The 144,179-nt window shown below is 39.1% G+C and overlaps 8 protein-coding genes, 1 long non-coding RNA gene and 1 other non-coding gene across 44 annotated transcripts in view; 5 read left to right on the forward strand and 5 right to left on the reverse strand.

Moving 5' to 3' along the window:
• LOC107272084 (protein tyrosine phosphatase type IVA 1) overlaps nt 1-10,922 on the reverse strand; it is a 20,023-nt gene extending 9,101 nt beyond the window's left edge. For 2 of the 9 annotated variants that reach the window (XM_025089599.1, XM_025089603.1), the window contains exons 1-2: nt 10,769-10,908; nt 2,135-2,331 (exon numbers count right to left, since the gene is read on the reverse strand). The gene's annotated coding sequence lies outside the window, so the exon portion shown is untranslated. Of the gene's footprint in view, nt 1-1,640; nt 2,114-2,134; nt 2,332-3,775; nt 3,797-10,768 lie in introns of those variants that run through there. The other 7 variants (XM_015748854.2, XM_025089598.1, XM_015748893.2 and 4 more) reach the window with 6 other exon arrangements.
• LOC107272131 lies at nt 5,199-11,099 on the forward strand. Of its 3 annotated transcripts, none has more exons than XR_003061168.1 (4): nt 5,199-9,183; nt 9,292-9,447; nt 10,121-10,511; nt 10,590-11,099. It is a non-coding gene; the product is annotated as an uncharacterized LOC107272131 (long non-coding RNA). The 3 variants fall into 3 exon arrangements; XR_001538832.2 differs by having other exon boundaries at nt 10,177-10,511; XR_001538829.2 differs by lacking the exons at nt 5,199-9,183; nt 9,292-9,447 and having other exon boundaries at nt 9,862-10,511.
• A 2,475-nt stretch (nt 11,100-13,574) lies between these two features.
• LOC107272050 (probable aspartate aminotransferase, cytoplasmic) lies at nt 13,575-19,227 on the forward strand. Of its 3 annotated transcripts, none has more exons than XM_025089548.1 (7): nt 13,575-13,950; nt 14,070-14,193; nt 15,677-15,967; nt 16,356-16,612; nt 16,703-16,980; nt 18,011-18,163; nt 18,240-19,227. In XM_025089548.1, exons 2-6 carry the CDS (start codon nt 14,082-14,084, stop codon nt 18,159-18,161), a joined length of 1,089 nt encoding a protein of 362 aa, XP_024945316.1. In that variant the 5' UTR covers nt 13,575-13,950; nt 14,070-14,081; the 3' UTR covers nt 18,162-18,163; nt 18,240-19,227. The 3 variants fall into 3 exon arrangements, with proteins under 3 accessions (XP_024945316.1, XP_015604265.1, XP_015604255.1); XM_015748779.2 differs by having other exon boundaries at nt 13,576-13,854; nt 18,011-18,153; XM_015748769.2 differs by having other exon boundaries at nt 13,585-13,950; nt 18,011-18,153.
• A 2,732-nt stretch (nt 19,228-21,959) lies between these two features.
• Nucleotides 21,960-28,417, reverse strand: LOC107272109 (small integral membrane protein 8). Of its 5 annotated transcripts, XM_015748945.2 has the most exons (4): nt 28,292-28,417; nt 27,764-27,856; nt 22,707-22,834; nt 21,960-22,198 (listed from the first exon to the last, which is right to left on the reverse strand). In XM_015748945.2, the coding sequence occupies exons 3-4, from the start codon at nt 22,806-22,808 to the stop codon at nt 22,040-22,042; spliced, it is 261 nt and encodes an 86-aa protein (XP_015604431.1). In that variant the 5' UTR covers nt 22,809-22,834; nt 27,764-27,856; nt 28,292-28,417; the 3' UTR covers nt 21,960-22,039. The 5 variants fall into 5 exon arrangements, with proteins under 5 accessions (XP_015604431.1, XP_015604413.1, XP_015604421.1 ...); XM_015748927.2 differs by lacking the exon at nt 27,764-27,856; XM_015748935.2 differs by lacking the exons at nt 27,764-27,856; nt 28,292-28,417 and adding an exon at nt 23,643-23,761.
• Nucleotides 22,402-34,064, forward strand: LOC107271948 (solute carrier family 26 member 6). Of its 10 annotated transcripts, none has more exons than XM_015748585.2 (11): nt 22,402-22,586; nt 29,852-29,962; nt 30,089-30,361; nt 30,439-30,623; nt 30,683-30,847; nt 30,990-31,094; nt 31,175-31,308; nt 31,396-31,558; nt 31,644-31,844; nt 32,725-32,973; nt 33,168-34,064. In XM_015748585.2, the coding sequence occupies exons 1-11, from the start codon at nt 22,487-22,489 to the stop codon at nt 33,597-33,599; spliced, it is 2,118 nt and encodes a 705-aa protein (XP_015604071.1). In that variant the 5' UTR covers nt 22,402-22,486; the 3' UTR covers nt 33,600-34,064. The 10 variants fall into 10 exon arrangements, with proteins under 10 accessions (XP_015604071.1, XP_015604104.1, XP_015604120.1 ...); XM_015748618.2 differs by lacking the exon at nt 22,402-22,586 and adding an exon at nt 26,410-27,015 and having other exon boundaries at nt 29,856-29,962; XM_015748634.2 differs by lacking the exon at nt 22,402-22,586 and adding an exon at nt 26,411-26,920.
• Nucleotides 34,065-34,893: 829 nt separating this feature from the next.
• Nucleotides 34,894-36,617, forward strand: LOC107272781 (methionyl-tRNA formyltransferase, mitochondrial). 2 transcript variants are annotated; one of them, XM_025089563.1, is made up of 6 exons: nt 34,894-35,257; nt 35,324-35,524; nt 35,605-35,727; nt 35,866-36,032; nt 36,121-36,315; nt 36,393-36,617. In XM_025089563.1, exons 1-6 carry the CDS (start codon nt 35,031-35,033, stop codon nt 36,560-36,562), a joined length of 1,083 nt encoding a protein of 360 aa, XP_024945331.1. In that variant the 5' UTR covers nt 34,894-35,030; the 3' UTR covers nt 36,563-36,617. The 2 variants fall into 2 exon arrangements, with proteins under 2 accessions (XP_024945331.1, XP_015605757.1); XM_015750271.2 differs by having other exon boundaries at nt 34,918-35,257; nt 35,866-36,044.
• Nucleotides 36,618-36,739: 122 nt separating this feature from the next.
• On the reverse strand, nt 36,740-68,436 carry LOC107272740 (histone-lysine N-methyltransferase 2C). 9 transcript variants are annotated; one of them, XM_025089403.1, is made up of 37 exons: nt 68,251-68,431; nt 67,927-68,000; nt 66,652-66,838; nt 66,396-66,573; nt 65,801-65,974; nt 65,450-65,677; nt 65,133-65,376; nt 64,935-65,052; nt 63,918-64,843; nt 61,733-63,476; nt 61,501-61,662; nt 61,264-61,390; nt 60,938-61,152; nt 60,693-60,817; nt 55,783-56,028; nt 53,100-53,235; nt 52,919-53,022; nt 52,107-52,785; nt 51,850-52,029; nt 51,568-51,777; nt 51,156-51,437; nt 50,518-51,075; nt 50,250-50,446; nt 49,598-49,750; nt 48,364-48,724; nt 48,105-48,292; nt 43,707-48,017; nt 41,534-43,571; nt 41,005-41,445; nt 40,637-40,910; nt 40,266-40,492; nt 39,969-40,186; nt 39,330-39,716; nt 38,896-39,246; nt 37,827-38,792; nt 37,563-37,745; nt 36,740-37,447 (listed from the first exon to the last, which is right to left on the reverse strand). In XM_025089403.1, the coding sequence occupies exons 3-37, from the start codon at nt 66,800-66,802 to the stop codon at nt 37,355-37,357; spliced, it is 17,175 nt and encodes a 5,724-aa protein (XP_024945171.1). In that variant the 5' UTR covers nt 66,803-66,838; nt 67,927-68,000; nt 68,251-68,431; the 3' UTR covers nt 36,740-37,354. The 9 variants fall into 9 exon arrangements, with proteins under 9 accessions (XP_024945171.1, XP_024945168.1, XP_015605709.1 ...); XM_025089400.1 differs by having other exon boundaries at nt 41,534-48,017; nt 48,364-48,712; XM_015750223.2 differs by having other exon boundaries at nt 41,534-48,017.
• Nucleotides 68,437-68,970: 534 nt separating this feature from the next.
• Nucleotides 68,971-71,844, reverse strand: LOC107272787 (sperm-associated antigen 1). The gene is made up of 9 exons (XM_025089487.1): nt 71,687-71,844; nt 71,340-71,622; nt 71,032-71,245; nt 70,797-70,958; nt 70,591-70,718; nt 70,388-70,491; nt 70,074-70,306; nt 69,521-69,960; nt 68,971-69,358 (listed from the first exon to the last, which is right to left on the reverse strand). The coding sequence occupies exons 1-9, from the start codon at nt 71,842-71,844 to the stop codon at nt 69,185-69,187; spliced, it is 1,896 nt and encodes a 631-aa protein (XP_024945255.1). The 3' UTR covers nt 68,971-69,184.
• A 2,070-nt stretch (nt 71,845-73,914) lies between these two features.
• LOC107273204 (ras-related and estrogen-regulated growth inhibitor) lies at nt 73,915-107,932 on the forward strand. Its single transcript, XM_015751147.2, has 6 exons — nt 73,915-74,385; nt 75,170-76,699; nt 83,810-83,866; nt 90,058-90,134; nt 100,307-100,488; nt 105,412-107,932. The coding sequence occupies exons 2-6, from the start codon at nt 76,639-76,641 to the stop codon at nt 105,668-105,670; spliced, it is 636 nt and encodes a 211-aa protein (XP_015606633.1). The 5' UTR covers nt 73,915-74,385; nt 75,170-76,638; the 3' UTR covers nt 105,671-107,932.
• Nucleotides 107,933-139,949: 32,017 nt separating this feature from the next.
• Nucleotides 139,950-140,021, reverse strand: Trnaq-cug. The gene has a single exon. It is a non-coding gene; the product is annotated as a tRNA-Gln (tRNA).
• Nucleotides 140,022-144,179: the final 4,158 nt, after the last annotated feature.

Consider the following 144,179-nt stretch of genomic DNA (forward strand, 5'->3'; position numbering starts at 1 on the left):
AGAGAGTAAACAAAATTCTATTTTGGTATTCGATATCCCTTGTCCGTTTCCACCACTCGAATTTTGCTTTGTTTTTCCTATTAAGATGCCAGCCGTGTAAAATTTGTAAAAACAACCCTCCACCGCCAATTTTTAGATCACCAAACTAATTCCAATTTTCTAGGACAACGTTCTTTAACTTTAGGATCGGTTATAGGGTAATGAAAAGCACCAAGTATGCCGATGCATATTCCTAGTCTAATACATATATATATACTGGAGAGCAAAGTGAGATTTTAAAAGAAAAACAAGATATTGCTAGAAATATTTCTCGTTCCTTTTTTCATAATACTTTAGCACCGTTGTCGTATTAACAGCAAAAAGTAAAAAAAAATATTGATAGCAGTCTTTCAGACGTCATATCCTGGGTAGAGAATGAAAAAGAATCGAATATTGGCGTGAATATATAATATAAAAAAAAATATTAAATCACGCAAATGAGGTACTCTTATCTTTTTTCGTCGTTTAGGTAAAAATTCATAATATATTTTGAAAAAAAGCTACTTTTGGGCACGGCCGCGTAAAATATGCAGGGGGGTGTTACGCTATGGTTATACGAAAAAAAAAAAAGAGAATGTGAATAAGGATTGGAAATGTGTATCCGAAAAATTTAAACGAACCACAGATGAGATAAAATTTCCATCAAAATCTAGTATCGGTTTCAAAAGTTCGACGTCCACGTAATTAAGTTTTTCGCGAAAGAAAATCATTCACCGTTTTGCCTGATATTTATTTAAGAATCAAACTCATTCAGAGACGTAAAATGAAATCAACGAATCCTCTTGTCCGCGATACTTTTGCATCACATTGTTATAGACGGTCGAAGAATTCAATGCGTTCTTTTGACTGATCAAAGACAAAGAAAACTCTGTTATCTAGCAAGCCACGCGTGTCTGTGTATACAATTTAAGTTACAAAATATGCACGCGCACCATTTTGTATTGAAATATGCTTTACTTTGTTATTTTAGCATATACTTTCCCGATCTTAAAAAAAGCGACGTGTGATTTCTTACGGAGTACACTGTTGAGATCTAAAAAAAAAGAACACACATTGAACCCGTGGACTGACTATATTAACGAAAATACTTATACATATAGTATATATTAATACGTTTGAATTCAAGTGGCTTCGCGCTCTTCGATAGATCGATAATCGATTTGCACAATTTCCGCCCTCTTTATATAGATATATACTGGCACTCACTAGAAGGATTGATGTGATACTGAAATGTGATTATTAAAGACTCAAAGTATTAACCATTCTTGTTAACTATATATATTATTATAAATAAGGTGGTTCGATCGTAAGATTACTTCTGAGATACGTTCTATGAATTGATTGAATTAAATAATAAGCCCCACGTAAGAACCGACGGAGGGTAGCATAACTTAAAATTTATGACAAAAAATAAGATACGATTAATGAAATACTGATGAAATATAAAAACAATTTCTTAACCCAACTACGTCTCTCCGAATTCCATACCAAATATTATAAAACAACAGACGGCCTTACAGGGCACGCTAGATACAGTTATAGCGAATCGAGTGAAGCATCAGTTCGGCGAGTTAGTCCAAGCACTAATTTCATCCTCGTACCCTTCAATCGCGGGAAACCCTTAAATAAATCCAGCATTATTTCTTGCATCACTTAAACGCCAACATATATGTACCCTACATCCACCTCATCGAACGGCAGGCTCTCGTAGTACAGGCACAATATGTTACAATATAATCACTTTTTAAGAACGTTCCTCCGCGAATCAATCAATATCACACGTGCACGTAAATCATTAAAAATAAATTGTCACGCATGAAGTTTGGCACAACACCGATATAATGCGATCGATACTAAAAGAAAATCATGTGCTCGATTAAACCGATTGCCAAAGGTTGCATCAGGCAAATTGAAAACTTCATATCGACCTCCCACATATAAAGATTGATTGGGAATAATAATACGCAGCGAAACGGGTAGGAAGAGAACAAGGAGAGGACACGCGAGGAGGCGGGTAGAAATGTGAGGGAAGATAAGGAATGGCAAAATAGTCCCAATTCACGTATTAAAGGTACGGAGCGATAGTTTTTCATACAAACGTGGAAATTCCAAAGAAAAAAGATACGCGTTCGCAGTCCGAAGATCGTTTCAAATCTGGGCCAACGGTAGCGAGGATGAAAATAGCACGGCGTCAAGAGAAGAGAGCGCCGTGTCGTCGTGGTCGTCGCTGTCGTCATCGGCGTCATAATCGTCATAGTCGTAGCCATAATTTTTGTCCCCCGCATGTGGAACCTAGCCAGCGAAATGGAAGGGAATAGCAGATAATACAAGAAAGATGAAAAAGACATGAAAAAAGGCAGCATAAAGATGAGTAGTGGAGGGGGCGAGGGGGGAACCCGTAAACCCTCATAATTAAAAATCAAAGCAGAAGTTACTCATGGTCCTTTGAATAATTATGCTATTACAAAGCAGTAAGCCACTACATATGGCATATGACAGGTCACGACCTATTTGAGACTTGCGTCGTTGCAAGTCATTTCACTGATCGTCAAGGATCAGAGAATATTATAGTAGTACGTGCCTTTAAATACAACTTATTGTACTCACGTTAGTACGTTAGTATTTGCTATTATGTTAGGAATGCGTGTGATAATTAATTGCTAATAATTAAGTACATAAGGGCAATTGGACCGATAGTTCAAAGCGAAGCTTGCTTGCTGATATATCAATGTAAATAGAAACAAACAGAAGGAAGCACGTTTGCAGCGAGACAGAATCACACGCAATATTAGTCACTGGTAAACGTAATGTTCCTTATAAGAAAAGTAACAGTTTGTCTGAGAACTTGAATGTCATTGAGAAAAAAATATCAGACAATTGTATCAGCTGAATTAACCAGCGTCCTTAAGGGGCAATAGATATAAAGATACGTCCTCCATAAAACAAAAGTAATGACAATATTTTATACGCAACAATTCCACTGTTATCTATTAACGCGCGACCTCAAAATTTATTACAAATTAACCCACGTTAGAACTGATTGTAACATGATAACAATATCTAATTGAGGTATTTATGCATCACTCTACTCGTCCGGCATTGCTTTTTTTTTTAATAATAGTATATATTTTGTTAATTAATAATATTCCAAGAAATATATGATATACCGACCGATTGGATTGTCATTAAAATAATTATTTCAACAAAATTCGAGGATATACATAATATTAACAAATAGTACATGAAATACGAAAGCCCCAACTATGGTTGTAAACGATGCTGGTCAAATATCGTGTACATTTTTCGAGATCAAAAATTCTGTTATATCACTTTCTGGATAATTTGTAAATGCTATCTTCATCTTGGAAAAAAAAAATCGAGGCGTGTCCTTAAACACGTATTAAAAAGTTATTTGTACAGTTTGACCTTAAAGCATAGGACTTCAATAAACTTATTTAACTTTTTTAACTAAACTTGTATAACTTTTTCAAAGTGTGCAAAAAGGCATTCTTATACTGGTTAAATAATACTCTTGAAAAATTGGCCTATATACTTATAGGATAATTAACCTTTAGAGGGCCGACGTGAATTTTTTTGAAACCTTAAACAAGCGATACAGGAACAAGTCTTTGTCAGGAGATATACCTCCTACAAGCAAGGGGACGTCTAGTCCCCTTTGAGACGTTATAACGTCTTCCGGGCCTCCAAGGGTTAAACTTAGATATTAAGGACTCACAAGCATCCGTATGAAGATTAGATTTTTATATGTACCACGAAGTATGGTTCCGTATATTACCTGCAATCAGATAAAGAGAACAAAATATTACAATACACTTTACTTTTAAATACTATACTGGAATTCGCAATAGTACCACTAGACAATATCTTTCAACCACTTTCACCACTAAACAACGGTATTTAATATTGTAACGCGCACAATGAATGCCTGACATGTCATGGTGACAGGAATAGCAGAGATTCTGAAGGTCTCGTTAAATATCATGTTCCGACGTAGTGCTCTGAAATAACACTACGTAACACAGACTTGATTGTCAACAAAGATGCACGACGAAATATTGTTGCTCGACGATTTATGGATACATGTATACCCACGTAACGAGCAATCGTATTCTACGCAGTTGTACTATTTTAGAGTTTGCATTAGCTACGTTCGGCCTAGTCAGCCATATTGGTCAGCTTGTCTCACGTGAATTATTTATATTCGGTTTCAATGTCTCTAATGCCAATATTTTATATAGTGCACTATTCCTTTTTGTTATCCACGTGTCACGCGTCTTCTTTATTGCACTGCAACATATGTACATACGTGCAATAGGCACGAAAGGAAAACTTAAGGGAATATTGTCATTTCCAATGTTTAAAATGTGTTACTTTTTGTGCATTTTTTTACATCGAACTGTAATGTGTACCAATACGAAATTTTACTGATAATTTTACTCTTTTTTTTTTTTAAACACATTACAGGAATTTTTTTCAAGTCTTTTGCTCCAAAATAATGCAAACTAATACAAGCCGTGATTCATTATCATATTTCATGATCCGTGTACTTCGAACAAATTTAAAAAGGAATTTTTCATATAATTTATTTTTCCCAAAAATTCACGGAATTAACCCTTTTTCGGTCGTCACTGTGGTTTCCATTCTTATGGCGACAAGGATTTTGATAGTGCATAATAAAATAGCTTGTAACAATGTAGCCTTATTCTGGCATAACATGTTTCAGGATATCAAGGTAAGATGTGACTTGCAAAATGAGTTATCTACTACGATAAAAAAAATACTCGGAATGCGTTTTCTACCTGGGTTGAATCCGTTATTGGAATTGTTATATTTTGACATCAGATTCGCAATAAGAGACCCGAGAAAACCCTGAGTCTTAAATTTAGTGTAAATCTGATTACTTTAAGAAATTTCGGTCTGCCATCATGAATTTTAAAAGTTTTTAAGTTTTAACTTTAGATTAGTAATCAATGTCAAAAAAGGAATTAAGAAAAACAGCGACAAGAAAAATTTAAAAAACATTCAACTGTACTTTTAGAATTTTGATAATTTAAGAATCCCACTGATATAGTAATTTGTTATCATACTTTTATCAAATGATAATTCTTATCATATCACATTCATTAAGTTCTCACCTTGGAACCAACATATCTTTAATGCACGATTTTTTGCCTTCATCATACGACTTTAACACTTATTTACACATGTTTGAAAATGAAGTTTCAATGCCGCGAGGCCCTGGCCCACGTATTCACTTCAAGTCCTCATATGTTATTTTTACGCATTACCACGTGTTTCATTTGAATGCAGCGACCTTAAAAATCACTAGCTGATAAGTTTTATGAAAATCGTACTAGCAGAAATATTTTCTTTTTCTTTCTTCTCCGCTCGCATACTCGGAGAAAGAAGAATAGGGAAAAAATACTATAGTTCTAGTGGAAATGGCTAAGAATAATTAGAATAAGAAACAGGAGAACTCTGATTATTAAATTAAAAATTTCCTTAAGCGTTATAACAATCCCACCCTGTGCATATTTATATTTCAAAAATCGTTCTCAAGTCTAATTTTTTTCCAGCTATATATATTTTCTAGCTTAAAATTAAGATGCAGATAGGGAACAGTGCGCAAAATTCGAATATAATTTTCAAAATTCAAAATGACGAACTCCAGCTAAACATTGATCGTATTTTCGTAAAAACATACGCACTGAGGGTTTTGGTACGTTGTATTCGAATACAATGATCAAAGTGTGGAATTTTTCATTTCAATGTTTTCCCAGACAGAATCTGTCTTTTGGAATTTTCCATGTTGATCGTTAAATTTCAATTTAGCCCAATTAAAAACATAAAATATGTTCATTTTAATATAAATCGGATAACTTTTCATTTAAATGATCGTCATATTTGATCTGCCATTTTGAATTCGTAAGTGTCATTGCAAATTCTAAATTAGAAATCTAAAACATCATGTGGCCAATTTTGAAACTAATTCGACGACCGAGACTCTGGTACCTGAAGAAATTTTTGCACCTGCATTTTGAATCCAATATCTTATGAGTGGCTATAAATAAGAAAACCGTATTGATATATTTATAGAATTTGAATACTCTCAATCGATTGAAATCAAAATAAAAAAGATTGATCCAAGAAATTAAGACCTATCGAGAGATCGAACGAGATGCTTCACTTTCAGTTCCATCGTCGTCGTCATTGTCTTCGCGCGTCCATTACTTTTTTAGGCCACGGATGGCGCTGATTACACGTCTCTCTCGAAAGCACTTGAATGTAGAAGATATAGTATAGCATCTTTCGATGAAACAGTATATACGCCCTGGTCCATTCCCGGGTAGAAATTTAATAGAGCATTTCTCATATGCGCTCGTTCCTAGGTGAGGACGGAGATCTTCCAGAAGTGTGATGCTATACCATTATTTCTTAGACATTGATCGGGTATCAATCCAGAAATTATAGATACGGTCTAAACATATCCTGCCCTAGTATAGCCCAATCGGGAAATCCCTCTCAAGAATATTATTAACTAATATGTTCCTGATTAAGTTTTAATACGATATCCATATTTGCGTAGATGGCGCACTAATCATCCTACGTTTCTAGCTTTACAGTATATGATGCACTAAATTACAGTCAGATGGCACTGTAAAGTCAACTATGTACTTTTTGCGAATGTCAACCATTAGTCGTGGAAGATGGACTAAGAAAAGGCAATAAGTAAAACGCAAACTCGAGTGCGAAAATACAAAAAATTTAAAAACTATATTACGCAAAGCAGATAGATTGTAATTATAAATGTAAGGCCTATGAAACTCCTGGGCAGGTAAAAACATGCAATTCATGTTTGAAATGAAGTAAGATAATTGCCAATCAAGTACAATATTGTTCATGCCATTGAAACTAATGCAGCCAAGTATGAAATTCAGGAAACGTATAACGGTATTAGCCAATAGAGAAGAAATAAAGACTAATTGATTAAGGCCACGATAATGTTATCAGATCAGGGCCGATAGTTTGTCTAATCTGGCGGTCACGTAAAATGCGGTAAAAGTTAGATGGGACGCTAGTCTACATCCGAAATCGGGTCCAAAATTCTATCCTATTTATATTTCTACCTGGGCTAGACATCGACCTCCTAGAGACCCCCCTTAGTTAAGAGTATAAAAAAAAATGTTCAAGAAAGAATTTAAATGGTTTGAACAAATTTTTTAAAGTCAGATTTACACTTCGAAACTAATCAAATGATGTCCAATATTTTTTTCCATCTTTACCACCATGGGAGGTATTTAGAAGTTTAGTTTCTAGTTGACCACTCTGTATATGTGTATATAACATTGCTGTCGATTTCGTCAGCTGCTACAAGATGAGCTGATGCAACGCCTGTCAACAATTAAATAGTAACGGACAAAACTGTTTGATATTAAAAGTGTACAAAGTACGTTGGATAAAAAGACCAGCGAGATCCATTATTTATGACTTTTTTTTAACAAACAATGCTATATCAATACATATGTCATTGTGCAATGCAGAAGAGGTTAATGGAATAATTTTCGCTTTCAAGGATGCGAATTTCACCAACACATTGTCACTTTGTGATACGAGATAAATGTATGCTGTTTTGACACCAAACTCTGGATAAAGAAACTACCTTGAATGTTAAAAGTATTATTTTATTTAACATGATTAAAACTGAAACTTCGATTTTCGATAAGTTCCAGACCTTTAACTATGCCTCCAAAATGCAGTTCCTCGTTGAGTAAACACCATTCTGTATCAATAATTTCATTTGATATCACTAGTTCAAGGAGTATTACTAAATCCATCAATTCCTAGTGCCCAAACTGTGAGTATCATAAAGCAGCACTAACGCGAATTGCTAGGCACCCGGAAACTGTGATGGATTAAATAATGATTACGTTAGATTAAAATAGGTTAGAGTATGCTAAATTTCCCAAGACTTATTTATTATGCTTTGGCGGTTCTAAATTTTCTTAAAGCTAGCAGCGCCACAGCTTTTAACTAAAAGAAGTGAAGTTCTAAAATTTGCATTAGGGCGCTTTGTTACCCCTCAACAGCTCTTAATTTGGCAATATGTCCCCTACAGATTTTAGTTAAGAACGGAACAGTCCGATAGTGCCTGTAAATCATCTTTCCGAAACTATAACGACCCCAATTTATCGTACAAAATTTAAACCATTGATGCAATTTGGTGTTATTAAATTGTCAATTAACAAGGGGAAGCCCAAGTAGGAAAAAACTATCGCCCCTATACGTAAAATAAGCTATAAATAGCAAAACTTGGATAGAAAATTAATTTATGATTTAATTGTTATTTAGTTTCTGAAAATCGAATTTAATTGCCGTATTGTATTAATAAAAAACATGTTGGATGCTAAGTACAAAAAGTTAGCATCTTCCAGGCATAATCTAAGCTGAAAACGGCAAATTTATATAGATATGTATTTCAATGCTCTATTTCTATCTCACTATACATATATTTTGTTTCACCTGTTGCTACTCTATGTCACAAATGTAATAACATTGTCCTTGGGTATACAATATTAGTCTTTAAGAATGTATGCTGAAGAAAACCTAAGGACCTGGAAAGGAATAGGAAACGCTACGGCACAGTTCAATCATCAATGATAAATCGTTAGCACCACAAATTCTACTACCATATGAATGTTCATAACAATTTTACATTCTGATTATATTTCGTGGTGGTCCGCTATGACAGCGAGCTACTTTGCGATAACAGCCTACGTAACCGCCAATAACGCAAGCAATCGCGTCATCCTTAATCCGTGGCTCCTAAGCTAGACTCATGAGAATAGGCATGCGTCAAAAGTAAAGCAGCACTCAATGATAACTCGACTAAGAAAATCAATTGAATTCGCAATACTTCGTGCTCCTGCAGGCATTGCTAAATTACACGCAACATCACAAACAAAAGCTATATGTAACCTATCGTACTATATATGCTACAGTATTGCATAATATTGTGTCAAGCTACCTATGATGGAAAATAGTTATTTAAAAATATGCAAAGACTGAAACTGTTTAAAATTAACGGATATAGTCAGTTTACAAGTTCAATATGATTTTTGACAGGTAAGAAAGAAAAATTAGCACGTGTTTTAGCATACAATCACTAAAATATGTGTTTAAGAAAAAAATATATTTCAATGTAAAATTATGCGCCTATATACTTCTTTCTAGCATACATTTTATCCAAAGCCACACGGGCGTAATGCAGAATTTATCGTTTACGACCTATCAAAAAGTACATTGAACTTGTGGACAACTACTTGATCTAAAAATATGTGAACAAATAATCGAACTAAATACAATAATTATATGGTGAAAGAAAGCCTCGTAAGTGATTTAAAAAAATATATATATAAATATCGTTTTTACTCCGAAACTTTTAATGAACATCTATATCCTTCGTAAATTTCACAATGTTACACCATAATATTTTCATATAAATAAGTTTAAAAAATTTCAAAAATTGGTATCAATTATTACAAATATTTCATCGGTTGATATGATCTTATTATCCATATTTCAACTGTGCAATACACAAATTTGACAGCTATGATAGTTTGATACAAATGATGAAAGCATATTGTGTCGAACTAATAATCCGACGATAACAAATGATAAAAGATGATAGAAAAACAAGAACTCTACTTGCTTCATTTAATGCAGACTTGAATTAGCAAGACACTACATACACATGTGCATAAACCTATCTGGAAAAAAAAATCATATCGCGTGCGTACATACAGTCGAATTTAATGTTTCTTAAAGAATAACAATATAATAATAGAACAATTCTTCTTATATGTTGGCTGATATCAATCGAGATATTATAAAGGGCCAATAACTCATGATGACTAACGTATACTGTAAAACATCTAGAATTTTCATGTTATAAATCATCAAGAAAGGCGTTGCCTTTGTAGGATGTCGCGACGCACCAAGCCAACTAGTGTGAGGGCTCCGAATGGGAACCCAATATACATATCTCATTCATAACTTACAGATCTACTATCGCGCAATACGAAAATTACAATTATCGTTGTCATTTCTCAATAACAGATGAAAGACCCATGATCATCTGGAGCCTGACAACGAAATAATGAACATGATGAACAAAAATGGGAAGTCGCAAGGGAAGGTTGGCAAAAAAATCTAGAAGAAACTAAACAGAAGAAAGAAAAAAAGGAAATGCGACAGAGCGAAGAGATACAGAACACGATAAATTGTGAACGCACAGAGAGAATAACGGCTGTGCAAGAGCCGCCATGCCATACAACATGGTCACGACTTCGGAACCCCGGAATTGAATCAATGGCGCTGTCATCAAATTGCCTTCACAAAATACAGACGGAGATGCTTCATCGTTTATTATTCATCTCCGTTTCATAATAAAGGTAGGACGAATTTCCAGGATCATATCGCGATGAGAGTAACTTATTGCTTTGCGAATCTTATCAATATTATATGCGTAGATAAGTGGGACAAAGTGGAACGTCGCAACAAGTCTGCTTTCGTAAAGTCGGAAAAACGGCGAAACACAAAGGTATTAGCCACTTCGAGAAAAGAATCGGGTATCCTCGGGACGGGAATATACCAATTCGGAAAAAGCCTAAGAACTGATAATTGCTTAAGGGAATAAGTAGAGACATACCTGAATCGCCATACACATTGAATACAGAAGATACGGTGGGGTGTTCGTCGTTAAAAACGAAACTCCAAAACGACAGCAATCACAGATTACTCACAAACGCCCGCACGCCAGAAGAGCCTGTGGACAACTGACGAAGATGGCCGCACATGACGCGCCGATTGTAACATCACATACTATTGGTCAACTAACCAATGTACAACCGCGAAATTTAAATGTAAATTGTAACACAAGTTTGCGAGAAGAGGTACTACCCAATCAAATGTATTTTGTATTCGAATGGAAAGGGTCTGTCTGATTTAAATATATAATTACAACACAGAGCGAATACCAATTTTTGTGTATTAAAATTTATCCCACGCTTACATTTGACATCTACATTTTTTGTTTGTAAATTTCCTATCCAAATTTTATTACGTGTGACACAGAGCATATTTATAGAGATAATCCAGTTTTTCTTTACATTTTTTTCGAAAACAAAAAACTTTTCCAAACGCAACCCAAAATAAACTTGTTTATTTGAATAAATCAAAAAAGTTGTTCATTGCACGAATTTCAGTTACAGGAACTTAACTGCAAGATTAGTCTACTTGTCTACTTGTAAGCCATTGTAAGAGCGAAAATTGAATCCGTATTAGAGAAAAAAAAACTATCGTATTTCCAAATTTAAGTTTTATATAAAAATATCATTATGGAATGATAATACCTAGAAAATGACATAATACTTTACTATATTGTTTGGATGCCTCAGAAATTGCGACACTTTTATCAATGTTATCGCGGTCATACAGATACTGCTAAAAATGATCCTTTCAGAAAATATTCGCGTTATATAATGACGTTACATACGAATTTAGATAATCAGGAATCTTCGTTTCCATTCCTCACCTTGAAATGTCTAAATATAATTTTCAAACAGAGGCTTCAGCTATTTTCACGATTAAAAACGTTCTACTTTCAATTCTTTGTAATGCTATAACTATTATTACTATTATACTGTAATGCTATCAATCGTATTATTTGTTCCTAATTAAAAATCTGTCACTTATCAGTCATTATTAACTATATATTACTTCATCAAATACAAAAAACTGGAGAAGATATTAAGATTATATATATATCCAGATCAAATATATCAACTTTGAGTTAGTATGTCCACTTTATTTCTCTGGTAAACCCAAATTCATTTGGTAGGTATGTCTAGAAAACTATGTACGTATATTTCAGAATATTTTTATTCTTCCCAGCCAGGTACATTCAAAAATTCACTGTTGGTAATGCAAGCATCATTGTACCCCACTGTCTGTATGTGACGTACTTTACTCTAGTATACTACATATACCAGCCTGAAGTCTGTAGTCAAATAATCATATTTGTAATAATATGAAAAATGATTATTATTTGATATTTTCTTTAAAACAAAATATATTTGATATATGTACTATGTACATTATGTCTATATCATAGTATTAATAGTTATATATTATTATTTATCAGCAAATTGTTTTTGTAGCAAGTTATCTTTTTCGATATTCTGATTGCATTAACAATTAGTGTTGCCCTTTAATCAAATGTATAAAGGATCTATAAAATAAGATCTAATTAGGTATTTAGAATTGTTTTGAACCTTATATCTTACTCCGACAAAATTACTGATAAAGAGAATCAGCCCCCATATATTTTGTGTCTGAAATACAACTTATACTGTATCAACCCCCTTAAGAACTTCTATGCTGATCCTAGCATATCTCCTATGTCCATTGTGATAGCTGATAATGCTATACAGCTTGCTGCTTTACTAATAGCTCCTTGGTTTTTCTTGTAACACATTTAAACTATATTTTGGAAAACTGTTATGATAACCAATAATACAAAAAATATAGGATCATGATTATTATAATCTAAAATAAAGGGGTCATATTTAAACTATACATACAATGAAAAAGATTCATTCAATAGATTCAACAATTAAGAGTACAATTCCTTTCTATTAAAAAAAACTGTGTTGATAAATACATAGAAATTTTCACAAATCAAATTATGAATATTAACACTTTTTTTTGAAATGGTCATCAAATAGTTTATACTACTGTCTTTGTATCTCACTAATTTGAGGCAAACATTCATTGATTCATTTTATTTTTGGATTTTGCAATTAAGTTTATCTCATAAGTACGACTCCATTGTTACTTAATACTGAAGAAAGAAACTAAAGATTAATTAAAGAAAACAAGCCATAACAAAAAATGTTAACGAAGTAGAGAATACTATCATGATAATAACTAAGAAGTATCTTGCATATGTTTTCTATTTAAATATTATAAATGCAATTAATACTCATATCTATATTCGCACCATGCTTACAAAATTACTGATTCCGTTTACACGATGATCTTAAACCGGTTTAATTATTACGGATCTGGAGAAATTGACCAATCCCAAGTATTCCTCACAGGTCACGACAAATCATAGACATTTTTACTTATAAGGAATATTTGGGATTCGTGAATTCCTTTAGATCAGTATTAACTAAGTCGTTAACGAGGTTCGTTTGTGCAAAAGTTTTTACGTTCCCCGCAGTATATAGGTGTGTTCGAAAATGAGCCGAGAACGGAAACTGCATCGTTGCTTCGCTCCTTATTACATGCATTTGATCAAGAAACAACATGCTCTTAACGTTCTTGGTTCATTTTCGAACACACTTATAGTGCTTTGGAGCATGTAAAAACGCCTGCTCGAACGGACCTAATGACTCACAATCAATTTGTAAAAAACATTAATAAAGTTAAGATTAAGCGGTAAACTCAACAAAAGTTGAGTAACAGCTATTATCAATAGATACAGTGGGTTTTCTATTTATCGAGGTAAATCGATTACAGTCACCGAAGTAATATCTACTCGCTCGCTCTAACGGAAAATTTAAAAAATAGCCAATAATAGTGGTTGTGTTGCCTTGTGCCACTCACTCACCCAAATGTAAATTCACACAGCAATTGAGTGGAGTGTAGCTCATACATTGAAAGTGTAGTTCGTGTAGTTTGTCAGTGAGTTTGTCCCTGGATACGTCAGTGGTTGTTGAGATTGTGCCAGTAAGTCATAGTAGTGAAACCAAGTCTAACGGAAGTATTCCTGGAATTGGACTGTCAAGTATCTTCGATCGACTTTTCATCAGATTCCTAATTACCGTAATTTTTATTTAATATTAATGTTATGAGTGGTTAAATTTACTAATTAAATCGTCAATAGATATACCACAGAGCGTGCTCTGAAAATGTATTACTAATTATTTTATTTCAATTATCAGAATCTCGGCGAAATGAGCACCAGATTTTCGAACATCAAATTAGGACCACCAATCGAAGTGTTTGCATTGCAGAAAGCCTTCCTCGACGATACATTTGAAAATAAAGTAAACCTCACTGTTGGTGGTAAGTAACTACACAGAAGCTTTTGAATTATCGTACGTATTGGCCAACGACTGTTTATGGTTTTTGTCTTTTCAATGTCAATTTGATTATAGACAATCACATCACGTATAATTTATATTATATAATATTCAATACATTATCTAGTAGCAGTCTTGTTTTTGGATATATGTTCGTATAACCTTGAGTGACCTTCGGAACGATTATGTTATGCATTACATAATTTATTATATAATCTAGATTATATAATAGCATTAAGGTTAACATCAGTTTGTAGTATTACATTAATAGTATTTATAATTGGCTATCAAAACATGGCTTGCACTATTATGATTAATACATGTATTTATTGTAAGATTATATTTAACACAATACCCTAGTATATTTCTGTTTTTTCAGTTCTAGCTTGAATATGATCATTTTTAATACAATATTATTGAACATTCAATTTATTAAAATTTGTTAGTACACTTAATTGTTCTCATAGATTATTATATCCACAATAATATTCCTATCATTATTTATTAACAGCTACAAATGAATGAAAAGCAATGTTATAATTAATATGATATGGCTGACAAAAACTATATAAAGATTTTATTGCTACAAATAATAACTGATACTGTTTATTCTGACTGATTAGATTAAAATAAATCATAATGTTTCTACTGATATTGGTAACTGACTTTTACTATTGAATCTATTAGGGAAATTGGTGAGCTCTCATTATCATATGAGTAAAATATTAATGATAATTATAAATAATATAATTTTTGACAAACATTTTTTCCCAATGTGGAGTTAAGTGCATATTCTGTAAGATCAACAAAAATGTTGACACTGCTTTTGCAATAAATAACCCAAAATTAAAAGAGTAATCTGAAAAGAAAATTTGTATATGAATTTGAAACATATGAAAATTTTCTTATCTCATTACTTGTTTAATTCTGGGTTAATAATTATGACTGAGGTGTAAAAACGATGGTTGATCTTGGAGAACATACTTTAAACTCTACTTGGAGAAAGAATCTTTATTAAAATCCTGTCATTTACGATTTTGGTTTACATTTTACTTGCATGGTAACGAGAACTCCTTAATCACCTAAAAAGTTTTATTTATATGTTTTAAATATTTCTGTAGCATCATGATATATTTTAATAAATTAAATATTGCAATGTTTTACTTATGAATCATATGTGTTAGGAAAGAACATGATTAATTATAATAATATATAAAGAAACTTTGTGTAGTGCCATGTTAAGTATAGGCTTACAGAAATATAGATTCTTTCAAATGCCCTTCTTATTTACTTTACAAACTTCAAATTCAATGAAAAATCATAGTGCAGTACATAAATTTATACACAATAAGCATGCGTACTTCCAAATATGATTTATAATAAATTGGAATATCAAACTATGAAAATACAGTAGTTTCAGATTTAAATTGAATTTACTATATCTGTGATTATATTGAATCTTGCAGCTTACCGTACCAACGAAGGAAAACCATGGGTGCTACCTGTTGTAAGAAAAGTAGAAAAGGCATTGGCTGTCGATGAATCACAAAATCATGAATATCTACCTGTATTAGGATTGGATGCTTTCAGCCAAGCAGCAACAAGTATGTTATTAGGACCCAGTTCATCCTCAGTATTACAGGGTCAAGCTTTTGGTATTCAAACTTTATCTGGCACGGGCGCGTTGCGTGTAGCTGCTGAATTTTTATCCCGTATTCTTCATTATGATACTTTTTACTACAGCAAGCCTACTTGGGGTAAGTAATTAATTTACTATTAAATTTATAGATACAAATAAGAACGGGTACATACAAAATAATATAATTGAATATTGCAATGTGGTTTGACACTAGAACAACCAGAATAATTTTGGGAGTATGAAAGTATTCTATATACGGAACTTTGAAACTAAAGTAGTTGATAGAAAATAAATAGGCATATGTATTCATTTTCTTGTCTCGACAAACGTCAATATAAATTCCATAGAAAGCACCTTTAAGAGTTTCTGTAATTTAAAACAAGAAATCTAAAATTCATCATTTTTACGGATTCGATTGGTCTAGTGTTAAAATAATAAGAGTTATAATGTACTTGACAATATCTATTCTTTAAAAATATTAAGATCAACATTTTTTTGACTAACAGAAAATCACAAGCTAATCTTTACCAATGGAGGATTTAAGAAAGGGTGCGAATATCGGTATTGGGACCCCGAAAATCATAATATCGATATAGAGGGCATGTTGGCGGACTTAAGAGAGGCCCCAGAAAACGCAGTAATAATTTTACATGCATGTGCGCATAATCCAACAGGCTGTGATCCAACACCAGAACAATGGGCAAAAATCGCAGATGTGATTGAAGAAAAACACTTATTTCCTCTTTTTGACAGCGCTTATCAGGTATACTTATTTAACTATCTATCTTATTTATACATCCTATATCGTAAATAAAAAGTAAATATAATATGTGAATTCAATTACATCAAATAGGGCTTCGCAAGTGGTGACTTAGATCGTGATGCATACGCTGTACGATTATTCGCTGATCGTGGAATAGAATTCATCTGTACCCAAAGTTTTGCGAAGAACTTTGGGTTATACAATGAACGTGTTGGAAACATGGTCGTGGTGATGTCCAATACAAAAGAAATTGTTCAAGTTAAATCTCAATTAACTCTCATTGTTCGTGGAATGTACAGCAACCCGCCGAATCATGGAGGTCGCATTGTTGCCACTGTGCTTAAAAATCCTGATCTCTATGAAGAATGGTAAGTCTTTTTCATTATTTTTTCATTGTCTGATGATCAGATCTGCTCGGAATCAATATGACCTAATTCAATTAGACATGAATTTTGACCCAACTAAATAGATCTGATTAGATCTGCTATGAAATCCGAAAGAATTACAAGTCAAATATTATTAGATTTGTTCAGATCTAGCTAGATCTGATGGTATATCTGGTCATATATGATCGTATGTATAACTTTACAATTTATTTGGATTTCATAGTAGACTGCTTAGTTCTGCCGAGGTCTGGCCGGATCTACTCACATGAGATTTGATCGCATATCACACTGCAATCCCAATAGCTATGCATAAGTTAATTATAATATTTTATTAGTACTTTTCATGCTTTTCATTTCTCAGTATGCAATTTATAAATTAAAACGGTCAATATCGATTAATCATAATAATTATTATTCATGCATTAAATATTAAATGTATAAATATTTGCTTGCTTTTTATATTGTACAAAGAATAAAATCAAACTTGGCAAGTTTGAAAATTGTATAAAATTTTGTGTATAAAAATTTAATTTGACAATACATATGATTAATAATTAATTCTATATGATAATGACATAAATGACGATAAAGAAAACGAAATTAGCAACATTCTTTTACTTCAGCGCATAAAATGATTTATAGAAAAACTGTATAGTGAGTCTAGCTTTATTAACAAATATTTTAAATTATCGTTCTTTCTATTATTTATATCATATACGAAACATCAGTTTGACCTAAATGATATAATATGATTCAGTGATAGAATGCTCTTTGTCCAGTTTATGTCGTTTTGACTCTAAAGCCACAAGGACAGGAAAAAAGTATTTAAGTGAGTAGTAACCTTGAAAGTATAAAACGATCTATGGTCGGTCCACGAGTTCAATGTTTAAAGCAAGTTCTTTAGGTACACAGTTTTTTTGTTTCTCGCTTCTCCTATATGATTGATAACTAATGTTTTGAATGCTATCATAAAAATTAAGAAAATATTCAGTTTGCAATGTGTATGATTTAGGAAAGACCATATTCGTACAATGTCAGGAAGAATAAAAGAGATGCGTACTGGTCTTTATGATAGACTAGTAAAACTTGGAACTCCTGGATCCTGGGAACATATTACACAACAAATTGGAATGTTCTCATACACTGGTCTCAATGGTAAATAAATGTTAGCTAAATAACAAATATGATGAAATAACATTTTGTAAAACTGGAGTATCATAAGTGGCATGTTATCTTTTCAGAACGACAGGTTGAACACTTGATGGATCATCATCACATCTACCTATTACGCAGTGGCCGTATAAATATGTGTGGCCTCAACGAGAAAAATATTGATTATGTAGCAAAGGCTTTCTACGACGCTGTTATACAGTTTCCGCAAACACAGAAAAAATGCTCTTGTTAGAACTTGCAATGCCACTCACATATCCCACTTCTACGTCCGTTTTTCTTTTGTTATCCTACAATCTTTATTGTCGAGCGTAAAAGAAGCAAAATGTCGAAGTTGTCCTATCCTTAGTATTTTAATATAATAGGCTAATATTTTATACACCAGGTCCCTACTTGGTATAATTTAATAATTCGTCTTACAATAGCATCTTTTCAAATCATGTTTCAATAAATGTTGCCTTAATACAAAGAGTACAAACTATTCATATAAACATTATCTAATATTACGGATGTTGGATGGGATATTTTGACTGTCATTATATACCAAACGATAGTAGCAGAAAGATGCTGTGCATTTCAATGTGTATATATACTCTGATAGCTGAGAATTAATGTATCAGTCCACCAGTTATTTACAAACGACATTTGAAAAGAGAAGTAATGTACATACATAATGTATAATCTTGCATTTTTTTTTATGTAGTGCTAAGTGCAATAATGAGTTTAAAACTTGGTACTAAGAACTACATTTAACTATCGAAGATAACATCGAAAACGTAATTAACATCTTATATTGAAAGTACAAGAAATGTATTACTCTTGCAATGAACATGACTAGATAGAGGGAAGGTATCGATTGATAGTAAGAAATACATTATTTTCATGTGCATTTAACTAATTTGAAACTTGACTGTGTAATAAATAAAATATCGTATTCATAAAATTGAACAATACATGCATTTTGTAGATTTTATTTATGCTTATGACATGTATAATAAAGGTGACAGCCACTTCTGCGCACGCAATCGCTTAAGACAATAAAAATTTTAAAAAATAATTTAATACTTAGTTGATAATTATTTACTCTATTTCGAATTTGTTCCTTTAGCTCTCACCGGAAGTAGTGGTTGTGCCAGGTTGTGTCTAAAGTCAATGCCAACAACAAGGTATGGATAATAAAGGAATTTTCGAGTGAAATATAATTTTTTCCCGGGTGATTTTCTTTCTCTCGTGTAATACATCAAGGTAATTGTACCGTAAAATCATTTTTGTCAGAATCTTCTCAAATTTTGATAGTTTATTCTCTAAATTAATACCTACAGAACAGGCCGATTTTTATTGAGGTACACCGTTCTGATGTTATAAAAAACAATGTCAAAGTTTGAAATTTTCACATGCTACATGCAACACGTGTATCTCGAGCACATCATGTATGACACCGTGTCTTATTTTTGTTATGGAAATCGCTTGTCAGATTTTAATAAATAAGAAATGTTATAATATTATAACTTATTTATATGTTATATGTTAATGGACTTAAATGAAATAAGAGGGATACTTAAAATTTGTTGTAAAATATTCGTCCTACCCGTTTCAAACCTACAAATATTTAAAATGCAGAATGCCTTAGAATTTCTTTTCTTTTACAAGCGATTTACTTAGAATCTAGTCAACACATTCCACGTTTGTTTATATTATTTACTAATCGTAAATGCATTCTTTTAAAAAATTTCATTTGAGTATATTATCCTAATCATGCGATGCTTTTGTTTCTGACTGGCATAAACTTTTGGACCTTACCGTCGCGATAAGATATTTTAACTGTTACTGTATAACAAACGCTAGTAGCAAAAAAATGTGTATTTGGATATTTGTATTTGCGTTTCATATACAGAATAGGGCATGTAAAATTTTACAAAGCTAATTGTACAGTCTGTTTGACAAGAGCGTGTACAGCGAGACTCGAAAATTATTTAAAATAAGGCATTGAAAAAGAAATACACACATACTATATGATATAATCCGTGATGCTTTATTATTAATATGTTATCCAGTCGCCTCCACTATTAATAATTGCCTGGCATCTCCAAGGCATACTTTCTACTAATTTCATAACATAAATTGGCGAGAAAGACCTCCATATGGATCGAATCTGTCGAAATAACTGCTTGACGATCCAAATTTTCTTCCCTCGGAGCTTGAACTTTATGAGTGCCCAAACAGTTTCTATAGGATTTGCATCCGGCGACTGCGATGGCCAATTCAATAAGTTAACGTTATTTTCTTGTTTCCACGTAGTACAAAGATGACTCCGATGTTTTGGGTCATTATCCTCTTACAGTAGCCAATTTTCATGTTTTCTTCTAAACCACCCTTGGGCAGATGGTAATAAAGCCCTCTGATATATTTTGATCATTTTGGCAGGGTCCAAATTATCGGTAAAGATGTGCAAAGTGCCAAATCCCTGCTTTGAAGAACAGCCCCAGACGTGCACTTTTACCGCGTGTTTAACGGTCCGCTGGAGGAGTCTATTGGTGGGGGTACACAAGGTATAATTAATAGAAGAACGTGACCAAAAAGTAGCTTCATCCGAAAAAATCACGTTGTCCCAATCGCGGTCCAAATTTTCTTTCGCCCAAGTGAGTCTTTTTTCGACTTGTTTTTAAGACAGTAGTGGTTTTTCACTGGGCTTCGAAATTTCACGTTATGAGTCAGTAAACGTCTTCTTATAGTGTCACATGACACATTTAGACCCTTTTTATTCAAAACTGCCTGCCCACCACGCAACGATAGACGAGGCTTTTTTTCATTTTTTTTTCAATTTTACATCCGTAAAATCACTCTGTCCTCCTTTTTCGTTGTTTTACGAAAGCCACGATATGGCAGGTCATCAACGTTTTTTATGTCGGAATAACGTTCCACCCACTTACTTACGAATGCTTTCGATTTTTTAATATATTTAGCAGCGGCTCCGTACGACATTTTCGGTCCTTTCGGATGCAAACACAAAAACACGGTTTTGTAACGTGATGCGTACTTAGTACTCATGGTGAAATACATTCTTCTGCAACGAAGGTCAAACGATACTAAGGCTTTCTATGCAAAGCATCTTGGTGGAGGGGTTCCGCTACATGCTCGCGTTTGAATCTACCCTCCAACAGTTTCCAGGAAAAAATTAAGCCGTATACGGTCTTATCAAACAGACTGTAAATAGTAAAGTTAAACATGAATTGACCAGTGATCTTGGAATTGCACGGTTCGCACCCATCGAAGATTTATATCTGCCTAATTGGATTTGCACAGAAATGTGTCGCGATGGACAGTTTTTACTCAACATACTGTTTTCTGACGAAGCAAGTTTCTTATATGTAGATAAGAATTTATGTGTCAATGCACCAGCTATTGACAAACGACATTTAAAAAAAGAAATAATGTATGTACATAATGAATAGTATTGATGATACAAATTATGCGAATTTGTATTTTATTTATGTAGTGCTAAATGCAATATAAGAGATTAAAACCTAATATTAAGAAGTACATTTAGCTAGCTAAGATACCATCCAGATATACAATAATTAACATCTTGTATTGAAAAAATACAACAAATGTATTACTGTTGTGAGGAACATGATTGATTGATAGTAAGAAATACGTTATTTTCTTGTACCTTTAACTGATATGAAACTTGACTGTATAACAGACGAAATATTGTGTTAATAAAATTGAACAGTACATGCATTTTGATGACTTTAATTATGCTTGTGGGATAGTAATAAGTAATACAATAATTATACAAATATTTCGTCTTTATTACTACTAAACTATAATTGTAATATAAATTATAAATACATTTAGTTTAAAAAGGAATTTAATCCTCCCACTTTGATACTTTTTTCTTGAATGTTTCTGATCCATCCACTGCAACAGCAGAATAATATCCCATATTCTCATACTTGCTGCGCATATAAAGTATATAACCAGCACAACCTGCTATTGCAACTATACCCATTGCCATTATCACAGAATTCTAAAAATAAATTGATTAAGTCAAATCTGCATTATTTTTCTTCTTAGCTGGCAACAGGAATATGAAATCATTACAAATGAAGTAAGTGTACGACAACCTCCAAAACAAATTGCTCTACAATATTTTATGATACTTTGTACTTCATAATGAAATAACCTCAACGGATCTGTTATCAGATAACCCATATAAATAGAGCTATAAAGAAAAAAAATATCACGTAAGAAGTGTGTGAACACATACAACAGTGCAAACGTTTTATAAAATAGAATAAAGGGGATAAGCATATAAATGTGGAGGAAAAGTATATATAAAGCTGATGAAAATGAGTTATCCGACAATGAAATCCAAACATTATTACAAGAGAAGCCTATTGCAGCTACCTCATATGGTAATTGTATTGCCTCTGTATTCCATATACTGTAATCCACCCACATATTGTAGGTTATATAAAGTGATATAAACTTCACTTAAAAGTATATTTTCAATTATTGTAAAAAAAATATCTTACCGGTTTCACATATAATTCGTAATTAATTGCTCGAAACAACATTGTGCTCCGCAGAGATCGTAATCCATCTCCTGGAGATGCATTTGTTTCTTTTTTCCCCATGCTTGTTAAAAATTGTTACGATGTATCTGAAAATAGTAATAACATTTACAATCGTTTTTGTATATCCAGAGAAAAAAGTTGTAACTACAACAATAAGAAACTGGAAGCAGGGCTTTTTATCATGGTTCAGTTGAGCTAAATTTTAACTAACTATTAACAGACATTTATGGACATATTACACTCATCAATGAAAAAATTATTATGCAATTTACAACAAATAATCGAAATGAGATTCATAATTTTATATTGTACGCCGTACTTATTTTTTCATTAAAAACCTATACGTATTTTACTTAGTTTTCTTCTCTATTGTTTACTAGCATATTCTTAATAATGCGTAACACTTTTTATTCGTTATTTTTTTAGTTTATCAAGTAGTAAGTACCAAATTTATTTTATAATATATTTTCTTATTATAAGTAATAGTATTTAGATACATAAAAATGAAAAGATATTTTTCAATAATGATGGAATCAGGCATAGATTCCACGTCCAAGAAGCTTATGAAAGTAATATGAATAAGTAGCATTTAGGTTAAGACTATTGCACATACAAATAAGAAGACAGATTATTCTTGAGGGATGACAGACGAACTATGCACTCGCATTTTGTACATTTGCCGTGAAAAGAAAATTAATTTTGCGTATATACTAATTTTAATTCAATACTGCTAAACATTTGTGAATGCTACTTTGTTGCATCTATATCTAAAACATGATTTTCCTTATAGTTCACTTCAGACGGTATATGAGTTCATTAACTTTAAATGGATATACAAAGTACGTTTCCGCTAGAGTCAAAATGAATGAACTAATCACTGGAGTCTAACTTCACCTATATTCTTGTGATCTGATTGGCTGTCTGTTTCATCTTCTTCTGGCTTAACCAAATCTTGAACACATCCTCGATCACGTCTGATGGGAAAATGCCTACCATGTCACTTTTATCTGTTTGCACAATCAACGTTTTGAAATCAGACGTCTGCAAGTATCGAATATTTTACATACAATCGGAACTTGTTATTTGCAAGTTTAATCTAATTAATTTAGCCGTTTTCCCGGAAATTTGGATACATGCATTTGAAACCACGGAAGACCATACGCATTTTATTTAAGCAGGTGGTTGCATAACACTTCACACGTTCGAAGCCATTTCCGTTTCGAATTGAAACAGTTAGAAACGGCTAGTATCTCTTAGTGAGTGAGAAAAACTCGACAAAAATGAGTATGAACATATACATTTAGATATGTTGAAACTGGCAATGCTTATTTCATCTGCTGAAAATCAATTAGCGCAGCGCATCAAAATTTAGCATGAACAGAGTTTTAAATTTTAAATATCGTACCCTATTCTTATCGATAAATCTTTATCGATATGTCAACAATCGTGAGGATCAATGTGATCAGGTAAATATTTATCTTTCTGTTGATACAGTTTATTTATTGAGGAGACAACGGACGAATATACATATACTATACTAAACGAAGAAAAATAAGAATTACAGAACTTTAAAAACTAACGTTATGGTGCTGACACCACACGTCATCCTCTGCCAATGTAAACTTACTTTACCAACAGCTACTAAAAATTAGAGTTAAATATTTGTATTAATACTCATTTGATTACACTAGTACGATTTTTAAATCACGATTTCTGAGATATCTTCACATTATCAGGTACCGGGCACCTAAAATAAAGGAAGTGTATTTGGCGCAAAACTCTACCAATTGTGAGTCCCTTAATAATAATATTCACAGCTGTCCAGCATTTCTAGAATAAAAACGGTATCCATCATTTTGAATAAACTACTAAACCGAACTACTAAATCCCAATTATTGAAACAAATTTTTATTTGTGCCAGCGGATGTGGCAGATGCAACATGAATGATACAAATTATACATTATTAATAATGTTAGTTCTCGTTTACAGAAATTCCAAAATGATTAATTTATATTTCAAGATTATTTTCTTCATTAATTTCATTTCCAAGTCGTCCATGTTATATTGTATGTTTGGCAGTCATCTGATATTTCCATTTCGATTGCTTCTAATGATCAAGTCAATATATGACACCATTCGCACATGCTAAAGAATCGTCATTGTCTTTTAGTATAATCAGTTCACAAGAACATAAATCATCGGTAATGTCTTATTTTACCATTGATCATTTAATATATAGCTAATTGGTGCTGCGATATCCAGAATCTTTGTCTCCTTTTTTCATCAACGGAATTTTGAGAATATAAAGATATTTGAACTAATATTACGTAAAGTATGAACTACATAAATAAGCTTTGAATACACGCAGAAAGGAAAGCAGTAATGGTTACCAGTCTGGTTAGCAGTGAGTCCCACCTTGTACCAAAGTATTCGTCACTAACGAACCCAGTAAGAATTTCCTTCGAAATAGTAGTGGTTACTGTCTTCTAAATAATTTGTGCAATTCCACTCTGCTCATCGTTCATCTTCTATGCTATCTAGGACTCGTGCTAATCAGACTAGTAATCATTGCGGTTTTTTTTTCCCGCGTATACCACGACCTGAGTCTATATTGAATAAAGTAATTGGTTTTTTGAAAGTTTACAAATTTTTTACTTTATCACCGAAGACATATACAGGATGTCCCATTTAATTCTGCCACTTACAAAAACTTGGTTATTCTTCAAGATAGGAGAAAAATGTCACAGAAGAAAATTGTTCCATTTGAAGGAGGAAATTAGGACATGAAAGTAAAATTCATCTAAGTGTCATAATTTCCAAGATTTCGTTGACAGCAACGTTTTTTTAAATGGAACTTCTTATTTTTTTCCTACTACAGAAGAGCTGAAATCAAAACACATTCAACCGTGTATAATAACTTAACCTTCGAATAACCTTGAGCTTCGAAATTCATAATTGAATTATCAACATTTATCCGTCTGTACATCCCAATAACATATAAAGGAACATAAAGAAAGGAATATAAAGGAACGTATTACGAATGCGTGTGCAAATGTTGATTCGGAAATAATAGCCAAGGTTAGGCAATGTTATATTATGCGTGTGAACAAGTGCATTCAGGTTGACGGACAATATTTTGAGCATATATTGAAAAATGAGTGAGTGAAAAATAGTATTAACATTGCCACTATATCTACTTATCGTTGAATTTTCACTTCGATAATTCAATTATGGTTGATTGCGTTTTTGATTTCAGCTTTCCTGTAGTAGGAAAAAAATAAGAAGTCCCGTTTAAAAAAACATTGTTGTCAGCAAAGCTTCGGAAAATATGAAAATTAGATGAATTTTACTTTCATGTCCTGATTTCACCCTTCAAATGGAACAACTTTCTTCTGTGACATTTTCTCGTATCTTGAAGAAGAATCAAGTGATTGTAGGTGGTAGAGTTGTAAATGAACTGTAAATGAATAATTAAATTTGCACTATACCCTAATTCAAATTCAATTGCATTAATGTACGATATATTTATTGAAAATTCAGTTTATTTTTATGTCAAAATTATGATCATATGAAGATTTATAAAGGACATAACCTTACTTTATTTTATGGCTAAATGCAGCGTCAAGTACCTGTAAAGTTTGGTTACATCAATTTATTTGTGCACCAGTTATAACGCTGGCTGTAGTTTTAAAGTTGCAGTGATTGTGCATTTGCATATACATATACATAAATTAATGTATGATTGCTCATTTCTATTTCAATACGATAAAAAGACGTTGTGTATACATATTCGAACAATTTGTATTATTGTACTTCAATGTATAATACAATATCTCGTAGTGTGTATGTACAAATGATCGTTTGTACTAAACATGTATGTTACGTACAAAGTCTCTAGAGGTATGAGTATATAAGTCGAATATATATGCTATCAATTCTCATTAAGTTACACTAATCAATCTGAGACAGTACAGTTTTACAAAAGGCCTAGACTACGTCGGATAACTTCGTAGCATCACGCGACCTTTTTATCTTTACTCTGTACAAAATGCTAAGATTTTGATTAGCCAACAGAAGCGTTATATTACTTGTTGAGTGATTCTCAAGCAATACTGAAGGATTAACAGATAAATCACGATTATGTACGTGTAGCGAAGTAGTGAATGTGAAGGTAACAGTCATAATAGAGTTATGATTAGTGAGAGCGGTATTCAATGTTCGAACTTGTGTCTGGTGACTATAGTGGTTGCCTAAACTCAATTTAAGGTATCGTACATTTAGTTCAGATTTACAAATATTTTATTATACTTTTTAGATATCTAAGAAGGAAATTTTTAAATTGCCGATATATAATTGTTTCTTTGTATTTGCTAGGTATATTAGGTAGCAGACTCTATTTAAATATTCAAATGCAAAAATGATGATTGAGTCTACTCAGACAGCACAAATCTCGTAGTCTTATATCAAAATGAGATCGTTTAAACACTAGACGTCTATAAAACGTCAAAAAATGAGACATAAGACTTCCTGAAGATGTCTTTTCGACATCTTCGTAATTTGTGGTGTCTCCATAACTTCATCCTTCATAAATAACTTGAATGCGGTTTTAAACAAAATGATCACTTTAATATTTCACAAAATCGAATACAGTTTCTACTTCATCTTCACGGCTCACTACTACATATTTGCACTTTTTATAGTTGGAGATACTCAATTTCAGACTGAGATGAAATACATGTACATATTGTATATTTGAATATTGACAGGGTTATTCACGGTAAACGCACCAGCTGAAGTTGGACGCGATTGAGCATTTTTGTCAATCATAGCAGTGCAGCCTTGTTAAACAAATGAAAGAATATAAAATTCATGATCCTAACAATGTTATGACGTTAACTATCATTTCTTTGATGATGCAATCCTGCTCTGGATTCATGAAATCATCCGCTCACGGTCAATTTCGTCTGGTGAATTTACCGTGAATAACATGTTGATAAATTATAGATATACATACGTGCAATGTATTTCAAATCTTGTCAAACTTCGGTGGAAGCACATCCATAACTACTTAAGGAAAGTTTGTTTATTCCTTAGCGTTTTTGTTCAACTGATAAAAATAAATAACGCATATATTACTATCTACTCAGTTTTATGATCTTCGCTTATTTATTTATAAGTGATAAGAAGATATATATCTTCTACGTGAATTAACCGAGAGATAGATGAATAGGTATTAAAGTATTTAAACGATTAGGAACTTTCACTACCAATCTTATGTAACTTCATTACGTAGTAAAAACTACGTGAAGTATGATATATATTACTTGCTCAAGGAAAAATTCAACCATATTCTTAAAATAGACCATTCTATAATCGAAAAACTGTAATGAAATGAAATTGTTTCCCCATAATTTTTTGTCATATGATAATTACTACTTAATACATATGATTTACAATTAATGATACATTAGAATTGTGGTCATATTACACAAGTTCATCTAGCATTGCGTAAAACAAAAATGTTGCTTTTTTTATTACGTACATGTGTTATTTGATTCAAATTATATCAATTTTTCACAGGAGGCGTTTGAGGTTAAAGCACATATCATTTACGTCACTTCGCTTGTACTAACTGCTTACAGGCGTTAAGTATCCATAGCATTGAAACTTTATTTTGTCAATTAGTGGGAATATATACCTATATTTCATACTCTTACAGCTAACATGATGACGCAAGCAAATGCCATTAACAGAATAAGATGTAGGATTTGTGTTATTATAAACAGTGTTGTATTTCATAGTAGTTGATCTATATTGAAAATTGTAATTGGTTATTTATTGCTTAGGTATACGGAATGTTACTGATGAATGATAGTTGTAGATTTATTAAAAAACATAACCAATGTACAGTCTTATGTATATTTGACATATCACATTCTTCTAGGAAATTACAAAATTTTAGTAACAGTTTTTTTATGAAATTCAGTTCTAATCATGGGTAAGCTTAATAATAACATATCATTTTACCAGCAATCATAAGTATTATGATATAGAACTGCGCTATTTGCAACTTACATTTATAATTAAAAATTAGTATATTATAATAGTATATACAAGTCTTTGCAAGATTCCATCATACAGTAATAGTATTACTTACTGATTATGAAAATAATAGTTGTCAAATATCTATCTTCAATGTGTAATATGTTTTCAGTAAATGTTGATTAGGTTTAAGAGGTTAGATAAAGTTACATTTTGTTTGCGTATGGTTTATGTGAGCCATTTGTAAAACTGCATGATAATAACTAAAACTATGTCTTAATGAACTGTACATTTGCTTAATGATTAGGCAAAATTATATAGTTGGAAATAAAAGTTTATTACTTTAAAGTTAAAGATAGGACTATAACCTCCGTTATTAATGTATTATTTTTAATCCTGAATATATTTCTCAATTGAATATTTTTTTTTAATAGTAACACCTGATTGTTTAATTTTGTCATGAATGGGATAGATGATATTTTTCAGATACATAAAATAATTACATAAAAGACAGCAGAAAACTTGCAGGAAAATAATGATAGCTAGATTTAAAATTAAAATCTATAACATTTTCCTTGTCAGAGTCAGTTTGACATACATGCAATATAAATTTATATTTATAATGGTATGTAATAACTTAGTAAAAAGTAAAAATATTATTTTAAGGATATATATTTATTACAATGATTTGATTACTATCACAAGATTGGACAATGAATAAAAATTTCTTACTGATTGGAATGTACAATATTACTTTTCAATTAGAATTATAAAGAATAATAAGCTTATTATTCTGATTCTTTTAGGTTATTTGCACTAATAAAATATTATTGATAAATAATTAATCAATGGGTAATTAAGTATATATCTATCATGTCTAAGTTCAAAATACTGTAATAATTTTTCCTGTAACTTTTAATCATTGTTTCCTCAGTTAGTATGTAACATTGTATCATGTGCTTAGTATACTTCACTACACATATTAATTTAATCACAGTAATTAATTTCTATAGACAATATCTATTAATAAAACCTTACAACATAATGTGGTTCCATATAGGTAGCATGGGAAAAGAACATGATGTCTTACAGGAATTACAAGTAGAAAGACCATTATATGAACAGGAAGCTTTGAATGAGGCATATCATTATGAAAAGCCAAAAGTATCTGGTAAGTAACCATAAGGGCTTTTGCAATTTTTTTTTCAGTAAACTTGCAATAAGCTATTACCATTCCAAACCAATTCAAATATAGCATTGAGTATAAATTTCAGATACTTATGTTTTATGTTCACAGTTATCAAGAGTATTGCAAAGTCATTGAAGCCTGAAAGCTGTGAATCGTGTTTAATATCTACAATACCAGCATTGTACTGGTTAAGAAAATATAAATGGCAGGAAAATGCTCTTCCAGATATGATTTCTGGTTTCACAGTGGCTATTATGCACATTCCCCAGGGTATGGCTTATGCTTTGTTAGGAAATTTACCTCCGGTGACTGGTATATACATGGCATTCTTTCCTGTTCTTATCTATTTCTTTCTTGGTACATCTAGACATGTTTCTATGGGTAATATTTTTTAACTATTTGAAATATTAATTGAAATACTTTAATAGTACGTATTCATCTTTATATTTATTCAATAGGAACATTTGCTGTGGTATGCTTGATGACAGGAAAGACGGTGTCATCCTATGCAACCCCTTCAGATATATTAGTAAAAATGAATGAAACAGCTTCAATTATGGGTTATCAAAGTTCAGAACCACTGCCTATTTATACACCTATGCAAGTTGCTACAGCTGTTACATTTATGGTTGGCACATTCCAAGTAAGTGAGCAATATAATAATTATTTGGAATTTCATGACATTAATAGTAATACTTTTAGCTTGTGATGTATGTATTCCGCCTGGGTATCATAAGCACATTGCTAAGTGAAACATTGGTAAACGGCTTTACAACGGGAGCAGCGATATATGTTCTAATGTCACAAATTAAAGACCTCCTAGGACTAAAACTACCTCCGCAAAAAGGATTATTTAAACTTATATTCGTATGTATCATATATATACAATTTGAAATTGGATTATGGTAAAAATATTATTTTTCTGTTTTTCTAAAGAAAAAGTAGGATCATTTATAAACATGCACATTGTCATTAGTTTAAAAAAATTGACATATGTATTATGTTTCAGACTAGTATAGATATAGTACATGCATTACCAGATGCAAATATAGCTGCAATGACCATTTCAATAATATCAATAACTATAATGTTGCTCAATAATGAAATTTTAAAAGTAAGTTCACAATTTTATAGACAATTCAGACTATTTCATGTGAAACCAATATTTGATATTGATTACAACTATAATTATAGCCATGGTTCAGCAAGCGTTGCCGGTTTCCCATACCCATTGAGTTAATCGCTGTAGTTGCTGGAACTTTAATTTCTAATTACTGTAACTTATCTAAACTGTATGATATTGAAACAGTTGGCCATATTCCTACTGGGTACGTAATCATTTTTTATGTAGACTGTATTTGTTATTGAACATATTTAGCATACTGGAATATGTGTTATATTTTATCAATTAATAGATTGCCCATGCCAGAGTTGCCCACTTTTAAACTATTACCTATCATTGCATGGGATAGCATAATGATAACCTTGGTTTCGTATACGATATCGATGTCCATGGCGTTAATTTTTGCACAAAAATTAAATTATGATATCAACTCGAATCAGGAGCTACTTGCAATGGTAATATTATATATCAAGGTGGTATTATGTACGGTTTTGAAATTCGGCGTAATTCTGACAATTAAAATTTATATTTTAAATATAGGGGAGCAGCAATATAGTAGGATCGTTCTTTTCATGCATGCCGATGACTGCATCACTTAGTCGGTCTGTTATTCAGCAGTCAGTTGGTGGAAGGACCCAATTAGCCAGTATAGTATCATGCATGATACTACTGGTTATATTACTGTGGATTGGACCGTTTTTTGAGACTTTGCCACGATGTGTTTTAGCCTCTATCATCGTTGTACGTAAAGTAGATTTTTATGTTATACACCTTAGGTTCAACAGTATTTGATCCCTTGTATTTAAAGAAAAATGAATGATTTTCTGATGAAAAAATTATTGAATTTACTTTAACAGGTCTTTTTTTGAGTTATTGAATTCAAATCTGAGGTTTCAATTCTTTCAATCAATATGACGGCAAATAATTAAAAGTTATTAGATATACACGGTAAATTTTCTCCAGAGAATTTTCAGTTTCTGCTTTAAATTACAAGTTAGAAAATTTTTATGTTAAACATTCAATCATAGTAAATCATTTTTGTAAATGTCTAACTAAAAATTTGGTACATGAGATTCCGCGGAGACCAATTGCCCTACGAAGCTGACTACGTTTTGCATTGTTAATTATCGTTTTTAATTAAAAATTTTTGATCTTGAATTTGTTTCAAAGATCTTTAATATCCTCGGAAATTAGTTTTCACGTAAATCAAACAATTTCGACTCTTCGATCGTCATTTTGGATCCGTTATTTGAAATTTTTTAATTTTAATCTCAAATTTTCTCTTTACGCCTAAAATATTTTAACTCATTCGATTCTCAAAAAAGATCACTTCATATATTCCGGATTTTAAAATTGCATTATATTTTAAATATGTATAAAGTAAAGCATTCAGTTTTTGAGCGGCACAAACAAGCAAATGGTATTAAATCATATAGGGATCAGACAGACATTGGTCTAATGAAGCTTATATAATGGGGGATTATAAATTACCTATAAGCTCCTAAAAGGTCAGAAACTGCACACTTCACCTTATAATTTATTACTTGCATTCCTTATTAAAAATTTAAACGCTTACAATGTATCAAACAATGTATACATAATAAAATTTGTTTACTTAAAGGTGGCATTAAAAGGCATGTTACAGCAGGCAAAACAGTTAATCAAGTTCTGGAATTTAAGCAAACTTGATGCATGTGTATGGATTGTTACCGTTTTGACAGTGGTGTTAATAAGTATTGATATTGGTTTATTGACAGGATTATTAGTATCTCTTGCGACTATATTATTACAAAGTATCAAACCATATACCTGCTTATTGGGGCATATTCCAAACACAGATCTGTACCTGGATTTAAATCGATATAAAGGGGTATGTATGGATGATGATCAATGCAAAATTAAAGAATATGTTGATTATTTTTTAAAAATAAACTAGGAAGTAAGTCAAAGAAACTAGAAGCAGAATTTAAAATTCAAAGGATGCTTCATCTAACTTGATCATCTAAAATATCTTCGCTATATATAATGCTACTAAAAAAATTAAGCATTTATTTTTTTTTACAGACGACAGAAATATGCGGAATAAAGATTTTTCATTACTGCGGAGGGCTGAATTTTGCAAACGCAGGCTACCTCAAGTCGGAAATATACAAACTCATAGGAGTGGTCCCTCGACTAGTTCTGGATTGTAGGAAGAAATTAAAGAATGATATATATTCAGATATACACGATATCGATGATAAAGAAACATTGCGATGTATTATATTGGACATGACTGCACTAAGTTATGTGGATCCAAGTGGTATCAAATCATTACGTAATATTGCTGCAGAATACAAAAAAATAGACGTACAAATGTATGTGGCAGGATGTTCAGCGCCGGTGTTTGAAAAAATTAAGAAGTGTGATTTATATGAAAATGGAAAGCCTAGTTTTAAAATGTTTGTAACTGTACATGACGCTGTTTTATTTACGCAACATGAGCTATGTTCATGAATATTGTTGAAAACAATTTTAGAAGAACATATATCTCGTGATATTCTATTCGTTATGTGCGTACTAATACAGTTATATGTTAATGAGCGCGTGTAAAAGTGTAAATAGAATAAATATCTATTGAGAACTTACGGTTAACAATTTAAATGTTGCCGAGATATAGTTGTATTTGTACGTACAGAGCAAATTATTAGATGAAAAATTATTCTAGCAACATACCCATCGCTAGAAAAAAGCCATGTCAAACGAACACAAAAAATCTGAGCTTTAGTATTGCGTTATAAGGATTTTAAGTGGTACTTATATATTTACATACTGGCATATTTTTCAATGGTACTTATTTATCACCTAAGTTTATTCTTGAAATATCTTGTTTGTTTTCAAAGATATGCAAAAGCCCTTAAAGACGAAGTTGTAAATAACAAAGAGAAACATGTACAATGATATAAAAGTGATTATTTTCAAGTTGCATTTTTTTATATATTAAGATCACCTTCACTTTTCTAAATAGAACCACCCGCTTTCAGATACATGAGATCGTGGTCCATCTTACTGGAAATTCAATGACCATAGTCATTCGTGTCATCACTCCGCGTATGTGTGTACGTACATGCACATACAGTAGCTGAATAATAGCCTTGGGGATTCTCTTCCCTCTTTCATTTTCTTTATGACTTCATCTTGAATACGACATGACCAGTAACTGGGATACTTTTTGATAAGAGAGAGGAATTTATAATTCAATCAAATGGTTTATGAGACGGCTAAATAGACAGGATATGTGAACTTATAGCAGTTTAGGCACTAAATCGGGACAGTTGCTATGTTTCCACGGGAGTATCTATAATTAAACTCTCGTTCGACTCCGCTAGAAACAATCTGTAGGTCTGTCTTGTTACGTACACTTTTTGCACTTTTCAAAAAGTGAAAATTCTTATTGGATGATATCTTTAAGTAATCAATGAGAATTCGTACTTTCTGAAAAATGCAGAAAGCATAGGTAACGAGACAGACCTAGGGGAGTGTGGGTGAATGTCCTATATATCGGAGTGTTTAGGGTTTCCGATGGATTTCTGTTTGAAAAGAGGAAAACTCATTGGTGAATAATACCATGAGCGAGACGGGAACCCACATCCTATGGCATGCGACTAATTTTGTTGTCGCCGGTTGAAATCAGTGGATGCAATTGGCCGGAGTTTAATACCACAAAGTTTACTGGGGTTTGACTTGTACGATTAGCCAATGAAATGTCTGTATTTACAGAAATTCTGGATTTGATTGGCTAAACTCGCCAGTGGAACCTCAATTAATTTTGGAAAAATCTGCTCTTAGTTTTTTACTATTCCCTTCCTTCGTATAATATATTAACAGGTTATGTCAAGTTCGTAATAGGTAGAGAACTTAGTATTTATAAATGATTAGGAATTTGAAATGTCATTGTGCCGCATTATCAAACAGCAAAGTTTAAGGAATGTGCTGCTGATGAGAAAAATTGAAGAAGATTTAAACATCCATAAACTAATATCGACTATTAAAGTACTACCAGTATTCACGCAAAACAATATTCACACTAGTTCCAATAATGGTCCTTGGAGTGTATTATTTTTTGGCACCGATGAATTTGCTTTGGAAAGCCTCAAAAAACTTCATGCCAAATAGTAATCATCATAATTTTGAAGTTTTATAATATTAAATAATTGTTGTTCAAAATCTTATCAATTTAGTAGGTCCAAAAAGTTATTGCACAGGCTGGAAGTTGTGACAGCTTACAAAGGTAAAGAAAATGCTGTTCAACGATATGCCAATCTTCATAGTATTCCCATTCATCATTGGCCGCTAAAGATCAACACATCAGAATTTCATATTGGTTTGGTTGTATCTTTTGGACATCTGATTCCATCTGACATCATACACTCTTTCCCATTGTAAGACTTTTTAAAAATTGCTTTTAAAAATGTTTTCTCTTATCAAATGTATTTTCCTTTATTCTGTGTTAATATTATAGAGGTATGTTAAATGTACATGCTAGTCTATTGCCAAGATGGAGAGGAGCAGCACCAATTATTTATTCTTTAATGCATGGAGATACTCAAACAGGAATTACAATAATGAATATAATGCCAAAAAAGTAAGCATCTTGATTATCTAAAAAGCTATTTTGTAGTTAAAAATGGTTTCTACCTGATGTAATACACATTACTAAGTGATTTTGAGTAAGAGTTGTATGTATATTGATATTGATGGGTTTAGGAGTCACTGATTTTAGATTTGATGTGGGAGCCATCATTGCTCAGCAGAAAGTTGATATTCATCCTGATGAGACAATGCCAGAATTGTATAAAAAATTGTCATGCATGGGAGCTGATTTGTTAGTTAGTACAGTTGAACAGTTACCAAAGGTTTTAACATTTGGGAAACCTCAAGGAGATACTGGTATTACTTATGGTAGTTATTCTTATATGATGTGTGTAATACAATGAAATTTTATAAAAACTTCATTATCCTATGAATATAATTTCAGCTCCAAAAGTATCATCAAAAATATCGTTAGTGAAGTGGAGTGAAATGACTGCAAAGGATGTATATAATTTACAACGTGCGATCACAGGCTTGTACCCCTTGACTACAAAATTTCAGGATATTACGATCAAGATATTGAATATCAAAGTGCTAGAAAAGCAAACTCAAGCATATAGTTCATCACATAGTTCACCTGGTAATACCCACTTGATTCGTCTTTCTTAAATATATTTTACTCAAATTAGCAAATTACTTCAAAAGATTATTTTACAGGATCAGTGATATATGACAAGAAGAATGATATTTTGGCTGTATGCTGTCGAGATAACACATGGGTTTCTATTGAAAAATTGGTTGTACCTGGACGCCAACCCATGTCAGCTCGTGATTTTAATAACGGCTTTATATCTAAGCATAAAAATTTTGAAACCTACTTTCAGTGATAAAAATTAATGATAGTGTTCTGTATGAAAAGTAAATATAAAGTTAATCATCTTAGTGGGTGTTACAGAAAAATCCATGTCCTAATCATTCTATCTGCAATCAAACCTTGAACTTCCCTTTCTGATAAGCTTTTACTTACAAGTTTCGTATAGTTAAAGTAATAATAAAAGGCAGGATTATAAGATTTCATACTGATTTATTGATGTATATTCAAATAGTTATAATTGTATATAATTCTAAATTAGGTACTCTTACTTTACATAATTTTTCTGGTGGTTTCAAAATAACATTGGCTTCTACCTATGTACAGATACAGTGCAATGTATATGCAATAATAATAATAAACGCTCTATATTACAATATTGTCAACCGGGCGTCGACAACCACTCAACATACAAAGAAACAAACTTTTTGTATACATACATCGTTTCGTCTCTCCTTCTGTACGTTTCGTCGTGTTACTTTAAATTTCTCTTCCTAAGAGTGTCACAAGTAATATACAAGCGATCATTGTTTCTGGTCGACAAAGTAAAACTAATATTGTACAACTTTGGAGGAATGTCGTGATGGCGTAGCACCAACTTCACTATGAATCGATTAGTCAAACTGCAATGGCACTTTACATTTTAAATAGTACGTCTAATATATGCATATATTACATCTAATACGTACGATTAGATATTAGACCTAATATATATATATATTATAGTATATAGTATATATATATATTCCATGTAAAACCTACCCAATAATAACATAGCAACAAATAACAACAGTGGATGGGAGCTCTTTTAGTTCATCCATTTGCGGCAGTTAGGCGCGCCACACGCGCATGCTATCTTGTGCTGGTCATCTTCTATGTCAAACTTATAATCGTATGCCAGCTGTAACACATCCAATCGAATAATTTTATTAACATCAAATATGATGGGATAATTTTGACAAAATTTCAAATCGCATCACAAGCACATACGAGTTATTTTAATGCAATAAACATACCTCTTCGCCACGTGAGATTCTGCGCTTCGCAAAGATAATGATTCTTAGGTCTCGTTCGACCTCGACGATTTCGGCGACACAATTTGGATTGCAAGAATGATTTATGTAACGAGCCAATCCACCGCACAGGGTCGCATCGACTACTCTCTCTTCATCCAAACGAAACATATAGATGCCACGATTCTAAAATCGTGAAAATTATATATTTAAAACAAGTTTAGAATAAGTACTGGAATGTTAGAACGATGAGTCTCTATAACATACCCTTGCTTCATACTGCTTTTCTCTCGTTTCAGCTAATTCAGTACGGATGATTTCTCCTATATATTCGATGACCATCGTGTGCTTTTCCAAATCTCGCGCGGCGTACAGTCCGAGACCTTGAATTTTAGATCTAGCCAGATAGACGTTATTACGCCATTCTTGTTTCATTTTCTTGTACTGCGAACTCTTTGAGTGAACGAATTGCTTAGAATATGGACATGCTACTTCACCCGCCACAGTAGCTGTTGGAACAAAAGCAGCGCGAGCAGAGGAACCTGTACGCTGCGTATGCGGCCTTTTCCAGGGTAATTGATTTCTCATTCTAGCTTCGGTCCTTGCGCTTCCGGTTGGATTTATAGCAAGCGGTAACTCTAGTAAAGGATTGCGTCCATATTTAAATCTATAGTCTGTCAGAGTTTCAATTCCAGGTAGACTCTCCAGAACTCTTACGACAGCTGGCTCTGTGAGTCCAAAAAGATCTTCTCCGGATACATAACGAGGAAATAGTTGGACGCTGTGCGTTGTTCTACGTAACTCAGCAAGCGGTTCCAGGATTCTACTCCACACAGCACGAGGTGTGGCATCTCGCAATTCCACATCCTCCTGACATGGTTCTTGAACGAGAACTCTAAACTCTGGTCGGCCGGATACGTCGTGAATCGAGCAGACATATCTACAACGTTTGTTAGGTCGCCTCATGCTCCAATAAAATCTTACGATTTTGTATCCGACTGGGTAAATGTAGTTTGGTGTATGGAAGTTTGTCAGTTGGTGGGGCAGTAGCTGTCCGACGCTCAGAAATATGAGACTTCCAACTCGTAGAAGATGATTGTGCTCCGAGTGGTGCATTACGGCTGCAACTTGTCTATTTTCATCGCGGTTGACATAGACTCTACGATATACTGAGAGTGTAGTTAGTTCGTTATCCTTTTCATTTTTTTGTACGTGTTGGGAACAGTACGTGCTCTGAAATACATAAACAAATGTTGGGATCCGTTGCTACATAGAGACTCAACATTTAAAAAAATATTATATTCTCATGGATTTTAGTACTAAAATAAAGAATTACCTTGTTCTTATAAAAGACACAGCTATCCTTTACAGCACAGCCCAGATGATACACGTTTGTGCAGCGCATTTTGAAGCACTTGACTGTAGCCCCTGGCTTTTCACAAACAATGCAATTGAGTACAAGACTGTGCTGCAGAGCAGTATCCAAATTCATTAGGGCACCATTGACTGTTTCATAAACATCCTCAGACCAGAGAGCACAATTGAGATGGACCCATTTATCAACATCAAAGTTGAGCAACCTAGCTGGTCCATCGGCTGCTCCATCCCCTTGACTTTGACAAAACATGCATCGTCGACTGTCCTCCGTCTTGGCAGGAATTACAGTAACACCCATGCGGAAGAGCATCTAAGAAATAAGGGTAAGATCTAGACTAGAAGATAATTCAGACGAATCCTACAGTTAATTAAAGGTATCGAAATTATAGTTACCTCCGTGATTTCTCTGTCGGTAGGTTTTTTATACTTAGTAGCTGGATGTATAGCACCAAGAGACCAACTTTTATAACGGAGACCTCTCCAAACTTTCGATGGTGGAGGCAGTTCTGTTACGTCATTCAATGGCTCTTCAGTCGCAGGGTGCTTTTTGGATCGTTTTTCATTGATCAGTTCTTCCTTATGATCAGACATTTCGAAATCTTCTTTTTCAGTCTTGATTCTAGTTTCCGTATCCATTTCTATCGGATCGACATCCATACTGTCGATAGATTCTACAGATTGTTTTGTCATGAATTTATTCTGTTGCAATTTCTTTTTAAGGTCATGTTCCAGAAGTTTGGTTTCTGCTTTCTGACATAGGTGATCTACGATCGTTGCAACCTGTATATAATAGATTAAACATTATAATTAGATAGTTATAGAAACGTTATTCGGAAAATACAACGTGACTGTTACAGATTAGTTACGTTACAATTTCGTACTCAGCGGTGTCATAGTTATAAACCACCTGACGCATGATATATCATACATTATATCACATTACTGAATAGTAAATTGTAATGTTGCAACTCTTACTTTATGTTGACTGTGTAGTTATAAAGGTTATTATACTGAGCGCAGTAACGCCCGTACCTTATCCTGTGTATTTGAAGGAGCCCTATGCATTAGGGCGAATTGCATGTAACAGGCAGCTGAACAGAAACAGAGTTCCTCGCCAGGGTCTGTTTCTTCTTTGCTCAAAAATGGTAGATCTGATACTTTCTTCCTTATTAAGCTGTTCAATATTACGACGTCACAGTGACGACAGAATTTTGCGGCACCATTCAAAATACTTTGGATGTCAATCGGAGCTACAGATCAAATATTGTGATTAGTAAAATATATTGGGACATGAAAGTTACAAATGAAAGCAAATTAAAAGAAACGCACCTCCTTCCTTCCCATCTTTTCCTTTAGTCCTATAAAGTCCTAATTTTTGACTAGGTGGTGTAGTTGTGCGCTCTACTATCTGGTAACCAGTAGGTGGAGCTATATTTAGAATATTAGCCAAGTCTTTAAGTACTCCCATTATATCATCTGCAGCTTGGCTATTTAAGGTCAATGTAACAGTAACATTTCCATTATCTCTTAACGGAATGGGTGGTGATTTTCCCAACCTAGAAAAGAATGTTATAGTTGCATATACTGTTCCATATATACTGAGCGTCATCGATAGCCTAGAGTGGAGATGACTCTAGGGCATTGTTGACGCTCACTGTACTATGTAGAGTTCTAACGAAGTAAACATCTTGAGTTTTTACCTAGATACGCCGACATTTTCCTTATCCTGTTTAGATGTGTCTTTCGCGTGTCCTGGTCTAAGTCTAATAGGAATAGGGGAGACTAATGGTATGACAGGAGAGACGCGTTTCAACCAATCAGACTCTTCATCAGAATCTTCCTCAATCAATCTTAGCCCAGGAAATCGATGTATGAATTCAGGAATCACACACTCTGGGGACGAGGAGCTAACGATCGTGTCTGGCGTATCAACCTCACGATTCATAGTTAAACAATTTTCTTTCTTCTCGTCCGCTAAATATGAATAGCAATGCATTTATGTAAGTTGTGATTACAGAGAAGTTGGTAATAACTGGGCTTTTAGTTAAATTAATATAATTATAATTACAGTCATCCAATTTAAGTGGTGCAAATTCTTGATCGTAGAAGCCTCTTTGAGTGGATGCAGGTTGCTGTGGAGGTAAAGGTTCGAGTTCTCCAAAAGGTTGAGTGTTGTAATGATCCGCAACACCGAAAAGACTCGCAGATCCATAAGAACCAGTAAGATCACCAGTTCTGGTATTGTAATCTTTCTGATTACCAATTTTCGATAGGTCACCGGAACCGAAGATAGGACATACACCGTAGTTCCTTCCCAGCAGCGGTTCCAGTACTGCCATAGGTTGGAGTTGTCGTAGTTGCGTCATGAGATTGTCAATAAACGTATCATAATCTTCATCCAAGCGAGATACTTTTCTTGAACGTTTCTTTTGTGGAGCCGCTGCCGCGTCCTTCCCTTGGCTTTGTCTTCTCTTTTGTTGGTACTGGCGCCTTTTCAACTTTTTAAGATCTACAAAGACAAGTTCAACAAGTCCATACGAATGGTAGCGTAACATAATCCCTGTACAGGTATAAACATAAAATTAAAAAAAAATTACCGGTTTTGTCATCGATAGAACCATCTATAAGCTCTTCTTTGGCAGTAAGAAAGTCTTTGGTATCGCCTAGCTGAGTAGGTGTACCGCCCGACAAAACTTCATCAAGTATTTCCTTCTTCACTTCCACTAAAGGCACTGTATGTTGCGTCATTGCACCCTGTGGCAGCTGAGCTTGATGACCCGTCGGATGGGGCACCGTATGAGGCACTGGTGGCTGTATCACGTTAACGTGAGAAGGTTGTTCTGTCGAATGAGGTTTCTGAGCGGTTGGTTGTTGAAGTTGAGATTGTGATATTGGAGCTTGTGTCGTTGGTAGAGAAGCCGCTTGCTGAGAGACTTGGCCAACATTTGAAGCTTGTGAAGAAGGCTGAATGCCATTCGCACTGATACTACTAATAACGGAAGTTGACTGGGTAGTTATTCTAGAGATTGACATGGGTGTTGATACACGTTGCTGTACTTGGGCAGTGCTTATAACGGGAGGTTCGTTTGCCGTTTTGTTTTGCAACTGAGATGTTGAAATTCCAATTTCTTGTTGAAGTGGAGTTAGACTTTCTGATGTTGTTGGTTGCGTTATCGAGGTTTGTTTCACAATAGGAGTAGAACTTCCTGGTTGGATTCCTTGCGTGGTGACAGGAAGGGTCTTTGTTTGTTGGATAATGGCTTGTTGTTGCTTACCAAAACTATCGTTACGCTGCAACGATTGCAAAGGCAAAGCAGTGTTCGACGTTGACGATGACGTAGACGATGGTGGTGGTTTTGGTGGCTCTTCGTTAGTCGGAGGACTCTGGCTTTTTACCGATGTTATAGGATGGGACACGAATGAAGTTTCTCTATTCAGAATTTGCTTGTGGGTCGCAGCTTTGCTAGTAGGTGTCTCGTTAAGTAATGGTGGTAGCAAAGAAGATGGTGTAGGCGGCACTGGCCTGGCTAATTGTGCTTCTAGCGATGGTACCAATGGCAAGCTAGGTCCTTGACTAGTACCAGAAGCCGTGGTTGTTGTAGCACATGCTGTGTTCTGCAAGAGCTGCTTCAATAGGACATTCTGTGACTCTTCCATTCTATGGGAATTCGTACTGACTTTGCTGCTATCCAATTCGGATCTAGTGGTCGATATCTTCTCACTGCTTGATGGTATCTTCGCTGCCAACTCTTCGGTCTCCTTCTTAACTGCTGCATTTTGGATAAAACTCTCCAGTTTGTTACTCTTATTATCGATTGGCAGAAGACCCGTTGACTTGTACTGACTCTGCCCAGACGTAAGTTGTGAATGCAATAATGTGGGAGCTTGCGATAAAGTCGACTGAAGTATACTGGTCGTGACATTGAGGATACTGGTAGCAGTGGTGATTATCGGTGGTACGATGGTTCTTACAGATTGCATGGATGTGCTTGTTGTACCTGATGTGGCGCTGACAACGCTCCGGGAGGGCATGGAAGTGCAATTAGAGCTCACCTGAAGTATAGCTTGCAAGTTTTGACTACGCTGTACCGAAGAGGAGGGTATCACAGAACTTAGTAAATTGCTAGTTTGTGTTAAAGCAGTATTAGCTCGATTTCCGGCCATTGTAGGCTTAGCAGAATTCGTACCAGCGAGCATAGCATTCAACATTGCATTTGAGGTAATAGATATCCCGGAATTAACCGGTGGTCTTGCACCCGATGATGTCTGTAAATTGGTAGTACTACACTGCGATTGAATCGTACTAGTACCGATACGTAAAAATTGTTCAGATGTCGTAGATTTGCTGATAGCTGATATCACACTGACTGAAGAACTTGATGCTTCTTTTATTTGAGTCGCATATGTTGTACTCTTCGATTCGATTTCGCTTTTGGTTGATATGCTAGTGGAAGCACTTGTGGAGGATGCCTGTGAGCGAATATTCGAATTGCACTGAGAAACAATCTGAAAGTTTGGGGACGATGTGCTTGTTGCTGTCACAATGTTTCCAGCTTTAGATCCTGCTATTACCGATGACACCATTGTCACTATAGTGGGCTGCGCGGCAGTGGTGTAACTTTGTGAATGATTCGTCTGCAAAGATGATAATAATGTCCTTAATTGATGAGAAACATTAACCACGTTGGATGTAAGTTCCGTAGGTTTAGATAGCGGTGAGAGATGCGGTACTGTTGTTGTATTTTTTTGAAGTTGAGCTAAAGTACTCACAGCAATGGGCACAGAATGTTGTGTTGTTGGTGGACTCTTTTTTGGCACTGGCTGAGTTGTACTGGATTTTTGTAATTTTGGTGAATTTCTATCACCCTGTGACTGATTTTCATTTTCGGCTCCAGATCCCTGTTCCAAGTCCATTAGGGAATCCTGTAGGATATTTAGAGGTAGAGTATCCAGTGGTGTTGGCAATTGATAGATGAGACTCGACTTCCTAGATCTGTCCTCTTGCAATATATCCCTGTTAGCCATTTCAGGTTTTGATGAAATAATATTATGTAACATGTCCAATATATCATCTGACGATTCCTCCATTAAATTCTTTCCTTCCGTATTGTCGCTCGATTGAGAATAAGATTTACTCGTGTCCTTACCAGTAGGCGAGTCTTTTCGTTCTTCCTTATCTGAAGCACTGGCTGTACTTGTTTTATTAGCCGAGTCTGTTGTGTCTCGATCTACTTCCGTAGATTTTGTAATTTCCTGTCCTTCGAAAGTTGCCGCATTATCATTTCTATTTTCACCCATGACCACTGCCGGCTCTACGTCATTTTCCAAAATATTTACCAACGATAACTCATCGGCTACAGGTGACATTCGCTTCAAATTGGAAACATTACTCTTGTTATCAGTTTTTGAATTTTTTTCACCGTTTACAGTGTTTTCAGCTGGATTGTGAATAGCTTCTAGCATACTTTCTAACTCATCAGTAGTGTTCAGTGGATCAGATTTTTTCTCATCTGACAGCGTGGTGTCTTCTGATGTTACTACATCACTACATGCACGATTGCTAACGACCGATTCCTCTTTTTCTATTTGATCACTCTTTTCAACATTTATATTATTATTCTCTCTTTGTTCCTCTTTAACGGAACATTTAATTTCACATTCTTGCTGTACATTTTTTGGCTGGACATTTGAATTCTCCGTCACAGGTAACTCAGGTATAGACATTTTAGGTGCAGATAAAGTGACTAATGTTGACTGACCAGTCACAGACAGTTTAACAGGTTTACTAGCCTGTACAATAGAAATTATCTTTGTCGTTTCCGCTATGTTAGAAGATTCACAGGATGTACTAGCAACAGTGCTAGTAATATTTTCAGAAACTGCCATTAATGGCTGTGACATCGTGCATTGTGTTTCAAAAGTGACGGCATCAGATTTGGGTATTGGTTGTACCGATGTTAAAGCCATTTTATCAGAATTCACAGCAACAACTTCCAAAACCTTCTGACTAAGTGTAGCCGCAATTTTCGCATCCGCTACAAGACTCGCCATTGTTGATGGCAGAATAGTTTGATTTGAATTGGTGAGATTGTTTGTTGCTATTACTTCCTGTATGGTAGGCAAAGTAGCAAAGGACGTTGTTATCTTGTGGACACTATCCAGTGTTATTGTTGCAGTTGTTATCGCTGTAATCGCCGGAGCACATGCACATATTGTGGGATAAGATACTGCCGGTCTGGTTATACCGGGAACACCAATATTAGCTTGATGCAAGCTAGATGGTGGTAATTGATTATGTGGAACTCTTTCTGGAAATACAAAAACCGTAGAAACGTTTTCTTCTTTAGATTGTTCTTCCGACTTTGTTTTATCCTCTGGCGATTCGGAAGGCTTGTTATCTTTTAATGTTTCAATACTGTGATCATTGCTCGTCTTGTCTGTCTCATTACCGCATGACTCCTTGGAAAGATTATCTTCCGGAGATTTCGTGCTCGGATCAATTATGACAACCTCCGATTCCTCATCTAATGAAACCATCAAATCCTGATCGGGAGAATGATCTATATATGGTCCCGGGGATGGATCTACGTTAAGTTCTTCTTGATCCGGAGATTCTGGCGTGTCAGTCACGGCCATAAGCCTTTTACCAGTTTGTAGAGTCCTGACGATGTCAAGTCGCAATCCTTTCTTGTTCCTTGTTTGAGAAGGAACCAATTCCTCATCACTCAAAGCCGCTCCATCGGTTTGTGTTCCTGGATGTTCAATTTCTAGTATTTGTACCAAATCGTGGCTTTGATTGCTATCATTGACTAAAGCATGACTCAATGAATCATTACTATCCACTGATAAATCCACTACCATGTCTGGTTCAAAAAGAACATACTCCTCTTGCATATCAGCTTCCAGCGTTCCAGATATGACATCAACTAATTCAGTATCACCAAACTGTTCTATAACTGTAATGTCATCGTTATCCCTTTGCGCAGTGGAACTTAATGTTACTTCAGTATTAACGATCGTTTTATCATCGTCGTAATCAGTGGTATCAGGAATAGGTTCGAGTTTATCGCTCGGACTACCCAACGGTAATGTAGGATTATCAGCCAAGGAGGAGGTTGGTTTTGGCTCCACTTCTGTTGGTGGAGTTTGAGGTGGCGTGTGAGAATCATCGTCGAAGTCATTATAATCAGCACATACCAAAGAATTTATTTTCGATTGCGAGATACCCGTTTTTCTGTGCACTACTTGTGATGTGTTTGGTTTCTCATCCACATTTGTTAAATGCGATTCTGCGGTTTTTCCTTTACTGGATTCTGCCTTCATGGACCACATAGGTGATCCTCCTCTCAATCCAAGTTTAAAGTATCCAAACCTACCAAAACTTACCGGTAGAGGCAACGCATTCGATGGATTGTGTGGATTTCCTCCCCCTCTACTGGTAAGATCTGAGGAATTTTGATCTTGATGTTGTTGGTGTTGCTGATGTTGTTGAAGTTGTTCGTTCGTTCCTACGTGATTTCCTGAATTCTGCGAGGCATATGGAGTGTGGGGAGTATGTGGAGTATGCGGTGTTCTTGGTGTTCCAGGATTTTCAACACTTTGTGGCCGATCGGGCATTGCTGGGCTGTTTCCGCTCGACTGCCTTCTTTGCATTTGCATTGGAGAACCACCTACTACCATTGGACTTCTAGGCATTGGTGAGCTAGGAGTTTGTGAAGGTGGCGGATGATGTGTATTGTTCAACTGATGTTGAAGCATTGGTGAAGTTGAAGGATGATTCCGTGCCATTGGGCTTGGCGGCTGATACTGAGATACCATTGGAGAGTTTGGTGGATGAGAATGAATTCGTGAACCCATTGGACTTGGAGGCTGAGAAGTTTGGCTTAATTGTTGTTGTAGCATTGGAGAACCCATGGTTTGCTGTACCATAGGACTGCGAGGCATAGGTGAACTGGGAGGTTGACCGTAATTTTGTTGAATTTGTTGGTGCAGTTGCGGACTAGGCGAATTCGCTGGTTGGGATACCATTGGGGAATTAGGGGGCTTTTGCATCATATGCTGCTGCTGCTGCTGTTGCATTTGGATAAATTGTTGTCTTTGTTGCTGTACGAGTTGTTGTTGCACGAGTTGTTGTTGCTGCTGTTGCAAGAGTTGCTGCCTCTGCTGAACCATCTGCAATGTTCGCTGAGTTATAATATTTTGTCCTTCTTGTGAGATATTACTAACTTCGTGCTGCTGTTGAATAATCTGTTGTCTTTGCAGCATTTGTTGATGTTGCTGTTGCGTCATCATTGGTTGCTGAGAAGGTTGTGGACTTCCTAGTGGTGAGCGTTGTCCATAAACAATTCCACTTTGAAGTTGCATTCTCGGACGCTGACCGGGTTCACCAACAGCCGGAGGACGAACAAATCTTTGTGTGAGCCCATGAACTCTTACGGCTTGTTCACTCATTATTTGTTGAGGTGGTCGGCCATCTGGATTAAAAGCTCCTGGACTTGTGGCCAATCGACCAGTTATAACAGCTCTGTGTTGCGGAGATGCCATTCTTGTAGTTGTTGGTCCGCATATCCCTGGAGATGGCATTGCACCAGGACTGAAAGGACTTTCCTCGCCCTGTGAGTGCGGTGTGCCAATTCTTGGGGATGGCTGCATATTATGAGGAGACATCGTCCCAGGATTCGATGATTGTGGATTTCCCGGACTGTGTTGTAGCAATGGCGGATTTGGACTGTGTTGTATGATAAAGGTTGCCGGTGAATGCTGAATAATATTTGATGGTGCACTTCCTGGGCCAGGACTATGAGAAACAAGAGCTGCCGGACTGTGCATTGGCGAAGAGTGCTGAGACGGCGACATCAAAGGTGAACAAGGTTCGCTAGTTTGTGGTTGAGGTTGCCTTTGTTGTTGCTTACTACGATACTCCTGCATCAACATTCCATGCTGACGAGCTTGTTTTCGACTGGCATCCAAATGTTTCTGCAAAGCCGACTGTTCGCTAGAAATTCGTTGTAATTCTGCGGCGTCGTTTTCCGCCAATTCATTACCAGATTTCCGCAATTGACGTTGTTTACTGTTGAGTGACTAATGGACAGAAAATGATACATACATAGATCAGAACGTTCCTAGTGCACTGAATTATTCATGGCTACAATTCCTAACAGAACTCACTTTTCGTATTTTACGTAACTTCTGAACTTCGGTCTCATAGTACTTCAGCTGTTGAGATAGAATTTGATCCTGATGATTCAACCATTGTTCATACTGTAGTTGTATCTGACGATCTTGTTCGTTAACAATGTTGTCTGGTGGTGCCGGAGGTGCTGGCATGTGTGGAATATTGAATGTTGCAATTCTCGCTACATAAAAATGAACAAAATATAATAAAATAACGTTACTAAGAATTCGAAGAATGTTATTATTTACTAACGTTCTGGAGGCGTTTGCGTAGCAATCGGCTGTCTGGGTGTTTGTGCTACTAATTTTGCATTGTCCGGAACACCCTGAGGCCATCCTGCACCTGCTGATGGTGGTCTTGGTGTGCATGGCGCCCTTATAATCGGAACACCGCTAGGGGGGACCGTTACAATCCCCTGAGGAGGCGATGCAAGTGGAGTAGATCCTAGAACGTCTGCTCGAAGCCTTTCGAATTCGCTGTCACTAAGCAATGCACCGCCTGGTGTCGTAGTATCTGCCTGTTGTTGTTGTTGTTGTTGTTGTTGTTTTTCTTGCTCACGTTTCTCTTGTTCTAGCAGCTCTTCCAGCAGCAACGGTTGCTCCTGCGAACATGACTGCTGACAGTTAAGGTCACTTTCACCTGAATCAAACTTTGCTACATGGTGAACTACTCGTGTTTTTGTCATGTTATCTTAATAATTATGTGTTCTCCTCCATCTTAACTCTTGTTTACTTTCGAATTCTAACTAATGAATTACTTAGTGTGAAGTATCATGATGGATTGAATATATCTAAGAAAATTCGTACTTTAATCAACCTCACTCCTAGTGCAAATGCACTGTATATATTTAATCTCAAAATCATCAGGTTCAAAAATATATATAAAACAGAAAGCATGCAAAAACATCATTGCGGCAGCCATTACCAATGCTTTGGAGAACAGTGACGATTGAGAGAACGTTAAAAATAATACCTACTACATTGTTAAAAACATAGTCCGTACAGTATTTTATCGCGAAATTGATTGAATGACTAAAAGCTAATACGGAAATTACTTTTTAAAACAGGAAGAGATGAATAATATGGGCTAATCGTCGATATTACTGATTTCCTACAATTTTACATTTCAAAATTATCGCGCTCTGACACGCAATCACAATATTTTGATATTCAGTGGACTTTATTTATATTAAAGTTTCATAAGAGAAAAAATCAGCAGACAGGTGTGAAAAAAAAAGTGTGGTACCTCATTCGAGGTTGTCCATTATATGGATACACTCAGATAGCAGAAGTTTGCTAATAATAAACAGTAGCCGCATAATTAGACATACGCAGTGTTATGCCAGCACAAGTTGCATTATTGATCAGTGTATCCTTTACTATCTGACTAGTAAAATAAAATTTCAATTTCAATTTTCATATGGAGAAAAGTTAACTTTCTCTGTTTAATTGTGCGGAGTGCGGGAAATGCCCCAAGTCTTGCTCACCTGCAGAAGCAAGGGTCTCCGATGTGGATGCGGAGTCATTGGGGGAGCACCCGCATGAACCACTGGGGCCATTGGTGGACCTCCCACAGGGACAGGATGCCCTATATGGACTGGGGGTCGCGCCATAGCCCGCCCCCCTGGGCACAGCCCCATCTAGACATGCACCAACACCAATGCATTGCAAACACCCAGGCCAAAACACCATTTTACCAGCCAATACTGTTATATCAAATAAATCACTCGTCTACACCTACTTCTGTAACAGACTTCTATAGTCTGTTGGTGCTGCATTTGCAATTTCAGCAGAAACTTTCGTGATCTTGATTTGAAACGTATGGAATGCTAAATTAAATTATTGGCAATACGTCCGTTGTTAAAAAAATACTTAAACGATTAAGAGTTGCTTGATTATTATTTATGTCACAGGTCTAGTCAATAAGATGAAATCGATGTTGGAAACGAGAGCAGTTTGATTGATGATAATCTCACATGCCCTTTTCACTAAGCGATCAAAGCGCTTTTGCCAAGGCACGTATTATATAAAAATATCCAAGGATTAGAATTAAGTGTTAACAGCATTAAGTGTAAATACTGAATCTGAAAGCGATGCATAAATTCCATGAAATCAGGTCTATCAAAATTCTGTACACACCTGTATAGGTCCCGGATATGGCGGCGGTGGTCCGGGATAAGGTGGCGGTGGAGGAGGAGGCGGTGCAAGTGGCATTCGTGGTCCAATCATATGACCGACAGGGACAGCCCTACCGGGAACACCGGATACACTAGAAACGCTAGGAGCTCCAGTAAGTCTCATACCATGTCGTTGTTGTTGTTGTTGCTGTTGTTGAGCTTTAAGCAGAAATGCAGGAATTAATATAAAATGATATGGCAAGAAATAGCGTTAATAGTAAAACACTTACCTTGCAAGTGTGCTTGTGTGATTCGTTGAGGATGACCAGGAAATGTGGAGGGGTAACTAACAGTCACAGTGTTAGTCGATGTCACAACTCCAATAGCACCATCGGGAGAGAGTAACCTGGTACCCGGTAGCATAGGTCTCCCCATAGCTGCTGCTTGCTGCACTTGTTGGTGCATCTGTTGTTGCACGACAACAGCTTGAGGAGGTGGAGCCTGAGGTGGCATAGATGCTTGTTGCTGTGAATGTGTTTGTTGAGAAGTTGGTACCGATGGAGCCAACTGTTTCCCTTTAGTAAGGGCATTGGTGGTTGTCTCGGTTGGCGTTTGCACTGTACTTGTTGTATTAGCTTCACTGATATCTGAATGTGCTGTTGTTGTTCCTCCCAAGTCCTCGGACTTTGGCTCTTCTTCTTTATTCTCTTTTTTTTGCTTCTCTTCTTTAGTCTCAACCTCTACTTGTTCTAAATCTAAGTCAAGAATATTTGTTTTCTCGCCCCCTGTTATGTTGTCGAGTTCAGGATCGGCATACTCCAAAATGTTGAAATCCGCTCCCATCTCGGCTATGTGGATCATAAAAATATTCCTATTTAATATAAATTTCAAATCACTTTCATAAATAATTGTTGAAAATGATACATACCTAAAAGCTCATCGTCGTCGTCAGCTAAATCCCCTAGAATTGCACTTACTCCCTCAACCTCGACCATTGGCGCTCCTTCTTGTTCTAGTTTTTCAAGTTCCGCTGTCACGTTATCCGGAATTTCGGAAGCATCCGATGTATTAACAGTATTCTCGCTGGAAGTTGCGGGTACAAGAGGTGGTCTAACCATTCCTTGAGATCCCATCATTCGAGCACCTGGATTTATATTATCTTGTCCCGTACGCACTATACGCTGACCTAAGTTTTGCCCTTGATTAAGTTCTGTAAATATAAATACATAAAGATTTTTAACCATCGATCTAGTACAATGTAAAATTAACAGAAACTAATTTAAAAATAGTGTTTTTCATAAACACATGTTACCCGAGTTAAATAGATTTTCTTTATTTACCTGAAAATCTTGGCTGTTGTAATATATCATATTGTTCTGCGAGTGGATTTCTTGGACTAGGCATTCGTTGCTGCATTACTTGATTGCCTTGAAAATGTTGAGGTATACCTACTGATACTGGCGGTCGCTGAAGAAGCATTCTCGTACGTGGATCCATTCCCTGAAGTCGAGCATCGATGTTTCCTGCTCCAGGATGTCTTGGATTCATACCTGATACACGAAAAAAATGTGTAAAGTGCATGCCAACGGACATATGTGAAATATACGACAATGAAATTGAACCTATTGGATTCCGTATAAGGACGTTTGGTTGAACAGGCATCCTTGGTCTGACTATGCCAGGTGGTAAAGGATGCCTAAAAGTCCCTTCGCCTGTATTTCCTGAAGGTTGAGAATGCTGAGGCAGTTGCACATGACCTGATTCAAATTGTTGTTGTCCAGTGTCACCATTATTTTGCCCGTCTGAATATAAAGTTAATGTTAAAGTATTCGCCAAATACCGAAAAAAAATACGAATTTTCTTAAAACAGTAGTAATACCCTGACTCCAAGATGGATTCATTGTATCCATCTTTTTATTAAACTGCTGTCGTTGTAGAAGGTCACGAAGTTGGCGATTGACCTCAGGCTGTTGATTAAACGCCTCAGGCTGTTGGGGATCCTGTCGCGATTCCGGTCTAGGCGAGGTATAGCTTGATGCCGGTGAAGGTGTCTGAGGTTGATTATTGTAGGGATCAGGTGTACGAGACGGCGCATAAACATGACTGGAGGGACGAGGCGTAGGAGCATTAAAGTGAGGCCGTGGCGTACCCGGAGGTTGAGAGTAGGCATCATTTCGTGGAGAGGTAGAATATGCCGGAGTTCCAGGCAACTGCGGTCTAGGCGTTTGGGGGCCCTGAGGGTAGGCATCCCCAGACTCGAAGCGCTGGAAGTGATCCTGCGATTGGGAGGAAGCTGGGGATTGTGGGAAATCATGAGGAGACTGAGGAGCCTGAGGAGAGAATGGAGAGGGTGGTTGCGTAAATGTATTTGGAATTCCAGGTCTAACGACATTCGCGACTGGTCTTGCAACGGTGCCACAAGGTTGATTGGGCATTCGCGGGATACCTTGATGAGGACTCTGCGGTGCCACTCCTCGTGTTAACTTTATGGGTGGAGTGGCAAACGTACCACGGGACCCCGGGGATGGCGATGCCAAAGGTCCCAAATGATTTCCATCCTAGAATACCCATAATTCATTCACATAACAGAATTTGAAGATGTTTAGAAGAAAGCAAAGCGTAATACGAGTAAGAACAATATCAAGTGAGGCTGATAAACATAGTAATTGCTTAAAAAATATCAGAATATACCTGAGACGTGGAGACTTGTAACTGCGTTGTAAGCCCCGAATTGTTATCACTATTTATTTGCGAAGTGCCATCTTCACTTATCTGCCTATGAACTCTAGCCATCGCTATAATAAGAAATAAAGTATAATAAGTATTATCGATACGTAACATATCCAAGAGTAGGGTATTAATCTTATTATACCGTTTACACGCTGATCGTGAATAACTTGTTGTTGCAGTTGAGCTTGTTGTTTATGCAATGCTTGCATTTGCTTCCACTGACGCTCCTGCTCGGCTTCTTTTGTTGACCTATCTCTATTCGAGATCCTATCTTGCTCCTGTTGAAGAAAAATTAATTAAAATTTGATATTTACACTGTAATTGAGAATCATTACATCCTCGTAGCGCATACGCAAGACTTTTAAACTATCGTCACTTTGTAATCTCTTAAGTTACGCACGTCCGGTGATAAGACAAATCGTATACAACAAAATTCTTCAAAAAAGAGTGAAACAACAAATGATGACTTGCGTATCTTCAAATGAAGGCAATAAAATATGTCGGCAATAAATGAAATTTTTTCCAGGATGTAATGATCGAAATTCGCATTAAACAATTTGTAACGCGGGATTGAGGCATCAATGACAACCAGCCAAAATTAAATAGCAAACCCCAACATTCATAGAAAAAAGAATATAGCACGATATTAAATTAATACGTTTAACGAGAGTTTGAGAAATCTTTTCTCTGTACAAGATATAATATAAAATATACATATGAATATGGCAGAGGCAACAACCAGCACCATCTAAAATAAAGAACACAAAGTAGTCACAGTTTACATCAAAGTTCCGTTATACCACGCAAATAAAACAGATGCCATAGAAAATCCGTCATTGCATATTACATTCAAATAATATGCATGCAAAGTATCCCCCACTTATTCTAGTTATTGAAAAATTAAACGATTATTATAATATTGTGCGACAAGAATTATCAAATGAAAGTGGTGCATCCCTTTGAAAATTTTACCATTATTGATTTAGTGACGCTTTTTAATGCTTATATTACATGTTCCTTATGATCAATTTATAAGGATACCTAGTCTAATCATTAGTGAATAATTAATATACTTTAATTCATATTCAGATGATTATCCCCAAGCCACAAAGTAAAAAATCAGAATTCCTATGTAAAAAATCGCCCAAGAAAAATTGTGACACCCCAGTCACAAGAAAAAATCAATAGATCCGAATGACAGCGTTATGTCATTAATAAATGAGTCAGTCTATAGTGAGATGAATATAAAAAAAAAAAAAAAAAAAAAAAAACAATTCTGTTACCATACCGCGCAATAGAAACATAAATTTACTGAGATAGAAAAGACAAAGCAAAAGAAATGAATTAATATTCCTATATGCACAGACTCCATAAGCTTATACAGCGTTATTCAAAAGTAACTTGCCATTTTGAATTAACAGTTCCTTCAGGCTGCTGAGTTATTTCTGAATAACCCTGTATAGGTATACCATTTAAACAACCTAGCAAGAAAATATATGCACTGATAATCGAACGAATCTCAACAAAAAGCAATGGGAACGTTGATGAATTGAGTGTTCAACTAATGAATGGAACAACTGTACAAATTACTACTACAATACAGTACAAGACTACAACCACCCAAAAAAATAAATAAATAAATAAATACGTAATAAGCAAGATTATTAGTAATCGGGAATGAAGAGGGAATTGTATATGGAATGTTTCATTAGGATCTATACAATGGACGAAATAAAAACATGTGCTACCAGATGTCTTCAACATGCCATCGAAAATAAACATCATTGAACATCACCTTGACTCAAACAATTGTAATCGTATGGAATTTCATATAATATATCAAAAGTAATATTGAATTATGTAGAGCAGCCACCCAAGAAAATACACTGTTACTAGTAATATGCTGAAACAGTGATCATTCCAAATGAAGTAATGAAATACCATTGATAACTCGTATGTCTTTACGGTACATTTAAATTGCGCAAATACCAAACTAAGTCTATATCTTTAGACAAAAGATAACGACCAATAACATTTCGCACAAATGATTACCTCAACTCCTCAGGTCATCAAAAGTGACCCTAGGCAATACACAGTGAATATTATGCAAGTAATGTTATCGGTGGTCATACATTTGTTTCTTCAAAGGATAAACAAGACGTTATTGCATTGAAAACCAAGGTGGCATATAACGTGACAACCTGTGTAGTCTCGTACTAAAGAATAATAATAAAAAAGAGTAACGGACACTAAATTTCGATCCGATACGTGGCACAAGGCAAGACACTAGAGGCACAGAATAGGTGGCTCACCATAGCCGGGGACTGTACAGGTACAGTGTGAATAATTGCAGTGGGTGGCGGATCGTAGTGCTCCTGGCTGAGGGAAGGAAGGGTGCGCATGATTTCAGATGGGGTGAGCACTCTAATCTGATGGTCTACCGAGGATAATTGACGTATAGGGCCTTGGCCCACAATCACGTTGGCAGTGGGAGACTGCTGGGGTACGCTCAGATTGTTAGCGATAGTACTAGTACTGATCGTGATATGAGCGGGTGTAGGACGTTGCTGGGGTGGTGACGTTTGATGCGGCCCTTCACCGACGCCCATGTTGCAGTAAGAAGCAGTTGCTGATGTGCAAGGCGTGGCTGGCGACTGAGCTACTCTAGCCTGGCCACCGGCTACCTCCTGGTGCGCCAGGCTGTTAATGGAACTGATAGAATTGACAGAGCTGGGTCTGGGTGAAGAAGATGGGGTCGTGGAGGTTGGGGATGGACTTGGGGAAGTAGATGTTAGCTGCTTCGGCGGTCCTTGCACCGCACACACCTCCGCTAGATGACCACTGCTAGACGCTGCAACCCCAGGAACTCCTGTAGCAGTCGTACTCAATCCAGTCTTCTCCTGGGACTTATCACTGCCCATCGAGGTCAAAAGTCCAATTTGTTTTTGACTAGCGGCCATAGCTACTACTGGAGAAAGTTGAGCTGATGTTATAGTTGTGACGGGTTTGGTGGTGATGGTGGGTGCGCTTGTTGCAGTGACTGGGGTCGTGCTTGGTATGTCCTTGGGTATCTGTCGGTTCAAGGGGTGCCTCGTTCACACACTTTTATATTACACAACAAGACATTTCTTACATAGTTTTAAACCAGGTCGCATCGCTTGGGAGAGTAACATTATCCGTTAGTCATAACAAGGGTACGAAGGAACGTCATAGAGGAAATAGATGATCAAACACAAAAAAACTTATCTCTAGCTTTCCTAAAATTTACTAAATGAGCTGGGACTGCGCTCCTAATATATATTATATTAATGAATCACGTATATAATTAGAATCGCTGGTGTCTTAACCGAGCACCATACGTCTAACACGGAAGGTACCTCAGGCGTCTCCCTCCGATTTCGTTCGTTTTTAAATATGTTATTCTCCATCAAAATCTGAGAGACACGCGTTTTTTTTTTCATTGGTGGAACAAAGTTGGGCTCCTCCCAAAAATGGGACCAATTGAAAGATAATCCTCATCATGAATAATGAAAAATGCATTTTGGCCGGTTCTGGTGGAGCGAATGCATAAAAATTTATAGGGGTTAAAATGTGCGAAATTTGTAAAACAAAAAACCTATCGATTCGATTTTGACGAAACCAATTGCATTTACAATTAGTAAAAAGAAGTAGGAGATACATGTTTTTGTGTTTTTCGAGAAAAAAAATTGTCGTTCAAGGGGTAAACCACCCATATGCCGTGCAACAAATTTCTCATTAAACCGGCACTACCTTGCTGCAATTTGCCTTCCCGATTATTAGAAAGTTCTTTTTATGTGTTAATTAAGAAGCTTAATCCTTTCAATAAAGTTCGGCTGTATGTTTACCAAAACCACCCTGTCGTTTCCTGACGCCCTTGTGGCTGGATTACCCGTACGATCGCAAGGTCTTCAGAACTCTTGTATCCTAAGGGTTTTGGAAGTCGCTGAAACCGATTCTAGACTTGAATATTTGAAATTCACAGTATACTGTTAAAATGCAGTTTTTCAATTATTATGGTAGGGGGTAACTACCCTTAAATGCATTTTATTACGGTTTTATGGAAGTATGTAACTTCTACGAACGAATGTCATTAAAAACGACTCATCACTGACAGATACAGCATTTAGATCTCATTACTCATCGTGATACTAGGTTCATATCAACGGACGAATATTTATCATATGATAACACGTTATCGTAAAAACAACATGAAACTGCGCAGTAAAATATGTATAAAAATGTGAGCAATGCTATATAAAAACAGTCGATCGCGAGAGTGCTTCGGTATTTCTTGAATGGAAATAACTTTAAGAGTCTCTGAAAAGCATTAATAATGCAGATAAATCCTCTATACAGGGTTAATCAGTAGAAACGCACCAGCAGAAGTTGGCCGCAAGTGGCCGACACGGCAGTAAAAATAAATCTTAAATGATATTACATTTTGTCATTACAATATTAATAAATTATTTCAGTATCCTAACTATTGAAATATTTCAATAACCTTATTGCTATGCGAACTGTCAGTTTGTGCTTATGGGAATGGGCAGAGAACATGCTCTGGAATGGGTCACAGTCACATGTCATTTTTTACTTTTTACCATACTGCCGTGTCGGTCACTTGCGGCCAACTTCTGCTGGTGCGTTTCTACTGACTAACCCTGTATGTTCTCAACGTTTTGCTTGCCACACTTCAATCACTAAAAATAAAAGAAATTCCCATAAATCATAAAGAAATCGAGTTGAGACAGTTGAGGAATCTCTAGATTTTCAAGAACCATACAAAGATATCGATTCACAAATAGTAAATGATATTTTACATACCTTACCTGACCGATTCTGCATCGCCTGCAAATGAGTGCACAGTAGACAAAGAAAAATTGATCTTACCATTATAAATCAAGAGCTGTTGAGTATTGGAGAAGTGCAAAGAAAAGAACTGAAGTATTGAAACCGTTCGACAGAAATTCAAAAAAGTGAAATCGTTAAGACAACTGCGACGCTGGGCTAATACTTTGAATGAAGGTGGCACTTATAGAGAAAAAGTCGCTAGGATTTGCGAATTCATGTTGGAACATTTTAAATCGGCGATCGAGGCTTGCTCAATTATTCATGATTATGATTTACGCAAATGGACTATGCAAGCCCAGAAAGAAATAGGATATGAAAATTTACGATTTAGAGCTTCGAGAAACTGGTTCACACTATTTAAGTATTCATATAGAATCGTATCTAGGAAGATTACCAAATTTATCCACCTTTATTCAAAGTATGAGCCCAGCGTTGCAGTTGTCTTAACGATTTCACTTTTTTGAATTTCTGTCGAACGCTTTCAATACTTCAGTTCTTTTCTTTCCACTTTTCCAATATTCAACACAGTTCTTGATTTATACTCGTAAGACAAATTTTCTTTGTCTTCTGTGCACTCATTTGTAGGCGATACCAGATTGTCAGGTAAGGTATGTAGAATATATAATCTTCTACTATTTGTGAATCATTATCTTTGTATGGTTCTTGAAAATCTAGAGAGTTCTCATTGTCGTTTTGAGGTCATTGAACTCGTTCATTCCATTAAATAAAATAGTTTCAATATGCTCTTTTAACTCGATTTCTTAATGATTTATGGCAGTTTCTTTTATTTTTAGCAATTGAAATGTGGCAAGCAAAAGGTTAAAATCATCTACAGGATTTATCTGCATTTTTAATGCTTTTCAGACACTTAAAGTTATTTCCTTTTAAGAAATACTGAAGTTACAGCACGTTCGTGATCGACTGTTTTTATATGGCATTGCTCCCATTTTTATACATACTCTGCTACGCAATTTCACGTTGTTTGTCCGATAACGTGTAATCATATGAACATATTCATCCGCTTGCCGCAATTTTTTCACATGAAGCTATTGTCACAATGAGTAATGAGACTCATCAGCAAACGAAGGGGTAGTTTTGGTAAACATACAACCGGACGTTATTGAAACGCTTAAGCTTTTTAAATAACAAATAAAAAGAGCTTTTTAATAATTGGGAAACCAAATTGAAGCAAGATAGTGCCGCTTTAATGAGAAATTGATTGCACCGGCATAGGGGTACTTCACCCCTTAAACAACGTTTTTCGAAAGATGCAAAAACATGTATCTCCTTATTTTGAAGTAATTTCAAATACAATTTGTTTCGTGAAAAATCGAATCAATAGCTTTTTTTTAATAATAATTTTCCACTTTTCAACTCCTATTAATTTTTATGCATTCCAGAACCAAAATGCATTTTTCATTATTCATCATGAAGATTAACTTGCAATTGGTCCCATTTAAATATCTCGACTGGAAATATGCGAAACTGCAAAAACCGCCCTCGAGGAGCTTAACTTTGGAGGTTTATTTCATCCCCTAAACCCATTTTTCCGCCGATAAAAAAGCACGTGTCTCTTAGATTTTAATGGAGAATAACATATTTAAAAACGAACGAAATCAGAGGGAGACGCCTGTAGTACCTTCCTTGTAAGCTACACTGTAATGTCAATAGGAAATTTTCCTAAGAAAGAAAACCCTCGTATACTGAACCAACCCTAATTTTGATTGTTTCAAAATTGGATTTCGCTTGGCTTAGGAATCGATTATTAAAATAGTATTACGGGTATATTCTGCAATTAAACCACGATTGCGCTTATTAGGATAATATTTCGTAATTGAACCACGGTTGCGGTTATTAAATTTCAGCCATTGCAACGACTGGTGTCGGCCGGGTGATAAAAATCGTTCGATGCCATTGGTTGAAATTTAATGACCGCAACTGTGGTTCAATTACGGAATATACCCTACATTTGAGCCAATTGCATTAAATGATTTCGGCCAGTGCCAAAATCAGTCGATATCATTGGTTGAAATTTAATAACCGTATCCGTGGTTCAATTGCCGAATATAGTCCAAGTTCAGTTATGATAAAATTACGAGTTACACAAAATCAAACAAAGGCTAACGAAAACTTGACTGATTTGTTCTAAATTCCAACTTAATATTCATTCAGTCATAATTCAGGACTCAATGTTATTCTGTGATTGAATTAAAAAAAGAAACTAATATTTAACTATTTGTAATTCAACATTCACATTCCTTTTATGGGTGATCTGCGAGTGCGGATGGTATAATTTAAAAAAAAAATATTTTTTTTAAAACCAAATTGAGTTTTGGTCAGTTTGTTAAATTCGTGCACATAGCAACCAGTTTATTTCAGATTATTTTTAGGTCGGTTCAATTTACGAGGAAAATGTTTAAACGATGCTAATACCTTTGAGACCAGAGAAGCTGACATTGGTAGATACAAAAGTAAGGCTCAAATTAGTCCCATTATATACAGGTTGCAAAATAGTGTAAATTAAATAAACGTCTGTCGTTCATCTGTACATCATTGTAAATGGTGTATCGGTAATCTAAATGGCAGCAATATGTTGCGGCTTCCCGATCGCTCTAAAGAAAAAACTGTTGCTTTAATATCGTCCAAGGTGAACCGTTATCGATATATTGAGCTCATTAAAACACCAGCGTGTCTTCACATTGACTAATATTAAACGTAGCATAACGTAACACAAAAATGACGAGCTGTTAGTTTGACTTATGTGTTAGCACAAGACACCCGTATAAGACGAAGATGACTACATATTATGTAGGCAACATCAGATTAACCATTATATATCACATATAAGTATAGGAAGTATCGTTACCTGTTGAGTTTTCTTCATACGGATTGCTGCCCTGTTATCACGGGCTTGTGTCAAGTACGGAGCTTTCTTTTCGTTTGGCAATGCACGCCATTTTTTCAATATTTGCTTGCATCGCTCAGACCAAGCTGAAACAAGTATATTAAAGACAAATAATAATTAATCTTGATTTTAAAAACAATATATATTGTCGATACTAGATGATGTGTATTCAGTGTCAAGGAGAGAATGACTGTTAAGAGCTGTACCTGGATATTCACTTTTCCACTCTGGATGATTCATATTTGCATAAAGTACAGATGATATGGTTGCACCACTACCCAGAGATTCATCTGCTTCCATTTTTAGATTACTTCTTTGATTGTAAGAGATGGCTGCACCACCAGAGGGAGCCGTACCCTCATCGTCTGGGTTTACCCACGGACTCGGTGGTTCCGAGAAAGCAGGGCTAAATTGTGGACTGCTGTAAAATAATAAAAGAACCTGACAGTTACGAGTTGTTTCTTAAATAAATTTTGAGAAAAAATGAAAAACATTGAGAAATAGATTTTGTATGAATTTGTTTTTCACATACTTGCTATACTCTGAATGATAAGGCGATGGCGGTGGGAAGCTCATTGGAGAGTTCAAATTAGATTGAACAACCGAGGGTAGCGGTCCAGGAACTTGCGGTCTACCTAATGGCAATCCTGTCTGCATTCCTATCAAAGAAATGAATTTAGTGTTAATTCAGGCTCCGTAAAAAAGTCGAATTTGATCTATTGTGTGTTGCTGATAATTATCCCTGCAACAAAAAAATTTTAGGATTAACCTGGATGTGGAGAAGGAGACACAAGTGGAGCCGAGGACGATGGTGCATGAGGTACTTGTGTCTGCACAGGAAATACCGACGATTCCTGTGATTCTTGAGACTCATCCGTTAAGACTCCTTTAAATATTTCTTCTACGTCCTTACTATCCATGTTTGGTAGTCCTGAACAAACATTAGCAGTTGGCATACAATTCATTATGAAAGAAGCATGCTATAGAAATGAAGTACACACCAGTATCTCTGACCATCGACTCCAGATTAAAATGTGGACTAAGTATATCTGTTAATTCATCTTTACTAGGTCCTGGAGCATCGTCTAATTCCTCTAGAGCTTCACTGGCTTTTGCTAGATCCTCATCCGGTTCATTCATAATGGTATTGACCAGATCACTATCGAGAAGATCACCAGAAATGGGTAAAATATCACCGAGGGCTTCGGTGTCGCTACCATCATCATCCAAAATTTCTTCCCGCTTAATTGGCAATTCTGTGGTTAATTTATCTTCTTCCTTTTCTTGTTTTGCTTTAACCTGTTCTATCGCTTTCAACTCATCCTGTGAGAGTTGTATGGTATCTGCATTTCCGGAAATATTACGCTCACTATCCGAATTGCTACTACTCTCCAAATCTTTCTCTTTGGTCGTGTCCATGAGGTCTTTGCCGAAAAAGGCCTCCTGCATGTACAGAGGAAAACACTCAGAGAGTTTGGTCTTTGGTTTTCTTCTTTGTGGCTTTCTGCGTGGCTTATCTTCCCCTAATCCAATGACTCCCTCGCTTGGCTTTTCACCACCTTCGCCCTCTTCTTCCTTATCCTTACGAGTCCCTCTCAATCTGACTACGAAGCCACCGATGCCCAGTTTTTGTAAATTACGCTGTCGCTTTCGCCTCAATACCGGAACTCCATTTTCCGTGGTATAGATGCTGAAACCTTCTGGCGGTGGTTGATCTCCACGAGGAGTCCAAACCATACCTTCTTTGAGTACCTCAGCCGGTTCATCCTTTACATCTAGAAGATCCAATTTTCCCCCATTTTCTTCTAGAGAATTATCTAAGCTACCACCAGCTACTACGGATTCAATGGTTGCCATGATATCCGCTTCCTTATCAATCAAAGGCAGTATCTTTCTTCTCTTCTTCCTAGTCTGTTGCTGTTCGAATGTTAAAGATTTAATGTGATTCATACCAGCCTCAGACAAGTACACGCCGTCGACTAAATACTGTTGTGGCGAAGGTTTATACAGCTCTGGACTTCGTACAGTTGGCGGCGGTGAACGTGGATATTTGCTTGGTTGCGGTTTTGGCATATTACACACAATGTGGGGCGGTGGCACGTCCCTTGGACGACATAGGATACAATTGTAACCCTCCTCGGCACATTTCTCTGCTTCGGCTTCAGTTTTTATAGAGTCACAAGCGCAATGCAGCCATCGTTCACATTGAATACACTGTATAATAAGATCGCCCTCGAGATATGGTTCTTGACAAGATGTACATGCTGTATGAGAAGCGCAAGGACCGCACTGGGTGTAATTCTTTTGCCAACTACTATTGAAGCCAGGATCGTTAGAGCCACAGGTTTGACATTGTGCACACCATTTGCACTTCCAAGTGCCATGGGGTACGTAATCTAGTGGAGGGTCCATACAATAGATATGATAACTGATATCGCAATCGTCACATAAAATTAAACGACCTTCGTCATTTCTCTCTCCGCAGCCTTCGCACACGGTACAATCAAGGCATCTCCAACCCTTCTGCAGAATCACCTTCGTAACCTTCACGTTAGCACAGTAGGGATGATAACACTGACCACACTGCGCACATGCTATTAAACATCCTTCTTGATCGGTACCTATTGCCCCACACATAACGCAAATGTCTTGCGTTAAAACAAATTTATCTTTTGCCGAACATAACACTAATCTATTCTCGACGCCCGGTTCCTCTTCTTTAGATTGTGAATCCGAAATGGGTCTCTGGAACATTATGAATATTTTCGATTAGACAGTCGGTTACTTTTTGGGTAATTGTTCACTATCGCTATCATGTGGAGTTCTATCAATGAGACTTTAATTTACTAACTTCATAACTATACTGTACTCTTCTAATGAACTTTGTACTGTACTTTGAATTTTTTTTTCTTTACGCGTAGTGATCGAATAAGTCATACTGTATGATTTAATTTTTTATTTTAAATGGGAAGATTTTAAAGATTTAATTACTGTATGGATTTTCTAGTTCACTGATAATACTAATTACTCTTTGGTAATAACAAAAGACTCTGCAAGGACATTAATAACGAGCATTGTGTAGGAATCCAATTGAAAGAATAAACACAGTTTATGTGTTTATTCATTTATTAGCCTCGAAGAAATAGGGTGCAGACGATATTTTGCAGTGTAAGTAAAATGACATACCTGTAGTCCTACACCTGGAACACCAAAAATTCCTCTCATTTTGGCTTTAGGTCCTCTCTTTCTTCCGAATTCCGTCATTTTCTGTCGCTTTTGGTAACCTAGTTTACCAACTCCTTTCGGCCTCCCGATCATTCCACTTCCCAATCCAAGTCTCTTCTTAGCTATCTTTGAGGCACAAAATGGCTTTCCTTTTCCAAGCCCAATCGAATAAAGCGTATCTTCAGAACCACCTTGATAATCGAATTCCGACGAGTCTCCATCGCCGTATAAGCTCTCTTGAGAGGCTGTCAAGCTAGAGTCACCTCCGTACTCGTCGGCATTATCTTTACGCTTCACAAGAGCCATGTTCTTGCAGTGGAGGCACACATAGTCATAGTCAGGCTTTGCTTCTTTACGGTGCTGGTAAGTAAGAGGATCAGCATCAGGATCGCAGGTGCCATGAACGAACTTTTTACATGAACTGCACTGGACCATTTCTCGATATGCAGCCGCACGATAGGCTCTTCGACACAGTGGGCAAGAAAAGCCCTTGTTTCGCTGCTGATAACATGAATCACAGACCGTGTAATGAGCGTGCCAACGGGACGATAGGCCGGCACCTGGCGTACGCGATCCACAATCCGTGCACACACGACAACACTTGCACTTCCAGCCATACTTCGGTATGGAAGTCACTATTGGGCGCAAGCAGCTTGGATGGTAAGCCTTTTCACACTGTTCGCATAGCATAACCTTAGAAAGTTCCTCCGGTTGCCGGCATACTTGACACACACGACATACAGCACATTGCCAGCCAGCACGCACGCCTGGAAGAAGAGACAGACCCACGCAACTTCCATGATAATGTTGCCCACAGATTGAACACATGACCAGGTTAGAGACATCCCCCATTCCGTAGCACTGTATACACGTGACATCACCATTCACTGGAATTCATAAAAGACAAACACCAACTAGAGAAGTAAAAAGGCAGTATGAACAATTATGAAAAGTTTCTAAGATTCTCCATAGACTCACATAATAAGGGAACCTGGCCCAAGTGCTGACTGCAAAACAAAGACAGGGTTTTTATGTCTTGAAAACAACCCGATGCTGCTGCACAGGGTAAGTGAAAATAACGATTGCACGATCCCACCTGCCGAAAAAGTTAACGTTATTTATAATCTGACGAACTATGTAAGTAATGAGAATCAAAGTAAAGGAATGTAATCTTACCTTGCAAGGGATTCCAGCTCCATAATGAGAGCAATAAGCACAACGGCGAGAGGATGCCTGTACTACAGTTAGACTCACAGTTTCAGTAACTAATTCTTGACTATTACTTGACCAAAGGGCGCAGGAATGATGCACATAATAGTGTCCCATTGATTCAAACAATATGCTCACTTCCGGTTCATCCGAATATCCAACAATAGTTAACTCTTCCACCGGCTCCGTGAAATTTGTAAGACTAGGATTCCTGTGAAAGAATCGATTACATAATAAGAAAATGTATGAAACATAGAAATTACCAAAAGTGTTCCGCTATTTACCTGCATTTGGCTAAACTCTTTTGCCGGCGACAAGTAACAGCCCCAGGTCCCGCTGCGCGCGGACTCTTATCCCCTGTGGAAGACACGTCTAAAAGAGTATCCGGCGTTTCATCACGATTTGTATTTTTTTCAGGAGTAAAGCCTTCAGGGGAGGTCAATCTCAGCAACTCTCCTTGTCCTAGTTGACTTCGTTCACCCAAATTGCACAGTGCGCACACTTTACCGGGCCTAAGAATGTTACTGGATTAATCAAGTGCAATTATTGATCTGTAGACTTTATCGATGTGTTATGATAGAATATGGATCGTTGGATGAATTTTAAAACGACGACTGTGATAAACATTAAGATACCATTGTTCTGGAAAGTAAGGTGGTTCTTCCGGGGCTGGCATAGATCTGTCCGTACTGGACGTTTCACCATCGGCTGTAGGATCCTCGCCGATTCTCAGGGGACTCGGTGATTCCGAATGAGTATCGTCATCCTTGCTTTTCGTACGACGAGGTATACCCCTCATATACCCAAGACTATGATAAAAAGACAATGCAAATAAATAAATTTTATCCCGTGCAGCTTCATCGATATATTTATATCCCATAGGCATTAACTAGTGTTTTTCCTAGCATTACATCATTGCAAATTACAGCTCCGTGATATATTGAAAGTTGAATATTTTTCCAGGCATCCTGTATACGCTCCCATAAAGATTGCTAGTGCCGTAACCATATCTTGTATATACTGAATAACACCACATAAAATGTACCAAAATCATTCGACAAGACATGACTTTTCGAGAATATTAATATGATAATGTTTGCATACATACTTTAAGTATAATTAATAATTTAGTATGCTCTTATCCATTTATGCGATTTATCGTTACGAAGGACATTCGACTATATAGGCAGACGATAAAATTAACTAAAATATATCGATGAAGAATCTTACCCTTTGCCCCGGGTCGTTCCTCTTCCGAATGGTCTGCGTGTGACTCCTCCGCGGAGAGTTCCAGGCGGTCGTTCTTTTCTCGGCCGGCCTGGACCTCTCCGGATGCTTAATGGTTTCCCGCCGGGAAATGGAAATTTCTGGTAGCGTATCGGATCAGGAAAAGCTTCTTCCGGGGTTACTGAAGAAACCGCAGAATAGTACGTCATTACTTTTTGCAAGTTACGTGTGGCACTCGAAAATTTGTTGGGATACTGACTACTGCCGGGAGTTGGAGCGCGCCCGATCAGTTGATCGGAATTAGCCGGGGAGACTGGAATTCCCGTGGTTTCGTCGTCCTCATCTTCTCCGTCAGAAGCTTCGTCCAGCTCCATCTCTTCCTCACCCTCGAGGCGTTCTTCGTCCTCCATGGCACTTCCTTATTGGACTTACGTCGCGATACCTACCTATATTGGCAAAATTTCAATCCGTCTTCATAACTTGTTAACACTACTGTTAACACTATTGTTAATTTAAGGAATGCCTATATGTTATATATATATATATATTGTCAGATGAGATTGTAGATATGAAAATGTTGGTTGTTATCATTATGCTTTCTTTTTCTAGAAAAAGATATATGTGCAAACAATGTAATAGTTGCTGATAAATATATGTATATTCCTACATTGTGTAACCAAATTTTATAATGTCTAGTATTTTACTTTTCATTGGTTGTCATATGTAATGCAGATATTTTTTGAAGTATTTTGATAAAATGGATTTACTGCTTTAAAGCTTATAATACACATTTAAGATTTCTGTAACTGTTTGATATTTAATTTAAGTTAGATAACAGTCAAACGTTGATGTAGATTGGCTACATTTTTATATTTATGATATAAAATATTAAGTATTTTATATTATTAAAGCTTTTGTTTGGAATTTTCAAAAACAACATATATTTTACACTACTGTAGAAGTTTCTTTATTTTTTGTGCCATTTTAAATAATAAAAGCGTTTACTGCATACAGGTAGCACGCATTTCCCTATTAATAAACTATATACAAGGTTGAATCTTCATATCCATATCTTTATGCATTTTCCATATTTCAGAGTTTGGTGGTAGATTAATGGTTGCTATCCACTAACTTCATGTTCCTAACTGCTGGTAGAATCACACTGCCTGTCCAATACTTCTAGCTGGCAAATAGCATCCTGAACTATGAAAACTGTGCAGTCACCTAATTTACTATTAAAGTAGAGCAGAAAAAGAACACAAAATTAATAATATCGCTGTTTGAGAAACATCAGTGATATTAAGGCAACATTAAAAACAAAATGTAAAATAAAATTAAGCGGATTCTATGTGCCAGAGATTAAGCACGATAATTAGCCATTCATACATGCCGCCCATGGTACGAAATGAACCGCACGATAAAATTGGAAAAGCGGGTGCTTCTGCGTACAGTGATATTCATATGTCCCGAAATCGGAGTAAATTCGATATATGTATATCCTTTTAATGCCAGTAATACATAACATTAGTCTTACATTCAGCACTCGGCCACGGTAGGATGGCGTGCCGCTCAGCGATCGGCGCTCGCCCCACTCGGAAACCCACGACACTGCAGAAACCACCAGAAAGCACTTTTTAACACGAAAAACCATTGAAAAGCGGGTAATAAAGTGGCCCCCCGATTCTATGTGTTTTCTGCTTATAATTTGGCACAAAATATTCGCGTTAAATTTACGCGATTGGAGCACAGGGAGGATTTTGTTGGCACAGCTTTAGGGCGACAGAAACGCCATTGCTATGTCAGAGTTTGTAGGCTATAAACACACAGCCTGAGTCCTGGTCAATGACGTTCCACGTACCTTCCAATTACTGCAGTCTCCTTAAAGGTCTCATAGCGGTTATGTCTGCGGAATGAACGAGACGGTCGCTGAATTTTGCACGGTTTATCCAGGTAAACATCTTGTAGTAACAGAAAAAAATGTCACAAGCTACTCAAACGGAAGAGTAAGCGACGAACGAAATTCTAAACTCACGGAGTCCGGATGTCGAAAGCCCGCGGAGAATGTATTCACCAATGTAGAATTTGTCGGTGCTGCCGCGATGCGGCTACTTAACAATGAACGGATCAAGGTTCATTCTGGGACGCTATTCGTCTAGCTCGGCAATCCTACCGCTAGAGGGGGACTATATTACGAAATTTACTGCTTGTGCGCATTCGTCAGCTCTGTTTATCTGTATCACGTGAGAGAGCTACAAATATTACAATTACAGTATATTTACTGAAAATTTTGTAAAATTAGTCCTATGTAAGCCAAGTGGAATGGTCGGATTAGTTAGCAGGTGATCCTATGTTCATGACATAAGAACATGGTTCAATATATTTTTAAGTTTTGAACTATGGTCGTTGACATTTTCCTATACTTTATTAATTATATAATTATAAACATCAGTGATAAAATATGATTAAATCTTGTATGCTTGACGTAACGCTGAAATGTCCAATGATCCATGTTGCTCCAAATTCTTGAATATTGTTTGGAGTACTGTAAAGTCAAAGAATCATTAGAGTTGTAAATTAATAATTTCAATAGTAATTATATACCTTCGTTATCATTGGAGTTCATGAACATGCAGATGATTGAAAAACGACTTAGATGACTTAACGATGTTAAAAATCCGAAAACCAAATTCATATCTTGCGGATCACTGAAGTGTTGTTTCAAACACTGTAAGATGGTACTGAATATATCTCCGTCCAATTTATTTCCTACAACTGTTATCATTTGCTGTGTTTCAAAATTCCATTAGCATAGATTTATGTTTAAAGTACAATATAAGGAAGCCCTTACTTCTTTCAAAATCGTCTGGTGTCACAGATCGCAAGAGTTCAGCATGCATAGACAAATCAGAATCGCCTTTCAATGATTGCCATTTGCGAGTAAATTCATATGGAGATTTTACAATATCCTAAAGTGTAGAAAAGCATAAGTTGAAAAACATCTTTTCATTATTCATATATGGAACTAGTTAACTCAAATGCATGAATTAAAAGCCACAGCAATCAAATTAGTAGAGTAACTTTGCTTTGTGTGTCGGTTCAATAGCTCTGTATAATATAAAATAACCTACCCTAGAAGAATTTTCTTTTGTGCTACTGCCAGGTTTTTCATATTTGATCGCCACTTTGATTTTGTTTGAACTAAGAGGCTCTTGTATTATAGTTTCACTCGAAAGGTTATCTTTTTGTGGTGACCTCTCAAACTGCTTTTTGTTTTTTTTATCTCTCTGCGTTCTTTTCCCAACTTCTTCTATTCTAAGAGGTTTCTTTAATATTTCATTACTATCTCCAAACTTCATTTCATTTTTCTTATTATTTTTATCCATAGTGTCTTTCGTTTTCGAGCTATTCTCCAATATAGGATCAGGATTACACTTTTCGCTTGGTATTTCCTCTATTATAATTCCAGAGAAACTTGACATAGATTTAGTATTGTCCACATTAGTGAAGATGGATATCGGTTTTCCAGTATTAATATCTGAACGATTCTTCATAGTGGTTGAATATGAATCTATAGGAACACAATATTCAGTTTTTATATGAAACAAAAATGGAATATATAAAAGTACCCGGTGTTTTTTGGTACAAAGCAAGTCTGTGTCCGTTTTTTCAAGGATTCATTACTTGTTTTCCGCGCGTTTTCTTCATTTTCCAATTCTAGGCAGTAATTGCTTTTAATATGTGGTCGTGGGTGTAAGTTCTTCGATGGACCAGGCGCTCCATCGCAAAAGCAAATACCGCAATCATTATTTTGTTTCGACGAAATTCCGTAGTTGTAATTATTATGTGTGAGAATTTTAGAATACGGAGACACTTCCGTATTTCCTTTATCGTCACTTTCTTCCTTAATTTTCATTCTGCAAGCAACAAATCCATTTTTGTTCATACCTAAATAATGTACGTCGGATATAAATCTATCAAAATATTTGATATATTACCTCACTCCTTTCGAATCGCATGCTTCTCTTAGTCTGTTGATTGCAGCAATAGCTACTTTATTTACTGGTTCCAATATTAAGACCGCCTCATAGTCTGCCAAAGCCTTTCGCACATAACAGACATAAAGAACATATTTGGTTTAAGAAAAAGCGCAAAATACTGAGATTAAGTTATTTGCATTTTTATGTTTCAGATAAAATACCTGTGATTTCTTTTTTAGATACTCCGAAGCCAGCGCACGACGAAGAAGTGCTTTGATATTCATATACTCCATACAAAGTACTCTGTTACATTCTCTAACTGCATCGTCGTATCTCGACAGTTTAATATCTGGTGTAAAATCATTAAATCCGGTAGATAGCTAATACTTGTTTTTATATAAAGAAAAATCTTAATATAGAGCCTTACAAGTGATTGCTAAATTGTTATAAGCGCTAATGGTAGGTTCTATGTAGATACTGGAATTGTAAAGTCGTAATGCCTCGTCGTAATCGCCAATTTTAAAAGCTTCATTTCCTTTTTCTTTTTCTTGTTCAGCCATTATTTTCAGTTCAGTTTGCGTTAATGACACTGTTATGAAATACCATTAGGTATACTTTAATGTTCTGTACAAAGTAATGAAGCCGTCCCGTTGAAAACTTACATTTATTAATTTCTACTTCCTTGGAGACTTTCCTTGCCCTCTCTTCGGTTTCCTTTTGGCTTTGTTGATCTCTTTTAATTTCAGCTCGTCGGCATTCTTCGTTTAAATCCATGCGAGTCAGTTCAGTATCGACATCATACTTTTCCCATCCCTCATAATCGCATGATGCCAATCGGTTTTCTTTACTAAGTCGTTGCACTGATTGCGTGATTTTCTGATGAATATTGAGTAGTGAATTGTATTAAAGAGAAACATGAAAAAAAAATCATAAGAAAGTTTTGCATTATTATTAATACCAGAAATCGTACCCTTTCCTTTCCTGCAACATTGATTTGTCTGATTGCAGGTTCCGGAATTGGATCATCGGTAATTAATGAAGTTTTTTCAACGTTTAATTCCTTTTCTTTGTGATGCATGTCTCGCGTCCAACTGTCAATATCGTTTTCAATCTCTTCGCGTGTTTCAATCTCCAGCATGTTCCGAATAATTACTGGTTCTTCCACACGTAAGACTTTACTGTCAGGCTTCACTAATGCAAGTCTCTCTTCTGCGTGCTTTGTTAAGTCTGGATAAACACCTTCCTCACCGGATCTACGTGATTCAATAATATAATAAAATATTAAGAGCATATGTAATATGGAGGGTGTATACTTGCCTCAGTACTAAAGTTATCCGCTCCAATTCTTTATCATTTACGCACGCCGAAATGTATTCGTAAGAAAGGTGTTCTACAGGAATGTCAAAGCGCTCTAGTAACGATTTCTTTTCATTTTTGTTCGATGTTGAAACGTAGCCACTATTTTCGTTGCTCATGATCAATGAAAATATTCAGCAAATCCACCTTGGATGCTAGTTTTATAACCCGATTCTTTTTTCGGATTTTGATTACAAGCGTTGCTATGGATACGCGTATATCACCTGACATCTACTATCCAATGTGAAGCTTCCATGTCAAATTAGAAACACTAAAACCCTACCGTTTAATCTTATACAGGGTTATTCTGGAAGCTTGCAGAACTTTAAAGGTTGTTCTACCATAGAAATCAGTTGGATGGGCTAATCTCAATTATTACAATACCTCTGAATAACACTTTATAATCCTTGAAACCTTCTTTATTTAAAAAATTCGTCGGAGATAAATTGTAAAAATATTCACACATGGTCTTGCAGTATAGCCAGTAATTTTGTCATTATGATCTTCGATAAACATTTTTTAATAATCTATGGTGGGATATATTTATTATATCATTTTTTTCGCTTCTACATCCTATTAGTATTGAGAATATATAATGTTTAATTCAGGAAAGATTCTATAATCGTAAACAATTGCTAAGTTGCACTGTGTACGCATTTTGCAGATGCATGTGCACGTTCCTTGGATAACACAGAATATCAGTGCATAGACTGCAGGTTCTGAATGCCTTGAGCTGCTGCCATCTAGAGGAACTTCTACAAAACATAGAAGCTTTATGCAATACAAAAGTTAAGTAAAACAGTTTTGTAGAATAAAACACGGAAAATGTCTAAGTTATCATTTGTCTGAACCCTTAAATCTCGATTCAGGAATTTTCACTGATCACCGTTTCACAAAACACGGATGTTCTCTATATCCTCCATATCATAGTGCGTTCAGAAACGTCACTCGGGGTGATTTTGACATATTGTGCGTTTTTTAATTAGCATTATTACAAGGGAATAAAGGATAGTAGAGTATATTCTAATGACATGTTTTATTATATCCACGATAAGTACAATGTTTTCATTGCTCGTATAGCAATTCCAAGAATTCATTAGTGAAATTTACCCCATGATACACTTTTCCGTTAAACCGTGAATATTAATTTAATTCTTAGAATCACAGTGTCATATATATGCAATCCTTTTTCTTATTCAATTTTTCAGTAATTTATCATAGATTTCTTGAAAATAGGTTTGGTTTTTTGTTTAGGTTTCGTAAAACTTTAATTTAACATTTCTTAACAATTTTGGTCCAAACTTGTATATTTATTTTATTTATAAAGAGTCTACTGTTACAAAAGGTACTTTTTTGACGTGTAATTCTACTCTTGAAAAACTATTGAACGAAAATATGTAATTACCTTTTTAACGTGTTCAGAACATTATAGTTTACAAAATATATTTTTTTGCAAAATTGTTGGCACGTCTATCTTTTTGTTAGACACAATTTATTTTCAAAAAATTCAAATTGTATTAATAGAATAAAAATCTATTTGATTTCTAAAACGCAATGTCTCGTATTTTTTTTTTAAATTATAAATTTAAATTTCGAAAAACTGATGCCACTTTCATAATTAGCTACCTCAACAATCCATAAGTAATAAGTGTCAAGCGAATCTAAAGAATTATCAAACCTTACGGTCGTCCTTTTAGATTTACTATGTTGTATTTTACCATTTTGACCTCAGATTCGCTACCAGCAGCCCCCAAAATATAGAGGATTATATAGAATATGTGAATTACTCTTATGATTAAACTGTGTCACTCAAAGGGATGATTGAATACGAGCTATTGTGCGCACAAGGCACTTTTCCTCGTAGGTAAAAGCTGCATTGACATGCAATCCTTAAGATTCGAGTTCTTAAAAAATTAATGGCAGTGTTTTAAAAAGATACATAGGTTTTAAAAATTATATCAATAACACATGGCCATTTGATATTTTTCCAGAAGTTATTCCGTATTAAATTATCGATCGGATGTTAAAAAAGAACAAGAACAATTATATATCCCTTTAATTCTAGGCTGTAGGAGACATTTTATCCCACACCGTCGCCGCGAATGCAACCATGCACGTATTTACATGTGCATTGGACTCGCCGTTAACACAACAAACACTTTGTAGTGTAGAGCAGACTTGCGAGTAAAGCCGGTGTAGCCGGTAGTGCATATTAGACAGAGCGCGCGCTCGAATACGAACATTCGCCGGTGAGCGCTCAACGAGAGTGGAGCGATTATTGCTTCACTGAGACGATCCGTACTCGTGAAGCCTTTTAAACTTACGGCAAAGTTTCGCGAGACTATCTTTCCCATATTCCCAAGTTTGAGATAACAATAAACTGAGTGTATTTCGCGATATCGATAATCTCAAGGTGTGGTATTGTCAGACAAAAGCAACCGTTATAATATTTTAAAGAAATGGAAGGATTTCTGTGATATGCGAGTCTATTGGTGCATTTTTCTGCTGTGTACAATTGTTCCGATTCGGAAAATCGGGAGAATTTGAAGAGTGATACATAAATGTATTAGCTCCAAGAGGTGAAAACTGTTATGTGATTAACTCGCAATAAGGAAATTGTCGAGCTGCCGGAAGCTCGTTGTCGAGAGATCGCTTTGAAGGTAAGTCTTCTTCGTTTGTAGTTTACGAGCGAGCAATTGAACAGTTGGAGGATACGAGAGACTCAATGACGTATGGTACTTTTTAATTATATACGTGATTAATAATTATTTTCATAAAATTATAAGTTTAATTCACTTGATAAATATCAGTACCTAAATTATTAAATGCTAACAAGCGTTCTTTTTCGTTGCTCTGACACTATAGTATCAAAGGCTTGGTATTTCATATTTATCAAAACTATTGTACGCATCTGGGTTTCCGGTATATGAAGGGCCAATGATTTTTCATACAAGAGTCTCGCGGAGAAATGTTGACTGCTCGTTCCGCATATATGCGTATAACCGGACATACTTTGTAATAAATAAGCGATGCTATTAATACGTCGCCATGCTCCGTTTCTCTTCGGTTTACCAACCTCATTCAGACGATCGCACGTGCTTTGTAAAATTCCCTAAGAAATTCCAAAAAAAGGATCGAAATTTCATATCTACTTGCATTAACTGTCAAAAAATATATTTTTTAATACTAAAAGCTATTATTTGCCATCATAATATATAACTGTTTATATCCTAGCAAAATCCTTGAACTTGAAACCGTGTTACGATCGCGAAAGGCCAAACACTATGTCTTTATCCCATATGCAAGGACAGGCTTTCCAAGTCGGCAAGATATATCACGATATGCGGAAGATCGCGGTAAATCGAAGGGAGCCGGCGCCATGGCGCGGAGCGAAGCCCCTGAATGGAACTAGTAAAGTGACATTTCTGAAATTATTATTGCCAGCGTTACCGGCGTGTCCGTCTTGGCTCCCTCCATTGCTGTCTCGCGTGTCAACGTGCCAGTGCATCTGCTGCTCTCCTCCGTCAGCACCACCTATACCACCATCGCCGCACTAACATCACTTTACCATCAGCATCGGTAACGCCACCACTACGATGATCATTCTCCTGTCTGCAGTCTTGAAGGCAGCCTGTGGGATGCAGAGAAAGTGAAGCAGCTTAGTGAAGTACAGTTCAGTGAAGAGAGCGAACTCAAAGAGTTAGTCTGGACTGGCGCCTCTCGCGACTTCGACAGCAGGATACGTGCTAAATATACTTCAGGCAACCAGTTTCCGTTGCTCCTGGAAAAGTTGCCAAACGTCCTGGATTTTCGATATTAATTAGGATCAATTGCTAAAGTACAAAGAAAGGATTAAAATAGGAGTTAATCGTGTGTTGATATATGGGACTCTAAACGGACCCGCGATCATCTGGACGCTTCGCACGTTTAGAATTCCTCCTTCGTGTCACGAGCCAACTTACGCAATAGTGTCTTTACGTTTATTGAGTCGTCGAAGCGTGTTGTCCATTTTTTATACGGTCATAAGATATAGCTCCTATCTCAGTTACAGTGAATACGCTCTACATTGAATATGGAATAATGGGACTCTGCTTGACTTTTACCATCTTCATTTTAAAACGTATTGTTAAATCACCTTTATATACTCTCTCGTGTAACTGGGATTGCTTATAAGCATTGGAATTGCAAATAAATATCAATGAGTGTTCGAAGACGTAACCGCGAATCGTGTAGTAAAATACTAATCGTGTACGTATCCTCTTGCGCGTTGCCATTCTTGCGAACCTTCCGCAAGTTCGAGAGTGTTGTGTTTATTTCCTATGGGGATATAATAGAAAAAGTAACAGAAAGACGTGAATACTAGAAGCGCCTGTGATTAAAGGAACGTTACGGAGAGAAGAATACGCCGGGAATAAGGAACTTATAATTTAGTTGGGGAGTCGCTTGAAATAATTATAAAGCGGTTGGCAATCGTGACTTCTTTGTCGGGAAGAAAGAGGGTCGGTAATGTCCCCAGTGAGACACCCACAGACACGATCATCCTCGTCGGCATTTTCAAGCAAGGGACACGAAAAATCGTAAGTGTATTCGCAAGTGCGCGTTAAATAGCCTGCGGTCGGATTTCCAGTTGACAGAAACTTTTCTGATCTCTGAACATAACTGGGTCGGCGGCATTTCTCCCTCTCTCTCTTCTTCTCTCTTACTCTATCAATAAATCAGTATAGAACAGAACCATTTTCTATCGTTGCTCAAGTGATTCACGCGAATGTGATAGACGGAACGATTTACCCGGGAGGGTTAAACGTATAAAATAAGCGTCAAACCATAAAACTGATGCGTGAATCGACAAAGGACTCGAAGATATAATGTGCGCGGAAGAATCCAACGACACTTAACAGTCGCATCGCCGGCCGATGACAAACGTCAACAGGATCAGGGTGGTCGTCCTCGGCGGCCCCAGAGTCGGCAAGTCTGGTTAGTATACTTGTACTATGGTACCATATTTTTCTTATTATTATTTGGTAAAACTTCAAAATAGACTCCTCGAAGAATTTCATGTTGAAAAAGTAAACGATCCACAACTAACTTCAAGAAGGAGTCGTATTCTGCAGTTTAGCCTTTTTAATTAGAATTAACACTATCTCGTATAGACGACCTACGGTATCCCTACTTTTTTTTTAATAGAGTACGTACAACGTGTTTGACGTGACGGTTTGGGTCAAAGACCCATTTGAGATCTGATTCGAACAGGGGAATATGTAAATAGCTCTGTGTATCGTATTGTCGATCGTTGAACAAGACGAAAATGACGGAATCTCCTGGCAAAAGGAGTCATTGAACTCTGTCGAGCCACGAGGAAGGATGAAAGACAGAAGAGTCCTCAGATAATAGACGGGACGGTACGAGCTGTTGTATAGGTCGGTTGTTTCTTTCGAAAAATGAGATATTTAGTAGATGCCTTGATGGACGATATATCTATGTATATATCTACGTATAACTTCCATCGAGCGACTCCTTTGTGGTGCAAGGTCGAATTTAATGTAAGGAGTATTGAGACGGACACCCATAGCCTAAGGCGTAATATAGCGTATACATTAACTCGATAAACACACGTTGCTAAAGCGTAGGCAAACGAAAAATGAGTGCGCGTGCAGATGCACTCCAGGTTTATAGTACGCTTGTAATATACTTTTATCTTACGGTATATCAGCATAATCATCGTAAAGGATTTAACTTTATAACTCTATTCACGTGTATTCTCAGTAAGTATTTTTGTATAAAGATTTTTTTCGTTTCTTCGTCATACCGATGCATACTGAATTTTGACTGCAGTACTGCTATACCCAAGTTTTCTTCTACTCGGTGTAAATTCTCACGCGGCTATTTTTCTTCCATAATGGGAACGAGCCGTATCGAAAAAAAAAAATGTATCGTGTACGTCGTAGGAATCCGTAAAAGTCATGGGATCTCTGGTTCTCCCGACTATAATAATAAGGACCTCCGAAGTGGCTATCGAGTATCACAAAGGTGGTATAGTGCTTGGTTAACGTAGTACTTCGAAGTTACCTCGTAGCAGGTAGACAGAGGTAGATGAGGACATCTGATATCCGTATGGAATCTTGCATTAAGACGAAAATTCCGCCGTACTTAATCCTAGCTGGTCTACGTGGGGAACCAGAAGTCCTAGTGAATTTTTAAAAGAATTAAATTGACATGTTACGTCTCGCCTAGTTGTTTCTATGATGGATTACTGGGAATGATAACAAATGTTATATTTCATGATAAACATTTTCATTATTAACAAATTACGAACATTAATTAGTTATTAACAGCTGATTAGAGGGTGGGTGAAAGACAAAAGTAATTTGGGGTTTTCGAATACCCCACGTGGGCCTTTATGAAACGCTTAGAGAAGTCGACCAGTTAGGGTCAACAGTCGGTAGCAAATTCGTCTTATTGTTAGTCTCTTGGAGTATTTTTCGTGTGTCGTTCATATTAATTTCTGCAATTAGCACTGGACCGTAGCAATTATTTTTTGAGTACACAAAGTCTGACCACACGTCTACGCTCACGCGGGCTGTTGATTGGATTATAATTACAGTGCAAATTGGTCGAAATTTATTAAAATACAAAATTTGACGCGCAAAAATACTTTCATAATGCCACACGGGGCAAACTTCATTTTCGTACCCCTCGCTGTCTACTGGCAAGCTAAAAACGGATTTACCCTCAACCCATAGAAGGGTGCTCGAGCTAAGTTTACAAGATTCAAAAACAGTGCAGTATCTGTCAGACCATAGAGTGGGACTATACAAATCAGAGTATTGCAATCGTGTACATAAATATCTTGCTTAGTACGAATGCACAAGATAAGACCGTAGTGACATCTGGATGTGCTTCAAGCCAAACTTTCTAAATCGGTCAATTGAATCCCTAGAACGAGAAAATATAAGTCATGGTGTCCCTCGTGATGAATAATTTGGTAAACGTCCGAGAATATGAATGAACAATAAATTCAATTGCGACAGCGCATCACGTTACTGTTCCAATAACTGTTTTCAATTCGCCGTATTGCACCTCGGCATCCTTCGTTCTCAAGCTGAGCGCAACACACTGGTCTTGCGTAAATATTTATTTACGTCGACGGCAGTCACGAAAGTTTCATTTGTCCAACTCGCGTTACGGGAACGTTACATAATTGTAAATAGTTCTATAAGTTTTGCAACGGACGTCTCCTTGCTCCCCTTGACAAGTTCAGCATATCGATCGACGGGAACGAAAGTGTCAGCCATGTCGGCGCGATGTAAATACGCATCAGCGACATTGGAGTGGCTATTTGCGATAGTCGAAATATGATTATATTGCTCGCGCAATTTATCTCCGTTAGAGCCTATTTGAGGTACAATTGAATGGTCGATAAGGACGTATAAGCTTCTAGCGTTCACCATAAATTCATTTGGGGCTAATGGGGAGGCGTTTTATTGGTCAGCTGCAAAAGTATATTCAGCAAGGAGCACTGACAGTGAAAAGTCGTGAGGAGATTCGTTGCTTCTCGTTCCCGATAATGTACGGTCGTTAAGGAAAGACAGAAATGTTCATTGCTACAATTGGCAGGTTCGTTACTACGTACGATTGGCTCGTCTTATCACTTATAGGGAATTTATGAGGTGAGAATAATTGAAGCGCCGATTAGCTTTTCAATGATTTTATAAGTAGAACCCAGTGACCTCTGGTTCAAGAAGCGTTTCCGGCTAGCAGGTTCTACCTTTGTAACCAGTCGTACTTCCACGGCACGCCGGTTCGAAAGGCCAAAGAACGAAATGAGGTTGCGGCACTGTCGAACCGTTTTAAAAACTTAACGAGTTGTCGTGCGCCTTTAATTATTCTACTAATTAGCGTATTGAGAGAATTCACAGAGTGTGGCGAATATGGTAACGTGAGTGTCTTCTGAGTTCTCCAAGTTCTTTGGGTCGGATTTTACTTCGGACTGGATTTCGCAGACTGCTCAAGAGAAGGAAGCAACAGGAGAGAGCGAGAGTGAGGGATTCGATTATAGATTCTATACTATAAAAAAAGTAATAATAATTAATTAAAATAAAATATTTAATTTGGCGACATGAAAAGTCGTTATTTTTTAATGTTTAAAAGTCCATTTTTATTGAATGAAAAATCTTCTTTTTTTTTAATGCATCAAATATTTTTATTACTCAAAATTAGTCATACGGATTATGTGATACGATTGAAAATGGAATACTATACGCATTACTGAAATATTAAAACTTAAGGCAAAATTTTCATTAATATGAAGGAGAGGAAGATATACACACGATAGCCCGTATTCAGAACTCGCTTTTAGTGCTAATAGCGCGCTTTTAAATATTTTCTTAGTGACTTTTAACTACAAGTGACTCTGTTACTGACTTTAAGAGCGAGTTGTGAATACGGGCTAATGTATACAAAATGTTACATCGTCTTTACTCCGCGCTTATTCTCCGATCTTATTGCCGTCACGTCCCTTGAACTTCCCTTTTCCTCGTCAGTGCTTCTTCTCCGCGTGTCATGTATGGCCGGCATCATCTTCCAAGGTTTTTCCGATAAACTCCTTGACATTGATTAGTACCAAATCTGCCATGAAAAGCACCCGATCGTCGAGGTACAAAGACTCGTTTCTTAAAGCACATAAATGCGTGGGTCTAATACCCATTATAAACAATCAAATACTCCTATATTAATATATACATATATATTTACACGAAGGTGTATATATATATATATATATATATATATATATTGACACCTATATATGCACGAACACATCCTTATGCGGAATGAATCAGTAATTTCTGACGATTTATTATCGCAGCCTGAATTCACCGTTGCCAGAGGCTTCAAGCTTCCTCGGTTACATTGCTTTATTTGAGATACCTTAATGCACCTATAAGAACCAAAAGTCAAACAGGAATACATAAAATGATCGAGTGCCAGGATAAAACTTATTGCAATTGTAATTAAATTAATTATGAGAAAGTTATTACGTGTCGGATGAAAATTACTCCGTCATCATTCATCAGTACGTCGTGTAAAGTGCCCGTAGATTGCCTTGTAAGTTTTCAAAAAATTTTTGTTTTCAAATATCACATCTCTTACACCTTATCGTATAGTGCATAGGACACTTAACGACCGCCCAACAGTCGCAAAACATTGAGAGTCATAAGATCGCATAATTTCACGATGGTAACTTCGACCGCGATCAAAAAGTAAACATCGAGTTTCATAACTGATCTGTGTAAAAAAAAATTGATTAGGTCAGTCAGATGCTTGTGATCCTTCGTACAGTATCGAGAAGGGCAAGTACCATGAGGTATCTAACCTACCATCGCGTGGTGGCCGGCATACCGCGACTTGCAATGGGGATACTCAAAGTACTATCCCTCTATAGATAGATGCCAGATAACAGTGTTGGTAAGAAAATAGTAATTACGAGCACGACCAATCAGTGAAAAAGCATAGCGACCAGCCAAGCGTAACCTCTCGCCAAACGAATTCTTCGCGATATGCGAGGTCTTGTACGTCCCGAAGCCCGATACACATAGCATCGGTTCATTTAGGAGAGACATATATATACGTGTCGTTATGCACAGGTACCTGTAGAATGAAGTTCATAAATTTGTCGCTAGGTTAGCTACGGAGCGTCGACGTATAACAGCCATGGCTACTCCGGTAAGAGAGTGAAGCCTTCGTAAATATCTTTTAAAGCGCAAGGAGCATCGCGCCGTCTACTCGATACAACTTTTTTTATGGTCTGATGAGTGCATCTGGTAGGTAGGTAGGTAGGGAAGTAGATAGGAAGGTTGGTAGGTGGGAGCGGATAGGGAGGTTAGTAGATACTTGTACGTATGGCTGGTAGCTATTACAAGAGTTCCGTTAGACATCGAGAGCGTTGTACGTAACGTCGTGGTTAGTACGTCACATTGAAAATATAGACGGGCAGGTATGCTAATTCACGATCCGATTCGCGCTACTCGATGATTTCTCCGGAAAGACCGTTTTCGCCTCTTCTTCTTCCTCAGCGATTGAGCAACGACTATGTGTATCCATATACTTATTTACGTATATATATATTATGTACACTCGACTGTGGAACGCTCTTCCAAGTCTTTAACGGTATTTCAAGACGTTTGACGTATCTCTCAGGATTTTACTAGTGGACGAACGAAGAATCTCGTGCAGGATTTGCATGAGTTCTCTAGCATCCTGACGTACGTGACAGGACGTGACGATGCGCTAATGGAAAATAAGTTTCCAAGTAGCAAGTAATGGAACCAGTCAGAACCTTAAAGCGATATCTGTCAACAGCGTCCTGTCGTGGGTTAGGACTTATCGTCAGAGGATTCTTGAATTTCATCTCATGCCGATAACTTATAGACCTGGCCAGATCAAACAGCGAGAATAATATTGACCTCGTTAAGATCGGTATAATTTTTGGTGTACCGTTAGGAAAAAAGGAGACTTCCAGATCGTAGCGTAAATTGGCAGGGTTCTCAATACCCAATCAGATTGACCTCCTGGCTGTGCTTATAATAAATTTCATAGACGATCCACTGTTAGATTTATCGCAATCCAGAGTCTTGGTAATATAGGATTTGCTGTATGCTTTATCCTCTCTATATGATACCTGATGATTCTCGTCTTGGGGTAGGAAAAATCATCGCCGAATGGATAAACACCTGCCGGGCACTCGCAATCGGATCGAGTCTCTATTTTTGAGGTGTTAGAATGTTACGGTATGTAATTACGGATCGATAAGGGAACGTGGTGGTGCAATCGTGGCGCGCCAAATTGCAGGGTTCAATCTGAACGCGGTGCGGCGCTCGCGAAGAAGCGTGTGCGGTGCAGCATGGAGAGATTCCTCGTGCAGCTATACGTGCATAAGATAGGACTGGCAGCTCGTCGACAGGAGGTGGACCCTTTGGCCAATATTTTTATACTACATAATCATAGTTCGTACGAGTTTCCAAGCCTATTCAATGGGTAACTCTATGCCTCATCACGAGAATACTTACCCGCGAAATTTGAATATTTAGGTCGAACAGAAAAATTGTATTTAATGTTAACTTCAGTGTCTCGTACTACTAGACTGCTGAGTCTTCGTATATAATTACGTAGAAAAGCTCAACGCTGCTTACACTATAGCATCTGCACTGTGTTACTGAGGTTCTTACGTATGAGTATTACGACACAATACTAATTGAATCTCTTAACTTTATTATTATGAGATCGGTTCTGATTATCCGGCGCTCTTACAATAGATTTGTATGTATACAAGATTCTGTGGGCCGTCAGTATCGAAATAGTAGCGTCTTTTATTATACGTCGTGTAGTATCAAAGCTACTCTTGTCAATTCTAGCCATGACTTTAGGATTCCAAATTTTTTATGACAAAGTGAAAATGAACAGGCGATTATATATGTATATATGTGTATACTGAGTTGACTGGTTCATGTAAATTTAACGAAATCGTAAAGAGAGCCCATTAACCGCTGAATTTGCCGCGAGATGAGGTAAGTTAACGAGGTGCAAATGAATAACGCATGCAAATCCAAGTACTTTCTAACGGCTGCGACTACCTGTCAAATTTATCGATAGCAATTAGCAATCGGAGACGGGAAAAGCGTGCTAATTATTCATGATATACCATCAGCCTCTTCAGCACGTAGTCGGTAGCGTTAACAGGTGTTTTCGTGCTGGTAGCACGCGATCTGCTGTATTACGAAGAAAGCAGCACATATATGTACACGGTAGGCAGCCCGTAACGAGGGTTCTATAGGAATCGGAATATAATAATAATAAACGACGATAGATTATTTTCGAGTGATTAATTGAATTCATCTTGGATACATTCGGTTAGGGTTACTTCATTAACCAGATACATTTATGATCCTCTTTCACGGATCCTCAAGTACTCAGGCGTTTCGTTATCGAACTAATCGGAAGATCCTTACTGCGTAATCGAGACGCAAAGGTACAAATATTAATTTGTTCTTCGTTTCATTGGTATAATTTTTTTCTTTTTTTTTGTTACAGCCGTAGTCGTGCGATACCTCACGCGACGTTATATAGGCGAATACAGCTCTACCAGTGGTAAGTAGTTTTAGTGTTTTTATATTTTTGCCATTTTTATTTATCTCATGTGCATCTTCAACCCTCGTCCTCAATTGTATCCGAAAATTCTACCTTAACGATTACTCAATTTTCCGATCAAATTGCAGTCTTGCTAAAAGTAGTTTTTGTATATTGATCTCATCTCGATGCTCGAGCCTTTTGTTTTTTTTCTTGGTACTCCTAAAATTGGTAAATCCTAAAATTTGAACTTTACAAGCTGATTTGAATTAGCAGTGGATAAGATAGTTTTTATATTGTCAAAAGAGCCAATTAGCAGGTTATCGTAGAAGCTTTTTTTCTTGTAAGCCTTACTTTGTAGCATCGAACTATGAAAATTCGTGGGTTTACGTGGCTATCGTAAAATTTGGAGCGTGACCTTCGCAGGATTTATTATCGCAGCGGTGGTAGAGGAACAATGGAAGGAGAGCAGAGCCAGAAAGAAAATGGGTATAAATAAAGGTAAAAAGACACGAGCAGAAGAAACTTCAGAAGAACTGGATGCGTACAGATACTATGAGACTGCGGTTTCTTGCCGTGAAATACGGTAGGATAATCAAATCGAGACTCATCAGCGGCGATTAGACGTTTCTCCGGCGTGAAAGGGTCTCGCGAGTGGCGTATCCCGATGAAAAATAATGGAACCCTTCTACGCTTTTATTTTATTATTTCTCATTCCTCGTTCTATGCCTGGAATTATACTTGAACGCTTTCTTTGCATCTGTAAGGTTTTCCACGTTGTCGGTCTTCTTTTTTGGATGCAAGTTACATGCACACGGTACACGGTAGATGGAAGAATCATTACGTAGCTAAGAATGTTAAGAAATTGATAAATTTATTTTGAATATTTGACGTAAACGATTAACACAATATCATTGAGTTTTTGGTAAATTATCGAAGAAAAAGGAAGCGTTGATATTTTCAAAAAATAAATATAGGTCACTGATGCTTTACAAAAGATTATTTGATATCGAAGATTGGGTTTCCTCGAACTCGTACCAACAAACGTATCTCGCTGAATGAGTGATATACAGAAAAAAAACCGCCAGAGATGCTTACTGCTGTACGATGATTCGAGGAGAGATATTAATTTTCCGATTAACGACGCTAAAATAAAATATTTATATGCGAACGACAAGGAGTATAAAAAATCGCGTGCGTTTCCTCCGCGTGTCATTTCCAATTCTTGGAAGACCGGTAACCCAGGCTACCATATATAATATTATCTAGTCTCCACGTACCAAGTTCTAGTTTCCTTAAGGCTAAGTAGTCGGGATCGTGTTAGCGGCGTACGGCCAGTCAGGAAGATGCGTAGCCACGCATGTCCATAAGGGGTAAAAACAACGAGGTGCCCAGAAAAATTCCATCGGGCCACCCGTGTATTGTCTCCTACATCCACGATGGAGAATCTAGGCTATTCGATCCCATGTTTTCCAATATTTTTTTCTTTTCAAATCCTGTCCTATTTTTATCACCTCTCACCTCTTCCCGCATCAATTCCTCGCACGATTGTTCCATTGGAAGAGCGTAGAGATTATACGTGGCGCACGCATGCGTTTCACGCGATAGGCGATTCGCCCAAGTCCAAGAGCGAACATCGTTTGGCTATGGTGGGTGGCTTTCTAACGGATGCAGATACATCCTAGGCAACGCTCCGAGGGCGGAGATTTAAAGAGTCGATATGAAACAGAGCCCGGAGGAAGGCCCGCAGAATGTAGAATGCAGAATGCAGATCTCTCTCATAACTCATGCGGGGGCTACCTTGCCATAATAATTGCTACACGCCTGTGGATATACAAAGCCCAGCGGTGTGTAGACGATAACCACGCGAGACCCTCTATTCTTATACTTGGAAAACAGGTGCCCGTCGCCGATTTATGATATGACACTGCTCGTTATAGAAACGTCGAGAATCGGACGCGATAAAACATAGTTTCATATGATTTGCTCGTTTCTTATTCGACAATGCAACTCATTGTGGTCTTGGGAAGGAATCAAAGGAGTGAATCGGATACGTGTCTTTCTAGATCGTAGATAACTATCTTTGCACGGATTTACACGGATGAACGTCAATTTGACGTATTGCTTATTTATATTAATGGGGATTCGAGTTATTTGCGAAGGTGGACGACACCGTAGGGTGTTGGGAATTTCATGGCTCAAGAACGCCTATTAATTGATCTCTCGTAAAGATTACACATAATAGCTCTTGTACGTAGCCAGGATGTTGGTAATCTTGCGTGGCCAAGATATTACCGGGGCGTAATAGCTTAATCAATTTTCAATGTTAAAAGCGGGAAATATTTGAATCTGCTTTTTTTTTTTCTTTTCTTTTTCTCGTGAGAAGAATCCGTAACAGGCCACGAGGATACTGGACACTTATAAAGGATTGACCGTGTGATACGAAAAATAAAAAAATAATATAATAATAATTCATATGCTTCGTAAGATGAAGCTTGATATCCTTTCGTACTGCTTTTGGTTTTTTTTTTTTTTTCTATAATCCTTTCCATACTTCTCACGTTTGGTCCATACGTAGATTTAAATGGTAGCACGTGAGTATGGTATACTTTCGTCATACATACTTTTTCCGATAAATTTTATAGCTTTTCCTCGTTGTATGCATGTACACTGTCTGCCCATACTTTATTCGTATCTTTTTCCCAGCTGGTAAACATAGTAAGACTACCAGTTGTATACGATTTTTAATTTACAATATCTCGTATTTACCGAGGGATCAATTTGCTGATTATTTTTCTAAAAATGAACGAAACTATTTTTCATTTCACGTGGAGCTTTTTGTCGTCTCTCGTATACGATTCTCTTGGTAATTGAGGAAAAGACGAGCAAATAGTGAAACGCGATCTCCCTGATTACGCAAAGTTGCAGTTCTCTGCTCTCCACGTCTATACTTAGTTCGCCAGTAGACGAAGGATCGGATCTTTCCATCTCCGCGACCGAGCATAATGCCCAGGGTGGACAGGACTATTATTATTTCGATCCCGATTAACAATGCAAATTTCTCCCATCTCCACTTACTGCGTGGAATAACTCTAGGTAATGATTTAGAAAGCGAACTTTGCATTGTGACGCGATTGCCCGAGCGACCGGTGCGCCATCTGCGTTGTGACGAGGATCCAAGAAAAGGCAATAAATTGTCAGCATCGTACTAACGTACCGGATGAAAATTCTCTAGGAAATAATCCAAAGGATAATACTCGGCTGAAATTGCCCGCAAGTGCTCCGACTGCAACAACGGGAGTAACTGCGTTAACGATTTTCGAAATTGCCGCGTAAAGTTTCACAGGCAAAACGCACTTTCACTGGGTATAATTTTTCGGAAAACTCATCCCCAATGATGGGTATTGAAAGTTATTGGATCGGTATCTGCGAGGATACCGATTGTTAGTCGGGAAAGTATCCGGAGACTCTTGAATTAGTAACAGTTACGTCACGCCTCAACGACGGCTTACCACGATGTCCATTTAGGCATTGCGATTCTCGCTCGAAGATACCGATCACTCGTGTGATTCCTGTTCATTAGTAAGTCCGTTCAGGAACGGCGTTCCGTGCAGTGCGTAATCTGCGCTATCCGCTTAGGGAATGTTATTTTTAAAGATCGTTAAATAAAATGGCGCGGATAGGCGCGAGCGCGCATGCGCACGAGAGAGGGGACGATTAGGCCCTGTATTCGTTAACGATTGCACTCATTGAGATACAGTCCTCGTTAAGGGACGGGTTTTTGTATTTTTCATATAATTCTTTTAACACTCTTTCTCTTAAGGAGTATCGAGATATATATATTGATAATTCAAGGATCGATTAATTTTGTGAACGTCGAGGGACGTATGTATATTATATAATCTTTTCAAGATACTTCACTATGCCATATACTGTATGCCGCGACTATTGTACGAAAGTCCAACAGATTAGAATTTGACGGGAAAGAGGGTTAAAGTTCGAATTATGTATTTCTATTGGCAAAGGAACTTTCTACTTGTGGATTATTATTGTTCGCAGCAATAAAATTTTCTTCGAGCGTAACGGAATTATACGCTGAATTTATTTATTTCGTTTCTTTTTTATGCTTCGATTCGAGCGCCTTTACCATCTGGCCTATCGTGGTTCTATGCTCGTTAAGGGTAGGTGCTGTATACGGTTTTATTAACTTCCGCATTGGTTGAATTTTGCTTTCGAAGTTACAGTGAGGTCGATCGAAAGTGTTAAGAAGCCGTTTCAATTAAATTTTCTCAGTGATGGAAGATGCTGTAAAATTATTTATATCGGTATCAGTATCAAGAAGCGGTACGAATTAATCCAGAGTCTGATGTCAGCTGTTTAAATATGTACATTCGCCTGTTTTACTTTTATATTTATTATTACACGCGATTCTATTCATCAGGCTGTACTTGTGTGTAATATGAAAATCAAGGTAAAAAGCAGAAGTAGAAGAGGCTCTCGATATATCAGGGTTCTCACGGGACAGCATAAATCATAAACGTGAACGCTGTACGCAGCGAAAGTTGTTATTGTACGATAGAGCGTAATGACAGAGCGGTCCCGGTCGCTGGAACGATAGCGCGTCCAATTCAAATTGTCCTATCTAGTTTAGTACTTTCACACTTGCATCTATTACCTAGCTACTTAAAGCTACCTACTGATAGTTCCGACTCGTCTAATGGAATTAATGTACGACTACTTTTCCATCCCGTAGGACTAAGGGTATTCGCGTATTTTCTTCTTAGATGTTGCACACGATCGATCCTACTGAGATCATGCAGGTTCAGATCCAGCCGCAGGTCGTGCGATAGTTCTGAATAACCGTATATATCTATATACATGTATAATTTGTAGTGTCTCGTCGTCTATAATTTTGTTTTAATAAATATGAAAAAAAAAGTTTAAAAAATTTTTATCTCTCGTACGAAGTTTTGCGCGACTCCGTCGATAACCACAAAAGAATTCCAAGTATTTGGATGACCCTCGTTATTCCAGTTCTCTAGCAAGTACTCGGTCCTCTGTGCCGGATGATTATACCGAGACACGAAGTACGTGCTTCTGACCGTGACTCGTAATCGTACCGCATATTCATATATGTCTTTAGGTACGTAGGTAGGTACCTGCCTCGTCCCAATTTCCATGGCGCACGTAAGTCATTAAGGAGGCGAAGAGTTTTCGCGCGATATCCTGCATGACCCTCGAGCGTTTAAGCAATTTACATGTTACACGCACATCGCTGCCCACGGAGTCTGTAAACTGTTGCGTATGGGTAGTTAAATGTATATATATATATATATATATATGGCTGCAGCCTGGACCGTCGCTCCGTAAGTAGGTATTTGTATGTACTCTCGTAGGTATGCCATACGCGATATAAACGATTGCCGGTACTGCGAGGACCCGTGAGGACCAAAGTATTGTTGGATGCTGGCATGATGGAAGGAGAGAAGTAACGTAGAGGAACGACCCGAATTCGATTAAAATTCAAGGACAAGGTGCAAGCTGACGTATCGAGACACTTCTGGGTGGAGAAGCCTTGCATCTCATTGGGCGACTGGCCGAGCTCGTGTCCTCGTTAAAAGATCAATTTGGCACCACTGACGGAGAGTGCGGAGGAGTGCAGCGTCACGTGGCTGCATTGTTTTGATAAAATGTACCAGTACCGCAACGACGGCCTCCGGCCAGAATTTATGTCGTATTATTACGAACAGTCGGCGAGCAACACGCCCTTGCCGTGTCGTGTATCTGTCCTTTCTTACTTTTCTCTTTTTCTCTCTTTCTCTTCGATGACCGCACTCCGTTTCCCCTTGCAGTCCTGAGACTCCTCTCTTGCTCTTGTGTTACTCTTCTTGCTCCTCCGCTACGTCTTTCTTCCTGCTCGAGTCTTCCTCCTCTTCTCATATTCCTATTCCATTTTTCTGGCTCAAGCGCCGACTCACTCGTCGCATTCACTTCCTGTACTGTCAATCTGTCACTTCACTCGGGACAATTTTTAGGTTAAGTTCGGGGAAGTAATCACTCTTATCGTTTATTCGCGGTCCCTTTATCAGTGTTCGGACTTCATATTTTGGCAACCACAATTGATTGACAGTTATCAGTTTCACGTGTACATATCACAAGTAGCTGACTTTTCATTTGACACTGTCACTTCAATGCCGTTTTATTTGTTGCAGATTTTCTTTACCGACACAGCGTCACCATCGATAATGTCACAACCGAGGTAGAGATACTGGATACTTCCAGGTGCGAGGTGAGTTTCTACTACGACTAGGATAAGAACTTGTTGCATCACGGAAAGCCTGTGCCTTCCACTTGTACAGTAATATCGATAGCCGTGAAAGGTCTGTATCCATCTATCGCGCTTAATAGATTCCTTTATCAGATAATCAATGGGGAATGATTATTAAAAAACTTTAGAAGCTCTTGAACGGCTATTGTGACCTCCTCGATAAAGATCCCTCGAGTGATCTGTATAGCGTTGTAACACCATAGCGACTCCCTGCTCGATTAGACATCCGACCAAGGGCCCCGCTAAATATCTTCTTTGAACGGACCCCGGAGGTATAACCAATGCACGTCCGTCATACGTCGACCGTGGCGAAATAATGAACCAACACGATGCTGCGCATTGGCTGCAATTCTTGTTATCCAGTCACAATACATCCGTTGAATACGTTAGCACCCTCTGATGTCCACACAACAAGGACGAGTCGGGCCTCGTCACGCTGGGACCCCTTAACGGGGACTGTGCAGGCTATGGTATCGTCTCTGCTCGTATGAGCTTTCTTCTATGGGCTGTATATACACTGTGTATTGTACAACTGGACGACAGAAACTCTATGGTATAAATACTGGTGTAGGCATCTACGTTGTTACATAGCAATGTCCACGTTCTAGTATTGTACAACGTTCAGCAGGTATACGTACGCCAGATGCACGGGTCCAGCACCCTTTACTTCGTAGCGGGTATATGTATGCCATCAACACCTTTTTACGCGTCAAGCCGGCGGCTGTAAACACAACTATTTTTACTTTTATCCTCGGCGATGATGAAGCGTGATGCGTTTTTCTCGGTCTTGGCGCCGCGATGCCCACCGCTGTCAGAATGAGGAATCACGTTGTTATGCTGCGCACGAATCTCCTGATGAAGCGTGCCCGGTTCACGTCACACCCTTGGTCATCGGCCTTTCCAGACCTTCGGGTCCTGCGACTCCTAGAGGATCCTGGGATCTTGGTGCACTTTCTATGGGGTTTTCATCAAATTCTGCACCAGCGGTGTTACCAGGGTGTCGGCCGTTGACAAAGTGCCCGTTAGGCTTTGTCGGCTTCTACGGAGTGCTTTCTATTAGTCTCGTAGGGAAAGTTGATGTGTCCGAGGAATATCAATGGGGAACTTTTTACAGGCGTTGATCGACCCTGTAATCGTAGACTCGTACGGATTAAGCAATGTCGGCTAATCTACAATGTCTTTTAGATGCGTGCTTTGCTATACGTTCACGTATTCGGGCTTACCCGTATTCCAATTTTTATCAATTGGCATTCCATGCGAATACATGGCTAACAGCGACCCATACTGTTTTCTTATTCTTACGATCGCCTTTTTAAAGACACTCATTGAACGGAATTGCAAAAATTTTTTACATCGAAATAAATTAGCAAAATTTGAATTTCTCATACTTTTCACAATTTCTTTTAGACTGCCAGAAATGCTAACTGGATGTGATATTAATTTCTCGTACCGTCGTCGTCTATGGGATTCATAAGTCATCACCTTGGTCGTACAGCCATGTATACTTTCCTTAGCTGATCCCGGCGTAATCAAAAGGTCACTCGTCTTGATGATAGGGGCGGGTCAGGGTATGGCAATCATGACCGGGAATCAAACTACCGTTTCAACCTGTCAATCAAGTGTTCCCGGCTAGTTTGCTAATTCATGAGAAGTATATCAATAGGGACGTGATTGACGCACAACCTCCCAATTACCTACAGCCGCTTTTATAGAGTTTATCCAGGGAGGGCCAAAGGATTCAGTCATCAATTTTTCATGCCTGCACAATGGGTCGCCTAAACATTGTTATATCTTACCCCTCTTATTTTGTTTTTCTGATCTCATGAAAATAATTTCTTTGGCCCTGAACGGTGTCGACAAATGCTCAGTGGATTCCGTGTTCAAAAAAATCGAGTGGCTGAGCTTGTACGAGGATCTACGAATGAAACAGCTTCTTACCGACACGAGGACCCACTCTTCTCCTTATAAATCCAATCCTTGATGATTTTTCGACGTAGGAGCCTAGATCTTCCAAGAATCAATATATCGTCCACATTTTTTTGGATGATTTCGATTTTCCCGCCAAGAAAATAATCCTGCATCGGATACGGATGTCCATCGCCGTATCTAATCCGTGAAATTACGGATATGAAAATTTTTTTTCCTGACTGTACACGGTTCAGGTCCGTTTACGGTTTTTCCGTCGTTCTACCATTAGCGCGTTCATAGTTCATAGGAATCGGTGAATATTTCAGTGAGATATTCTTGAGAAACAAAACCTTAATGTCTTAACGGTTAGCCGTCCCCGTGGTGGCCACTTGGTCACCCGTGCCAACCATTCGTTTCTTGGAATGCACGCAGCAACATTATCTTGCGTTTTCCTTTCCTCCTTTTTATTTCTCCTCTTCTTGCTCTCTTCAACTTCCACAAAAACCAGTTGTAAGATGAGCTTTGTGCGCGCAACAGGTAATTTCACCCACAATAGAACTCCTGCATTGTAAAGCTGCTGCCGGTCCGGGTATTCACATCGTATCCCGGTACCTCTTGAGACGTTCGACAGTTCCCAATGAGATTGGTACCTCGAGGTACCACCTCAGGTACCGATGTACCAATGTGAGACCTCAGTCAAATCGTGACGCAAGTCGTCCGTAAGAATCCACGTGTAAAATTAAATTCCGACTGCTGGCGCCCCGCTCGAGCCACTGAAGTAACAAAAATACCAGGTAGGACGCGCGGCTGGTTCAACCTTTTGCCAGTAACTTTGTTTGAGCACCCTCGAGGACGTGCATTCATATTCGGTAGCTGACTTGGTCGAGATAGGCCGGTTGTTTTTAGCAAACTGGTTTTTTCTCGGTCCGCAATTATCGTGCCTTCTTCTTTTTGTATTATCATTATTACAAACCAAATATGTTTGCACCTGTCGCTTAAAGGCCGCAGGATGCACGGAATAGAGAGCCATAAAGAATTGAAGATGGGTTCGTGAATCAAGTAAAAAATGAACCCGTAATGTGGACACGTGTAAGAAAGTTGAGAGGAATATTTTTCAAAAAATTTTTATACCGAAAATTAGCCTCCTTCAATAAATTGCGTAACGTAGTAAGGTGTCACGTGGTCGTTTCCAAGCGCGCTGCAAACAATGGGCATATCAGAGCGCGCATGCGCACTCACACAGAATAAGATACGCGCGGTAAGGCACGAACCGTTACCGCATGGATCTAATAAATAACCCAGTGCAGGAAGCTATGCTAACGATTTGTATGTACTATGCATAAAGCCGTGTTTGAATTCGTTGCGTACAGTCGCTGCCCCAAGTCGGCAAGTCGCTCGGCTGAACTCAATTGAAGTCACGTGAAATCGTTTAAGCCGTGCGTACACGTAGCATCATAGTTGCAGTCTCACTAACCGAGTCGCGGGGGGATCGCAAGTCATCCGGTAGTTCCTCGAGGGTCGCCTTCGAAAGCTCAAACTCATCTCCACCCACGTATGGCGCAGATCGAGGAACACCAAAGGAACGTTCTCATCTTGGTTAAACATGTTTGTCGTTTTCACAGCGATATCCCATTTCTACATCACAAACGATAACGCGTATAATATATTCCGATAACAAAAACCTGCTACAGATATTCAGATGGACGCCTTTAAAATCCTAACGAATATTAGGGCAACGGCGATCAGAATCCCTGATAATTATGCCCCATTGGAGGCATCGGGCTGTTCGAGTGTTCCACATCGATACCAATCTCCTAGGAACTGGGCTGTTGCGTTAATAGCCGTATATCTCGCTGCTTTACGGGTCAGCGAGAATTTTTATCCAGCTGCGAAATAATTTACTGGATAACCGCAAGACGATTTATGACCAGGCTAAGAGCACGGACCGATTGCTATTATTATTATTTTTTTTCTTCACGATCCCCGTAGCCTGTATACGCTTACGGCTGAACTCGTGCGAAGTCATTCGGCCATTATCGGGACGTTGTCTCGCGCGGTATCAACATTCCAATTAAAGAAACTGCACGTGCACTAGGAATTGTTATCAGGCGAAATCTCGATTCTCGGCATTTCAAGAAAAAATCAAGAGTCCCCGCGCGAGCGCCTATCGATCTGTAATACCGAAAATGGCTCATCGATAATTTACAACGTAGCCAATGACAGTTTGCTTACCTGTACAAAAATATCTACCACCAATAAGTATGTCCCATCGAACCATCCACGTGGGTAAACTAAGCTCACAGGAGATTCATCTAACAAATCATCTCGTAGTAGCTTGTTTAAGTAAGTACATAAGTGTACGGTAGTGTCCTCGCGCAAGACGAGGTTAAGTGGGAGTACGGATGCGGATACACGTAATGATGCGTGGTTGGGTTACGCGTGTACGTACAACGTATATGCATTGGAAGTCTATACGCATCACGTTATAATATGTATATATACACACGGGAATGCGTATATAAAACATACGCAGCGCGCGTCAGCCTACGTAACTTCGGTCAGCCTACCTTACCTACCTTTGATCATCTTACGCTTCATGCTAATGACGAATAACGTACTGATGCAGCGGGCTCCATATCTCCGTAGTTTACCAGTCCTTTCGCCTCGTTAGTTCGATCTCTATATTTTTATATCTGGTACACAAGTCGCAGACTCGAATGCCATTATGAATTGTATATGCTGGCGTCATTGCTGCGAGTCCATCCGCGTGACGTGGCCCGAATTCAATGACAGACAAGGCCACGCTGAAACCACGGCTGCAGCCTCTGGTGCGTGTTACTGTACGGTCGTGTATATTTTAACCCATGCCGCGTGCGGTTTCATCGTACGGCTGCCGCATTCGTAAAGACGTTCTACATTTGCGTGCTGCTCCTGAATATCTCTCAGGATAATCCTCAATGGACGCGTAGCATCGCTCAATCAATTCCGTGGATACATCCTGGCGAGTCCCGGTGGGCTTTGGAGAGGATTCATTAGGGCTTCAGAAAAATTCGTATAAGATGACTGCATCGCGTATACGTCTGTACGTTATATATTGATTGGTTGATTTGCCGATATCCTCGAGCTATATCCTTTTGGTAGACTCGACGGGATGCGTCGATCCTGTATCGGTCTTTTTATATTTTTAATATAAATATAGGTATATTGCTGTATCGATATCTCTCACAGTGGCGCGTTGGGAATTTTTTCAAAATCTATCCGTCACTTTAATACCGTTTAATGGCTATTATTAAGATGCTAAATGGTGTTCATCGAAAAGAGACTTCATAAATTGAACCATGGCAAGCATTAGAAATTGTATTCTAAGAAGTAGAAGCTTAGTGTTAGTTGGGTATATATATATATATATATACATGTATACTATGTGGTCTGAAGTTATCGGTGAGTGCGTACGACGACAATGAACGGCCGAGAATCGTGATGTCAATCACAATGACGGCGAGCGTGGTGTCGTCGTTGCTGGAAGTTCCCTCGGCCGTTCAGTAGTCCCTGTCATTGTAAAACGAGCGGCACGCGACATGCGTCACACCGGGCGTACACAAATTGCGAGCAGCTGCTTAAAGAAGGAAGGAGCTTCTCTCATAAATCTAGTTGAACGGATACAATGTGTATTGCTTGCACGAAGCTTATAAGGGAGGCAGTCCTCGTGAACTGGGACTACGTAGGAGAATCTTCGTATGCAGCGAATTCACCACATGGTAAATAAAATAAAAAGTTCCTATACCGGCATAATCTAGTAGCCTGTTAGATAAGCAGGTATCCTTCCCCCCCGATCTATCTGCGCACTTGGTGAACAGGCAGAACTTTCGTATCCATGGTAATTCGGTGAGAGGATACTGAGAATGAGAAATGCCGGGTATACCCATTTACTTGTATATGCATATATATAGATATACATGCATGAAGAGCTGTGCGAAATCCTCTTGGCTTCTTAGCTATTGTATTTTAATCGATCCATTTCACAAGAACGTCCGACTATGACTGCCTGACTATAATGTAACCGCGTCGTGCTGTGGCGCGGCATCTACTTGATAAGCCGTACGTGCGGACATTAGGCTCGATAAATTTATCGGTCTTCATCCTCATCCACGGTGTACGCCCTGGCGCACAGATCGACGCAGGCGAACGGACGTCTCTTAGCGGCATTCAGCAGGTACGTGTTTACATGGAAATGGAGTATCAATGGAGTCTCGTTTGCTCTCTTTTAGTCCTGGGATCGTTGTTTACACGTCTCTGGAGGTAATATCCGTGTGTCCTTGTTTCCGGCTGGAAAACGAGACGAACGCTTTAATGAGATGGGAGGTGAATGAGATACCGAGAAATATGTATATAAAAATAGGCAAATCAAGAGGAAATCTTCGGTACGTACGTCCAGGCGCAAAGGGATACCTGCCGTGTAGGAAGTCAAGACTACCTGTAGTAGGTGGGAGAGCGTCTGACGTATCCGACTCCGTCGGGATTAATATTTCTATTGAGTATTGTTCCTTGCCACATAAATCTTGATGGACCTTCGAGTTAAGGTACCCAGTGAGGCGGGTCCCGGGGATCTTACGTATGTACGATCATCCGAGCCCCGGGGAATGGGAGTGCAATTGCCCCCATACACCATACTCCACATGCCCCTGCATCCCCACGGTCCGTACCAGCTGTGGCACACTTCCCCAATTCTTACATTGTTCTTCCGCCTTCGCGATCTGATATAACTCCCGGTGCCCGATCGGTAGAGCCTCTTGGCCTCCTATCCGGACGGTAATTGCTACATCCTCGATGGAGTCCCCTCATCATTTCTTAGCGGTGGTTATTGCTCCGCAGGATTTCCGGGACGTCGTACCAACTTCGAGAAAAGTAGTATCCCTATTTCCCGTCGCCACACGTGTACCAATCATGTGTATAAAAATTGCGTCAGTTATTATCTCAATGACATACATATATATATATATAGAGCGAAAAGCAACCTCAAAAATTGGATGAAATCCTTGACACGTGGTACGATACTCAACACGTGTCCATGTACAGTCTGGTCGGAATATTTTTCTACGATATGAAACGCGTAATTACGCTGGTATCCACAATTGACGAATTATTCATTCGCCCCACGTGTAACCTTCCTCGCCAAGACGGCGAAGCGTTATCACTAGGCAACAGCAACGACAAAGTAGATACGCGGATATCGTTACGTGTACTGTCTCCGGAGAAGACACGGTTGGTAAGCACCGCCACAATGGGCAAGGATCGAGTGATCGTTTTGTCTCGCGCCAAGGCGTCCAGGAATAAAGGCCGTACGCGTCTAGCTGCAACTATTTATAGTCCGGGAGGTATAGCCGCCCTCGAGGATCTCCAGTCTTAGGACGAATTTCCAATGCTCCCTATGATCTTCCCTCCTTCTCGCGAGCTCCTCTCCTCGACTGGTTTCCTCGTCCGTCTCTTTTATTTCTCTTTGTCGACCTCCCCGCGGCTATTACAAGGACAAACGACCACGGTCACCTGACATTCTTCGGGCTAAACTTGGTAGGAACTGTATTACGGTAATAAGGGCTTCCCGTGGCGATGCCTCGTGCAGTGGAAACAGTCGGCAAGTAACTGCTCAAGATAGCCTCGTCGCTTAGGTATACGTACTGGCAGAGCCGTATGTGCATATACCAAGGCAGTTACAAAGTATACAGAAGTTGCATAAGCGTATATCGCCAGTAAAGAAGCATCGCGAGCATCTACAATGGACAGCATGACGTGGGTCTTTCTTGGCCAGATGTCCGATAGAGGACTCCTTCCTCTGTTTCTTCCTCATTCGCCCTTTTCTTTCCTTTGTGCTCTTCCTATGCTTCCTTCTTTTTCCCCCCTTCTGTACAGCACTCTTCCTCCTTTTTTGTCTCTTCTCACCCATGCGATCTCCATCACCGGAAGCGCAAATATTATCCGACCGGTTCTACCGGTATACACATAAATTGCACCTATAGCTTGTATAGAGATAGATATACCGGAACGTATAAAATTGTTCAATCGGTCTGCGCTACGTTCACGTGGCGAGCCGAGCGGAACGGGAGGATCGTTATCATTTGATTCTTGGGGGCAACCGCTTGTTTGACAGAGCATCGGTTATCTGCAAATCGCGTGGGTGGAAAACGCCACGTTTCCTCGCCCACTTGGCTTCCATGTTCCCGGTAACAATGAAACGGCCCTCCCGTATCCGACTATCGAAATCTTCTAAGAACGCTTTCGATTTCGGATAGTTTAGTTCCTGTGGATCGTACGTAGACGGTATACTATGTCCGGAGCTGTTGTCGAACTTTTTACTAGTTGTACTTGATTTCCATAGTGAGGCAGGATACTAACGGTCGGATGTTTTTTTTTATGGCTATCGTAACGGTAGGCGATCATTTTTTTTTTTTTGGAAAAAATTTTTATTATTAGTGCATTTTGGAGTATACCTAGGTACTACCTATTTAAACTCAACTTGCCTTTTAAGGATTTCTGGACTTTATTCGAGTTCATGTAAGATGCCATTGCCTATGGTATTACGTTGCATAAGTAATAATTTCCCAATGGTTCTCGCTTAGTGCGCTGTTTCGGGTTGTTATGGGCTAATACGGGAACAACGGTATATTCGTGGATCGCTTTTGTATCGGTATTATTTCACAAGGCTTTGTGTATCTCTAGGTATGGAGGGGCCGTTGCGCAACACGACGGCTTCGCGTCACAATATTGCAAGTGATTCGGTTAGTAGTTACACACGGATTCCATTCTAGTATATCTCATCCAATTGTCTTGATACAATCGATCAATAAATATTTATGAGCTATTAAAACCGAGTTACCACATGCATCGTGTACCTTGTTACGACGTACCGCCATGATAACGTCACTATCGCAGGGGGTTTCGCACGAAGATTCTTTTCATGCCTCGTATTCATCTCGCTGGACGTTTATATTTAAAAATGGAAAGATACTACGAATAAAGTGTGTGGACAAATTTTTTTTTCACCAATTTCAACAATTTCGCTTAGGTTACAACTTTTTAGCTTTTCATCCAAGCTATACGTTCGTATAGCGATATAGTATAGTACAAAGATTTTTCACTTCTATTCAATTTTGACGACCTAATTTCGTTTTGAAAATACTCGAACTGTTTTGCATTCCAGAGGCTTTTGACTTCAGATTATTTTAGGTATGCGCGTTCGAATAGCTCTTTTCCGTGGTAAAAAGTGGTAACGCGTTTCTAAATTTGTGTATTACTTATCAATCTTTTTTTAATGCAATATACATATACGATGTATCTTTTTTTAAATTCATTATCGTCTAATTTCATATTATTCGAAAGGCCATCGATCAGTGTTAACATCAGCCCACGTCATTGATACACGAAAGTTTCTCAAAATTATCTGGAGCAGATACGTGTACATCAGGTATACATATCTGATCAGCCATTATTCATTTTTCATTACCACTTGCACAGGTCGTCGAACCTATCGAAACTATTTGCTTTTCAGCATGATTGTGCATTCATAATGATACAGAGTGATTATCGCCAGGTAGCCAAACGTCAATGATCGACAATATCAAGGCAGCTCGCTATTGTACAGTTTCTCTTCTGAACGAAAGTAAAAGAAAAAAAAGCAGAAAATTACTATTCGCTAGTTGTAAAAAAAGAATCTAATATCCATTGTGCCTCTGCAGTATATACCTACTGCTGTCCAATTAGTTAGAACAAGTTCTGTTGGCTTTGCAGAAAAAAAAATGAGAAAAAAAAATCTCCCGGAGGCTGCAACGAATGAAGTCAAAAGAAAAAGGGGTATTGAAAAAATAAGGTACGAAAAAGAAAACAAAGGAAACAATCCGCGGTATCTGCTCTAGCCGAGTTTCCGGTTTATTCCGAAACACGTAATCTACGTTCTGCCCTGTCTCAACGATCAACAAAGATCTAAGTTAGGATCTGGGTGGCGCGTTCTTCAGATGAGTAGCTAAGAGCCCGTCTTGGGACTCGTGCGAAAATAAATGAAGCGAAAAAAAATTTTGCGAACGGCAATATATCCAAGTAGCAGCACGAAAATGATTCTGCGATCATGTATATGCAAAATAAGCGCGAACAAAGTTTGACCAGTTTTCCCGCTGAGCCACTAAGGCTTTTCCGCACGGAGTTGCTTCGTTCTGAAAGTGAATTTGACCTTGCAGGAAAACGGCTGTCTGTACTCTCACATAAGATGGGGCGAGGCCTTCGTCGTGGTGTACAGCGTGACGTGCAAGCGCAGCTTCCAGGAGGCGAGGGGTCTCCTAAAGCAGCTTGCAGACTTGCGTCTCCCGTCCTACTTCACAGCCCTGCTGCTCGGGAACAAGAGAGATCTCGATCACGCTCGGTAAGTAGTATCGTTGCAACTAGTAGCTTGTAAACTTCGTTCGATCGATTCAAATAAGATCCGCCGATCGATCTTGCTCGGATGATCGGACAATTCTACGGAAGACTCGTCTCCTGCCAGCGAAAGAAAACGTGGTTACGCCATTACTACTTGAACCCTGCAACCCGATCTACTTACTACCAATGTCTACCTACATCTACGTACGAACTATCCATTAATCGAGATCCAAGAGGCTGCACGTACGTACCCCTGTAGACTGAATGGCGAGATCTTCCCCACGTGTATTCCAATGGATGCGAGAGGACAAGAGACAAAGTCTAATTGTAAGAGGAGCAAATCGTGCCAATCGGCTTATGGAAAGCCCACGATCTGTCCTCGACGAAACTCGGAATCGGTTCACTTTCCACCTTGCGCACATTGTAATAGGATCCGCGATCGTGTTTCCTAGAGATTTTAAAGCGTTCGCTCGTGCTCGCGTGACCATCCTCTCTTCGATCTCGTAGACGGTCGACGTCTCGTTCGAGAATCCTCCTTCTATACTCGGGATCGTTATAGTTGTCGTCGTTGAAATCGGAGACGAAGGCGCCACGACGTTCGCCGTACTGGGTTCTCTCTCTCTCTCTCTCTCTCTCTCTCTCTCTCTCTCTTCCTGGAAAACAGATAGAAAAGACACGCGATAGAGGCTCGACGTTGACACACACCCGGCAGTGGTCAATCGGACTTCTCTCACCTAGAAATCGTTCACGCGATCTTTTCTCTCTTCGAATACTTATTATTACTTATTACAGTGACCGGCTGGTGCGATCGATCGGCTCGATATACCATCCCTCGCGTCGGGACGCAAAAGATCGGTATCCACTTGCGAGATTAAGACTGGAGTGAAATACGTGACGTTCGTACGGGCTCGACAATGAGAAATTCCGACGGATATGGCACGGCGTGTGTGTTACCGATTTCGTCCTGTCATCTTTCTATTATTTAGTTTCTCGAAAGATCATTCTTAAACTTTTTTCTTCTTCCGTACGGATCGCGTACATGGAGATAAACACGTGAACGACACTCGGATTTTTCACGACCTTCCACGCGGAATGCGGGTTACGCGGGGGTGATTAACGGTATTAATTAAAATCGGTGCCAATGCCTTTTTTGTTTCAATTAACCGGGCACTCTACGAGCTCACCGATTGCCTACACACTGCTTCTATCCATATGCCTAGACTATAGCCAGTAGGCAGTCACTACTTTTTTTATACATACAATATTTTTTCCCTGAACTTACTTCGCTTTATACTTTTATTTTGTATTTTATTTTCTGCACTGCGTGTCACGGATTGTACCGTATGCTCGCAGAAGGTAAATCTTGTAAGCTTTCTGTACCTTAATATACAGGTACTACAGGCACTGTATATACTAGCTCGTGGCTACTATGACAGTCGGGAACACGATTAAGGCAGCAAATGGGAAGCCTCGTTAATCAGCAAGGGCTATCTATCTCGACGATAAAGCGGTTTGTTCTATGGTTAATATCATTGATAAGAAAGAACTACGATGATAGCGCCGATAGGCATGTTAAGTGACGGCGAACAGCACGCGCTCCCTGTCCCGCCATGTTAACTTAACGCGACGACTGTACCTTCGGAGCTTTCTCCTCTCTTCGCGTCTCGCGCACAAGACTCGAGCACGGCCCATTAAGTTCATACGCGTGAAAAGGGAATCAATATGCAATCAACGTACAATGAGGGTCCTAAACCATTTCCAAGATTTTCGTTTTATGGCTGATCGAATACGAACTAGCCACAGGTGTGCTGTAGCCATTTACATATAGATATAGGATTTGCAATGTTGGAGAAAAAAAAAAACAGTAAAAATAACGAAAACGATCTGGTCGCTGCACTATGGCGCAGTAACGGGGAAAATATCGAATTTCTTGTTTTCCCCGAGATTTTCCGAGAGGTCGCAGGAGACGCGGCTGCGCCGACGGTTGTCCTCGCAGCTTGCAACCTGTTTCTTCGGGCGAGTGTAAAGAAAAAAAAGTCTGTATGATTTCGCGAGACGCGTGGAGGGCTGTTGACCGCGTTGAAGTTTCAAGATCGCTGCCAATGATAAGTTTATTAATATGCGATTTACGGCGGGTAGTGGGATACTGCCGGCACGTAACTCGTTTCGCGGCCTGAGAGGGAGTGGGTTTCGCGTAAAGGTCTCTCTCTGTCTCTCTAATCTACACGAATCGTATTAAGACGACGAGGACGGAGCTACCAGGGTAAATACAGAGATCGCATACCTTGGCTTTTGTACGCGGAGAACCTGAACAATAATAATACAAAGTTCCCTGTGACACTCCTGTTATTCGTGCTCGGGAGGAATTCGTTGGGGGGTAAGATGATAAAAAGGATATAAAAATAGTAATATATATGACATCCGGTAAAGATAATAAAGTTCAGTATAATCTCTTTGTCGTGAGACTGATTTTATCGGAGGCAAAACGATATCGTTCGTATCAATGGACTTCCATATGGGTCTCGAAGGGTTGGGCTGAGCTCGATTGAAGCTTCGTAGAGTTAGTGTCGCTTTGGAGCTGGTTACGTCTGTGTGATTTCCGGGATCCATTTCCCCGATTATCCTGGTCAGCGCTCGTGAAAGAGACACTATAAGCTGGACCGTGAGAGTGCAAGGATCGTATTATACATAATATGGGTACACGCGTGGAGGAGCTCGGAGCGCAGAGCACCGTTGGTGCCAATGGCACTCGTAAAGCAAAGGATAGCCCGTATAAAATAAGGGAACGGATTAACGGCGTGTGTCCACTGCTAGCACGTGTGCAGCCCCATGTAATCCGTGGCTTATGTGCTTTATCGGTGTATAGTTACACATACTTTCTATATCTGTATGTATACCGCCCACGCGATAGCTCAATGCCTCGAATATCACATGTTCAGCGAATTTAATTGCGACCATAAATATCAGCGGTACTAGTCACCAAGAGGGTTGGGATCTTCTCGTCCCGCCAGAGTCTAAAATACGAGGTCTCAAGAGGTGCCGCGGTCCGAGCTGGTTTCTTCCCTTGGGGAAGAATAAAAAAAAAATGATCGAGCTGATCTCGCCGACTTTGTCACCCTTTGTACGCGATTTTGGGTACAAAGAAACTGTTTGTAAATTATAATCGCGACGGATGTACACACTTTTTTTTTGTATTCTTGAGATCCTTCAGGGAGAAATTTCGAGGTCTGAACGATTGAGCTTCGTCCTACCTTGGTCTGCCAAGACTCGACGTTCAAGCTTTGGTCCTTGCTTGGTTCAAGCTGTTTGGATGTTCCAGCTGCAGACCCAAATCCTGGCTAAGCCACGGCTAAGTTTAAATTTCCCAGCTTGTTTCAAATTAATTAATATTTTCGTCTATTTCATTTTTTTTATAATTTACAATACATTTTTTTAAATTAGTTATCGGTAATCATTAATAATTGAAATTTTAGTGACTAACCTTGGTAATTTGCTTACCAAGAATCAGGCTTGGGTCGAGATTTTATAAGCTAACTTACAAGGGGAGCACGCGAGCTTGGGGTCATGGATTTAGGAATCCTTTTGGGGTAGGAAAGTACTTTGTAATAACAAACTGCAGGCCAAGTGGCAGGACGAAACTCGGACCCGTTTTTGAGAAAAACCGGTTTGAAAAACGCAGTATTAGTAATATACCTGCACCGTTGCCAATGTTTTCGAGAAGGCGGCGTAGCTCGGTGGCAGCGCGCCTGACTACCACCCGAGCGGCCAGGGTTCGATTCTCCCACCACACGTATTTCTCTTTTTAATAATTCTTTTTTTTGCTACCCGACAAGCCATGTTTATCTATTAACAATTTTGTCAATTTACGTACGAAATGAGTGCATTGGAACACTATTGTTTTTTATTATCAGCAACTGGTTTATATACGCATCGTATTTTTGTTTCGAAAATAGTTGTACACTCATTGTCAACTAATTGAAGAAAGACCTATGTTCTAAAATGTGAACGAAATTAACTTTCCTCTGTCACTATCAAAAGAACATTGCCATTGCAACGAACAAGAAGTTGCATTCATAAAATGTGCATGGTGTGAACATAATTTATGTTTTGCATGCTTTTATGATACATACCATCCAAATAAATGTAAAGGCTATACAGAAGCCAGTAGTGATAGCGAATAATAAAAAACATATGTACACCTAACAATACGCTTTGAATCTTTATAACCTTTTCCAATAAACCAGTGTCTGATAATGAAAAATAATAGTGTTCCAATGTACTCATTTTGCACGTAAATTGACAAAATTGTTAATAGATAAACATGGCTTGTCGGGTAGCAAAAAAAAGAATTATTAAAAAGAGAAATACGTGTGGTGGGAGAATCGAACCCTGGCCGCTCGGGTGGTAGTCAGGCGCGCTGCCACCGAGCTACGCCGCCTTCTCGAAAACATTGGCAACGGTGCAGGTATATGAGCAGTACTGCGTTTTTCAAACCGGTTTTTCTCGAAAACGGGTCCGAGTTGCGTCCTGCCACTTGGCCTGTAGTTTGTTATTACAAAGTACTTTCCTACCTCAAAAAGACTCCTAAATCCGTGACCCCAAGCTCGCGTCCTCCCCTTGTAAGACGAAACTATCTCGAAAATAATTATACAATTAGAAAGTACTTTCCTACCCCAAAAGGACTCCTAAATCCGTCACCCCAAGCTCGCGTCCTCCCCTTGTTAGTCCAGGACCTCGGGGCTAAGCAAGGTTTAATCAGCCCTAAATACCAAGGTTCATCCAAGCTTTAACATTATACATCTAGCATAAATCTGATTCGAGCGTCAGATTGGTTAATTTCCACCTAGACCAGATCGATCCCCATGAGATCTCATGTCTTTAAGCTGTTATTACCAAGCACAAACGTTTTATTATCACTTTGTTTCAGAGAGGTCTGCGTGGACGAGGGTCAACAGTTATCCTTGGCTCACGGCTGCCAATTCTACGAGGTGAGTGCGGCGGAGAGTCCTGCTGGAGCGGCTCTGGCCTTCCAGGCTCTCCTACGGGAAGCCAGGTCGGTCCAACTGCTACGTGCGCTGCCCATAAGACGAAAACTCGGGGTCCACTCGGTGTCACGAGTACTGGGCACGATCTTCGGGAAGAACACTACCAAGGACAGAAAGAAGAGGCCATCCCTGAGTATATGACGTCTCCTGTGCGCGCTCCTACTCGGAGGACGTGATGACCCCGGGAACAGGACGAAAGTCATCGTGCTGCGTAGCAGCGTGCACGCGAATCGTTGATAATTATTTATAAAATCCAATACTCCTTGGATGACCCTGAAGGAATTCAGTTGTAGGTGATCCATCACCCGATCGGAGGTGTGGATGTTGCCTTGAGAGGAGTTCTCATCCGTGAAGAGAGTGCCACGTGTTCGAGTGACGCGGATTCGATGACAGAAAGCTACAGAGTGAGGAAGTGAGAGGAAAAGTAGAAGAGATAAGAGAGAAGCGCACGAGAGAGATTTAAAGGCTTCTGAGTAGTCAGCTGCGACGTTTTTAGCGCAACGCTCAAAGTGCACTTGGCCGTCGACATTCCACGTTTCCACAACCGGTAAACGATTTGGCGCCGGTAGTGCGTGCGTACGCAATGTATATATGCACACCGGTGCATCTCGTATGATATGCTCCTATTGCAATTCTTGGGATCTTAATCGGAGACAGAGAGAAAAAGCGCTGGGAGCGTGTATTCGGTCGGATGGTACTAATCCGCTCGAGTCAGCTATTCCGAGCGTCTTATTTCTTGTGAAGAATCGTAAATACCTTGTACCGTGACTATAGCAACGGGAAGGCCAAGAATTATTCCATTTTGGTACATAACCGAAATAGGTACGGTCTTATGCATGTATAACTGTGATTATAGGGTTGCAAGCTCAGCCTCTCAGATGTGGCTCAGAGGGCTAAGAACACGTTGGACATACTGTATCCACTTCTGAACGCTTAGCAAATTGTACACTTCCGTTCCTACTCTTTTCTCTTTTATTTCATGCCTTTCGAATCGCTCCTTCTCTCTTTCTCCTTTGCTCGTCTTTTGCGCTCTACGATCCTCCGCCGTGGAGGCTACCGAGTGCTGCTCTCCTAAGTGCCTTATCGAAGCGACTGATGATAACGTATAATTGCCTACTACGATATAATAAATAAACGCCTTACGAGTGGCTCCGTATTCTGCGCGGGGATAAAGGATTCCTCTTGGTTTCTATGCAGGATCAAATATACTGAGAGATCAGCGTAGATACGAAGATACACAGAGATTTTGAGATGCCCGGTGAGAGGAGTACGAAGAAAAAAATATATAGGAAGAGCGATTGGCAGCATTGGCAGCAGGAAGAGCATTTTGTCCCCGTGCAGAAATTTCGTAAATTTTTTAATGTTCCTACCAGAAAACATTAGCGTCGATGTAAAAATTATATAATATATACTATATATATACTTAGTATACGAAGAATTGTGTAGATATAAGGACTAGTTAAAATGCATCGAAGGAGATTGGTAATAAAGAGAAAAAAAAAGATGGCGGACCAATCGAGGAGTATTGCGAGTCCCTTTCGAGACCGAAAAAATTCTCCTCTTAATTGTTTGTACGTAAAGATAATTGATTTGCACGATTATCTTCCTTTCTCGAAAAAAATGCTCATCGATTCTCAATCGACGCGTGCCAAGTATTCGCAACTCTCGACGTTGTATCTTGTAAATGTTTTTCTTTTATACGTGTAGATATTTACAATCGAAGTACTGTCAAGTATTAGCCATGTGCGTACCGATACAGCTATACGTCAGCGAGCGTACGTATAGTTGGACCGCATCATCAGTTTCGTTTTGAGGGGCCAACTTCTTACGAATCTAAACGTAAGTTAGTCCCCTTCAAAGTTGATCCGATGTCGCGGCTCGAGTACAGAAGTGCAGACGTAGAACGAATGTACATTGAGAAGTTACGGCGAGCAGTACGGATAGCACGGACAAAATATATGTATGTACATTTTCATACGTGGTTATTCAGGTATAGCTGTATTTCTACGCAAAGGGCGAATAGGCACTCATGCAGTCCACAATATCCAGAGAATGTCCATTTAACGTCCTCTGTTCGAAATATCTGCAGAATCTACGTTAGGACATCCACGTGGGTATGTCTGCCCTGCATGAGGGTACCATAGCTGTATATTATTTGTGCCTTCCAGAACTACTACTAGGTATTATTACTCGTAGAGATTTTGTCTGTGAGCAATGATAAGAAGCTTTGATTTAAAAGCTTAATGTATGTATGTACTATTCGATAGTCTTATACATTCCAAATGTATGAAAATTGACCTTATCCACAAGATACCGCCCATGCTTAGGGAACGACGGTCTAATTGTATTCTAAGTGCTAGTCACTTGTTATCGTAAATTGAGAATAAAATTCTTTTGTTAAAATTAACGTTTTATATTATATCCGTCATACAACACACACCGCATGTACATGCAGGTACAGTATAAGCAGGCATTGATGCCAGGCAATCGTACAAGGACGTTCGATTAGATGGAATCATCCGTGACAGGACGTCCCGCCCAACCGTCAACTGCCAACGACCTCCAAAACTTCACGGCGAATCCCTGTAATGGTCATACCTGTAAATTAAGTGCGATTCGGGCCAAGGTTTCGTGTGTCATGCAATTGCGTGTTCGGGCGACGCTACAGAAATACATGTTGGATGCAAGTCCCACCGAGATAGGGGGCGACACGTTCGTCTCGCATGCATGCATCCTGTGATTAACGTGCATTAGCGTGTGGACCAGGCACGAAAATAGCCGGATCATCGGCACGTATTGGGAATACCTAATAAATTTCTTTTCGTGGCTACCTGCTCCATTTATGCCTGAGCTGGAGAAATAAAAATACGTGGTATAAGCTGCCTTTATTGTGTACGAATGGAATTATTTTTTAAGAAAAAAAAGATCCTCAAAGATTGTATCAAGTGAATTGGATTCGCCACCCACCTCTATGCTCACGTTGGGTCGTTTGGGAATCTTAAGAATTTCTTGAAGGAACGATACCAGCTATGGTGGGATATATTGAATGCGACAGGTACAAGGGCTGAAAACGTTGTCGATTCTATGGGGTTTCCAGTTACTTCGCGCACGAATCTTCATGGTCGACCTCTGAACGTGTGTTGTGGGTTCGTGTTTAAGTCGCTAGAGAATTCCTCGTAGCCCAGGTCGAGGTCTCGTATTACCTTAGCTGTCCTTAGTATCATCCCTTGTCGTTCTCTTAGTTCTACCGAGCAGAGTTCCCCGAAGATAAATTCTCAGCTTCTTCCGATAAAAGTATGCAGTTACGTATTTATCATAGGACCGTTCCAGTGGGTCAGCCTACTGCGAAACCTTCTAGAAGCTTCTAGACATATCTGGACGCTGTACCGAATCGAATGCTCGAATTCGCAAGTTCAAATAGCTCATTCGATCCAACTTCTCGATATACAGAGAGGTCCTGCTTCCAAAGATTATACTTATAATTCTACAGCCAACGTCGAAGGGATACATCTTGCTGTGTGGGAAACTAAAAAAGAAACAGAGAGAAAGCACGCAAGCAGTGGCAGAGAAGATACTGGCAACGGTAAACTTGGCGAAAGCTGTTGAGTTTCCAAAGAGAAGTATCCATTCCACGAACTAACCTAGAAGGAGCAAAGATATAAGAGCAAAGTGTAACCCTGCGCTACGGTATGATTATTGGTAGACGTAGAGCAGATAGTTTGAGGTTACGTTACCTGGTAAAAAGTAACTTTGCGTATAACGCGTCGTGACACACAGCGTCTCTTACCTCAAGCATACGAATGTATGTAAGTAGCGTGAAAAAATGTGTAATAAGCGTGCGCCATTGAGCGTAATAAAATTGAAATGAACAACGGTATTCCTAGTACTTAGAGCATCGGAGTCGTGACGCCAAGGTCGTAGGTCGGTGCGCTGCACCTTGCACCTCCACCTTCACGGCAGGAACCAGCGTGTCTGGCCTCAGGCGAGAGTTTGAAATTTAATACATGCGCATAACTCTGAGTGCATACAACGTAGCTGCTGCGGACCTGGTCTGGCCCGTGTGCCGTCTATCCACTGTCCTGCCCTTTTGGGGCTACCTCAAGCGAGACTCGAACAGTCTATCGATAGGAGCAGAATGCCTCCCCCATAAACTTCCCTAACCGTACCCATCTCTAGACAGTTCGCTATATACCGCATAACGTAGGCAGGAGGGTCCATTAGGTGTAAATCACTCGAATGTGCCTGGCCGTAAATGTCAAAGTCGACAGTTCGCGCCCGGTCTGGTAATCGAGGTCGATAGGACATGCTATTCTAAATCGAGACACTTGTCCCTTATAGGTTAGGTCCGACCAATTTTAATCCAACGCATCTCGTGCCAGACTGACTGGTACAGGTGAGTGAAGCTCTGCCGTGGTACTGTACCCAGTGCAAGCTCAATAATAAATAGTGGGTAGCACCAGGAACCCATGTGTAATGCTCGATTGATTGAACTTTATCGTTGTTCAAAATAGCCAGAACAAAAGGCTTCTAGCTGTAGGCTGCTTACTTAACGGTGGCATTGTCGGCATTGAAAGGGCCGAGTACCGAGGGCACGTAACGTGGAAGGTTTAGTAATGGTCGTACGTGTAGCATTACTGAAGTCCACGTTACTTGTTATTTCCAAAGGTCATAAACGCACAGGCTGAACAGTATTGGTACGGGTTAGTTTGCTTTTGCTTTACGACGTCTGCGAGTTTAAATGATACGTGACTTCGCCATTGTATCTTTTTTTTTCACCGACTAGCTCTGTCTTCAGTTTCTGATCTCAGAATTATTATTGGAATAGGAGACTAGTCTGGCAAGACGAAACGTCCCTTAATTTTTGTCTTACGGAGTTATAGGTGTAAGCACCTAGAATATCAGAATCACCCATGGCAAAAGCTGCGAGTAGAGCGTGACCAATGGAGGGCATAAAGCACTGAATTGCTGGCATTGATTGAATTGCAGCTCTGACCCTCGCCATGAATTTGCATCCTAACCTGCCTCAACTCTTTATATTATTCTCGTCCGACACAAATATATATATATATATATATCGGATCAAATACTTTACTATTGAATGTATACGATTGGCCACTGCAACGATTAGAATTCCGATCGCCAGCCCATCATAAGAATCGTTGGCCTCAAGTATACAAAGAATAAAAAAATAAGATCAAGTCTGAATGTACATGATTGGCTACGGCAACGATTAGAATTCCAATCACCGGCCGACCATAAGAATCGTTTGATTCAAGCATACAAAGAAAAAAAAAAGATAAAGTTATTTCCAATGTTTGAATAAATTTTTGAAAATCTCGAAAAATCCTCACGATACGAAAACAGTTTAATTATTAAATCATCGACTGAGTTTTCAGAGGCATTCCACCGAGATAAGGAAATAGCATGCTGTTTACATAACGTGAACAAAGCAAATCCCGAGGACAGTGACGATAGGAGGCTGGAGCGACGTGTTTTCAAACACCGAAGGTGTCGCGGAGCTGCCAGTCGCGCAGAATCTTAATTCCCAGGAGTCACAGGGATTATTTTGCCAGCAGTCACGATATAACAAAGTACCAAGAATCCCCGTGTACCGGGAACAATGATTTCACGACGTTAGTTTCATTCGAGAACGAAGATATACGAAACAATATACGGGAAAACTTGATGGTCAAGCAAACATTAAATCTCAACTGCGCAATGAATTTTTAATATTAGTCGGTATCTTCGGACTCGATTTTCTGAATTCGATACTCCGAGTCCTATACTCGTACAGGTCCTGCTAACTTATGTAGACAATAAATGACCGATCACGGAAGAGAGTTCTAACAGTATATACATATATATACGAAGCAAGCGCCAGAATTATTATCGATCTCTATTGGAGTACAAGTTAACGCAGTAGCCAGTTAGTTAAGACAAGCAGTTAAGTAGAAATGCACTTTTATCGGATAATCTTAACAACGCGGAATCGTACTCGGTGGCAGCAGGGGTCGGCGTTACTATAGCCATCGCCAAGAAAAGCCACTTTACGAGCGATCTGATCCAAAGTCTAACGGCATCTGTCGCATCAAAATCCTTAATCCCAGCCAGTGGCACGGAGGTACTTAATTGCCCAGAGGCGGCGGCGAATAATGTTTGCACCGCCGTACGCCGGCACGATGCTTCGCGATAGATACGATTCCTTAAGGCGCTATCGGTCGACGCTGCCGCCGCCGTCTAGAACAGTTTACCTCCACACGAGAGCAGATCCCGGAGATACGTGGTGCAGGAGTCCATAGCACGAGCGGATGGTAGCTGCGGTGCTTTGAAAATCGGTCCCTATCACTCAGCCACGCTGACACAATAAATATCTCTATACTTAAAGTTTACGACAGCCGGCGCAGTCGAGGACGTCCAGCAAGCAAAGTAGAAAATAGCCTCGGCCGCTACGTGAACTATGAGAGTCCGGAGTGCGACGTACCGAGGTAAATAAAAAGTCCATAACTTTTCCGAGCGCGAGGGAAGCGTTTGTACAGGAGGGTGTGGTAATTCCCCTTAAGGGATGATTGCTCGTTCGAATGAGAACTAGCCTTTATGTACTATATCCTATATTGCGCGTGTACACGTATACCATATGCAACGTACATTGTACCCGGGTTACAGCGCGCAGTGCATCGCGAAGCAGGAGGCCAAGACAGTGCAGCCTCGCATGTAAAAGGGAAACTGCGTAGCTGCACTACATCCTCATATTGCACCGGTAATTGGCTTGCATTGTTTGTTCACGGCTGGAGGAGTATGTTAACATCTTCTCCTGTAGGCCGGGGTGCTTTCACCTAAACTTACCAGGTATTTATCATTGTAAATGTCCCGCGAGGCTGCTGAAGCGATACGATACGATATCGTTGCGCCGTCCGGGGTCGACGCGTGCATTTCTCTATTATGCCAAGACCTGATAGACCTGGATAGTCCTGGTTACGCTGACTGGGTACCAGACGGTAGGGTAAAAAGGTGTTATAGAAATTTTTTCGTTATGCCACTCGCGGACTCCTAACTAATTATACTTGTCGTCGGGATGCATTATGCAACGAGAACGAAGCTCGGGAGGATCTTTGTCTGCCGGAGACCCCATCCTCCTACACCCTCTTCTTGTTTCTCTCATTCGATCTCCTCGTCTTCTTCTTACTCGTACTCGTCCTCTTATTCTCGCTCCTGAGAATGTATCGGCTCGCGTGCTTACAACTCCCCGGTGATATTTAGCCATTAGCGTCGCGATGCACACGAAAGTGGCTGCGTACGCTATTTATTGAATCGCATCGAAAAATTTCTTGGTGTTGCGTGCGAGGGGCAATGAAATGAGAGAATAAAAAAAAAAGAGGCTTCGGCAGTCAGTCCCTCTTCTTCTCCACTGTAGATGGCGATCTCACTGTCTTACCATGGTGGCGGTTTCTACCCTAAGGCTTTGCTGAGCCTACTCAACGTTTCCGCATATTGTTCCTTGATAAATGGGAAAAATGTTTAAATGCACCTAGCTCGGTGCACCGGATCACGATTATATTGTTATACGGAGGTACATAAACCGCTCTATCCATTATGGCGAATAAAATAGAGATGTATTGTCTTTACGCGGGAAGTTGTATGCCTTCGAGGTACAACGCCATTTATTACTTACCCGTAACAACTGGGTTCGCTCGTGGGACTCTTGTCCAGGAAACATGAAATCATATAAGCCCGTGGTGGTCTTCGATTCTTTGATCATGTGCCCGTGCATTTTGCATTTTACCAGTCACTCGCATTTCTCATTATATTCGTTCCCGTCTATCGATGTAACCTTTAGGTTAGTTTTGCCTCTTTGTACGCGTTAGACGACCCGATACGGATGGTACGTCATATCGCACTGTGGGTACAGTGAAATATATTACTTCTTGGGTACCGTGTAGAGAGGCTGACGTCGAACTCTTATATTTATAAGGTCTTTGGATTGCTGTGGTATTATCGTCAGTGTGCTTCTGGAACGCGTCACTTTCATCGGCACGACTAAAGACAATAGAGCGAAATTTTATGTGGCTAAGTAACGAGCCACCGTATATAGTATACTTCTATGATAATGTGGTACGATAAGAGTTTTCTGTCCCTTTTAATTACTTTCACTGTACGAACGACTTGCCGACAACGAGAATTGAAGTTAATTAATTTTTTTCCTCTTGTTTGACCATTTTAGTCTCGCTGTCGAAAGCTTCTTTTTCTTTCATCCGTTCTATATATAATGATTGCCTAACAGTTCTAATTAATTAAAAACCTGTCGGATTCTCTCCTCTCGTTCGTAGACTTTAGTCGCTCTCTTTAACAATGGTCCTGGGGGGGAGGGTTTGTATGTCTTTTTTATCTTAAACGGTTCCATCCCTTTCCCCAGGAGCAATTCAGGAGCAATTAGCCATTTGCCGAACGAAATCCAATGAGGCTCAGTGGGCCATCACGGAACTACCTATATACTATAAGGAAGCCATCGAATAGGTATACAATTCGGAAGAAGATTGACCTCGGTTAATTTACGATCCTGGAGTTGTACAGTCGCGCTGGTTCTCGCTGAATGCCCGTTAAAGACACTTAAAATTCCGTGGCGTGAAATCGAATGGACTTGGAGTACATACCCGGCCGAGAACGAAGGACAAAGTGCCGGGTGTCCGATTCAAAGAGAATTCCGAAAATATAGAGCGTGGCACGTCGCAATTTATGGACGTTCCGTCGCACTTAATGTGTATCGCGATGCGTTTGCCCAATAACTTTTACCTTCTGAACCTCCTTTTTTTCTCTCTCTAGACTCAAACTCCTTTCCAGTCGTTCTCCATCCCCTTGAGCACGACAGTCGTTTCCTGCGTCGGCACGCGAATGGTAGTTGATGGCGACGTGGACGATGCTCGCTGTTTCGCTGTATATAAATATAACCTGGAGGAACTTAAATAGGTTCGGAGAAAGGAATGCGTTCTTGTCGAGCTTGTAGTACGGTGACTGACCTAGAAACACATTATCGCGATATGTTCTGCACGCCGACCCACTGACATGACACGCCCAGCAATACGATCGGATGTTCTACGTTTAATCAACATTTGCCAAGAACCAGAGTGCTCGCACGTCAGTCAGTACAGGACATCTTGATACCTGGGGTAACTTAGCACGGAGTAAATTGAGTGGTTGGACGTATACAGTTTAATATTAGCGACGCGATTGGTTCGATTTAGCAATAACTTTGATATTTATAGTGTATAAACTTACTCATAGTTCTTGTAACCCGCCATTGTTAATTATCTCGATTGACGTATATTGTTTTGAATTTTCGATAAGACTCGTTCTCTGGGTGTACCGCAATCGCCCGAGGATAACGCCAGGGAACACGCCCGTGTTGGTATCTTTCGCCATACGTAAACTTTTGAGCGAGTGCCTAACCGCTTCCGAGACTAGTAAGCACTATAGCGACTCTCGGTGGTTGGTTCGTGGGTAGGCGGGTATATACGTGCTGAGCAATGATAAATTTGTCATCGTCCTAGGAAATCTACATAGAGGCACAGACTCTTTGAAGATCGGAAAACCACGATTATATTAAATCAAGATGCAGTTAACTAGGTGCTCCCTCATAAAGCGATACAGTCCGTGCGCGCGTCTTCCTCGTTGTTGTCATCGTCGCCGTGGTGGCGCTGTTGGCGGCTTTAATGCGGGAACGTTTCTTGATATAAACACTTCCTGCGCTGCTATTTATCCATATGATTTTACCTTGCAGATCTTCGCGACAAGGTCGTGGCGGTAATAGAAGCTTTTGTTAGATACAGATTGAGGAATATCAATGACGTAAATACAAGAATCATATTGAAATAATATATATGTATAGTATATGAACTCGAATACATTGCTTAATAACCTACAGTATATTTCTCACAAGTGAAACGTACAGTGAGCCTATTGTCCGCCTTAGCATTTCGTTTCATAGCTGTAAATGAGCAGTACGAGAAAAAAAAGAGGATAGAAAGAGGGACACGTATGGGTAACATTAGAAACGCATAGATTCGATTAGGTCTCGTGGTAAAAAAAGGAACCCGTTGAATTTTCATGCGTGATTAAAGACGCTGAGAGGTCTCCTTTGTGAGTTGTACGATTCCTGCCAAGTCCATAATTAATATCAGACAGGAAGGAGGTGTGAGAAGAGTCGGAGCTGGCAACTGGCCAATTAAAACCCTGCAACATCCCCGTCGTTTTAAGGAGGAATATTTAGATTCTGCATCTGGCCGTATACCCGGGGTAATTTGATTGAATAAAATGAGACTTCGAATCGGCAGTTATTCGTTTAACGAATGACTTCTTTTTCTTTCTCTCTTTGGTGGCCTCTGTGCACCAGGCCAAGATGGCGGTTACGGTTGACGACGGTGGTTGCGGTGGTATCTCTCGAGTCGCGTCTAACGGTAAAGTCGCGCGTAGCAAGTGCGTAGGTACCTTGCCTATCTCGCCTATACCTACCTGAGCACCCAGCATTCGCAAAGTAACGGAGTTAATTAAAATCTGTAAGGATGTTTTGTAAATCCCTTCGGTCGCGGCCAACCATTAGTTACTACTACCTCGTGAGCGGGTAGCGAAGGCTGGTCGCGGCGACGCCGACGGGCCTTCTTCTTGCACGGTTCCGCTGGGTGGTGCGGTAGAAAAGTTTTGTACGGCGCTGCTAATCTCGTCCCGGTAATATATTATTCCGTGGATTCTGTTTATGATTAATCTATTTCGAGAGCCAACGGTACCGGAATAGCATTTTCGGTATATTATTATATAGACTCCGCGCTGACGTTTGCTGCTCTCTCTTCTACGTGCGATCAAATAAATAGCAGTCTAAAAACGTTCCGCTGAATGATGATTAGGCTATTTGCATCGCTATTTTCGCTGCTTGACTTTACCTCTCAAAATAATAAAACCCATGGCACATTGTGCCGATCGGTTCCATACCTCCGTAGAAATCGGAGATGGACCACGTGCCATGGGCATCCGACTCCGAAGCGACGTCTAATCTCTATGGATGACTGAAGATGTTACCCTATACATGTTTACGTAGATATGCAGCCGTTGTTATAAATATGATATTACGAGTGTATACAACATTCGCATTGCATAGCCATTCCGTATTCATTGCTAATCGCACATCGTACGAATCCTGTGCCTTCCTATGGAATTGACAGGCGAATGGTGTCTCGATTCATTCTAACGTCATGCCAAGTATGTCACCCGTACGTCTGTATTTTCAAGCAAAGTAACTCGATGCTATCTCGACCGCTGTACATTTCGTACACGAGGGAGTCTCAAGGCCACGGCAGTGCTTTACGAGGGATTTCGTTTGTCCCGAAGCGGAGCAAAAAAGGAAGAAGGGAAACAGAAAGAAAGATGTAGATGGGGCACACAAAATGATCTCAGAGAAGAATCGAATCCAATTTGCCATTGGAAATGCGAAACTTTGCAATTTTAAAGACGCTGGAAATACAGTGCAAATACCATAGGCAGTTACAAAAAAAAAAAGAAAATAAATCTCGAAGAGTACAGACCGCCATAAATTTCTTCTGTATCACATGTTTGACTACTATTTTCTTTTCCGTCTTACTTCTCCTCTTCTACTATCTCTCTCTCACTCCTCTTATCCAGCAAAAATTCCAATTCTGTCTTCGTCACCTTTCTCACATTTTTCTCTGCTTCTTTTTTCACCGTGAAATAAATTATTAAGAACGCCACATTATTTCTTAGAAGATAGGACCCTTCGCAACCCATACCAAAGAGAGGTGCCAGTAAGGTAAAGCCAAGGCAGAATACCCAAGGCAACATCGTCCTGTAGCAATTCTTCGCCCTTACCGCTTTACGAGACTACTTTCAAGTAATCGCTTTTATCGCGTGTCCAAAGCTACACGGTATTAGCCCAGTAGATCACATCGCAAACGCCCGTTTAACAAAGAGAGTAAGAATGAAAAAATGCAGCTGAGCAGGCTACTTACCGTGGATGTTCTTTCGGTGTACCAGCCCAAGAACCTACCACATTCCCTTACAAAAGATACGAGCAAATTCGTTACCCCGATGTTTCGTTCTGATCTTGCTATCGGCCAGGTCATTACTCATTCTTGAGCCGCCCCTGCGTTCACGTGGTGTTTTCAAGACCACGCGCACTGAAAGCACCATCTTCTCGCATGGCAGTCATCGCGCGTTGCGATCTTTGGACGATTTCTTTTTTTTTCAATTTAAGAACACACTTCTCTTGCACTTGATGAAATTTTAAACGATACACTACATCGTTCTAATAACACGTATTATCCGGGACGTTCTCCTCCGTCGGTAACGATTTATTGTGTGTCAAGGGTGGTCGGGTGGGGGTAAATCGGGCCTCGCCCGATGATAGTTATTTTTAACGTTTAAGAAGAATAGAGTTAGGTACCGCTACTTCGTGTCGCAAGTAGGTACTACACGATAAACAAGTACACGTACCATTGTAGTCCTTCTAGGATCTTGTAGACACTATACATATTGTACAAGAAGGCACGAGATCCTGTTGTACGCTTCTTTTTATTGTCTATCAATACCCCTGGTACACGGAACGTGTAGAATTGAGCCTTAGGAAACAAGTTCGCTTCTACAATATCCATTCACACTGCCGCGCTACTGCCATACTGCTCTATATTGATAGCGATCTATTTTTTTTCTAAGTGAAACACGTTCGTCGAAGACAGAAGCAGGCACGTAAATATTATTTAACCAATGGCAGGTATAACGGGCGAATCTCCAGCCCGCTAAATCCGGCTAATACCGACCGTGCTAGGTCGTATATAAGCCAGCATTGTAAATTATAACGTGAACGCCGGTGAGCATAGGACTGTACGTAAGCACGTGCTACGGTAGTAGTTTTCATCCGCGAACAGGAGGAACAAGGAGGATCCTTATGTAGACTACCGATCGCTGCCACGGGATCGATCGTTAAAGAGTGATTTTGCAATATCGATTCTCGATAATCGATTATCGACACGAAGCTTTCTCAAAGTTGTCTCCATTGTTGTCTATTGGCTCGTGTTAAAGGAGGGACGAAGGGATGGCTGATCGTTAGGAATTTTTATAGGATCGATATTATATATATACGAATGAAGTCTAATGCTGCGGAATCGATCGATGAATAATTATTGAGATAATCGATACTATCGTAGCTACAATGCAGCCACGATAACCGGCGCGATCGCATCTTACATACTTGGGTCGCCTATACGATCCGTGTGGCTTGTGGACGTATATGCACTTGGCGTATGTATATTCGTGGCACATAGGTATGTGTAACGCAGGCTCGATCTTACGTCCTACCATGGTATCCTGGGGCCAACAAGAATAAAAGCTGCGCGATAAATTGACAAAAATAAAGGACGCACGCCTATGCGTTCCGGCCCTGGTGCTGCCCCCTGCAATCACGCGCTATATTTACCTTCCTGTACTTACGACCGTACATGCGCGAGTATGTAGAAAGATGTTCACACATGTCAGGCACCTCGTGTGCACGTGTGCTTGATTTCGTTTATGTGTCCGTAACGCCTCGTGCAGCACGTTAAGCGCGTAATATGGGTTAGGTCAGCGTTTCCAAAGTTTACAGCCACGAGGAACGCGACCTCGATGGGTACGGCTGGCTTCTTTTCTTTCTTTCTGTCTTAACGGCTTTTCTCTCTCTTTCTTTCCTTACCGAAGTTACGCGGCAAGAGAGACAGAGTTAATTCGATATACGTCGAGAATGCAAGGATTTGTAATAAGGTTAGGGGTGGCAGAGGAGGCCAATGATTTACGGGATTATTTGGACAGACGCCGTCGGGTAACGTCGCCAGGGGGCAGCACGAGGAGCTGCGAGGAGTCGCGAGCGAGGATTGAAAAGAATCGGCTGGCGGAAAAGGGAGGCACGAAAGCAGGACTTAACGCGAGGCTCAATGGAGCCACGTTTCTGCTTCATACAATTTGTTGTTATTCAAAAGTCCAACATGCTGTGATAAATGGAGCGCGGTTCTCTTAACTCGTGACATTGTGCGCATGCGCGACACTCGCTTGTGCCTTTTCTTTTTTATTCTTAGATCCGGTAACTTTTTGTGCTAGCGGATTATACGGTCGTGTACCTCTATGAGAGTTCTGGGTAAACTTTCATACTTTTTTCTTTATTACAAGATTTTTATTTGAAAATTATTCACTAAGTCGATCGTGCCTTGTACTGTAATTTATTGAAAAACACAGATAGTCTGACAAATTGACGCCTAGGACGCTTTTTTGAACGACTTTCCGTTTCCGGCGCGTGGTGTCATTCTAAAATAATATCGTCCGACTGAACGATCAGGATCAAAATTGAATCGATCCTTCGGAAGCTGCTGCGATAATACTGAATGTAAATATGGGTGAAAACTTTCTTTCTTCGGTTAGATCATTCGATCTTTCTCATTTCAAGATCTCATATTACACATAGATCCTTGAAGTTGCAGGCGTTTCTCCCGTATTTCTATGTAGCGACAAGACGATGAACAGTCTGGAGAATGAATTATGCAGGTATACCTAGATGGCTATATTGTATACATGTTATGTGCTACTGTATAGAAGCGCGTCGGCGTGGGTGTTGTCAAAGAGAAGAGTGTACGAAGATTGTGTCATGATGTATGAAATAGTAAAAAAGATGAGTGAAGAAAAAAAGATGAAATTGTTGTGAAAAACACGACGTTCACCGCTTACGCACGGGTCGCGGGTTGCGATTTCCCAGCCGCATACCTCGGCCGAAGGATTTGGTCGTGGTTCGCTGTGTTATTATGCTTGCTTTTACGTTCCGCGCACGCATTCGCATTCGCCAACCCACGCGAATACCCGCCCCCTTTAACATCGAGGTATTCGCGTGATTTATGAAAGCGTCGGTTATATTTAACAGCATGTTCGCCGTTGAAGACATGCCTTAGGCGGCGAACAGTGCGAACTGAGGGGGACCTATGTCACGCGACACGTAAACGCAGCACTGAACTTCAATTGGGTGATTACTGATCACGTATGAGCAATGGTAATTACCATTGTAACACATTATATCTAGAGCGTATAACTTTATTAAATTCTTTTTTGAAAACATTTTACGACTACGATATCGTGCGTGGAATCGTCGACATTATTTTAATGGTCACGCAATTTAGTCGACAGATGTCACTAGCTGTAACGAGAAAGCCATCAAAGTCCGATTTAAAGGAGTTACATTTTATGATCTATAAATCTTATCGATCGTATAAATCATATAACGGCATATATGTAAAGATATAATAATGATTAGTAATGAATCAGGATGGTATCAATTTTTTTATTTTTTTTTGTTATGCATAGATAATTTTCAAGCGACTGAAATTCATACGTCCGCTGTTGTAGTGTCTTTTTAATTCGTTTAATCCAAAAGTGTTTACGTTTATGAGAAACCTAATTTAATGAAATGATCCGTTACTGTGATATAAGTATCGAGATGCCCGGAGGCTGACTTTTTGTTTTCGAACTGAGTCAGATTTTTGACGTGCTGATGGTCAACGATTCTCTGGTATTCGTACCATGTAGAACCCAAGCTTAATACCTACCGAATACCATAAAAGTCGATGCCTCAAGTATCAATGATATTAAGGCGAAATTACAAAGTAGCTAACATCAGATACCCATGTTATAAGACCGCGCGACAATGATTCTGCGTGACCAGAAGTTTTCAGACTGCAAAGTGACGCCGAAAATTGATAATCGAGAGACCAGTTCCGTTTATAAGTGCATCACGGTATGCCGGTCCAGAGTGCATGGCACACTTTCCCAATTTCACGTTGTTCTACCATGTCCCAAATGGGATGATAAAGTACGATTGGGTTACCCGATTATATTTTTTGTTCGAAGAAATCAGTCTTGTACTTTCCTCATTGTCATTCTTAGTGTGCAAACAAGGCGAAAACATTATGGAAACTCGAAAGCCTGCGTATCCTAGATAAAATACAGAAGTAGAAGCTGCGGAAGTATTCCGGTTCTAGAGTCTGAGGCAGAGGCCTCAACGAGTGCCTATCCCGGAGATCAGTCGATGAGTCGAAGAGTCGTCGTTTACGAGGAAGTTCACCTTGGCGAAATAAGGTGGTGGGCAACCTGGGGTTATAGGGGTTCTATGGGGGCCTCACCACCGGCAGACAAGGACTTCGGCTCGTTGCTGGTTCTCACATGGGGGGATTGGCTGCTGCCGGTAGTCCGCGTCGGTGGTTCGTTATCGGGCATCGGGCCGGGTGCACCGGCCTCATCACGCCTTTACGTTAGCCTCTCTTGCTCGGCAGAGCATCGCGATCCCGGTTACTGGTTGGCTGACTGGCTCACCGGCTGACTAGCTGGCTGACTCCGTTGCACTGTTGCTGCTTGCTTCGAAGCATCGATACCTATTCAAGTTATGCAACTATGTAGATCGCGATAGGGACTTTTCGAGGTTTTTAATAAGAGAGACGAGTGGGAGGAATGTCTTCTCTCGTGTAATATTAAATCAATCTTACTTGATTATCTCACTGGGCTTGGAATATATTTTTAAAGGGATTTTAGAGGGACAGAGGGAATGCAAAGAGGCTCAGGACTCATTATGGACCCTGGGGGTTGATCGCTCTTTAATTGGACCTTTTGCGGACGCGGCACGATCAGACGGCACGCGGCTATCTAACGAAGTATGAACGGCTAATTAAAATAACTGATGGCACATTCGCCATGGCACGTATGAAGAGATATCCCGACTGATAGGATCAGCATCTTGGGACAAAACAAAGGAATGTCGTGCAGGGCTGTAGTGCCATTGCGAGACTCAAAGTGTAGGGTACTTCGAAAGGTACAGGCTTGTATGGGATTTATATGAAGCTGACATTTGGTAAAGAATTAACTGATAATAAATAACGAGTCTGCATTAGAAATTGTTGAGGCCCTGCGTAACAAGAGGATTTCGAAAAATGAATTCAATTCGAAGGAATACGTATTCAGGGGTCAATGAAGACATACATCTTTCGAAATTGTCACGAGTACATTAACCCTCTTCGCAATCGTCTATCTTACCCAAGATGATGCGGCACGATCAATTAATAAATTGATTACCGGTTATACGTATTTGCCAATCATGCTTACTGGCCTTGCGGCAATTCAGGTTACCGACCTTCCCATCAAACACCGGTAGAGACAATTTGAATCTTGATCCGCGGATCAGCCTGCCACTCTTAATTCATCATTAATATCGATTATCAAATTCTTTTTTCTTTATAAAAATTTAATTATGAACGTTTGCACGTGTGAAGATTTTTCTTTGAGATCATTTGATAATTTTGAAATTTTCACGTTTTAACAGTCACAGTCTATAATTACAGTCTGACCACGAGTTTAACGTGTCCCTTTTTTTTTGACAGTTCGCATGCTGCTCTTGACTAATCACACGTGGATTTTCATAAAATTATAAAAATATACGGTAACATAGAAAAATGAAAAATTCAGCGCAAAATCATGCACACGTGTATTTCGTACTAAACGTATAGCATGTGTAGCAGGGCCACGTGTAGCTTGCTAGAGACTTCATGTTTTTCGATCTGTCAAAAAAAAATACCGAACACGTGGACCGGCTATACGTTATTACTACGTAGTTACGATTCTGTATATCGAGCCGCTGATAAATCAAATAATCATAATTCTCGGAGGAACAACCGATCAAAAGGACTCGATTCAATGGCGGACGAGATACGTGGGTGAACCGCGTGGGCACTGTGGGTCCTCATGAAAGTACAAAACTAATTTACGCATTGCCATGGGAGCCTCGAAGAGATGAGAAAGTTAAAGGTCAGAAGCCTCGATAAACTACTTGACTGTGTAAAATCGATTTGGCACGGCTGACATTAGGGAGTATTACCGATCGAAAAAATACGATTGGCAATGGCATTCCGTCATATAACGAATTCTCTAGTTGCGATTGATCCAATGAGAAACAAATAAAAAGAAACAAATTTCCGATCAGTTTCAAAATCCTGCATGAAAATTTTATTTCTTCAGTTCTTGACGTGCATTCGATAATACGTTAAATAACCAACGCGTCTAATCATCTACTTAGTGTCATCCAAGTATCGTGATATTACATTAAGATTTCAATAAAGTGTAATAATAATAAAATACAGTTTTAAAAATACCGAAAATTCTATACCCTATCCCATGTCTTAGATTATAATGCACTACCGTTGTATTCACAAAGGTAAAGTTATATACTGTAGTAGAAATAAATATTTCAAATGATCCTGCCTGATACTTCCGAGTACAATGCTACTGGTATATATATGTATATACAAAATGATAAGAATCTTTAAATGAAACAGTCGCCAATTAATTATCTATGTAATTATTTACATTAATAATTAGAGACAGTCGTGCATGGTAATTACATGGAAAATAGTACGATTTAAGATAATACAAGTATAATATTACAGTCTGCGTGTAACTGGTTTCTTAATAAGCCGTGACGCTTGCGTTCCCTGAAACGTGAACTCTGCCATAAATTCAATGATTATGTCTACCCCATTTTTATCGAGGTTTATGGTGTCGCGTGGGCGAGCGCGACGGTCCATGCGTCAATTCCCATATCCTGGCATTTGAAAACGCATCTTTAGAGTCTGGCGTCTGCCGCGCTATACCGTCAGGATTGTGTAGGTTACAGGTACCGTTTTCAGGGTGGGTCCACTGGATAGTAAAAAGCGGATGAGTCAACAATGAAATCATACAAGGAGCCCCGTACAAGGGTGTGTTTGGATACTTATGTCATAGAAAATGTCGGAATGGAATAATACCGAGAACATAAATCGATCTCGTTCCTCTGCTGGAGGGAGAAATATTAATGTAAAGGTCAGTAGGGTTTAAGCACACTACGTTGGTTAACCGAGCTCGTAAATTGTAATCGACGTAATTGGCGGCGATAACCTCAAAGTATGCGAGCGCAAATACATCTGAATGTGAAAATGTAAGTGACTCTGCCTAGCGTGAATTTACGAGAACGAGTACCACGTAAAATTTGCCACGTACGTAAGTAGCTTCTACTTACAGCAGCTGCCTACTTTTACCACCCGCTTCTAATAATGGCGGCTTTATACCCCGAGGGCCTCGTCACTTCTTTCTATTCCGTGTCCCTCACTAATTGCAAGTAACGGCTTTTAATTCTAATCGTGATTAATAGTGAATTTATTAGCAGTCCCGAGCCTCTCTAGTTAACCCCCGCAACACGACGGCAGGGTCTCCCACAAATTACAGAAGTCACCGACTGTCCCCTCCGGAGGATCTCACGATTTCAATGAATTTTCCGCAAAAGTGGTAACGCACCAGCAGCATCTCCCGAAGCCGCCAATGCACAATGGACCAACCAAGATCGCAGGTAGGAATGCAAGTGTTCCTAGGCCTCGTCCATCCCGACTGAGGTTGCTCTATAATTCATACTTTCTTAGCCGGCAACGCGGCCACGGGCTTATAAATTAGGATCCGAGTGATAAATTAACAGGGATCCGATCGTTGTCCATTACCTTGGAAGGAGCCGGAAAAAGGTAATTAATTGAGAAACAGGAGAATAATTGGAACGGCATTAAACAGGCGGTAGGGGTAGATCGAACGATGGCCCTGCAGGGTAATTAGGTATCCTTTAACTTCTGTGACACGTACTTCTTAGTGCACTCACTTTTACCTACGAACCAAGCCTGAAATCTTCCTGCCTCCTAAGCGCTCGAAGATGGAGACATTGATTAATGTTACGTGGACCACGGAGTGGGTCACAGCGCCGCCATTAGTCTTGGTTTTCATCTCCATTATAATGTCACGCATGCAGCTAATCCCGCAACCATTCACACCACGTTACAGAGTCTTCGGATGCGACAAAAAGCTTCGTTTACCAGCTGCACGCGCAGCCAGCTGCATGGCCGGTGATTTTGTGCCGCAGGGTTGACGACGTCGACCTCGGCGCTGGTCTTGCACCGAGATCCTTGAGGGAGGGTAAAGAACTTAATAAAAATTTAAGAAAAAAATTTTCATTAATCACTTAATAATACAATACGTTAATTACAATGTGTTACTCTTTGCTTCGTAATCACGTGGTATCCTTCTTGTTTCACCTTGGCTCTTGAATATCTTTATTAACGCACTTCCACTCTCTAACTGGCCGTATGAACATTTATGAATTACATTCTCTGCGAATACGTCGGCATGAATCACTCGGCTTAAAGGCAAGTTCACACAATCATTACATCCAATATCTGAGTAATGATCGGGACCCCTTGTGTGGTCGCTACCGTTTTGCGTCTCGATCAGTTCTAGAGTTTGGGTCATTCGATACGCAGTTATCATTATGCTCCTTAGCGGAGTCAAGGAGCTAACGTGGACTTAAGGGTGCGTTCCCAACGATGGAATGATCCATATATTTTTTTTCATACAAAAATTTAATACGTTTTCGTCTCTTTAGCAATTATGAATTTCGCTTTATTCAAGTGTATTTATATTGAACGGCCACTTAACCTATTAGACACTTCCCGATTCCAAGTTACACACCGTACTGGTGTAGACACGACGAAGGACCATAGTCACGGTACTTAAATTCCTCCGGTTTATTATTTCCTAGTTAGAAATCTCAATGAGAATTCAAGGTAACTCTGATCTATCCCAAGAAAACCACGTGCTCATCGTGGTTAAGCCGACAGCTAGTTTCCAGGTGTGAATGCTCCTTAAGTATCCGATGCACGAGCGCCCAAGTCGTAATTCAATTTCACGCTCTCCTGCCCGTGGTTCGGAATGTTATCGTGCTCTAATCGAGTCCCGGTATCGCACGCATGTACGGACGTACCTACACCTATGACACGTTCGATCAAATCCATTGTATTTTTACGGGTCGCGTTGGGAGTTTCACAATCCGTAAAAGAAAAATTGCCTACTATTCCATCCACCTACAGTTTATACTAAGCGCAAACGGACACCCAGCTATATGTACTATAGCCAGGAGGGTTCCTCGTTAAAATCCTCCACACGACCCGATGGGCTATCGATTACGATCGCCGATCGTAATTCAACCGGACGCTAATTGCTCCTTCACGGACACGTTAACACAACCGAATTACAAATCGTGAACGAGTCTCTTGCACTATCGGTTCTTTTACCTCAAAGTTTTTTTTCTCGAGTATCTGCATACGTCCAGTCTCTTAAAGACAGCTAAGGAGAGGGAGAGGGGGTGAGGGGGGGGGGATGGGCAAAGCTAGGAACATCGATTCTCGCTCGTATTAAATGTCACAGTAATTACTTCCTTCCTCCCGAGAGAAAACTTGCCATTCCTATGAAAAATCATTGGTCGCTGCATTGGATACTTGACTTGATCTCAGTTTTGCATTAAGCTGCCATAACGAAACTTTACTGCTACTTTGCAACAGATTGGTTAGATCGAATATGTTTGTACATGTATCATAAATTTATATATATGTATATATGATAGATACCAGTCCACACGTGCACTGCTCCAAAGGCTTTTATCTTCCCTGGCGCCGATCATCTTCTCGGAGGAGTGTCGTGTCTCGACCTTGAGCCAGGTTCCACCGCGGATCGGCAAAAGATAAAGCAGAGGGACTCGCTGCCGGGAGGGCTTAATCTTCGTAGCCGCTATATACATATTTGTTTGACTAAGTGAAATGCCGTGTTCACCGTGGCCGCGTCAATTAACACACCAAAAATTGATATGTTGTTATTGTTATTATTCGTACAGATCTCTTCTATACCGATCTTCTCCTAGTATTACTTGATTTCCCGTTTTTATTTTATTAAAAAATTTATTGTTCCTCGCTAATCTTCATTTCGTTCCTGTTCTCGGAGTAATTTTTACTGACGTTCACATAGCAAGATCAGCCACACATATATACAGGGTGAGTTATCCTAGACTTTGAATTTGGATGGAATCTCCGTATGTATTAGATGCGTTATTCTCCAATTATATTTAGTCTAGTCACTTTGTATCTGTAATATTGGCAATCGTGCGAAATAACGGCTAGTGGAAACGTGCCGAAAAGATGCACGCGCCTCGTTCCCCGCTCGGTTGGTATTCGCGTTGCGCGCGAAAGTGACAACTGTAGGACTGAAACGCGAGCCGCCGTAATTCGTCTCACCCATAAATGAATTCTCTGGCACGCGAGATATAATAGGTGCGTGCGACCCAAAGGCAATTATACGCACGCCATCTTTCTTGCGCTTTGGATCGGCATAAGAAGTCGTTTACTTGTCGATTACTCTACATGTTTACTCTGACTGTACGTTTTCTTCGTCTGCTGCGTCTATAGGCACTTGGTTTATGTTCCCTGTGGATTCCAAGCACGCAGAACATCCTTCTGCAATGTCTATATCCACTTTCCTACGGTAAATTCAAGTAGATGAGTAGATAGACAGATATAGGTATGGATAACCTGAACTTCGAATAGGCGAATCCAGCTGCCATCTACCCTCCAGCTTGCAAGACCGCAAATCCTCGCCGAGAGTAATCACTCGGTTACGATTATTCCTGTGAAACGAGCAAAGTGAGGTTATGCAATCTTCGACAGTAGACAGATACTCGGTGTGCAATGACGATGAGCGATAATTCAAACGATATCGGCAAGCATTAATTCCCAGTGAAAGCGCGTCGATCGCATTTACCAATCGACTTCGTCGCAGGGTCCTTTGCACCCGTACAGCTGAAGCATACTATATAGGCGGATCAAAAGTCTGAATTTCCTATTGAAAAGTGGAATTGAACTTATGCAAATCCACCAGTCATTACGGGATTTCCTTGCTTGCTTATATTAGCTCGTGTTTCATTTACAACGTCTCCCGTGTCTGCTGCAGTGGTCTCTGGACGAAAAAGACACCGGAAGTGCGGCTTGAGTCGGTCGCGGACTTCTTACTTGCTGATTAAAACCCCGAAAAGAATAATTCTCGGAGTTTCTTACTGACAGAACGTGGAATGACTTTCACAGAGTGCGTATATCGGCGCGAAGGCGAATGCTGAGAGGCGCAAATAGGCGCGGCCGGAAACGTCAATTTCGTTAAGTTAATCCGCATCGCGTGTAATCGTTTATGCCCACGAATTCAATTTAACGCTCTTAACGTTCCATCCGCGAGGCGGCGGCAACTGAGATTTGTCAAAAAGATATAGTCGCCGCGACGCTTCTGACCCAATTTACATGTGCGTACGCCTTGTTTTAATTGAACGTCTCCGTGCAGCGAGAGAGCGAATCGACACGCGGGGCTCTTGTCGAGGAACGGAATAACGCTGCGAGCGAATCGCTTGGCTTGGGGAAGAGAATGAAAATCGAGAATACGCGGAGCAAAAACATGAAAGAAGATCAATACGATAAAAGTATTTAAAAAATCCACAAAGAGAGACAGCGGCGAGTAAGGTGAAAGATGCCTCTCGGCACGTGCTTGTCGCCGCAAAATCTATATCCAAATCTATATCTATATCTCTCTTTTTCACTCTCACTCTTCTTTCTCTCTTCGCTCTCCGAAAAGTTTTCCTTCCAGCCATACTTAATCTACAGAGACTTTCCAATGCGTCGGGCAGCAACGTATATGCATGCATACATACCAACATTCAAAGAATGAACGGTACTGCGTATGCTGAAAACAATGACAAATTATCTGCGAATTATTATTTTTCGGAGTTTTGCAATTTCTGTCGGAATTCAAGTTCTCGTAACGACTGAGTGAACGTTCTTAGAAACGGATCTTAATTTCTTTCTTTTCACTGCGAATATATTCTAAGCTTCTCAACGTTACCAAGCATATACCCATATGCGTTTAGGAAAATTCTTAAGAAAAAAAACTTCAGCGAAAAACTCGTAAATATTCATATTTTTGTTCCTTTGAAATTCGCTAGTGAAAATCGAAGAATTATGGTCAGACGCATGGTACGTTTATACAAAGTCAAAAAGCATCCTGGAATCAGTAAAATAAACTTAGGTAGGAGAACTGCCTTTTACATGCATATGTACGTATGTACGTATATGCATAGGATTATAGTATACTTAATACCTAAGTATATACATATATGTACCAACAGACTGCAGCTTTTACATTGGTTCTCTCATCTCACTGAGTTCACGTACGTGTACATACGTACGATCTCTGACGAGTAAACAAACCTAAGGCAGTTGTATACTCGCGTGCATACATCTTAGCACGCGCAAGAGTTTGTGCCGAGTTTGAAGTACGTGAGAAGAAAGCAGGATTAGATTACGGCTACTTTTCCTGGTACGGAATATACGCGCCATTTGGTATCGAAGTGGAAATATAATATTTTGTGTGAATCCTGCAACTTTATGGAAAATATTTTTATAAATTTTTCGAAATCTCTCAAATTTCATCGCGATGCATCAATCGTCTGAACTAAAATTATCATTTCGTCCAACGAGGATTAAATAACTACAGACCATAAGAATCGTGAGATCCAGACGCATTCCTATAAATAAACAGCAATCATATTAAAATCTGTCAAATTGATTAATAATGAATACTGAATTGCCAGAAATTCATTTATGAAATTCACAGGGATAACCTGATAAGGAACTCCAATGCACCATTGATATACCCCCGAGCTAGTCTATGCTCTCGAAACGTATCTCTGAAATAGGTAAAATGAATATTGATCGGCCCATGGGAATTTCCAGCATCGTCCATACCGATAGCAATGCCCACGGACTATTCAGTTAATCTGCAGTAGCGCTCGATACGTCAATTATGCCGGAACGCTAATATACGTCGGATTCTTTTTCCGTAACGTTGCTACTCGGAGTTAATAGGAGATTGTAAGTTACGGGTGCAAGCAATGGTTACGCTGGCCATATTACACGATGTTATCGTAGTCAGTGACATATCACGTGAGTAGGTACTCCCTCGTACACGCGTAATACCGAGGTAGAAGTTAACATGGTCGTATCTCCGTATTAATCTATACTTAAGCCGCCATAACGCGGTCCATTGTGACTGAGGCTAATGCGCATGCGCTGTGGAAAACTCACGGCCCCGCGGCAGTACAATATGCAAATAACAAAGAGAGGGGGATCATTGGTTTTCATATCACCTATAATCCGATAGGCATTTTAATAACAGTATGTAAAAAGGATTTTAAATCCAAATGATATATACACCCCTGTCCAAAAGTTATTGATATACCGATCCAGCCTACCATACTATATACGTAGGGATTTATGCGCATCTTAAATTAACGTGCCGAGTAATGGACGCGAGTGAGCATCACTCTTTTTTTTTATTATCCCAGTACCGTGCAAAGTGAATTAATAAAATAACAAACAAACAAATTTTTCTCAAGCTTTCATACTCTCCTGTACTCTCGGAACTGCAGTACCGACAGATTTGCTTGTTCGACTATATTTTTTCTCCGAGTCGACCTTCGTACTCGAGGTTATCCGAATGATATAATCGATAATTTTCACGATACAAAATTCACTGACAACATAACCCTATACTTTAGGAATACTTTGACTGCAGATTCCATTCGCTCTACTCATTTCCATAGAAGTCACGTTAATTACCGACAAATATGTATTTCCAGGCTGGCAACTCCAATGACGCCATTTTCAATGGCTCCCGTCTGGTGTTAACAACTCGTACAAAGAATGCCGCTCCTGACTTGTACGATCTGCAGAAATTAACGTTCCTCAGTACCTTTTACAATTAGTGCAACAATATTAAACGAGAATCTCAACCTCCGGTTGTTTGTTCGACGTCGTTCAAGAATTCCTTTGGAAATATATCTATATACGTATTGTACCAATGGCGCCAGTCAAGGTCCCGTTTAAAGTGACTGTACGACGACAATGATGAAAATGAAAATATCATCTGTATACATTATAAATACTGGCAGTCTGATCGATCGAGTTATGTAACCACGTCATAGCTTTGATTCTCTAATTGATAAGACACTGCAGTTGACGTGCAATCTTATTCAAACGTAAGATCGGACCTCCGATCGTTCCTGTGTCTGGCATCGCAAGCGCAGGAACTCCAGGGCCACCAGAGGCATAAGCCCTCAATTATAACGGCTCACGCGAAAATGCAGTTTAAATTGCAGGTTCACGTCACTTCGTTGCGCGAACTCCACGAGTGTCGGTTGAAATGATCCAATCAAATATTCCCAGCCCTTTTTTTGTGCATTTTAATTTTTTTCTGTTATCCATATCTTTCTTCCTTTGCTTCTTTCTGGTCCTGAAAGACACACCAGGACACCGTTATACGGGAATCACGAACGATTGAAACGGTAGATACATTATGTAGATGGAACGAAGTCATGATATAAAAAAATATGGTCCAGTTGTTTTCCTGTTTACGTGTAATGGGATATCATTATTGGCGACTGAAATCATCGGTGAGACGCTGGTTCGAATCTTGATAGGAATTTGTAAATTGATGGATGAACGTATGGATGGATGAAGCGAACGAGTGCATGAGAAACGATTGGCAGTTTCTATAGGGTTGATTAAACCTGCCGCGTTCGATGGCTTTAAATAGCAATGGGTAACTTTAAGCTATAAACATCTCTGTCGCGATCTATTGTTCACTGGGGACGGCAACGAACGGCCATAAGTCATTACACGTCAAGATGTTGATTATGATCTCCATTGTAGCCACTGCGTCGTGAGCATTGTTCGCAAACCACAGCCACCTGTAGTCCCTTCTATCCTGTAGCTAGTCAGTGCTTCCCCTTCGGTATTAGAAAGCCGCAGTCCTATTACTGGCAAGCAAACGAAAGAGAGGAGAGAGAAAAAAATCTGCCTTTCTCACGATCATAGGCGTTTACTCAAGGCATCCCAAGAACAGAAGTATCAGACGTCTAGATCCTGGCAGGATCAGCCGGTCTGCGAAATCCATAAAGAATTAAGCTACCGAAGCGTTTCTACTTGGGGTCATTGACCTTTCTAGGAAAAAATGGACTCGGTATCTTTGAGAATTGAAAATTAGAAAAGAACAACTTATCTTCGTATAGGCTTCGATCGTCGTGCAATTACCAAGACTTAATACAATGCTTATAGATCAATAGTACCCAAGTCCAAGTTAAAGCATCATCAGGAGAGTCTGTTGTATCGAAAATAATAATAATAAAGTGAGAGGTGTCAAAATTCAAAATAATCCTAGAGATCAAACCGTGAGCTCATCCGGAGAATGGCGAGCGTGAAAAGCAACCTGGCTAAAATATCTATAAAAGTTCCTCGTGTACCGTACACGTGTTTCCTGAAGATCGATTAAGCACTGTAGGTATATTGCTATTCGAAGAGTCGTGCAGCAGAGTCCCCGAGGAACTAGTCGAGCGTTCACGGCATTTGTTACGGGCGAAGGGAGACAGGAAGCAAAAAAAGTCCCTGGCCCGTACACGTGAGTATACATATATATAGGTTACATAGGGAGCACGGAGAAAGGGAGATCTCAAGAAAAAGACGTATCCCTTTAGTCGCGAGCTAAGCAACGAGAGGAAGACCCAAGGAGGATGGAACTTTTCTACGTTCACGCGCGAGCGAACTCACGCCAGGACAGTTCCCGCTCTTCTCGATATTGTCTATGGGTACCAGCCGCTTTGGTGCGTCCCATGTAATTTATGCGATTTTCTGGAATTTTTGGCGGAGGGCACTGCTTTATGGTGGCGCGTCACTGCGCCACCATAGCGGGGCTTAGGTATACCGGAGGGACCTAGAGGAAGAGACGGAGGACGATGAAGAAGAAAAAGAGCCGCCCGAAGTGAACTCTCTGCTTCGTATAACCCGTTGTGTTTCTCTACCTACTACCTCACGCTCGAGCAATTCCTCTGCGAACCTTTTTTTTTTTTGTGCAGATTAGAATGCTGCTGCGTCGAGCTAACACAGGGATTCCATTAGTTACTCTTGTCAAGTGCGTGATTGAAAAGGAAAGACCCTGTTGCGCACGCGCGATATAGAAGGTACGTACCTATAAAATCCAGACTAAGAAAGCTATCGAATGCGTGTCGAGAGGATCTTTCATTCATCCATACATTTTTTTTTTCTTCATTCTAGAAATTTCTCTGAAGTATTTCTCGCCCGTGACGGGAAAAATAATCCTTGATGGAATTGTTGGGAAAAAATGTATATTGTCGTGAACTTTTCGTTTAACGTGTATATACCTATAGCTACGTAAGGTATAAACGCAGATTAGTAAATACTTTGATATCGTTAGAAAACACTTTGAATTTTCCCGTACCGGTAGTCAGGCCAGTGATACCGGATGCAAAGGCCCCACTCGTTACTACAACATCGGGACACCTTTCGATTCCCAGTTTATTGGTTACCAGCAGCTGCTGGCGCAGTTAGAGGAGCGAGCTCCGGTCTCGCTCACGATGGTTTAGCAAACCTAATGTTATCTCGCATTGCCTCTATCTCTTTCCGCCGTCGGACCAACTTCTCTCAACCACTGTAACTTATCCGCCTACCTATCCTGTCCAGAGATAAGACCAACCTTCCACGGCTCTTACAGTTCTGGTAGGGTACCCATATCCACCAACCAATGTAATTTCGTCCAGACCATTTTTCGGACTTCGAATATGGGATATCCCATTGGAAATCAGACGATTACCTGAATGCTCATGTGATTCTTACAGTCCAAGCTCAATTTTCAAAATCATCCCAAGGGATATACACTGTAAATTTTATAATTTTCTCAATCGACTCAATGGGTCATCTTAAAAGTGTTTTTATACTTTTTTATAATAACGGTACGATTAAAGTTTTACGACTCCAATTGAATTTTATCAGACTAAAGAATAAAAATCTCATAGACAACCATATTCTATACAATTTATAATTTCACCTAGAGGATCAAGCACCCGTGCGATCGTTATAATTAATTATTATACGAGTACACGTAACCGCAGACTCTTTGCAGAAACGTTCGTTATACTTAACGACGAGTGCGTGTTACGAGATGCGATTCCACGTTTACGTTTACGATTTGATTTCATTCGTGATTGCCAAGGAGCTTATTTACTGTTCCTTTATAGCCCTCGGGTAGTGTCCTCGATTAAATGCCCTCGAGGAATGCATTATCATCCAGGTGCTGGTATAATTTCATCTTCGAAACGGTACGTATCGGAGCTTTGATCCGCCATGATTATCAGCACTGTTAAGAATTTTTCTTATTCCTATAAAAAGAAATGTATTTTCACCTAACAGTCCCATAATACTTTTTACAGATTCATCTCTTCGCAGTACCCATATGAATAAGACGTACAGATACTTACAGTGCAAATAAATACTTGACGGTTGAAAAGATTTTGAAAAATTTTTAATGCACTTTTCTGTCGTTTGATCTCGTTACCATGGTTACCATATGCACCAGGCACGACCATGGATAAGATTTTGTTTCATTATGAAGAATAAACGTAGCCAGCACAGGAACTACGGATCTTCTTCATAACGATTCGAACTTTTTCCTGAAAGTTATGGACATTTTGTCAAAAATTCCACAGACGATGAAAAAAGAGTATTCGTTATTTCGCGCATGCGCGATATCTCCCAGGTTCACTGTTGTAATACACATTTGGTACTGGACTCTTAACGAGGTATCCTTACACGCGTTCCGTATAAGTGTACATGTAATATTTATATCGAAGCGGTTCCAAGTACAGGATTAATAAACGGTCAGCGGTGAAATATCTTGCGTCTAAATACCATTAACGACGAGTACGTATGGACATACGTACGTGTTTCCAAGTTATAACCAACCCGCGGCTACCTACCTTGGCTTATAGTTCGTGCGTATGGCCCCTGGTCAATTGAGCGAAGTATCCAACTGGCAAGCCGCAGCGCACAAAAGCCTATGGACACGAATGCATCTTGACAACTTTGCGCACAAAAGTTTCGCCAGTGAATTATCGGCATTGCTCAGCTTAAAGCAAGAGGCTACCGAATACTCATTACGAGCTCAACCAAAAATATTACTCGTGACTCACATTCGGCAAGGCGAGAGGATATAAGGATTGAGTGCGAGAAAAAAAAGAAGCAGGACTAGAGTGCGCGTGAGAGAGAGAGAGAGAGAGAGAGAGAGAGAGAGAGCGGGAGAAAATAATAAAAAAATATCGAACGAAGAATCCCGAGGAACAGGAAACTGCTCAGACTTTTTAGTAAGTCGAATGATCGCCATCTTTATGTGCGCCATCCGATCGTATAAATTGCTCCCTCGTTGCTCTATCTCGCCACCGGGAAAATAAATCCTGCTCATTTGGCATTCAGCTCGGCCGTCGGACTGGCTCGGGTAGCGCAACATTGCTGGCTAATCACCGTACATCTCGAAGATATAGAGTACGGAAGTAATTCTGGGATGAATAAAATCAACGTTCGCACCTGATATTATAACCCATGTCCATGGATGGCACGAGCTTGTCTATTTGGATAAAAATAAATTTCTCATTATTTAAATCACTATTCGCGTCCATAGTACCGGATATAGGTAGTCAGAAATAAGGTATAACTTATAAAAAAAGTACTAAGCTTATTATTCTTTTTTATCTTTTTTAATTAATACCTAAATAAATCCGAAAGTCATAAGCGTATTTGTATTGCTCCAATAAAAACAGCAACGTGGACGCCGTCCCTATTGGCATCTCGTAAAAAGTTTTTATAGACTTTATCAAAGGTCTAACAGTTCTGCAATAAAGAACCCTCCCAGTGAAGGACTGTGACGTACCGTAGCCAAACAAGGTTGTCCAGGAGAGTCATAAGGATCAAGACAGAAATGTTCTTCGCTCGAGGATCCTTTCTTCGTGCCTCAAGGACTATTTGAAGAACGGACGACCGACGTGCACGCAGCTCGGTACACAAACGGGTCCCAGACTCGTGACAATTAAAAGCTACCGCCCAGGGTCGCGAAGTCTCGTCGATGACACTTTCAAACAAAGAGGATGCGTGCGATGTAATTATCATTTACGACAGATACCAGAGGGTCATAATACACGTGAAACGTGGCGGTAAGCTAATTAAAAAAAAATTGCAAAAATACATGCAATTGCATGAATTTCATATTTTATTTTGCTCAAGTAAATATCACGTATATATTATGTGTATACACATATATATATATATATATATACGTGAAGAATATATAGATCATATATATAGTATACCTGTAAAGTGGAAAAGTTTATGGCGGAGACAGCCCTGTCGAATGGATTGCAAGTGCATCGGTATCTCGTAATAAAGCAACGAAATCGGAGACACGAAAGCGGAAGCCGCCACCGGTTTGCATGACAAGCAGGAGTTGGTGCAGATAGATAGAATATTGACTCAATCGAATCGGAAGTTTCTATGGGTTAACTTCTAATTAATTTTCACCTGCTAGCTACTGTCTATACCGTATAGATATAGATATAGCAGCAATATGATTTTATATGTCGCTATTGACTAGCGTGTCGACGTAATACTTGTCGTGATGCTATATAAGCATATGGGATACTTTAGTCTGTCCTTTGCTGAAGTTCAGATCTTTGCATATTAATTTATGTACGGTATCACTGTGTAGGCATAGTAAGAGTGACGCTTCGAGTAACGTTCGATATACTAAGTCTACATAGGTCCCCATATTGCGTGGGGTGTAGCTGGTGAATTTTGAAAAATCAGCCAGTCTCACATTTCCATTGGACGTTTCTGCGTCTAGTCGGAGCACCGTGCACGTTCTCATTATAAAGTAACACTTTCCTCTTGGGCAATGGCGGTGCGGTCAGACGGTGTTCTTATTAGTTATGGGGCGCCGGTTGCTCCTGGCCTCGCTTCTGAATCCTTAGTGCTTCTGCATCTAGACTCTATGCCAGTGCAAGGCAAGTGCATAGGTGCAACGAGTAGTAATAAAACAGTAATTGAATGGGATTAGATATTTGTCGTCGCGTACTAGTACAATGAACTTTATGAGACTTTATTTTGAACACACTATAGGTATACGTCCAGTACGTAACATTTAGGATCAGAAGGATAAGAGTCCGTGTCGGCGAATTAAGAGGAGAAAATAAAAAGGAGACGTGAAATGAAATAACAGCGAATACGCAATGCACTGCGCAGTAATAGATCACGTAGGATAATTTCCATAATATCTGGGCGAGATGCGCGGCTTGAATATACGAGCCGTGAGATTCGCGAGTCTCGTTGCAGAGGTGTGCGGCAATTTTAAAGGTGTTGCGCGATAAAGGCGCATCTGCAATTTCGTCATGTATACAGATATAGGCTTAAGGTATAAGGCACGTACTATACCTGAAAAACCGCAGAAGCGAACCCTTTCGCGATGACGCGACCTTTCGCGCTACACGTTCGCGAGCGACTCCTCGACTTAATTTTCAATTATCGGATGGGAATTGTGCAACGGTTAATTGCGATTGCGGCTTGTTCTTCCTGCATGCGCACGCGCTTCGTAATTATCCTACTGTTGGACCTCGGTGCACGAGTAGCTTTTGCGGTGGGACTACGTGATTTTATTATAAGGTCGAGTACGTAGAGAGCGTTTGCCCTTTCGGCGAGATCGCCAGGAGGAATTAATTTCGAGAAGAGAGGTGAATCGGCTTTTAAAATTTAACCCACGTTAGCCAGTATGGCCGATTATTTTATCTATAACGTATTTTATCTATAACGAAATATACCTGAAATTTGCTTTTTCTCCTGCGCGCAATATTGCGAGACGATACGCTCGTGTATATTCATTATCGAGGAGCTCTTTGTTCTCATGAAGGATTCGTGGCTCGATGCTTGTGTAAAAATGCAGTCGGTACGTTCGCGGAACAACGATTCATCCTTATGAGAGTACATAGCATGCCTTACCAGGAAGTCTAGAGCGATTACGATATCGCACGGCGCCACCGATCGCAAAGACTCGCCATTACGCGAGGCGATTGTCTATAGTTATATATACTCGTATATTATACTGGAAGCTAATAAGTCGAGGTTGAAGGTGCTTGAGCGTGACAAGGTTAACAGCCTGCTATTCGAGAGAGGATGGCGCATGAGAGAGGCTTTGCTAATCGACGATTTTCCTTTATGTGCCTGTGGTATAGCGTACCTGATACGTCAGGCACACAGATCGGTCGCCACAGTGCCAAGTTCAAAAGCGTGACGGGTGACACCTGAGCAATTTGCCGGACGTAAATTAAACTGCGTTTTCAGTATCGCGAAAGTTTATGGCGAGGAAGCTGCCTGATCAAAGTCTCATTATGTATAATCTGACGATACGTATAAGATAGTAGCTCCAGATAGGCAGTAGTATTGAGAGACTATAATTTTTTTTTAAATCTACAGACTGAAATTTTACGTTGAATATAATATACTCGATCGAGCAAAACAATCTAGTTGTTAGATATAAGACTGTGCAGTATCTGATTGGACTACCTACCGGACTCTACTGGTAAAATTTTTCATTGCCAGATAATGGAAACGTTATTGGCCAGAAGATATGTCCTACTTGTTAAGGTGCAATCCGTTCTACCTAACCCACCGTCATGCATTGCACTATCGGACAGTTTGCACTCACGAAGCAATCACATTGCAACGGGATCTAGAATCGTTATTCGTTCGCTTTTGCATCGTATCCTCAGATGCACCCGAGCCTGGCCATGGCCAGGATACGCCATCAGGGAAATCACTTTGCTGCTCCGCTTCCTCCCTGTACATATATCTGTACCTGCGAACGCAAATCCTATCGCCACAATTTCCACCATGTAGATGCATGGGCGATTATTTGCCCGGTTGCCATTTGCAATGTTCTTGCCGGTGAAAATTGCGCGAGAGGAAAAAGCGAGAATGTAGGATAAGTGGTGGTCGAGATATTTCTACTGGAGTCATTCCGTATAGGAAAACCCGTCGAAATTTAAATGTCGAATTGGCTTCCGTTATTATTTAGTTCACGTAGTAAATATCGTGGAAGTCGCTGGTGAAGGTTTTCTTCGACTCTAACAAATTGAGACGTTAAAACCTGCATGAGGAAATATGTCTATATGTATACGAAACGTGAAGCAGTTAACGGGAGCTAGAATTGACCCAGTGGTATCATGCGCAAAGAATGAAAGCTATGGAATGAAGTTTAGACTCGAAACCATATACAATACAGATACGTGATGGAATGGTTTATCCGTTCTTTGCCGCTGACTAAGACGCTTCTATTTTGGTTGAATCTTTTTTTAAATTGCGGGTTCCAATGTTCTTTATATAAATGACATTCGTTCCCGTAAGCCTCGATCGTGGGTGCGTCGCGCAAGACGGAAATTCAGAACTTGGCAGAGACTTTCGCGTAGCACGGTATAAATATACAGAGATTTACATGGGATGAGTGAATCATGAATTTGAAGAAAAATAGTGAAGGAAAAATTCTCAGGTCCCACCGAGATTTGAACTCAGATCGCTGGATTCAGAGTCCAGAGTGCTAACCATTACACCATGGGACCTTGGTATTTTTTGTTTGATATCAGACAGTTCAAATTGATTAAAGAACATTTAGTGACACGTGAAAAGTATTACGAGTTTAATCCTTAAAAAATGTTTTTTTTACCATCCCACATTTTCTTCAATTTCATTATAATTGAATTTTCGTTGAACACCATTTGGCATATCTTTAGCTGGAACGACTGGGGTCAACCTTCTTAAACTATATATGGTCTGTCAAATCGACGCCACTAATAAATTCCAACGTGCAACTTCTTTCCTTGATATCGCTTAATAAATACACCGCGGGCCAAGTCGGTCGGCGGAGCAAGGAGGCGAGGAAAAGCCTCGTCGAGGCGAAGTCGCGTAATGCATCTAAGCCAAGCTAAGAGCGGAATTAATAGCCGACTTGTCATAACAGGGAACGATAGGCACCCTGGCAGCCACGAGAAACATTACCCGAGAGATGCAGCCAAGGATAGAGGGAACGAAGCCGCGAGCACCACCCCATGACGAATTTTCTACGTCGACTCTCCTGCGTCAAGCCTCTATTTGAATGACGTATGCAAATGAAGAGATGTACCGCGTCGACCAGCGAAACCCATAAAGTGCATAATACTCTTCCGCGTAAACGGCGCGGAGTGATTAAATAATTAATCCGAAGAAAGCATCCAATTTTTTAAAATAAAAAGTATTCTCATGAAAAAAAGCACAGTATGCACGAAGCCTATCATTTTAATCATAGAAAAAATGTCAAAAGCTATTTAGCAAATTTAAAGATACATATAAGACTATTCACGACAAATTCATCGTCTGAAGTTGGGCTGCGCGTTTGGTATCTATGACTACTTTCATCGTAAATAACCTTATACGTAGAACCTGTGCAGTTATTAAGTTGCACTGTTGTATCCAGGACGCATGATCTACGTTTGCAAAGTGAGAAAAAATGTTCCATTAGGACGTGCAATTTGTAATGTGTATCTATCTGGCCCAACAGTACGATTGTTTAAAACAGTAATAAACTACCGAAAGTTGTCTATGCGCTATCCGTATAGCAGCGGCCGCCTTTGGCCACTTTCGCTCGTACTTAAAAATACAATAAGTTATAGATATACATATACCAATGACAGACGGAAAGTACGTGAGCCTCGGTTAGTCGAGTACAAAGCAAGCGTCCCTCGATAGCTTTTATATTTCTCAGGAGCCGAGAGCGGTGTAGTGTGTACCTTTCTTTCTTGGGATTCCTTGATTTTGCACGTTGACCAGCGTGCGGCCAACTGGGATTCGGGGAGACGAGTTCGAAAGATTTATGGATTTACAAGGATTTCTCAGGATAGAGAAAAGACCAAGAGAAGTGCGGAAACTCAATGTACTTCCGGTATTCTTGACATTGCGCTCAATATGCATACAAATGTCTGCCTGATCGATTCTTGATTCCATTGAAATAATTTTCATCTAAAAATCACACGTTATTTCTTGATTATTCAACGAACAAATATCAGTGTAATATTAAACGTCCCCTTCCTCCCCCCTCTCACTCCAGCTTCACCTACCCCTCTCCGCCACTCTAGTCATATTTCATTACGGGATTCTACAATTAATTGGATCCAGTCTAGCTGTTATTTAATTAATGTCGTGTATCCGGTTGAGTTATGTATTTGTTTCGGACCAGGTAGCGTTCCCTGTTTTCAATTGCTCGAGATCAATATTTCAGGGCATGTCATTCCAGCATGCTCTCTATGGAACTTATTGTACTAGGATATTCCTTATTGAACGTAGCGTGTAGTTGCATTTGCTGTACTGCCGATAACTGTACGTAATTTATTGTTAACGGTAACAACAATTCACCAGATACTTGTTGTAAGCGTAATAACAAAATTAGTCGAAAATGACTAAATTTACCGGGGGAACCCTAACAAAAAATAACGAAAAAAAATATAAGTAAAAGCCGCGAACACCGTTTCGCGTGGTGGGTAGTATTATATAATACTTACGCCAGGAACCATAAACTCATGGCAACAGAGTTCAGTAAACCCGTCTTTACAAAACGTTCAACACGTGATTGATGAAGGGCAAGCTACTATTCTCCATTTAAGTCCAAAACGGTTTGCCCGAGGGATGATAACCACGTGTAACCGAGGCTCTGTTGGTAATGACGGGTTGCATAAGTGGAATAAAATGTATTTCCTACGCGTGAAAATGAAAAAGGAAAGTGCCTGATCATAGGTGGTATAGCTGAACACTCAGCCATTTTCATTACTCCAGCGTACCTAAACGTTGTCGTCTACCCACATGAACATCGTAGAGAAAAATTATAAATTTTCAAGCAACGCCGTTCAAGACATAAGAAAGATCTTGGGATCTCCAACTGTTTTAAACGACGATAAAGAAAAAAGAAGTAAAAACATGTAAAGTGAAAGTTTACCAAAATAGCATTTTTTTGTCGTTCTATATATATATTTCGTATCTACGACGAAAAAAAAAAAAAAAAAAATGAATATCCCACCGCCCTTTTATTACAGCCAACAGCGCTTTAACTACTCCTGAATGGTGTTTATGAACCGCCTCCAGGTTCAGAACTCGATGACCGTCTTTCCAACGGCAATAGGATTTGCTTTATTTCAAGTCACCGTTTACAAACCAGTCATTACTTCTTCGTCACAGAAACCAAGCCGTGACACGGTTTCGAAGAAATTATAACTGGCTGCCTGGAAGCACCTACTCTATCACGAGCTATAATACGCACATGAGAAATGCATACACAGTCGAATGGGTTAGATCAGAGTTCGTATACGATATTCATTATAATTGAACTGACGAGATCTTCGGATAAACACTTACGTATCATTTGAATATACACAGCCGTATTGGCAACAGGCGTGTCCAGGATACAGGTAGATAGGTAAATCGAAACCTTAGCGGAAATCCGATTTATCTGAGCTGTGAGCTACGTGTGCAACAATGTAAGCCTATATTTGTCTACCGGGTCGCACGAAAGCAATATGGCCACTCTTGAATCCGCATTGTAACTTGGCACCTCTTTCCCATCTTTCGCGGTTAATATCGCAAACATGTTTCGTACGTAAAAGCGAGAGTTGAAATTCAATACAAGAGTCGGCATAGCTCGACCGTGCCATGAGAGTGCCGGGAATGTTAATGCCCGGCGCTACCAAGCATAGCGGGTTAAATCCCTAAGAAAGTACCAACGTGCCCGGTGTTATCTCCTGTAAGAAATCAGGGAAAAAAGTGATACGCAGTGGGATACATATATGCGTCTTGGTAGAAAGTAGATCGTAGCTAAGGACAAGGTCGCATGTACTGTGCTTAGGTGTTGCCCAGATCTGGAAACTCTTATCCCATGTAGATCTTCGAGCTTTCACGTAGAATAAGGTAACCGTCGAATCACAGATTGGTAATAGCGACTGTTTTCGATCATTGACAATTTTATATATAGCTATGTCTCAGTTAATAGCGAACCGACTTACAGAACGTGTCCAATGGGTGTTTCACCTGTCACGGTTCGCGTTACTCCGTTGGCTGGTTTCCATCAATTTTAATGGAGACAACGATCGAGCGATATTTACACCACGGGTGTCTGCGCCTCGGGCCAAAAGACGAAAATGAAAATATTAATTACAAAGATCCCGCGAAGATTAGCTCGAGCCGGACTCGGTCCTGACACCTGCAGAAAGTTCTGTCCCGTCTTGCGATCGAGATGAAAGTGCACCTGGTCACCAGGATACTCCTTGCAGTCGTCGCATCCTCCTTGTGTCGACAACGAAGTAGCCATTAGGACTACCCAGTACGATACCCGTTAAGTGCATGAAATTGATATGTACCCAACAACTTCTCGCCATGCAACTCAACCGGTGTGGATACCATTTTAATTTATCAAAGTGGAGCAGATTTGTTTTTATCTCTCTCTTTCTATCTTATTTACTTATGGATATCTTCGTTGGACTTCTTACCGCATCCTTCCTTGCATGAGATTTGCGGTAGAGGGTCAAATCAACACCTTAGTAACCGTCTTGTAAAAATTGATCAGCAATATATGTATACATGATCTCGAGATAAGTAGAAGAGTATAATGAAAAGAAATTTTTTCGAAAATTATCCGAAAATTCTTACCGATATTTTTATTCCGATTAACCATTCGTACTGAACGGAGATGAAAACGGATT

This window comes from Cephus cinctus, unplaced genomic scaffold (assembly GCF_000341935.2).
Source record: "Cephus cinctus unplaced genomic scaffold, Ccin1 Ccin1_scaffold0087, whole genome shotgun sequence".
Lineage (NCBI taxonomy): Eukaryota > Metazoa > Arthropoda > Insecta > Hymenoptera > Cephidae > Cephus > Cephus cinctus.

What these genes read in the sequence shown, in the direction of transcription:
- LOC107272050 (XM_015748779.2), top strand. Translation starts at nt 14,082, where the DNA reads ATGAGCACCAGATTTTCGAACATCAAATTAGGACCACCAATCGAAGTG. An exon ending in AGTAAACCTCACTGTTGGTG is followed by an intron (nt 14,194 to 15,676) that starts GTAAGTAACTAC and finishes TGAATCTTGCAG; the next exon opens with CTTACCGTACCAACGAAGGA. An exon ending in CTCATACACTGGTCTCAATG is followed by an intron (nt 18,154 to 18,239) that starts GTAAATAAATGT and finishes TTATCTTTTCAG; the next exon opens with AACGACAGGTTGAACACTTG.
- LOC107272109 (XM_015748927.2), bottom strand. Translation starts at nt 22,808, where the DNA reads ATGGGGAAAAAAGAAACAAATGCATCTCCAGGAGATGGATTACGATCT. An exon ending in ACGAATTATATGTGAAACCG is followed by an intron (nt 22,199 to 22,706) that starts GTAAGATATTTT and finishes ATTTATTTTTAG; the next exon opens with AATTCTGTGATAATGGCAAT.
- LOC107271948 (XM_015748575.2), top strand. Translation starts at nt 28,605, where the DNA reads ATGTTACTGATGAATGATAGTTGTAGATTTATTAAAAAACATAACCAA. An exon ending in ATCTAGACATGTTTCTATGG is followed by an intron (nt 30,362 to 30,438) that starts GTAATATTTTTT and finishes TTTATTCAATAG; the next exon opens with GAACATTTGCTGTGGTATGC. An exon ending in ATTTAAATCGATATAAAGGG is followed by an intron (nt 32,974 to 33,167) that starts GTATGTATGGAT and finishes TTTTTTTTACAG; the next exon opens with ACGACAGAAATATGCGGAAT.
- LOC107272781 (XM_015750271.2), top strand. Translation starts at nt 35,031, where the DNA reads ATGTCATTGTGCCGCATTATCAAACAGCAAAGTTTAAGGAATGTGCTG. An exon ending in AGATACTGGTATTACTTATG is followed by an intron (nt 36,045 to 36,120) that starts GTAGTTATTCTT and finishes ATATAATTTCAG; the next exon opens with CTCCAAAAGTATCATCAAAA. An exon ending in TTCATCACATAGTTCACCTG is followed by an intron (nt 36,316 to 36,392) that starts GTAATACCCACT and finishes ATTATTTTACAG; the next exon opens with GATCAGTGATATATGACAAG.
- LOC107272740 (XM_015750223.2), bottom strand. Translation starts at nt 66,802, where the DNA reads ATGGAGGACGAAGAACGCCTCGAGGGTGAGGAAGAGATGGAGCTGGAC. An exon ending in GTATGAAGAAAACTCAACAG is followed by an intron (nt 56,029 to 60,692) that starts GTAACGATACTT and finishes TTGAACCGACAG; the next exon opens with ATACCCAAGGACATACCAAG. An exon ending in AGTTACGTAAAATACGAAAA is followed by an intron (nt 48,018 to 48,104) that starts GTGAGTTCTGTT and finishes TCTGTCCATTAG; the next exon opens with TCACTCAACAGTAAACAACG.
- LOC107272787 (XM_025089487.1), bottom strand. Translation starts at nt 71,844, where the DNA reads ATGAGCAACGAAAATAGTGGCTACGTTTCAACATCGAACAAAAATGAA. An exon ending in CGGATAACTTTAGTACTGAG is followed by an intron (nt 71,623 to 71,686) that starts GCAAGTATACAC and finishes TGAATCACGTAG; the next exon opens with ATCCGGTGAGGAAGGTGTTT. An exon ending in TAACAATTTAGCAATCACTT is followed by an intron (nt 70,719 to 70,796) that starts GTAAGGCTCTAT and finishes ATTTTACACCAG; the next exon opens with ATATTAAACTGTCGAGATAC.
- LOC107273204 (XM_015751147.2), top strand. Translation starts at nt 76,639, where the DNA reads ATGACAAACGTCAACAGGATCAGGGTGGTCGTCCTCGGCGGCCCCAGA. An exon ending in CCCCAGAGTCGGCAAGTCTG is followed by an intron (nt 76,700 to 83,809) that starts GTTAGTATACTT and finishes TTTTTGTTACAG; the next exon opens with CCGTAGTCGTGCGATACCTC. An exon ending in TGGATACTTCCAGGTGCGAG is followed by an intron (nt 90,135 to 100,306) that starts GTGAGTTTCTAC and finishes TTGACCTTGCAG; the next exon opens with GAAAACGGCTGTCTGTACTC.